We start from the raw sequence: 143229 nt of genomic DNA, 5'->3' as shown, positions 1-143229 counted from the left end.
AGGAGAGGAGAGGAGAGGAGAGGAGAGGAGAGGAGAGGAGAGGAGAGGAGAGGAGAGGAGAGGAGGAGGAGAGAGAGAGAGAGAGAGAGAGAGAGAGAGAGAGAGAGAGAGAGAGAGAGAGAGAGGATATGAGAGAAAGATTTGTAACATTAACAGTTTTTCTTTTTCTCTTTTTCATGGCTTGTGCAACTATTTCAAGATGAAAAATGTTTTGTTTCGTTTGGTTTGGTGGTACTGGGGTTCCTGGAAGCCCTTCTACCTCTGGGCTACACTCCCAGACCTATTTTATTTTTGGAAACAGGGTCTCTTAAGCCAGCACGGCTGGCTTCGAACCTGTGCGATCCTCCTGTCTCCGCCTCCCAAGCGTGGGGATTACAAGTGTGCGCCACCACGCCCGGCTAAGATGAAGAATGTTGAACTACTTTATTCTTTGGCCCCTTCAACCAAAGATATTTTATTTAAGTTAGCTTCAAAATTATTTGTGGGGAAAAATAACTGACTTCTGATTTTGTTTTAGCTTTTAAGTAAAACTTCTATTTAGCTCTTAAGTGAAACAGATGACATCCTCATCCCTCCTTATTCTGTCATCCTGACCTTTCTGGGCTTCGGCTTCCCATATGATGCTCAGGGTCCAGGCACGAGACATGATACACAGTCATGAGAAATGATTTAGGAAGACTTAAGAAGGGACCAACTTCCAAAGGCAGAGGCATGACTAGAAAACCAGAAAAAGCACAGAGAAACACCCCATAGTCGGCAAGAGTAGAAAGCCATCACCAACCTGGACCAAAAGAGGCTGCTGCAGGAGGCTTGATCCAACAAGAACGAGAGATGGAGGCTGGGGTAGGACACCAGGTCTCTTCACTCATCAGTGAGGACCAGAGAGCAAGCTCTGAGTCTAAGCCCTAAATGGCATCATGATACAAATTCTATAGCCCCAGTGGGGATCAATAACAGGCAGAGGTATCAATAGAGGGGGCTTGGGTCAGGTTTCATTCCCACTTCCTGAGCTACATTTTCTATATTGGCCTCCACGTGGCCAGAACTGGGTGGCACCATCTTGAACCTCATGTGGCTGGCACTAGGTGGCTCCATTCTGGGTCCCTGCCTCAAGGCACATGGGGGTGGTGAGGTCTAGAACCTGGAGGCGAGGGCCACTGGGAAGAAGCTGTCCCCTCAGGCAAGAACCTGTCTTTGCATTCTGTAATATTATGGGATGAGCGGCAATCTCCTGATGGCTCCCCTGGACAAAGCCATTTGGAAACCAGAGAACAGAGGAACAGGATGGAAGCGGCGCACGTAGCTTGTCCCACACAGAGCATGACAAGATATTGACAGGTGCACGGAGGAAAGCCAGCACACCTCAGTTTGTAAGTCAGGATGGCAATTAGTGCCTTTGTTGTTGAACTATTCTGATAATTAGTGCAGTCTCTGATGCGCGTATAGTGCTCAGCAAATGTTACCTCATTACCGAACTATTTATTAATCAAATAATCAATTCATCACTGAGGTATAAGACATGCATACCGATATTTTCTAAAAACTGCAGAAATGAATTCCTTCACTGGCCTGAGGGATTTGCATGGACTTGTTTATCCACGTGTTTGTTTATAATGAGAAGTTTGCCAAAGAAGTCATTTCAAGGGTGGATGTTTTTACCACACAGGCAAAAAGAAAGCCTGCCTTTTCTCTAAGGAGGTCCGTGCTTTGGATATAAAAGCTACTACCTGTCGGGGGGTGGGGGGGGGATGACAAAACAGAAATGATTTTCCTGCAAAGAACCTGCTGCTCCAAATTTGTTAAGGCTGATTCAATACTGGTTCAATATTTGTTCCAATTCCCGAGGCAAAACTTGGTATAAAGTTTGGGGATCATTAGGGTGAGAAAATTTTGATGGCCTGAGAGGGCTTTCAGCATGGGGCACCTAGTGAAGCTTGAAGGCAAGAGGTGAGTTTTTTGAAAACCAGAATGTTCATCAAAAACTCACCACTAAGCCGGGCATGGTGGTTCATGCCTGTAATCTCAGTACTTGGGAGGCTGAGACAGAAGGATCACAGGTTCAAAGCCAGCCTCAGAAACTTAGTGAGGTTCTCAGCAATTTAGTGAGACCCTGTTTCCAAGTAAGAAATAAAGTCAGTCTGGGGGTGTAGGTCAAAGATAGAATGTCCCTGGATCCAATCTCTAGCACTACAAGATGAGAGAGAGGAGGAGGAGGAGGAGGAGGAGGAGGAGGAGGAGGAGGAAGAGGAGGAAGAGGAGGAGGAGGAGGAGGAGGAAGAGGAGGAGGAGGAGAACAACAACAACAAGAAGAAAAACAAGAAGAACAAGAAGGAGAACAAGAAGAAATTTGGGGGTATGTTATAAAATAATGAACCTTATAAAAAATAGAGCAAAACAAGTGGAATTTAGGCTAACAGTAGGTGACAGGAATGACAGTTTCAACAGACAACAGGGAGACCTCATAGAGGTGACATTTTAGCAAGCAACCAAAGAAAATGAGGCTGTAAGCTTTGGAGATAAAGAGTGTTCCAGGCTTCAATCTGGATTTTTATCTAATGCCAAGGCTGGTGGGCTCAGGTTCTCCACACCATGATTTCAGTCATTATTTATTAAACCTCTGTCCAGTAAAAATGGATAGATAACCTGCCTGGTCCCATGACACCTGTAATGAGGCTACTTTCCCAATGGGCATCAGTTTCTGGGCTATGTTGACTGAGATAAGCTAGGTGAAATTGAAATAGTTCAAGATGTTTTCTGCAGCAAGTCCAAGCTGGGGTTTTTTAGCTCATCTTGATGTCACGAATGATGCTTCTCCTTAAAGGCAGCAATTCTTAACCTTCTGGGGATCCTGGACCAGGCTGAGAACCTGGTGGGAATTATGGATCCCCTTCCCTGGAAATGTGCTATGTAGACAATTTCTGGAGGTCTGCACACCCTCCCCTGAAAGCTAACCTGTAAATCTGCTCAGGATCCCAGGTTCCCAACACTTGCCCAGAGGCAGAGTTGAAAATAATTCAGCTATTACTAAGTGTTTGCAAACATTTCAAGTAAATAATAGATATACATGGTAAAAAAAAAAAAAACTAAGATAAACCACCAGCATGATAATACATGCCTGTAATCCCAGTACTTGGGAGGCTGAAATAGGAGGACTACAGGTTGAAAGCCAGCCTCAGCAAACTAGTGAGATCCTCGGCAACATAGCAAGACCCTGTTTCAAAATAAAAAATGGATGGGGGTGTTGTTGCTCAGAACTAGAATGGCCCTGGATTCTGTACCAGTATGACAAATACATATGTGGTGTGTGTGTGTGTGTGTGTGTGTGTGTGTGTGTGTGTGTGTGTGTAGGTGTCTGTGTATGCACACAGAGAAAGAGAGAGAGAAATGAGAGAGAGAGAAGAGAGAGAGAGAGAGAGAGAGAGAGAGAGAGAGAGAGAGGCATAAAAAGGAAATTAGGTGATCTCATTCTCACCTAACTTTTAGCATCTTTGTTCCCCTGACAGATGCATTCACTCCCAATAGATTTTCTATAGACATTCAAAGATGCTATTTGCACACACGCACTTGTGTGTGAGTGTGTGTGTATCTTTGTTTTCACACAGAAGTTAGCATACAACACACCTTACTCTGCCTCTGGGTTTTTCTCTTAGCATGCCATCTTAGAGGTCATTTCTTTGCAGACTTTATAGGTGTCTCATGTGCTCCATAGCCCCCTAATTCTCTTGCCCTTGTATACCTGCATCTCACTGATAGATACTTAGGGATCTCCTAAACTTTTCCTATTAAAGAACATATCACAAAGAATGACCTTGGGCACCACTGTTTTGTTCTCTCAGGGGAGTCTATTTGTAGAAAAAGGTCCTGAAAGTGGAATTCCAGGACTTGAGAACATATGCATTTTACATTTAATAGATTTTCCAAATTGTCCTTCAGGGGAGTTTTGCCAATTTCACTTCCACCAATAAAATTACCAAATATTTTTACTAATACTACCATGTATTTCCCAGAACTAAAACCATTAAATTTTCTTTCAATTAAAAAAAGAAACCCATTACAATGAAATGCTTCCTGCCTTGAATAGTCCAAGGTCATCTACAAATCATTCCCATAAATACAAACAATCTAAACTATACATTCAATTGATCTTAGACCCAAAAGCAAGGGCAGGCACACAGATGGGAACTCAGAACACCCATTTGTTAATGTGGAACTCTTTCCTTGAAAATAGTCATTCCAGCTGGGCGTGGTGGTGCACGCTTGTAATCCCCGTGCTTGGGAGGTGGAGACAGGAGGATCACGCAGGTTCAAAGCCAGCATCTCTGGCTTAAGAGACCCTGTTTCCAAGTAAAAATATAAAATAGGTCTGGGAGTGTAGCCCGGAGGTGAAAGGGTTTCCAGGAACCCCAGTACCACCAAAAAAGAAAGAAAGGAAAGGAAAGGAAAGGAAAGGAAAGGAAAGGAAAGGAAAGGAAAGGAAAGGAAGAAAATGGTCATTCCAAATAATACTAATAATAATAATTACAAGAAAAAGAAGAAAAAGTAAGAGGAGGAGGAAATAATGCCAGGCATGGTGGCACATATCTGTAATTCTAGTACTTGGGAGTCTGAGACAAGAAGATTGCAGGTTTGAGGCCAAGTTCAGCAACTTAGCAAAACTCTCCACAACTTAGTGAAACCCTATTTCAAAATAAAAATATTAAGAGGGCTGGAGGTGTATGTATCTCAGAGGCAGAATGCCCCTGAGTTCCATCTCCAGTACCTCAAAAAAATAAAATAAAATAATAGCTATTCTACCACTGTTAGTTAGTAGACATCCCATTGTTAATGTCTTGCCAGAATTGAAATTTGTTTTAACTCTAACACAATTACGTAGGAATGACCCAGAACAGAGAAAAAGGATATATAAGATCAAAATTCCCCAGGAATTGGAAACCGTCAAGGCCAGAATTCATTTATTCTCATTTCACTCAGATCCAGCAAAGAATGATTGGATCGCAGCTTCAAAAGTTGCCGGTGTGATTGCTCATTAAGGCAAATTGAGAGAGAGCCCAGGACTTCAGTTTCCCCTTCATTCAGAGCAGAACATCCTAGACTTTCAGCATCAGACACACAGTACTGAGCCCATTTAAGAACAAACAGAAATCATATTGAACTGTAGAGAAGAAACGAACATTTGAATCTCAATGTATCAGCCAAAACTGCCCATGCATCCCAAAGGACTGAAGAGTCAACTCAGACTGGCTTCAGGAAGAAAAATGTCTGGAAAGAGACCATTCCTCATTCAAGTCCCAAATAAACATTCTCCAGGTATGGTCTCTCCCCATCTTGTGGTACATTTCTCCTTCACATTGGCATCCCCAAGAAAGATGGCTTCTGAAACTAAGGCAGGAGGATCCAAGTTCAAGGTCAGGCTTGGAAATCTAGCAAGACTCTGTCTCAAAATAAAAAAAAATTAGAAAGGAGTGCGGGTGTAACTCAGTGGCAGAGCACCTCTGGGTTTAATCTCCAGTATAGAAAAAAAAAAAGAAAGGAAGGAAAGAGGGAGGGAGGGAGGGAGGGAGGGAGGGATGATGGACTCACCCAAGAACTATAGACTTAAATCCCACCTCATGGGAGGGCCAACATCCTCTCCTCTGAATACCTGGAACAGAACAGCTAGAACCTGAACGACAACCTTGAACCACACATTGCAGTCTTGCACCAACTCCTGCCTCTTATTTCCACTCTCCTTCCACTCTCTTCTCTCCTTTTTTCAGTTCCTTCAGGAACATCCTACATGGATAAATAAAGATCTAGAAGAGGGGAAAGCAGGTTTTTTTATTAGCAGGTGATGGATATGTAAGTATATCATGATATGCCAATATAATGGAATATCATTGTATTCAAAAGATATAAAATTGGGACAAATGAATAGCCACCTGCAAAAGAATGAATTTGAACCCCTACCTCACACCATACAAGAGTAATTAAAAATGGGTTGAAGACCCAAATATAAAAGATAAAACTATAAAACTGCAAGGAAAAAATATGGGTAAGTCTTCATAACCTTTATTGCGATACATTATTTAAAATGACAATAAAAGCACAAACCAGAGAAAAATAGATACTGGGCTTTACCCAAACTAAAAATTTTTTTGCATCAAAGAATACTTTCAAGGAAGTGAAAAGACAGTGTCACACAGTTGAAGAAGATATTTGTAAGCCATATATCTTGCAAGGCTCTAGGATCAAGAATGTATAAAGAACTATTACAACTCGGCAACAAAACAGTTTAAAATGGGCAAAAGACTCAGTCATTTATTTAAAGAAGATACACAAATGGTCAATAAACACATAAAAGATGCTCAACATCATTAGTCACTGGAGAAATGCAAATCAAAACCAAGGCTAGATACTACTTTTTGCCCACTAGATAGTTACCAAAAAAAAATGTTGGCAAGGATGTTAAAAAAAATTCATTGCCGGTGGGGGGAAAAATGGTGCTGTCACTTTGGAAACATTCTGACAGTTCCTCACAATGTTAAACAGAATTATCATATGACCCAGCAATTCCACTCTTGAGCATAAACCCCAAAGAATTGAGAACAGGGATTCAGAAATACTTTAATACAAAAGCTCACATCAACATTATTCACAATCATTAAAAGGTGGAAATAATTAAAATGTGCATCAACTAATGAAGGCTCACAAAACATGATGTATTCATACAATGTAATATTACTCCATAGCCCAAAATAAAAGGTAAAGGGAATGAAGTACTTCTACATGTTACCACATAGATGATCTCAATAGCATCACACTAAGTGAAAAAAACTAGATACCAAAAAGTCCTATAGTATGTTGATTCCACTTGTATGAAACATTCAGAATAGAAAAACCCATAAAAACAAAAAAGCAGATGAGCTATTGGACTAGGATAGAGGAAAGTGGGAGGGAACTGTCTAGTTAGTGTGGGGTTTCCTTTTGGGGGAAATAAATATTTCTTGGAACTAAATAGAAGCGATATGGTGTTAGAAAACATTCTGGCTGGGCGTGGTGGCACACGCTTGTAATCCCCATGCTTGGGAGGTGGAGACAGGAGGATCGCACAGGTTCGAAGCCAGCCACTCTGGCTTAAGAGACCCTGTTTCCAAATAAAAAATATAAAATAGGTCAGGGAGTGTAGCCCGGAGGTAGAAGGGTTTCCAGGAACCCCAGTACCACCAAAAAAGAAAAGAAAAGAAAACATTCTGAATGTAATAAATACCACCAAACTGGACACTCCACATTAGTTACTACTTAACTTGATGTTATGTAAAATTTAGCTAATTTTTTTTAATTGTGTTAAAAAGAAAAAATGAGGACTTGTGGGAAGATGGCGACCAAGAAAAGCAGCATTTATGAGTCCTGCTAACACTCAATCTCTATTGCCACAAAATCAGTGTTTTTCATAGCCAGAAAACACTATCAGCAGAGAAATAAAAAATGTAAACACAAGGGACAGAGAAAAAGAAGACTAGAAGAACAACCAGAGACTGGAAAAGAAACCAGCCCGCATTGTGAGGCCGCACCGGCGCCATCTTGCCTTACAGCACCAGGCTCGAGAGAGGAAAGGTAAACAAGGAGCTGAAGTGAGCAGCTGTGGATCATTCGGTTGTAATTCAGCAGTTCTTTCAGTGCAAAGAACATCTAAAACTCCCAGTGGCCAGGCTCACACACCTTCCAGGGACTCAGAAAGGAGCTCAGAACCAGAAAAGAAATATGCCAGCCTCACAGCTGAGGGCGTGGCAGCAGTGCCATATTGTGAGTTCACCACGCCCGTGACAGCTCCAGATCAGCACGCACAATAACTGTAAGTGAAATTGCAGCCCCTACAGGAGAAATCCCAGCTCTGCACCCCCAGGGACTTGTGCAGCTTTGATAAACTCCCTGGGTCTGAGATTTTGCAGACCAACCCAGTGAAGGAGTAGTGGTGGCAAAGATACCACACCCTAGTCGCAGATCTCCATGGGAAAATGCCCAGCTCGGCACCCCCACAGTCTCGCGCAGCCTCGATTAACTCCCTGGGTCTGAGACTTTGCCATATGACTCAGTAAAGGAGTAGTGGCAGCTGAGATTACCACAAACTCGAGATCCAGAGCACCCTAAGTGAAGTCGTGGTGACCTGGAAGAACCCAGAGAAGGCACAAACTTCTGAAATCATGGGAAAGAGGAACAACAATAGAGCAATGAACGCCCACTACCCCATAATATCAGAACCTGGTAACAAAAAAAAAGAAAAAAATTAGCCCATACTAGGAAAGAATATATCTTGAAAACATTATGCTAAGTGAAAGAAGCCAGTCCCAGCATATCGCAGATTTCTGGTGCCCAGAGTAGAGCAGGCATATCTATAGAGAAAGAGAACAGATTAATGTATGTCCCTATCACTCTGAGCTTCATTATGATGTGTGATTATAATGCACCAATAAAAGTATATTTTAAAAAAAAGAAAGCAGATGAATGGTTGCTAGAGTTGGAGAGAGAGACAGGGCTTACAGAATGTCCACTAAGAGATGCAGGGTTGCTTTTTGGAAGAATAAAAATGTTCTAAAATTGATGTCACCTAACTCTGTGGACACACTAAAACCATTGCATTGTGTGCTTGAAATGGGTAAATCATATGGTAGGTGGATTATATCGCAAAGAAGTTGATTTAAGAAGAATGAAAAATAGCTTGTAATCCCCATGCCTGGGAGGCAGAGACAGGAGAATCGCGCAGTGAGACCCTGTTTCCAAATAAAATATAAAAATAGGTCTGGGAGTATAGCCCGGAGGTATAAAGCCTCTGGATTCCACCCCCAGTACCACAAAAAAAAAAGAATGAAAGATAAAGAGAAAACAAGGAAGACAAGGAAGACAAGGAAGGAAGGAAGGAAGGAAGGAAGGAAGGAAGGAAGGAAGGAAGGAAGGATAGAAGGATATATGAAGCCAGGTACCATGGTGCATACCTGTAATCCCAGTACTTGAGAGGCTGAAACAGGAGAATTTAAGGTCTGGGGCCAGCCTCAGTAGCTGAATGAGATCCTATTTCAAAATAAAAATTAAAAAGGGCTGGAGATGTAGCTCAGAGATAGAATGCCCCTGGGCTCAATCCCCAGTACCAAGGGAAAAAATGAGTTTAGAAGAGAATTCTGATGTAGCACCTCCAAAGAGTTCTGCCTGGCTCCCCCCAGGATCCAGCTTATGAATTCAAACACCAGTCATGCGTGCCCAGCTTCTGACCTACAGAACTGTGAACTAATAAATGAGTGTTGTTTTGAAACACTGAGCCTTGTGGTAATCCCTTACACAGCGGCAGAAAACTAATGCTCATGCCTTTGAGAAGCCAGCGAGATTTCCAGATGTTTCTGTGAATCTTTGAGTTTACAATTTGCAGAGGAAGAGGGTCTGCTATTGATCAGGATGCTCCTGGAAGAAAGACAGCCTCTCTCCAACTGCTGAGCTTTGTGAGAGCTGAGCAGAGGCGGCACTGCAAACATGATGAATGTGGGGACCGCAGAGCCACACAGCTGGGCAGATGCTCAAGGAAAATTATAAACACCAATGTGCTGCAGGGGCTACAAAATCCTTATCTTCTGCCAGATTTCCCTTGCCTTAAGTTTGTTCTAAAGCAGAATTCCCTCCCATGCCCACAGATCTCTGCAGTATCTTACCCCTGCTGGCCTCTCTGACTTAATCCCTATCCTGTTTTCTCCTCGCCCGACACCCCCTTACCTTCTGGCATCCTCTCAGTGCTAAAACACATGGATCTCTTTCCCCTCTTAGTGCCTCTGCATCTGGCATCTCTTCTGCCTGGAAGCTCTTCCCTTGGCTCTTGACTTGGCTGATTCCCTCTTCCACTAAAGAGAAGCACCACCTTTGCTTTTACTTAAAAGATTTCCAAGAGGCCTTCAGGAAATTTCCAATCCAAAGCGGGTCCCTCCATGTCATGCACTGATGTGGCACCTACTTCTGACCATCACTCGACTCAAGAGTTGGCACCCGGGTTGTGATTTGACTTGCTTCCTTATTTACCCTCTGTCTTTATGGCTAGAAAAGGATCGTATCTGCTATATTCAATCTCTGCTTGAATATAATCAAATTCAGAAACTATACAGCTTCTTAGAGCACAGCCAAGCCTTGAACCCTTTTCCCTCTGCTCCAAAGCCCATGTCCCCCCCCCATCCTCAGTGCCTCCACTCTCCAAGAGAAGGCTTCTTGAGAAGTCATGACATCCTAATCTCTTGCTCCAGCTCCTAGCAGAGAGCAAGGCCAAGAAGGTGCAGTGTATATTTTATTTGGAAACAGGGTCTCACTAAGTTGCTGAAAGCCTCACTAAGTAGCTGAGGCTGGCTTCAAACCTGTGCGATCCTCCTGTCTCAGCCTCCCAAGCGCAGGGATTACAAGCGTGCGCCACCACGCCCGGCGAGGCAGATCATTCTTTATTGTGGGGATGCCCTGAGCATTGTAGGGTGTTGCCAGCATGCCTAGTGACTACTTTGTAGAAGCCAGTACAGCCTCCCCACCAAAACACACACACACACACACACACACACACACACACACACACACACACACACGACCCCTGTTTCCAAATGAGATTTCTGAGATGCTCAGTAAACAAAGGACCCATAAAAAAGGTCAAGCTCAGGTACCACCAGTCATCAGCGTCAGGAACCTGAGGATTCTGATTCTGACTCCGGAACTCCACCCCTGCGGTGTGCCCCTGCCAGCCCTTCAGAGGGTCTCTTATAAAAGAAGAATTGTGAGACCCCAAAGGTGCTGTGTCCCTCTTGAGATGGCCCATTGTCCTCCCTTGAATATGTATTCCCCACTTTCCTAAATAAATCTCTGTCTTTGTCTCAGAAAAAAAAAAAAAAGAAATGAGACATTTGGGATGCAAAAATAATATAGCCTCAATCAAGGTTTCTACCAGGTAAAAGCTTCTGCAGCAGAAGTAGCAAATTATACCGCAAACCACAGAGGGTGGTGGGAAAAAATATGCTTTCCATCCGAGATGCTGCTGGATAAAAGAGACATACACCAAGTTTCCCTTTTCTTTCTTTCTTTCTTTCTTTCTTTCTTTCTTTCTTTCTTTCTTTCTTTCTTTCTTTCTTTGCGGTACCAGGGATTGAACCCAGGAGTATTCTACCTCTGAGCTATACTTACAGGCCTATTTTATTTTTTGTTTTGAAACAGGGTCTTTCTAGGTTGCTGAGAGTCTCACTACATTGCTGAGGCTGTCCTCGAACCTGTGATCCTCCTACCTCAGCCTGCCAAGTACTAAAATTACAGGCATGCACCACCACACCTGGCTAAGGGCTTTCTTACTGTGTGTGCATGGAACAGGACTAAGCCATGCAGAGGACATGCATACATTGCCGAATTTCCCAAGTGGCACCGTGAAACATCTTTAGACTAAGAATCTCATTCCCTAAGAGAGTTTTGTCTCTGAATTTTTTCTTTAAATATCTTTTTTTAAAGCAGGGCAGGGTGATGAACTCCTGTAATTTCAATACTTGGGAGGCTGAGAGAGAAAAATTGTAGGTTTGAAACCAGTCTCAGCAAGTTAGTAAAGACCCTGTTTTCAAATAAAAATTAAAATAGGGCTGGAGGTGTAGCTCAGAGGTAGAATGCCCTGGGTTCAAGTGTCAGCACCCCCCAAAAAAATACATAAATACCCTTGTTTATCAGCTACCCTTGCTTAGCACCTTCCCCACGAATTACCAGGAACGGCACTGAAGTCAACAAGGGTGTTGAGGGGAACATAGCACCTCCCTCCTGACCTTCCTCCAATTCCCAGCCACAAAAAAAGAACGGGATGCCGTAATGGGAAATGTCAGGCCCTCTCTGTGGGGCTGCTCTCTGGGCTCCCAGGCAGAATATCAGAGCAAAGACCAATTGCAAGAGAATGTTCTATTCTGGGTTGTGAAAGGACAGCTCAGGGTGGGGTGCAGGGAGCTCTAGCTTGACCTATTGCTTACAGGAAAGCCATGGCTCCGGGGGTGATAGCGCCCTGGAGAGTAATTTCTAAAATGTTTTGAATGCATGGGACATTTTCTTCGGACAAAATGTTACGGAGAAATGCCATTAAAAGAAAAAAAGAGAAGATCCTTCTTCTCTTTTAGAAGGGTGTTAGGAGCACCCTAACTCGTGTGCAGCCTCCCAGCTACTCCCCAACAGCGCCAGGCTCTGCCTGCGCCTTTCATTAGGAACCATTAGGCGCCCCCAGCTCCTAATGGGGAACTGGGGAGAGAGTTTCTTCCCTGAGTTTTCTCTTTAGATATCTTTGTTTAAAGGAAGGCATAGTGGTGCACAGGAATTGGGAATTGGGGTCTTCCTTTGGACGTGTTGCTCCATGGACGTCAGGGGAACATCTTGAGCTCATCGCTGTAATGACCCACCCACTCCCATCCCTTCCCACCTCCCCCACCCGACTCTGCACCCTGGAGCTCATCTCCAGCTACTGCCTGGACGTCCAGAGCCAGGTGGGTGTGGCTGGTGGGTGGCGCCAGTGGAGGATGCAGGGCAGGAGGGACTGGCAGAGGTTTTCCCTCATTAGCTAGCGCGGGCTGGGTCTCAAGGCACCATGTGCCCGCTGTGCTTCCTCCTGCTTCTGGAAGCTGAAGGCCCCGCATTCCGGCACTGGCAGCACTGGGCTCCTCTCTTCTCAGCTTTCTGGGTGGCTGTCCTTGTGCTGCCGGCTCACATCTGTCCCTGGGTGCATGCACCCTGGCATCTCTTCTTAACAGGACACAGGCCGATTGGATTACAGCACACCTTCGTCCTTAGAAGCCCCCCTTGCTTGATAGTACTGAGTATTGAAACTAAGGACATTCTACCTCTGAGCTCCACTCCCTTTATTTTATTGTACTTTATTTTACTTATTTTGAAACAGGGTCTCTCTACATTGCTGAGGCCGACCTCCAACCTGCGATCCTCCTGTCTCAGCCTGCCAAGCAGTGGGATACAGGCATGTGCCACCACGACTCTCCACTGTGCATCACGGGCTTAAGCATGTGCATGGGCTTAAGCATGCTTATCATCCACCCACCAAGGGTAAGTGCCACAGTTGTGTGTATGCACACACACATGCACATTGGTTGTGACAACCAAAAAATAAATAAGCCTGGCAGCTAAGAGGTCCCCATTTGAGCAATATCTAGCAACTTTAGAAAGCCTGGCTCTTATCCCCTTAACCTTCTCACAGGCCTCCTCCCACCAGAGAGGTTCACGCATCCAAGAGGCCACGCGCTCCCACAGCCCAGGGACCTCTTCTAGACAGCCCACCCTCCAGTTTCTTGGCCCAGAATTCCCTGCCAAGTAGCCCACACCTACTTCCAAGGTCTGCAGGAGACTCGTTCCCGGGTCTAATGCCACATTGACATAGGTAATGACCAAAGGTGGGCTACTGTGTGCGGTGTGGAGGATCGCAAATTCAAGGCCAGCCTCAACAACTGAGCCAGCTCCTCAGCAACTTAGCAGACCCTGTTTTTGGGGTTTTTTTGTTTTGTTTTGTTTTGTTTTGGTGGTACTGGGGTTCCTGGAAGCCCTTCTACCTCCGGGCTACACTCCCAGACCTATTTTTACATTTTTATTTGGAGACAGGGTCTCCTAAGCCAGCGCTCGCAACTGGCTTCGAACCTGCGCGATCCTCCTGTCTCTGCCTCCCAAGCGCGGGGATTACAAGCATGCGCCACCACGCCCGGCCAAGCAGACCCTGTTTTAAGATAAAAATTTTAAAAGGCTTCAGGGGTGAGCCAGGCATGCTGGTACATACCTGTAATCCTAATACTTAGGAGGCTAAGACAGGAAGATCACAGATTCACAGCCAGCCTCAACCACTCAGTGAGTCCCTCCGCAATTTAGTGAGACCCTGTTTCAAAACAAAATTAAATTAAATAGGGTGGGGGTGTAGCTCAGAGGTAGAATGCCTCTGACTTCAATCACCAGTACCACACTTGTAACCCCAGCATTCGGGAGGCTGAGACAGGAGGATCGCAGTTCGTGGACAGCCTCAGCTACTACTTAGTAAGGCCCTTTGCCACTCAGTGAGACCCTGTTTCAAAATAAAGAATAAAAAATAGGGCAGGGGGTATAGATCGGAGGTAGAATGACCCTGGGTTCCATCAGCAGTACAGCAAAAAAAAAAAAAAAAAAAAAAAAAAAAAGGACTCAAATTTCAAACCTGACCTTCCAGGCATTAGGAAGGTATATCTATTAGAGTAAACTGCTCAAGCCAGATGTGGTGGTGCACACTTGCAATCCCAGCACTTGGGAGGCTGAGACAGGAGGATCGCGCAGGTTCAAAGCCAGCCTCAGCTACTTAGTGAGGCTCTCAGCAACTTAGTGAGACCCTGTTTCCAAATAAAGTATAAAATAGGTCTGGGAGTGTAGCCGGAGGTAGAAAAGCCCATGGGTTCCACCCCCAATACCACAAAAGTAAAATAAAAATAAATAGAGTAAACAGCTCGGAACTGTGCTATTTGGCACTTTGTAGTCTTGATGCATGACTCAAGTATCTAAGAGTATGAAATGTGCATGTCCAATTGTGTTCTAGACAAACATCTCACACAAATGTCCACACCAGTCCAGGGGCAGGTGACCTGGCCCTCGGCATCTGAACAGTGTTGCAGTGCCAGGAAGCAAGGAAGGACTCATTGCTGGGCCACGGAGGCTATGGGGCATTTTGCAGCAGTGCAGGTTTGGTGCCCCCACGTGACCCACAAACAGGACAGGAGCCTCAAACGTTCAAGGGTGGTGCTGATGTTGAAAGAGATGCAAAGGAGTCCTGGAGGCCAGACGTGAAGGACGGCGCCGTGGGTGCCTGTGTGCTTTGGGGAGTAGGGGCCAAAAGAGAGGACAGCAGGAGTTCCAGAGCAAGTTCACTAGCTGCAAGGCTAATCTCCGGACACAGCATAATGGCTGGGTATGCACAGATGCCCAGGACCTCGGGAAAGAGACGGACGCTCCATCCCCACAGCAGGAGCAGGTCTTAAGCCAGGAAGGAAGTGGGATCACAGCAAAGTCATGGCTTCTCTCCAGCACACCTGAGCCCTGCATCTGGAGCCTCCGAGATGAACACTCCCGAGTGGCTTTCAAATGGTGCCCCCAGGATCCAGATGTTCTGGACCCCTCTGCATTTCAAACCACCTGCTTTGGGTCTGGAGTTCGGAAGTTTGATCCTTGACATATATATGCGCATCAAGTTCAAGCCTTCCCTGAAGAACGTTTGCGTTTTTTAAACCGAGGAGTAGAATCTAGCGTGTTGGTTGCCTGGGAAACAAAGGCACTGCGTCGTACCATTTAAATGCTAAGAGAGTTCTGATGTTTCTCTTCCAAATGCCTATTTACCTTATCCTGAGTTCCCCAGGCCTCCAGACTCAAGGGCTAGGGAGTTTCCTTTCATTAGAAACTTCTTTAGGAAATGAAGTAGATGGATTTCATTTGTATCTATTTTTCACTGTGCTTTCTGCCAAATTCCAGGTTACTTTCAGCCCAAGGTTGATCCTCCCTGTCCCCCCTTCCCTTTCCCTTAGAAGACCTCCCTGGTTCCACTGGAGTTTCTCCTCTATTAGCCAAAGTTCCTCTGGTATTCCAATTACTCCCTGGCTTCCACGTAGGAGAGAAAACGTATGACCCTTCGCTTTCTGTGACTGGCTGGTCTCACTTAACATAGTGTTCTCCAGGTCCATCTATCTTCCTGCAAATGACATAATTTTGTTCTTCTTTAGGACTGAGTAGAATTCCATTGTGTGTATATTCCATCATTTTGTGATTCGTTCATCTGATGACGGACACCTAGGTTGGGTTCCTGATTTGGCTATTGTGACTTGTGCTTCTATAAACATAGAAATGCATATATCACTATAACTTTCTGACTTCAGTCTCTTTGGAAAGCCACCCAGGAGTGGTACAGCTGGATCATATGGTGGTTCCATTCCCAGTTTTCTAAGAAATCTCCACACTGGTTTCCATAGCAGCTGCACTGATCTCCAATCCCACCAACAGTGTAGAAGAGTTCTTATTTCCCCCACAGCCTTACTGGCATGTATTGTTTGTATTCTTGATGATTCCTATTCTGACTGGGGTTAAATAGAATCTCAGTATAATTTTGATTTGCATCTCCCTGATTGCTAATGATGTTGAACGTCTCTCATGTATTTATTAGCCATTTGTATCTCCTCTTTTGTGAATTTGTATGTCCTCTTTCTGTCTGTTGAATTCAGTTGCCCATTTCTTAATTGGGCTATTTGTTGTTGTTTTAGTGCTGAGTCTTTTAGGTACTTTGTATATTCTAGATATTAGTCCTATACCAGAGGAATACCTGGTAAAAATCGTATAGGCTCTCTCTTTAAATTCTTGATGGTTTCCTTTAATAAGCAGAGCTTTTTAGTTTAATCCTATCCAATTTATTGATTACTGTTTTAATTCCCTGAACTTTGGGAGTCTTTTTTTTTCCCTTTGTCAGTACTGCGGATGAAACCCAGGAGCATCTTACCTCCAAGCTACACCCCCAGCCCTATTTTTTATTTTTTATTTTGAAATAGCTTCTCACTGAGTTGCAAAAGGCCTCACCAAGTAGCTGAGGCTGTCCTTGAACCGTGATCCTCTTGTCTCAGCCTCCTGAATGCTGGGATTACAAGTGTGCACCACCATGCTCGGCTCAGCTTTGGGAGTCTTATTGAGGACGTTCCTATCTGTGCCTGTATTTTGCAGTGTTGGACCTATACCCTCCTCCAGTAACTTCAAAGTCTCTGGCCTAATTTCCAGGTCTTTGATCCATCTTGAGTTGACTCTTGTGCAAAGCAAAAAGTAAAGGTTTAATTCCACTTTTCTACAAATGGATAACCAGTTTTCCCAACACCATATGTTGAAAAGGCTGTCTTTTCTGTAACATATGTGTTTAACCCCCTTGTCACATTTGTTGAAAATCAATTGGCTGTAAGTGGATTTGTTTTGGAGGTTTCAATTGACAATGTCCTCCTCTTGATGTTGGTACCATTTTCCTGCCCCTCGCTGCTTGGAGTAATCCCTCCCAGTGCACACACTTCATTCCTTCCTCCCTGAGTGTGCAGAGAGAGGTGTTTAGTATAAGAGCTCTGCTATCATTTCTAGTGGTGGGAACAAAGTGAGACGGGTCCTTTACTAGAGATGATGTCAGGCACCTCTCCTCGAAGCACAATATATCTCAATGGCTTAGATTTTATCTCCATTAGGATAAAGATTATTCTCTGCAGAACGCAGCTCAGAGGTCAGGGTAACTAAAGTTATGGCAGGTATGCCCGCTCCAACGTCAGCTCCGCTGGAAAACTTGAGTGAACAGGAGCCTTAGTGATCAGGGAAAATGCAGTAAACAAAGGCCAAAGGGAAAATGGCAAGAAGGAACACTTCTTCTTTTCTTTTTTTAATTGGTGCACTGTATTCATACATCATAGTGGGATACAAACTTTTGTAGACATACATGCACACATCGCCCAGTCAGCCCCCACCTGATCCCCACCCCATTCTCTCCCCATCCCTCCTTCCCATGCTTGGCTTAGTGGTTGACATCTAGTATTATAGCAATTTATCCAGAATTAAAAATGATAATCTCACATAACAGTTTCATTTGTCTGATACCAAGCTTTTGATGACTTAAAGATAACATTTCAATATTTCTTTTTACTTTCTTTCTTACCAGAGAATATTTTTTTTCTATTTTTTTTAGGTGAAACTATCATATATTTATATATTTATTTTTCAGAAAAAAAATCTATCCTAATATGGAATATGGACTCTAGATACCCAAAACGATCTTGAAAAAGAACAAAGCTAGAAGATATATATTTTCTGATTTCAAACCATATAAAGCTACAATAATTGAAACAGTGTAGTACTATTCTAAAAGCAGATATATAAACCATTGGAGTTAAATAAAAGCCTAGAGCTAAATTCTTCCCTATATTGTCAAGTTATTTTTGACAAGGTTTCCACGAACATTTGGTGGTAGAAATAATAATCTTTTAACTAAATATTGTTGAAACATAATAATTACATGGAAAAGAATAAAGTTGGACCCTTACCTAATCCCATATACAAATATTAACTCAAAATAGATAAAAGACCTAAATATAAATCTTAAGACTATAAACTTTTAGGAGAAAATCTGGGTCATAAAACCTCACAACACTGAAATTGGCAGTGATTTCTTGGATATGATTTCAATGGCACAGGCAACAGAAGAGTATACAAACTCCCTAAAAAAAAAAAATATGTTGTATATCCAAAGACAATGTAAACAGAGTTAAAAGTTACTAATAGCATGGGATAAAATATTTCCAAATGCTATATCTGAAGGTATATTAATATTCCAACTAGAAATCCTAAAAATTAACAATAAAGGCAAACAATACCATTTAGAGATAGGTAAAAGACTAACATAAGTAATGAATCTCCACAGATAACCAATCTTAGTTGACTGTTGGATGGAAAATCTTGTTTCTCTGGTTCTGGTGTGTGTTACCTATTTCTTCTTTGTAGTTAATCTCTTTCAGTATTTTCTCTAGTGCTGGTTTTGAAGACATAAATTCCTTCAGTTTCTGTTTGTCATGGAAGCTTCTTATTTCTCCATCTAATTTGATAGAAAGTTTTGCTGGGTAGGAAATTTTTGGCTGGAAGTTGTTTTCTTTCAGAGTTTGGAATATGTTACTCCAAGCCCTTCTGGCTCTCATGACTTGGTTTGGGAAGTCTGGAGTGATTCTAATTGGTTTGCCTCTGAATGTCACTTGGCCCTTTGTTTTTGTTGCCTTTAAGATTCTCTGCTTGGCTTCCACATTGGTCATTTTGACAATTATGTGGTGTGGGAATCCTCTTCTCCGATCCTGTCTAAAGGGAGTTCTATAAGTTTCCTGGACCTGTGTATCAACCTCTTGCTCTATGTTTGGAAAATTTTCTGCTATTACTTCCTTGAAGAAATTGTTGATCCCTTTGGTTTCACTTTCTTTTCCCTCCTCTATTCCAATTATTCTTAGGTTAGCTCTCTTAAAATGGGCCCATATTTCTTCAATATCAGATTCCTGCTGTCGGATATTTTTTCCTAGATTAGAAACTATGCGTTCATTTTTGGAATGATCATCTTCTAAGAGCGAGATTCTGTTCTCCATGTGGTCTAATCGGTTGTTTGTGCTTTGAATTGAGGCCTTTACTTCATTAATTGCATCCTTTATCTCTTTTTGGCTCTCTCTGAGTTCTTTTCGAAGCCCCTCTATTATTTCTACAGTTATTTTCCTGATTTGATCTTCTAGAAATCTCTGATTTTCTGTTTTATCGGGTTCTGATGTTGTGGGGTTGTGGGCATTCATTGCTCCAGTATTATTCCTCTTTCCCATGATTTCGGAAGTTTGTGCCTTCTCTGGGTTCTTCCCTTGGGTCACTATGACTTCATTTAAGGTGCTCTGGATCTCGAGTCTGCGGTATCTCAGACCCCACTACTCCTTTACTGGGTTGTATCACAGAGTCTCCGACCCAGGGAGTCGATAGAGGCTGCTTTAGACTGTGGGGGGTGCCAGGTTGCACGTTCTCCTATGGTGTGATATCTCTGCCACCGCCACTCCCCCACTGGGTCAAGTCCCAGGGAGTACAGTACTGGGATTTCTCCTCTGTGGCCTGCAATTTGACTCACTGTTCTTGAGTACGCAGATGTAGCTGTACTGGATTCGGTGAATTCTCTGCTGCTGCTGCTGCCGGTGGCAATATGGCGCCGCTGCTACGCCCTCGGCCGTGAGGCTGGCGTATTTCTTCTTGGTTTTGATTTCCACCCTGAATCCCTGCAGCGTGTGCTGAGCTCAGCCACTGGGAGCTTTAGATTTTACCTGCAGCGAGAAATCCCGCCTGGCTGTTCCGCAGTGGCTCACCTCGGCTTGCTGTAGCCGTCCGGTGAATTTGCCGCTGCCGCCGGCAGTATGGCGCTGCTGCCGCGTCCTCGGGCTTGAGGCCGGTGTATCTCCTCTGTGGCTCTGAGCTCTGTTCTCAGTCAGCTTTCTCTCTGGAGCCTGGTGATTTTTTTGTTTCTCTGGTGATGGTGTTTTCTGGCTATGAAAGGCGCTGATTTTGTGGTAATGGAGTCGCCATCTTTCCGGAAGTCTCGGAACACTTCTTAAATGTGAATGTAACTCACGCACTGTAAAGGTCACTCTTTTGAAATGTACATGTTGTTGGCTTTTAGAATATTCACCAAGTCGTGCAACCATCAGCATTATCTAGTTCTGGGATATTCTCATCGCCCCAAAAAGAAACCTCATGCCCATCAGCCGTCGCTCCCCATCTTCCTCTTCACCCAGCTCCCGCAAACACTAATCTACTTTCTGTTTTTATGACGTTGCCTGTTCTGAACAGTTCATATAAGTGGAAATATGCAACAGTCACCTTTTATGACTGCCATTTTCGTTTCTCATATAATTCTTCAAAATCCATTCACATTATACCACATATCGGTACTTCCTTCCTTTTTTTGGCTGAATAATTATACGAGATAATTACCTGGAATAATTACATGACTAATTACATTGCTCCTTTAATTGGCTGGCAGATATGTAGGTTGTTTCCACCTTTTATCTTTGCAAAGAATGCTACTTGTACACATCTGTGTACAAGTTGTTGTGTGGACATACCTTTTCAATTCTCTTGGCCATATACCTAAGTGTGGAACTTCTGGATCTATGTTTAACTTTTTTTCTGCAGTACTGGGGATGGAACCCAGGGGCATTGTACATCCAAGCTACACCCCAGCCCTATATTTTATTCTTTATTTTGAACAGAGGCTCACTGAGTTGCAAAGGACCTCACTAAGTAGCTGAGGCTGGCTGCAAACCTCGATCCTCCTGTCTCAGCCTCCCAAATGCTGAGATTACAAGCATGCACCACCACACCCAGCTTATGTTTAACTTTTTGAGGGACTGCTTAAGCACATTTCTAAGTGACTGATCATTTTACATTCCCACCAGCAAATCTAACTTAACCCCCTTACCAGTGTTTTTTATTGGTCTGTGTGTGTGTGTGTGTGTGTGTGTGTGTGTGTGTGTGTGCGTGCTAGCCATCCTAGCGGGTGTAAAGTGGTAACTCAGTGTGGATTTGGTTTGCATTTTGAGACTAAAGCAAAGCAAGACCCACTGTGAATGCATGCCTTCCTTTACAGGGCGCTGTCCACGGCGTGGTGCTGAAGTCCGCGAGGCTAAGAAATCAGGGGCGGGGCATCACAGCCTCTGCCTTCAACTGTGCCCACAAGGAGCTGTTAGGGAGTCTTGAAGTAATGAGTCTACCAAGTGGCCAAGAGAAGAAGTGCATTCTGGGCCATGCAAACAGCATGCAAAGATGCAGAGGTGGACGCAGAATGCACCCCCTACCCCGCCATTCTCAAGACTCGCTGGCGACCCAATGTTGAACTGTATTCTCGTCTTTGTCCTTTGCTATTGCTCCTCTGTGCCTTCTTTTCCTCCATCACCTACATTGTGATCTGCCATCGTAAACAGTTCTGTATATTTATTTCCATCTCCCCCACTCAAATGGCTCCTCTGCTAGGACAGACTTTTCCTTCTTTTTCATACCCATGTCCTCCAACACCTAGGACACTCCCTGGGACATAGTAAACATTCACTACATACTTGTTGGGCGAATCAATGAATGCAGACAGTAATGACAGAGGTCAACTTTGAACACAGAATCTAAACAAGGAGTAATATCTTGCACAGATGATAGATCTTGCTATACACTTGGTGGTATTTGAGTTCATCTATATTATTTCCCTGGCTGCCATGGAGACCTCAGGAAGCCATTGTTCTAAAATAAGATTAAAAGAAAAAATTAGTCACTCAAAAGTATTCATGCTTCTGTGTAATAATTAAATGTAAAATGAAAAAAATCATGGGGAGATATTAATTGTATTGTCTCTATTGTCAGCCCCTTTTTTCTTTTCCCCTTTTAAGTCTTTAAAACCCAATTCTCCCCTGTGCCTGCCTCATTATTTTCTCTACCGGGCTGAGAGTTTCTCAAGGATAGAGATGCGTGTGGCAGGGGCTCTAGGACACGGCTGAGGTCTGGGGGAGGGTGGATGGCGCCTGATATGCCTCTCCTTTCAGGAGCCGTGTGTTCTTTGCTCTTTTCTTGGTTCCTGGGCTCTCTGGAGCCCAAGGAACAATTCCCTGCACATCTGGGGCCCAGATCAGAAGGTGGCATAACTCAGATTGGCTGAAATAGAAAGCTACACTGTAGCAGCACTAGGCTGGACGAACAGAGGACAGAGTCCCCGACAGACAGTGGCTCTCCACCAGGGCTCTCTGGGTAAGCCTCAACGTCACTGCCAGGTGCTACTCCCCGACTGTAAACTGCTGGGATTGGGCCAGGGCATTTCTAAGCTTGTGCTGTCCTGTGGCTTAGTGACCCAGAGGTGCCCCATCTTTAGAGAAGCCCAGGGTGAAGACAGAAGGGGTTCCAGCCACCGGGAACCTGGAGAGCACTTTACCTGCTGTCCCTCTCTTCGCTGTTTAGCGAAGGTTGGGGGTGTCTGAAGCCTGAGCCTGCAGCATCACATCACTTAACTTACTAGATATACAAATTCTCAGGCACGCCCCCAGGGCTACTGAAGCTGAAACTCTGGAGACAGGCCGGCTCTCGAGCTGCTTAACCAGCCCACCAGTGATTTGGATGCAAATGGAAGTGCCTCGTTCAGTCTCTGCGGTCCTCCTTGGCAGAATTATTCTACCCAGGACTGTAGCACCAATTTCCAAACAATTTCTTTGATGTTTATTCCATAGCTCTAAGTAATACGTGTTTGCCATTATTCCCAGATTCAGACAGCATTGTTGTCCGCCCGCCAGGAAAGCTAGCTCTTAATGGCTCCTAAATCCTCCCTCTCCATCTCAATTCTTTTTTCTTTTTTGCGGTACCGAGGATTAAATCCAGGGACATTCTACCTCTGCACTACACCCTCAGCCCTTTTTATTTATTTTTTTCTTTTGAAACAGTTGCTGAGCCAGACGTGGTGGCGCGCGCTTGTCATCCCAGCATTTGGGAGGCTGAGACAGGAGGATCGCGGTTCACGGACAGCTTCGGCTACTTAGTGAGGTGCTTTGCAACTCATTGAGACCCTGTTTCAAAATAAGGAATAAAAAAATAGGGCTGGGGTGTCATTCAGAGGTAGAATGCCCCTGGGTTCCATCCCCAGTACTGCAAAAACTAAATACATACATACATACATACATACATACATACATACATACATACATAAAATGAAACAGTGCTGAGAGTCTTGTAACATTGCTGAAGCTAGCCTTGAACCTGCAATCCTCCTGTCTCAGTCTCCCAAGTACTGGGATTACAGGTGTATACCACCACCCAGAACTCCATCTCAGCCTATGATCTGAAGGCTCTATCTTCAGCCCACCTGTGATTATTGCAGAACTTCTGAGGATGCTCCACCCTCTACTCTTGTTCCACCAACATTCTCCAGCAGCTCTTGAGTCTACTGCCTTTGCAAGATACAAGGCGACTTCTCCTCTTTCTCTCACTCCTCCGCCCTCCCATCCGGGGCACAACTTGTCAAAAACCCCTTGGCTTTTGAGTTCCTAAACAACTGCGTTTCTAAACAGTGCTCACTTACAATTACTTTACTTACAATTACAATTGGTCGTCTCACTTACAAATTGGTGCCGTGGGCAACCAAGTGCTCACGATGAAAAGACAGCATCTGGATTCTTAGGAGACCGCGTGCGGAGGGAGGCACGGCTTCTAGCACATTGCAAGCTCACTATCGTTATTATCATTCTTTCTATGACAAGATGGATGCTGGCCATGTGGTAGCCATCCTCCAAAGTGGTCCCCAGTAATATTTACCCCCCAATGTCCTTTGGCGTGGTGCCCGCCCACCTTGAATAGGAAGGGTCGTTTGATCAATGGAATGCCACAGACAGGACAGTGCACGACTTCCAAAGCAAGATTGTGAAGAGTCACGGCTTCTGTAGCCTGCTCTTGGAGTCACTTGGCCTTGGGAGGCCCGGGTGTGAGGATGCCCAGCAGGTGAAGCCCCCATCTTGCCTGGTGAGTTTTCCAGCTTCCCCTGGCCCATGTGTTGACAGCAACCACACGGGCACTCTTGAACCAGACCCACCTCTTCTGTGCCTCCTGGATTTTTGACCCACAGAAACTGCAAGCAATAATAAATGTTCATTCTCCCTTGAAGCCACTGAGCGGCAGGGTAATTGGTTGCACCACAACTGGTAATGACTGTAGTTTACTCTAGAGTCCGCCATATTTGATAGCAGATAGATCATTGCAAATGGCAGTCGCTCAAGTCAGACAAAGAAATGGGCCTCTCTCATCACAGCTGGTCCTTGTAGCCTGTGCTAAGACATGGCCTTAATTATCTGCACAATTATCTCACTGATCCTAGTGGCAAAAACCAAAGCGACTCTCCTCCGTACATGCCAGGCCGCGGGGCAGCACCCCACCCCCAGCTCTCGAGCTCAGGCACTTACAGGGGAGAAGCTTTCCCAGAACCCCCCTCTGCAGGACACTGCCTCTCCTCTCTGCACAGCATGGCCTGAGCAGCTTGTTAAAACCGTTCATCCCAGGCCCCATCTCTAGAATTCTGAACTTATGCCCTTAGTAGACCCAGGATCTGCTTTTTTTTTTTTTTTTTTTTTTTTTTGGTGGTACTGGGGTTCCTGGAAGCCCTTCTACCTCCGGGCTACACTCCCAGACCTATTTTTTTTTTTACACTTTTATGTGGAAACAGGGTCTCCTAAGCCAGCGCGCGCGGCTGGCTTCGAACCTGCGCGATCCTCCTGTCTCTGCCTCCCAAGCGCGGGGATTACAAGCTTGAGCCACCACGCCCGACAAGGATCTGCTTTTTGTATACATATATTGGTGCTTTATACTCTCACATCGTAGTGCAGTTCAGACCGACAAGGACGAACAAGCGCACGCACTTGGCGGGCTTTCCCTTGGCTCCTTCCCCATACAGGGTATTAAGGTTGCCACTGGTATTCTCACATATGTATGTAATGTCAGTGGAAGTGTTTCCTGCATCCATTCTCCCTCTCCCCCCCCCAACCCTCCCTTAGGTCTGCTTTTGAAAGAAGCCTTTCCAGCCGGGCGTGGTGGTGCACGCTTGTCATCGCAGCGTTTGGGAGGCTGAGACAGGAGGATCGCACAGGTTTGAAGCCAGCCTCAGCTATTTAGTGAGGCTCTCAGCAACTTAGTGAGACCCTGTTTCCAGATAAAATATAAAATAGGTCTGGGAATATAGCCCGGAGGTAGAGAGCCCCTGGGTTCCACCCCCAGTACCACAGAAAGGAAAAGAAAGGAAAGGAAGGAAGGAAGGAAGCTTTCTGCTGTCCCCAGGTAACCCTGATGTAGGCAGCGCCCAGTCTAGACCAGAAGGGAAGATGCTCTAAAGACTCATGTCTTTGCCCCCCCCCTAAATGCATTAGCTCAAGCAATCACAGCTTATGAGACGAGAATGCCAACGAGCGCACTTACAGGCACAGATGAGCGGGCTTGCGAAAGTGGGATGGCTTTGGAAGCATTTACCAGCACAAACTAGCCGAGCCTTCTACAACTCTGAAAGCCGGAGGGTGTCAAGCCAGCCCCATTGTGTGAAGCAGCCCCAATCACAAGCCTTTCTCTCGCTCACAAAGACCGTCCAGAGAACAACTCAGAGAAGAATTCACCAGAAAGGATCAGGGATCACTCCTACCTTCCTTACACTTTTCCATTTTCTTTGCTAATTTTACAAATCTGAGGAAATGACACCTGCTTCTTCCGGGTGGGTATTTAGGACCAAGATTGTACTTAAGTGCTTTTTTTTAAGTCCTGCAGACAATGTGGGGGGAAAAACTGGGAAATCTTTTTTAAAAAACGATATGAAGGAAGAGTTTAGGTCCTCCTCCTGCCTTGCCTAACACTTCTCAGCGATGCCAATCAGTATAATCACTTCCCAACCCTTATCAATATCTATTGATTACTCACTAGACGGAGTGATTAAAGATGTCAGTGTGCAGAGGCTCAGATTGGCTAGCATCCAGGCTCACCGCGGGGGGACTAGAGCAGCACTTGATGGTTACTGAAGCATGAATATTCCATTTTTAGACAGGATCAGAGATCATCTTGAACAAAGACACTCGCGAGTAGAGAGTTGAACCGCCATAACGCAAGAGTAAAGCCCTAAGTGACCTACGCCCCACAGTGATGGTCACGAAGAAATCACTCTAACGCGGAGTTCATATTTATAAACTTACCACGATTTATACATGCCAAGTTTGTTGGAAGCAACACACCAAGGTTCTTCAAATTCTACGGCATTGTTTGAAGACTGGTGAGCCCTGAGGAGATCTGAGGAACTCAAAAATATTTGTGCCAGACATGGCAGTGCATGCCTATAATCTCAGAATGTGGGAGGCTGAGACAGGAGGATCACGGGTTCAAAACCAGCCTCAAGAGCCAGGCGTGGTGGTGCACGGTTGTTATCCCAGCAGTTGAGAGGCTGAGATGGGAGGATCATGGATTCAAAACTGAATTGCCTCGGCAACTTAGTGAGACTCTGTTTCCAATTTATAAAAATAAAATAAAATAAAAAGGTCTGGGGGTAAGGCCGGGCGTGGTGGCACACACTTGTAATCCCAGCATTTGGGAGGCTGAGACAGGAGGATCATGGTACACAGGCAGCCTCAGCTACTTAGTGAGGCCTTTTGCAACTCAGTGAGACCCTGTTTCAAAATAAAGAATAAAAAATAGGACTGGGGTGTAGCTAGGAGGTAGAATTCCCCTAGGTTCCATCCCCAGTAATGGCAAAAAAAAAAAAAGGCTTGGAAGTAAAATGCCCCTGAATTCAGTCTGCCAGTGCCCCCAAAATAATAATAATATTCAGTTGGCTCAGAGAGTTTTAAAAATTCATCACCAACACTTAAAACTTGAGAGATTTTACATTTAGTAAATCCAGCTGTCCAGCTTGGCTCCGTTGGCATTTTCAATGTAACAAAGTATCATTTCCTGCCTCAGGTTCCAGGATTCAGCAGTTTAGATGCTGGATAGGGCTCAGCCCTGAATTTTCGGTCAGCTGCCAAATCAGAAGGGACAGGTGAGTTGAGGGAGCTGGGCTAACATGTTTGGTGGCATCCTCCGGCAGGCTAACCTGGGCTTTTGCTCACACACTCCTAGTTCCTAAAAACACAAGCAGAGCTACTGGAGCCCTCTCGAGGCTGAGCTCGTCTCATGTATCATCAACTTCCACATTATTCTGCCGACCAAAGCAAGCCCTAAACCAGCTCGGATTCAAAGAGTAGAAAAACGGACCGCACCTGCAGGTGGGGAGGGAGGACTTGCCCGTTTTTACCATCTACTGTTTACCTGTAGATGTGGCCACCCAGGCACGCACGGCCACGTGGTACCCCCATGTCAGAACCCACAGGCAGCTGGACCTCCTGCACAAGACTCTGCCCCACCGGCCTGCCCATCCACACAACTGCCCAGCCCCTGGACACGGGAGGGTTTGCCATTCCAGATCCCAGGATGGCCTTCCACCCCAGTCCACCCAAGACCAGACGCAGGCCCGGCCACCGATGCAAATGCCTGCAGTACCTGAAATTGCTTTTCCTTCCCCAGTAAGTAGTCCGCAGGAGGAGTGGGAGGCGTTATTCAATAATCAAGGGAGGTAGAGAAAGAGTAGCTTTGGAGCCAGTGGCCTGTCGGGTGTCTTCTTGTCCCCCCGGGGCCACCCACCACCTCCCCAGGCCACAGTTCTCTGTGGAACTCCTTTCCGTGTTTGCATACCTCTCTTTGAAGGTATTAGGCTAATAGATTCATATATTTTGCATATCTATGAGTCTGTTTCAAATGTAACAAAACAATTTTAGGGAAAAAGAAAGTACTCAGAAGAGTGGTTAATATTTTTCTCCCATTGAACTCTGCAGCACCCAAGCCTGAATTTGCCACCAGCTTCCTACAAGAGGCGATTTCTGAAGGGTCCCGCGGCTCAACAGCTCAGGAAAATGTCTTAAGTGGCTGGATTTTATAGATGGAAAATAAGCAAATTATAGATGAGCAAAGTTATATGACTACAATACACCAATAAAAAAATTTAATGCAAATTAATTCTGGAAGCCTGAGCCTTCCCTTGGGCGACTGGGGCCTTGGGAAAGCCTGCAGTGCCACCTCCTGGGGGTGGACGCCAAGTACAAGGCTAAGCGGGTCACAGAAGCCCGGAGCCCTAAGGTCCACAGCATGGCGGCCTCTGCAACCACCTGCAACCCTGAGGCCAGGTCGCCTTCAAGCAGAGCGCACGATCCTCAGCCACCAAGCGTGCCCGAAACACCGATGGGAACGTCTTCTGTGCTGGCCCCTCCGGGAAGAAACTCAGCCAGGCTCTCAGCCAGGCTCCCAGCCAGACTCAGGAGGCCTCCCGCCTTGGGGAGCGCCCCAAGAGCCCCCTCCTCCCTTACCCTTCCCAAATTTCAGTTCCCTCACCCGCAAAATAAAAGGAGGTTGTGTTCAGAAGTAAGTATGCACCCAGCTTCCTCCAGGCACGGTGGTGCAACCCCTGAAATCCCCGCGCTTGGAAGGCTGAGACAAGAGGACTGAAGGTTCCAGGCCCGTGAGAACCTGTTTCAAAAATAAAAATAATAAAATAGGGCTTGGACTGGCTCAGAGGCAGACCCACCCCTTGGGTTCAATGCCCACTACCACCGACAATGATAAGAAGCAGCACTTGCGGTAGTAATGGCACAGCAGGTGCTGTGTGTTGTAAACTTAGTACTACCTGCCAGGCTCCAGGCATGTTTGTACTTCTCAAACAGCCCCGTGAAAATAGAGCAGCAAATCTCCGCTCACTGAAAAGGGGAGAAAGTCTCAGATTGAATCACCTGTGCAGTGTCGGCTGGCTCAGCCTTATCTTTTTATTTTGCTCTCTGAAACTCTGATCGTTTTGGTCTATGAAATAAACTGACAAGGGGCAGATGAAGGGGTGGGGCCTACAAGTTTATTAATATGCGGGACCACGACGGCTCAATAAGTACACACGAGGAATGAGATGCAGGGAAAAGCTCGGGTTGTTGGGGGTTAAACGCCCCCTTTGTGGGGAGGGGCCAGCAGGGCTGCAGGCAGCCTTAGAGGGTGCAGAAGGATTTGGGGGGAGATGAATTTGTCCAGAAGAAGATAGGACAAAGCTCCCATTTAGGTAGATCCGGTCGGGTAGATGAGGGAACTTTCTAGAAGGCCTCTCCCGGCGCTGAGTGGGGGGAAAAGCGAAAGTCAGAGAGACCTTGAACCAGCTGCAGCTTCTAATGATTCTCTGGGTGTCCAAGCACCAGGCTTTGGGTGTCATTGTCTGAACCCCAACATGCAGATCTTTCTCCCGGCCACTTTCTCCCGGCCTGCCTCAGGCCCCCGCACACTTGGGCCCTGCGTTTTACCTTCTTACCCTGAGCACGTCTGACTTGCTACCATCCTTAAACGTTGAACTTGTTAAAGCTTCACAGTTGCCAGCTGGGCAGCCGCCGCTCCCCTGTACAGATATTGATCTCGTTTCCCGTTAATCCCAGTGCTTCTCAGACATGACTCGGTACTCTTTTTAGCATTAGTAGGAACTACTTCAGACTTGGCCATTAGTGACCATTTCAGACCTCTCTCTCTCTCTCTCTCTCTCTCTCTCTCTCTCTCTCTCTCACACACACACACACACACACACACACACACACACACACACACTCAGACGTTCTTCCAGACCCGTCCTCAGTACTGAGAAATGGTCGTTTCCTTCTCAGAAGCAGTGGCCAGGAGAGCCCCGTTTCCTGGAACACTCCATCACCACCTCCGTTCTCCACAAGTCACTGCTTTGCTCACTGATGGATTTGTAAGTAGCTTCAGTCCCCAAGTGACCCTATTACACCAGACAGCTCAGGCCCCGCGTCCTGAAGCCCCCACCCCAAAGCCTACACTTTCCTGCCTCTCCTAAAAAGGAAGGAGGGAAGGAAGGAAAGAAGGCAGGCAGGCAATAGTGACCCCGGTGCACGCCACAGTTGCCTTCAGGAGTCAGGCCCTGTGGTGAGCACCTGTGCGCGCCCTCCCTCTGTCCCCAGGAGGTGCTGTATCAGCCAGCTTCCTCTCACTGGGGCAAAGTACCTGAGAACAATAAGTTAAAGGAAGAAACGTTCATTGGAAACTATGGCTTCAGAGCCTTCGGTCCACGGTCGTCAGCTGGCTCTGTTGCTCTTAGGCCCGCGGAGGGGCAGAAGCACTGGGCAGAAGGGTGGGAGAGGGGAAAGATGCTCACTCGTGGCTGCTGGGAAGCACAGGAGCCAGGAACAAGGGCCCCCAAGGGCCTGCTCGCTCCAACTAGAGCCCTGCAGTTTCCACTGCCTCCCAATGGTCCATTCAGCTACAAATCCATCCCTGGGTTCGTCCATTGATGAGGCTAGAGCGCTCAAAACCCATCACTTCTCAAAAGCCCACCTCCGAGCACTGCTGCACTGGGAGCCCAGCCTTCAGCACAGGAGCCTTTGGGGACACGTCAGATCCGGACCATAACAGATCCCCTGCTTACAGATGAGAAGCCAGGACTCAGTGACGTCGAGGGACCTCCTGGTCGTGTGGCAAGTTTGCGCTAAAGAAGGAAGCATCCCCGCTCTTAACCCCAAAATCCATAAAAGGCCCTCAGCCCCAAACACTGGACCAATCTTCCTCCTGATCTGTTGAAACTAGAAGAGAAAACTCAACAAGGCAGGAACCCGGAGAGGGAGTGTCAGAGTTTCTCTCCGCATGGTGGTACATGCCTATAATCCCAGTACTTGTGGGGTTGAGACAGGAGGATTGCAGATTTGAGGCCAGTCTCAGCAACTGAGCAAAATGCTCGGCAATTTACAAAGACCCTGTTTCAAGGAAAAAAAATAAGAAGGGGTGTGTGTGTATGTTGCTCAGAGGTAGAATGCCCTTGGGTTCAACCACCAGCACAAATATAAAAATTCCTCTTCCTAACCCATATGAGCTGAGCTTCCATCGTGTGCCCGGGACGGGAAAATGTTCAAAAAATACTGGCTTAAAGATTGATAGCTTCTTGCTTGCTTTGGCAGAAGATTGCCTCTCTTGAGGGAACTGGAGACAGTGATGCTTCTTCGCGATCTAAGCTATTTCCTCCTGTGGTACTACTACAGCTTTGCTTGCTTTCCCTAGAAGTGGAAGACCGCCTCAAGGAGCTTTCTGAAGACAGCAAACTCTGCCACTCTTGAGCCAGGTGTGGTGCTGCACGCTTGCAATCCCAGTATTTGGGAGGCTGAGACAGGAGGATCGCGGTTCGCGGACAGCCTCAGCTACTTAGTGAGGCCCTTTGCAGCTCAATGAGACACTGTTTCAAAATAAAGAATAAAAAATAGGGCTGGGGGTGTAACTCAGAGGTAGAGTGCCCCTGGGTTCCATCCCCAGACCCGCAAAATAAAACTGCCAGATAACGACTTATCTTCCAAAGCATTCCTATCTCCTAAGCCAGAGATAATTAAGGGTGTGATGACGCAGCCTCAACTCTGAGAACCCATAAGAAAAGGAAGAGCGGAGCTTTGTTTGCGGAGCTCGACTCTCTTGCCTCCTCAACTCTCACCTCTTCCAGACCAGAAATAAAATCTCAAGAGTATTTATTTCATCATATCGTCCTGTGTCCTGCTGGGGCAGAGCCACACAGCCGGCACTTGGCGCGCTAAGGATGCTAATCAGGGAAAACCCTCACCACAGCGCCCAGCAGCGCACAGCCTCACCAGCCAGGTTGAGGGGTGGGCCCTGCAAAGCGCAGGCAGATGTGTGGCTTATCAAGGGTCACAGTAAACAGCCTGATGAGACTCAGTCCAGATCTGCCTGCTGCCACAGCTCACATTCTTAGCTGCGATTCTGCCCCCAAGCAATGGAAAACGAAGCCGATCCAAAGTCACGCAACCTCCGACAGGCTGCCATTGCCCCCCACCAGCTTACCGGGTGGGGAAGTCCTGTGACCAGAGAATAGGGGGCCCCAGGGATCTCCTTGTGTTTCCACATGAAGGACTGTAGTTCCCTTGGCGCCTAGCACAGCTCCAAGCATATGGCCGCTGGCCGAGCAAAGGCTGCCGAGCAAACGTGTGACTGTACATGCCCACCTACAAGAGACCTAACAGCGAGCTTTCCCGGCTTCCAAAGCAGAGGCGGTCCGCAGGGGCGTAGAGCCGGGTTTCCTCCTCTGCCCCCTTCTTGCTCTTTGGGGATGGGGACACTGAAAGCTTTCAAGGTGCAGGTGCCAGGCCTGTGCGCACCTACAAGACTGCTCAGAATCCTCCCAGGAAGCCACAGAGGTGCGTGTCCTTGTTCTCATTTTACAGAAAAAGAAAGCTGGAGTCCAAGTACACGTCCTTTCCTCAGGGCCACGTAGCTAGTTGCTATGGGCTCCAGAACTCGACTGTAAGCCACTTGCCTGCAAATAGGGTTAGCGTTAGCCACCCTAGTGCGCTATCTCTCACGCTGAGGGAGAAAAATCCGTAGGCCCTGAGCCATGGCTGTCAGTACAAGGTAAGTACACGTCAACTGAACGGACGGAAACGTTTCAAGCAGAGGATGACTGACAGGACACATGAAATAACGGGAATAAGAGAAAGGCCGCTGGCGTCAGGAGTCAAGTTATAATGACAACCACCACGAAATCAGCAATCGCCTCTGTACCCATCACCAGGAGACTGGGCTAATCACGGTCCGACTGTACCGTAGGATGCTCTGCGGCTTTTAAAAATAATACTCTTCAATTATTGCTTCACCAGGAAAACCATTAACGATCCCTGGAGAGAAACAGTCATGTCAGGATGCACACACTCAGCATGACCCATTTCTATCCACTTCAGGCACAGGGGCACTGCGGCAAGATCTGGGTCCTGTGCCCAGCCCACACGGAGGGCCCACAGGACACTGTGACCTGACAGTCACACCTGAGCCACGGGACGGAGGGAGGGAGAGAAATTCTCCCAGTGACACGGGGCTCAGGGCAAGCAAAAAATAAACAAGTGCCAGCCACCCTTCCCTGACCTGGGCCCTTGCACTGTGCCAGGCCTGGTCCTCTAAGCATGCTATCTCCTTTAACTTTCTGCTGTAGCTGTGATGTTAAATGTCCCCCAGAGGCCCATAGAGTAAAGGTTTTGACCCCAGGGTGGTGCTACAGAGAACTCCTGGAACCTTTAAGAGGTGAAGTCTTGTGGAAGGTCCCTAGATCTCTGGGGAAAGCCCTTGAAGGGAACTGCAGGACCCCAGTCTCTCCCCCCACCCATCTCTCTCCCAATCTCTCTCTCTCTCATCTCTCTCTATATATATTTCTCTCTTCTCTGGTTGGAGATGCAACCATTTTACTCTTACAATGAACCCCTGCCATGATGTACCACCATCTCCAGGCCTGAGCATAGACATGCCCCATGACTTCAAACCTCCAAAACTGCCAGAAAAATCAACCCGTGCTCTTATAAGTGACTTGCCTCAGGTATTTCTTTGCAGTAACACTGTTCCTGTTCAGAATCTTACAGCTATCATCTAAAAGACTGACCACATAACTTAGAGGAAAGATTTCTTTCCTTGTGATTTTGAGTTCAGTCCATGTGAGGCTGGGAACCGCGTATCTCAGGACAGGGAGGCAGGAGGCAGAGAAAGAGGGAGAGCTCATGGTCTGCGCTCCTCACAACATGGAGGCTGGAAGTGAGAGACAGAGAACAGGGAGAGAAGGAGCCATGTATAATCCCAAGGCCACCAGGGACCCACCTTCCCCAGCTCACCCTCTCGGGCCTGAGTCACCACTCAGATAAACCCATTAGAATAGACTTACCCACTGCTGGAATCACAACCCTCATGACTCAGTTACGCCAGCTCCAAACAGTAATTTGTGAGCTCTTCAAGGGCCCATTCTATACTTAAATATAACAAACACAAAGCTATATAATACACTTTCACAGCAATAGCTGGAGACAGGTATTATTATTCCCGTCCCTCACAAATGAGGAAGCAGAGACTTAGGTGTTCAGAGTCACTTGGCCAAAGTTCAGAGACAAGCATATCTCATAGCAAAGCCACCAGGTTCACCACAAAATCTTTAAACAACATTGTGTGTATGTGTGTGAGTGTGTTATTGGGAATTGACTTGACTCCAGGGGCATTCCGCCTCCAAGATACACCCCCAGCCCTATTTCATTTTTATTTTGAAACAGGGTCTTGTGAGGTTCGTGAGGCTCTCACTATTTGTTGAGGCTGTCCTTGAACCTGTGATTCTCCTATCTCAGCCTCCCAAGTACTGGGATGCCCAGCCATGCCACCCTTACTTTTACCATATCACTACCTACTGGCACAGAGCTGGCACACAGTAGGTGTTCAGGACAATAAATGCCAACTGGAAGTGAACAGAGAGGAAACAGGAAGAGAGGTACGGGCACAGGAAGTTGGGTTTGCCTTGGGAAGGGAACAGAAGCAGAGGAAGGTGAGAAGTGTTTGGAGGGTGGTATGGAGGTGAGTGAGCTGGGGCTCCCACACTCAGGCTTGGGCTTCCTGAGAAGAGGACCGAGGGCACCTCCAACAGATAAGGACTCCAGAGCAGGAGACAGGACTCCAGAAGGGCCGAAAACTCAGAACAGCCATTGCAGAATCCGGACAAAAAAAGAGGACTGGAATAAAATGTTCTTGTCAGGAGACTCAGATGTGGTCAGAGAACATGTGTTGAGAGGAACCACAGGATGATCTGTCCCAAACAGTGTCTGCTTTTTATGCTAACACAATTCCTCTGCTTGTTCTCCAAGCCACGATGAGTAATTGCCAGGCCCACAACTCCAGAGCAGATTAACAATTTGTTTCCTTGGAAACAAGAAAGAAGTGTTTCCTCCCTAGGATGGGAAAATCCTTCCTTCTTTCTTCAGCATCTTGGCCCTCTTCAGCCTCTCGTACACAGTCACACGTGTATACACACACTCATGCCTGCCTGGTTCACACTCATGGCAGCAGATGAGCCGTCCCTCCAGTAGTCATCCACCTCTGCCTCCCTGCCATCAGAACGCCACGTTGTTCAGGAACACAATGTGCCTGCTCAGATCTACACCAAGGCCTTTTTCTTTCGCCAGATCCTCAAATTCCAACTCCCACGCAGCTAAGACTGGTGGTGTAACCTGGTTCTCACCAATGAAACGAAGGGGCTCTGTGCGAGTGGAATGGAGGCTCCTCAAAGAGTTGACATTTGCCGAGGCGTTGAATATGGGTACATCAGTTCTCATCTCTCTTCAATGGGCCTCCTGGAAAGATCAAAAGTTCCTGGATTCCCTTGCAGCTAGGTTTCTCTGTGTGGAACCCTAACCTTAACCCTCCCAATTAAATGCACCTGCACAGTATTTTGAAGGCAGAAATGAGGTCAAGTTTGGGTTGTTTGCTGCTGGCAAACAAATTTCCCAGGGGAGGGGTTTCTATGCCAAATTCCAAGCATCCAGTGCCCGGCCCATGGGTGCAGACGGCCAGCTATGGCTGAAGCAACAGCCTGACTCTAACCCCTGTGTCCACTGACCTGTTTTGTGCTTGTATTGATGCATCTTGCAATGGCAGCAGATTCCTGGTCCCTGGATCACAGCTGTGATTTTGTGTTCTAGAATTCATTCTTTCTTTTCTTTTCTTTTCTTTTCTTTTTTTGGGTGGTACTGGGGTTTCTGAAAGCCTTCTCCTTCTGGGCTACACTCCCAGACCTATTTTTTATACTGTTTTAAATTTGGAAACAGGGTCTCTTACGCCAGGCTTCGAACCTGCGCGATCCTCCTGTCTCCGCCTCCCAAGCGCAGGGATTACAAGTGTGCGCTACCGCGCCCGGCTTGGAATTCATTCATTCTAATGACGCACCCCTGATGCCCACCTCTGTGACTCCAGGTAGCTGATATCGCTGTGTTCAGGCGGTCTCTCCTGGGGGCCCAACCTAGTGCCTACTTCTCTAGCTTTTCAAATGATCTTTCAAGTACTGAGCCTCCATGCCTAATTGTGCATTAATTCTTTTTTTTTTTGGCCAAAAATTCAAAGGTCTAGGAATACTTTGTTTACTCTCGGTTCAACCAAAAAATACTACCGTGAATTGGGCATGAGGATCAGAAGCCTCGGGAAAGATCCATTTCCTTGAGCCTCCGTTTCTTTTTTTCTTTTTTCTTTTTTTTTTTTTTTTTTTTTGCCAAACAGAGACCAAAAGTTAGTCTCCATCAGTACTGTCAGTTAATAGCTATTGGATAACGCAGCATTGTGTTTCCTGACAAGTCACAGCCATGTTTCCCTGCCCTCTTGTTCTAAATGAGACTTTATCACTGGTAAAGAGGAGGAGTGCGTCCTCCTGCCCTTTGCATCTGAGCTGGTCTCTGACTCTAGAAATAACCAGCAGAAAGCAGGAGAATAGAAGCCACGGGGATCCCACAGCCAGGTCAGAACAGGACGGGACACTCCCCTTCCATGTGGCAGAAGGCTTGCTCTTCGGACATCCCTGTTGGAACCACAACTTATTCACAGAAATCCCATCCCTAGCCGGGCGTGGTGGCGCATGCTTGTCATCCCCGCGCTTGGGAGGCTGAGACAGGAGGATGGCGCAGGTTTGAAGCCAGCCTCAGTTACTGAGTGAGGCTCTCAGCAACTTAGTGAGACCCTGTTTCCAAATAAAGTATAAAATAAGTCTGGGAGTGTAACCCAGAGGTAGAAAAGCCCCTGGGTTCCACCTCAGTACCACACATACACACAAAAAGTCCATTCCTTTTGCCATATTCTATTCAGTAGCAGCAAGGTCCAGCCAGCATTCCAAAGTAGGAGATTCCACCAGGGCAGGGCAGGAGTCCCGGGGCTGGGGGTGTCTGGGGCATCTCGACAGCTGCCTGCCACAGGGGCTGCGCTGGGCCCTGGGTCTGGCCTGGCCATGAGGGAGGTGAGGATCTGTAGCCCCCTTTGGAGGACCACGAAGAACCCAGCTCCGAGTCCCAGCCAAGCCAGGGCCCTCTCCTTCCCGGCCCAGAGTCTCTGACTTGGGAAACTCATTTTCCCTAATGAAGTTTTATGCTGCTCGCTAAGAAAGTTCGTTATATCACTCTCAGCCTCAGCTCAGTTCTGTTCACCACACGGAGTTACTTCTCTTGGACACCACATTATTCTCCCACTGCCATGCAAGCGGGACTCTGATTTGAACAGAGCCGTCGCCTCACTACTGACCATTAGAGGGTTCTAAAGAGTGGCGTTCTAAGGCTCATATTTCAGTTTTAACTTCAAATAAAAGTAAGCTTAATTTAAAAAAGAGACTTTTTTTTTTTTGGTGGTACTGGGGGGAAACCCAGAGGCTTTCTACCTCCAGGCTATACTCCCAGACCTATTTTATACTTTATTTGGAAACAGGGTCTCACTAAGTTGCTGAGAGCCTCACTAAGTAGCTGAGGCTGGCTTCAAACCCGTGCAATCATCCTGTCTCAGCCTCCCAAGCGCGGGGATTACAAGCGTGCGCCACCACGCCCGGCAAAAAATGAGACTTTTAATGATGCTTCCTGCCATCTGTTTCCTCGTTTCCCCCTTCGTAGGGGCACTGCCGACCCCCAGCTGGCTTCAGCGGCTCGCTCTCCCCCTCCCGCCGCTGCGCCCGTGTCTCACTCCAGCTGGGAGAACCTTGCAGTGTTTTCTTATACCTCCCCCGGGGTGACTCACTACGGTCCAGCGACTCATGATAAGGAGACATTCCCAGATGCCGACAAAGCAAAACAAACACAAATGAGACATCACAGCGCGACAATAATGAAGTATTCACCACACATCAGCTACAGGTGCCCGCCGCGGGCTGCAGACAGAGACAATGCCACGTGTGTGTACGCGCGTGCACGCACATGCACCACGCGCGTGACATTTAGACCAACTCCACGGTGGGCCTGATTCTCCTTGAAACTAAACTGAATCATCGCCTGCGTCTTCGTCAGTCTGAGATGACTAAAAGACCTCGTGCGCCAGCCCCCAAGGGGGAGGCAAAGGTGCAGAGATCATGCCAAACAGAACACTCTAGAGGACCCCGCAAGCTTCGGTCCACACCAGTAATGGTGGCATGGCACCCAAAGGTAATCTGAGATGTGAGGGAGATAGCAGGTGTTCATTTTAGTATTACAATTTTGGTTTTGTTTTTTGCTGTACTTGGGGATGGAACTCAGGGGCATACTACCTCTGAGCTATACCCCCAGCCCCAATTTTTTATTCTTTATTTTTGAAACGGGGTCTCACTAAGTTGCAGAGGGCGTCACCAAGTAGCTGAGGCTGGCCTCAAACCTGCGATCCTCCTGTCTCAGAATCCCAAGTACTGGGATTACACGTGCGCCTCTGCACCTGGATTTATTGTTTTTTTTAATATATACATACAGGATATGTATTAGTCACATTATAAAATATTACATAATAAGCCAGGAGTGGTGTTGCACACTTGTTATCCCAGTACTTGGGAGGCTGAGACAGGAGGATCGCACAGGTTCGAAACCAGCCTCAGCTACTTAGTGAGGCTCTCAGCAACTTAGTGAGACCCTGTTTCCAAATAAAGTATAAAACTAGGTCTGGAAGTATAGCCCAGAGATAGAAAAACCCCTGGGTTCCACCCCCAGTACCACAAAAAATAAAAAATAAAATATATTACATAATAAGATATTAACATTTTAGGTTGGGCATGGTAGCATATGCTTGTAAACCCAGCACTTGAGAGGCTGAGATAAGAGGATCACACGTTTGAGAACAGCCTCAGCAAGTGCTGAGACTCATCCACCTAGCGAGCCCCTGTTTGAAAAAATAAAAAATAAAAATAAAATAGGGCTGGGGGTGTAGCTCAGACATAGAATACCCCTGGGTTCAATCCCCAGTAAAACACATACACACACACACACACACACGTTAGAATCAGTTAATATTTCAAAATCAGTTGTCCCATCCAAGCACTTACAGGCCAGCTGCAAGAACACCACCCCCACCCCAGATTCAGCTGGGAGAGCAGGTGGAGAAGCAGGAGGGCCCCGAGCCACGGCCCTCCTGCTGGGCTGGAGGAGCACCTCCTTTTTTGCTAGATCAGCTCCTCCAAAGCTGCTACCTCTCCAGCTTTCTCCCTCCCAGACATCTGGACATCCACCGGACCGTAAACATTAAGAACTGGTCTGGTACCTGTGAGAGGAAAGCTCATTCTCATAGGGGAACAATGAAGTACCTGAAACTCCAAAAATAGACCTGGCAGCATCATGTCGATCGATGAAACGTAGCGCCGTCTCCTCCTACACGAAGAGACGTCTCCTCCTACAGGAAGAGAGGCCCCAGTGTTTCCCCTGCGCATCTCGCAGGAATAAATGACTGTGCTCAGAGAAACACATGAAGAAGAATCTTTATTTCCATCTTATTAAAAGGAGAATCAAATTAATGTCTTTTAATAGGAACGGGGCTGAATAAACTATTGCACCTTCACATCAAAGAAGGAATTGAAAGCAGGGCATGGTGGTGCGCACTTGGAATCCCAGTACTTGGGAGACTAAGACAGGAAGGAGATTTGTGGGTTTGAGGCCAGCCTCAGCAACTTAGCAAGGCCCTCCACAATTTTTTATTTTTATTTATTTATTTGGTTTTTGTTTGTGTGGTACTGGGAATGGAACCCAGGGTCATTTCACCTCCAAACTATACCCCCAGCCCTATTTTATTCTTTATTTTGAAACAGGGTCTCACTAAGTTGTTCAGTGGCCTCACAAGTTGCTGAGTCTGGCCACAAACCTGCGATCTTCCCGCCTCAGCCTCCCAAGGACTGGTATTATAATCATTTGCCACCATCCTCGCCGAGATGCAATTTTTGATTTGATGTTTTCTCTTTTATTTTGCGGGTCTGGAGTTGGGACCCAGGGGCATTCACCTCTGAGCTACACCCCCTGCCCTACTTTTTATTCTTTATTTTAAAACAGGGTATCACTAAGTTGCAGAGGGCCTCACTAAGTAGCTGAGGCTGTCTGCGAACCCCGATCCTCAGGTCTCAGCCTCCCAAATGCTGGGATTACAAGTGTGCGCCACCGCGGCCAGCTTTAATGTTCTAGAGTTAGAACCCAGGGCCTCGCACACGGTAGACAAGCACTCTACCAGTGACCAATATTCCTGGCCCCAATTATCTCCGTCCATGGTCTGCTGACTCGGTGGGTGCAGAACCTGAGGATGGGGAGCCATGGACAAGGAAGGCTGGCTGTATTTCATGCAGGAAGAACCCACAGGGTTTTGCTACTGGATAGAACGGAGCAAATGCAAAGATTGTGTGCTCCTTTCCGTACTCGGCAACTGACATCGGTTACTGCTCAACAACCCTCCAAGCTGAGCGGTGTTTGCTCCACTCAACAGATGGACTCCGGGGAGCACGGAGCTCACTGAGCTCAGTTTATTCTAAGGCAGAGCCTCCACGCTCGTCCTCGACTGCCCAGGCACAGGGAGCACTGGAAACCCAACCTTCCTCCAGGAAGACGCCTTTGCAATTCACTCTGCTTCCACTGTGGCGATACCCCGATGGTACCCATTATGGAGTTGCATCCTACTATCCTCTCGCTTGAGTTTGGGCAGAACTTGGGGCTTTTTTCCAGCCCACTGGAGGTGGAAGTATTATGGGATGCCACTCCCATGGCTGTGCTATCAGAGATCATCTTGGCAGATGCAACAGAGATGGGGGAGGGACATCGAAGGCCTTGAAGGAGCAAATGGCTGTGTTGTGCAAGGACTCAGGGCGCCTCTGGCATGTCAGCTGACCGTCGGTGGAGAGCCAGGGCCCTTGGTGTTATGAAGGCAAGAGGATGAATTTCCTGTCATTCTAAACCTCACTGTGATGTGTAAGTACAGCACACCAACAGCACACCAATAATAAAGACGAAAAGGAGGAGAAAGAAGGAGGAAGAGGAGGAGGAAGACGAGGAGGATGGAGAGGAGGGGAGGAGGAAGAAGAAGACGAGGAGGAGGAGGAGGAGGAAGAGGAGGAGGAAGAAGAGGAGGAGGAGGAGGATGGAGAGGAGGGGGAGGAGGAAGAAGAAAAGGAGGAGGAGAAGAAAGAAGAAGAGGAATAAAATAATTCTGTCCACAATGTACAGGAGTTTCAACGTGGCTCTTTCCCAGTGGGCCTCTGATAAGACATCTGTGACAGCCAGGCCTGTGAGGTCCTAGAAGACCCAGGTAAGCCGTGCCTGACATTAAAATAGATGGCATCTCAAATGAGTATTGCTTCAGGCTCTAAGTTTGGGGTGATTTCTTTATGCAGCATAAAAAATGAATACAACTCTCAAGTGTTATCCACAGGCTGTCTTGGATGCTGTCAGATTCTCAAATTAAGAACAGAAACTGTCAGCTCCACACTGTGTCTGCTAAGACACCATCTGAGGGTGAAGCTAAGTAAATTTTTGCATACTCTGCAACCTCTGTGCAGTGCAATTTTGCCATTTCTCCAAATGTGCAAACACCCGTATCTTGTTTTATCAATAAATTCCACTTTGAGGAATCTATCTTTACGTGCACTATTTTGTTGGGTACTGGGGACTGAACCCAAGGGCAGTTTATCTGCAAGCTATGTCCCCATCTTTTTTATTTTTATTCTGAAACAGGGTCTCATTAAGTTGCTGAGACTGGTCTTGACCCTGTGATCCTCTGTCTAGGCCTCCCAGGTACTTGGATTTTAGGTGAGCGCCACCAGGCCCTGCGTGCCCTCAGGTACAATTAAATATGAAAAGCAACAGAGGTGGGGGTGGAAGACTCCCCATGGACCCCAGTGGGGGCGGTTGCTCCCAGGGAGAGGAATGGGGGAATTGTCGACTGATTCTTTAAACATCCGAACCATGAGAATAGATGATCTACTCACAAAAATGAGGAAAAATTAATTAAATATACTGCCCACATGGGCTTCTGCCCTAGAGCGATGACACTGAGAAAAAAAAAAGACAGCCGCCCACAGTACAGGCCGCAGCCACTTGCAAATGTTTCATTAAAAGGAAGCCAGTCCACCAGGCGTGGAGCACACTGAGACAGGGGGATTGCGGTTCTCGGACAGCCTCAGCTACTACTTAGTGAGGCCCTTTGCGACTCAATGAGACCCTGTTTCAAAAATAAAGAATAAAAAATAGGGCTGGGGGTGTAGCTTGGAGGTAGAATGCCCCTGAGTTCCATCCCCAGACCCGCAAAAAAAAAAAAAAAAAAAAAAAAAAAAGGAAGACAGTTTCCTCATCACTTTTAGAAGACAAAAAGATACCGAAAGCCAGGCGCACCCCGAGCTTGGGAGGTGGAGACAGGAGGATGGGGCATGTTCGAAGCCACCCGCACTGGCTTAAGAAACCCTGTCTCCAAATAAAATATAAAATGGGTCTGGGAGTGTAGCCCTGAGGTACAAGGGCTCCATCCCCAGTTCCACCAAATATATGTATATATGGAAAGCCTATAATTACAGTATTATATTTACCATTACATTTAAAAGGATAAACAAAGACATGTTTTTCTACTGACCTAATCATCACACAGCAAAAATCACAAACTCAACTGATGTGGAGTCAGGTTAGGAAACCTGAGTGACAACAGTGGAAAACAGCGGAAATGGGGAGGACCCCAAGGTGGGCAGGGCCGGGCTCCAGCTTGCGGGTGACGCCACCTTCCCCACGCCATGAACATAGGTCCAGGGTGATTCCTGCGACTGTAGGAGCGTGGTTGACTTAAGTGCAGCCAGCGTGCTGTTTTGTGTGGCAGACGTTTCAGACTGTCTCACTGGGCTTTAATGCACAGCCCTCGACGTGCCCGTGTCCGATGCTGAGTGGGGTGAGCGATTCACCCCTCACTTTCTGCGCCCCAAAGGTCCACCCCGCTCTCTGCAGTCAGCCCGGCCTCGGGCGCCCCGGGCCCCCGGCTCGGGGTGTCGCCTGCTCTGGCCCTGCTCAGAGTGGGTTCGCACCGCGGCGACCTCTGCGCCGGCCCCGGCTGCGCGGGCGGCGGGCGGTCCTTCAATGGCTGGACGAATAGCCTCCTCCGTGCCAGGGCGGTGCCGCGGCTGGCTGCCCATCTGGGCTGTCCCCAGTTTTTTATTAAACTGAATAAACCGCTGTGGACACTGGCGTCTTCGCATTTCGGTCCTGAAGGAGCCTGGGTCTTCGTTTCCCTTGACAGACACGGGGGCCGGACTTGCCGATCGTGGCTGCTCAGCGCCTGTTTAACTCTTTAAGAAACTCAGACTACTTTTCAAAGTGGCTGCACGTTCACAGTGACAACTCACGGGGCTCGTTTAGAGCACTTTAAACGGGCACTTTAACAAGGGTCAAGTCCCACGTCTCTTTTCTTGGGAGTTGACACCTAAATACGTGTTTCAGGTCTCATCCATTCCTGCAGGGAGAAAACTTCACAGGCGGCCGCCCTGGGCCCCCCTTTGTGTTCAGAGTAAAACTATGCTCCCCAGTTTGGAAGCCCAAGATTCCTGCCAAGACCTGTAAAGATTCCCCGTCGAGAGGCGGCGCTGGGGGCAGACAGAGCATGCGCGTCCCCAGCTCCGCCCACCCCGCTCCGCCGTTCCAGAGAGGCGGGGCCGGGGAGGAGCCAGGGTGGCGCGTCTCCAGCCCCGCCCACCCGCTGAGTCGCCCTGGGGGCGGCCTATGGCCTATAACTCCGCCCACCAGCCTTTACCACGCCCCCCATAGGGCGGAGCCTGGGCGCTTCATTCTACCCACTCTGCTTCCGGACTGGTCATTTCTCCGGAGGGCGGAGCTGGTGGGTGGAGCCTAGAGGGTGCGCGCCCGTCTCCGTCCCCGCCCATCCGGCGCCCGGCTCTGCTCCGGGAGGCGGTATCGGGGAGGGCGTGCTTCCCGGCCCTGCCCGCCCCTCCGGCCTCCCGCGTCCTACCGGGTCCTTTGCGCCGACCGTCGCGCCTCTCCGCGCACCATGGCCGGGCTGCTGGCGTTGCTGGGCCCCGCGAGCCGGATGGGTGCCCGGGTCGGGCCTCAAGCCACCCGGCTTCTGGGCGCCCGGCCGCCCCTGGCCATGGCCCTGTTCCGACCCGAGCCAGATGCCCGGCTGCTGCGCACGGCCCGCGGGAACTACGGCGGTCACCAGGTGAGCCTCCCACCCGACCCCGACCCTTGATCCCCACGTACTGGGAGCGCAGTGCCGGGGGCAGGCCATCGCCGCCGCAGGGACAGCTTTTCGCCCACAGCTGCTCAGGACCGATCACCTCCGGGGTCCCTGAGTCCCAGATCCCTACAAGCCAAGAAAGAGGTCCTCCCGGTTGACAGCCGGAGAAACTGAGGCTCGGGAGGTCTGCTCTCCCGCCCAAGGTCACACAGTCTCCAGCAAATCCCGAGTTTTCGAAACGTCAGCCGGGGACTGCTGTGCAGACGAGAGATAGGTAGGGCGCCTGTACGTGGTAAGAACGTCCTCCTGTAGCCTTTGAAGCCCCGTCCAGGCCTCCCCCCGGAGCAGGGGGCCAAGCAGAAAGCCTGGCTGGAGCTGCCTATCTAACAGGTCACCACACTTGCTGCTCCGCCCTATTTATCTAACTGGAAGGGCAAGCTTCCCAGGGCAAGAAATCATTTTGGTCGTCTCCCATGAGTGCTTAGTGAAAACTAGTTTCCGTACAGACAGGCTTTCCAGTTTTGTTTTGTTTTGTAAGTGGGTCTCTGAAAAGAAATAGTAGTTAGTGGAATCTGGAGATACAGGATGACCAGCCTGGACGCAGAGCCCTGGGTCCTGCAGAGAAGGGCTCCCCGCTGCAGGTTCGGGGCCTCGAGGCTGAGAGCAGCACCTCCCCAGGAGGGGTCTGGGGACAGCTCAGTGCAGGCCTGATCACAGGGCCGCTGGCTGACCCAGCACTTCCTGAACTTCCCAGGTTTCAGTAAGTAGCATGCCTGGCCAAGCCTCTCACAGGGGAGACGCTTCCCTGCCCCCCCTTCTCCTGCCTCCCTGTGGCACATTGCCTAGAAACCCCACTTGGGATCCCCTCCACAGGACTCTGCCTCCTGGCGATTCTTGGTGGCTCTGCCTCCAGGCAGCCTTCCCTGGTGCCTTGGGCGCCTCCACTGGACTCAGGCCCTGGATGTTCTGTTCCTTTGTCACCGTCTGGAATGGCCCTTTGACTCCTTTGTTCTGTTAGCCAGATCAGTGGTGCCTCCTGCCCCAGAATCTGTCATGACCGGGGCGTATACACAGTGGGGGTGCATGTGGACCGAGACGCCTCGGATTCCTGTCTCTGTTCATTAGTTTTGTGGCCTTGATCAAATGCTTTCACTTTTCTGCGTCTCTGTTTCCTCGTCTATCAAATGAGATGTTAAGAAGTCACACTTCATAGAGAGTGAATGTCAAATGAGATAATGTTTGTACCCGACACCTGGCACATCCTAAATTAACACTAGCAATTGTTAAAAATCACAGTGGATGCACACAGCCCCAGGGACCCATGAGCCGACCTTGTTTCTCAGCTCTCTGAAAGATGGGTGGAATTCAAGTGGAATGAGGAAGCCGGGTGTGGTGGCGCACGCTTGTAATCCCAGCATGCAGGGTTCAGGAGGCTGAGACAGGAGAATCAGTGGTTCACAGCCAGCCTCAGCTACTTAGTGAGGCAGTTGCAACTCAGTGAGACAGTTTCAAAATAAAGAATAAAAAAAATAGGGCTGGGGATGTAGCTTGGAGGTAGAATGCCCCTGGGTTCCATTCCTAGTTAAAAAAAAAAAAAAACTCAAATCAAGTGGGATCAGTCTGACAGGTGGTTAGAACAAAAGATATTCTCATCTCCCTGAGATAATACTTCCCTGGCAGCCTGGAGCAGATGGGGAAAGGGTCTGGCTTTGGCCAGGGTCAGCAACCACACACACACACACACACACACACACACACACACACACACACACACACGGCTCCTGGCCGCCTATGTTGGGAGGCAGTAGGGCAGAGCGCAGCTTGGGGTTCCAGGTGTACCAAGCATTTAATTTAGTGCCAGAGAGACAAGCTCACCAGGGCCTGCCATAGGCACTCTGCTGTCACAGGAGAACAGAGCACAGAAGCAACCTGCTGTTTTCACTTAGTGCTTAGAGTCCCCACAGCAGGTGCTCCAGCCCCCACCCCCAGTCCCGGCTCCCTCGTCGATCCTGCCTGGCAGCTTCCCCCGGCCATGCCCACGTTTCCCGGCAGCCTGGGAGTGCTGCTGCTGTGTTTGTTGCCCCTCTCCTCCCTCCACATCACGGGCTCCGGGCAAGTTCATTGCTCTGTGCCCTGCTCTGGGGGCAGCGCCTAGCACAGAGAAGGTACTGGTATACATTGGAGAGACTCCGTGTAACTGCTAACAGTAAAGGCCTTGGAAACAGACACAGGGCTTGGGTCCCAGCTCTGGCAGTTAATCCCTGTGTGATCCTTGGAAAGTTACTTAAACCTCTCTGGGCTTCCAGGACCCTCTTCTGTTAAGGGGGATGCTGGTGGTACCTAACTCAGAGGAAGGTAGGGAGGATTATGTGAATTAATGTTTCCATAGTGCTGGGCATAGTGCCTCGTGCAAAGTAAACATAGTATGGCGTTATTACTATTTACCCAATGAAGGAAAACAAATGGTTTTTTTTCGGAGATGCCTGATCAAGCTGAGGTCTTTGACTCAATCTTCCCACCATCCTCTGCTCCAACATAGCCTCTTATGCTTAATAAATATTGGGGCAGGGAAAGGGACATCATACGCGCATGCGTGTGTGTGTGTGTGTGTGTAGTACTGGGAGTTGAACCCAGGGGCATTTTACCTCTGAGCTACACCCCCTGCCATATATACCACACACACACACACACACACACACACACACACACGTATATAAACTGGGTTTCACTAATGATGTGCCCAGTTCCTCTGTCCCGGAGGGATTACCAAGGAGCCGATCTGTATGTAAAAAGCAAAGATCCTTTATTCAAGCTTAGGCTTGGATACCCAACATAAACCGACACGGCGGTTCAGTATGAGAACCTGAGCACACTTTGGTTTCCATTTTTATACCCTTTTAGACAAAGAGCCTCTGTTGATTGGGCAGTTCTCATTAACTTTACCGTGATTGGCTTAGAAGACCTATAGCATCAGCGGTTCACGGGGGATTGGTTACTATTACTCCTGGCAGCTGTCCCTGCACAGGGTCTACATTTGAACATGTTTTCCTTAACTTCTCGGAATGCTTCAACAGTTGTTAACCACCAAAATGTCATCTTGACTTCTAGGCTGGTCTGGGGGCACAGACCACCAAGGACATCCTGTTTTCAGTTAGTGCCCAGCCCCTTCAGCATTCTTTTTGCTTATCCATTTAATTGCCATCTCTTTCCCCCCTTTTCTTGTGCTAGGGGGATAAATCTTTATCCGCAAAAGCCAAAGTACAGAAGCAAGAGGGCAGTTATAAGAACCTAAAGCTCGTGAGATCGCAATTGAGCAGATCGGCTCCTTGCTGGTCTCTCCGGGACAAAGGAACTGGGCATAACACTGAGTTTTGGAGGGCCTTGGTAAGTTGCTGAGGCTGGCTTTGGACCTGTGAGCCTCCTGTCTCAGCCTCCCTAGTACCGGGATCACAGGCCTATGCCACACGCCGGGCTTAACACACCATACCTGAAAGCACATCCTGTGGGACACTCGACATAAAGTGAAGACGCTCAGAGCAGTGCCGAACACATCGCAGGCATGGAGGGGAGCGTCTCACCAAGAAATGAGTGTCTCAGAGATTTCTATTACTTGTACATCACATGCTCATAATTCCCTGTTTTAAGTACTTTAGTCTCAAGGGCAAGGAAGAAAAATGCGTGGTTCATGGTGCCTCTGTCTTCCTGATTCCTGTGAGAGCAGCCATTCCAAAATAGCCAGAACGCGTTTCCCAGGGCGTTTTGGCTGTGGAGGGTTGGAAGGGGCTTGGCCATCACCGTTCCTCAAGGCCTCCTTCTCTGTCTAGGCTGTTGAGAGCTGCACTGTTCTGATAAGCCAGCCCCGCCCTCCCCTCGCAGCAAGGCTGCCTGCGCAGATAGCTAGCTGGGAGCTGCAGGTCTTCCAGGCTAACCCTGCGGCTGCAAGCCCCTTTCATTCCCATCCTTGATACTTGGCCCGGCCGAGCTCAGTCCCGCGTGTCTGTGCACGGTGGTCTCTGCTGAGGGCCCTTTGTTCACATCCTCTAGTTTGGCAAAAGCCCTTCTGGCCTCAAAAGAAAAATAAAAATGCAGCCAGCCAGACTTCCAGCCACAGAGAAAGCAGCACCTAATGCAAGACTGGGAGGAATAAGACACCGCGGGACTGCGGCTTCCTGCCAGCTTTAGAGTGAGATTGATGGAGGCCTTCGGCCGCAGTGGAGGGTTTCTTGGAGGAGGTGACGTTTGCATTTCCACCTGAAATACTTGAAGTGGAGCTGCGGGCCACAAGGAGCCTCTCCCGTCCTGCGCGAGGAGGGAAGCCGGCCAGGAGAGGGCCCGGCAAGGCAGGACGGCTGGCTGGCCACCTTAGAATCACATGGGGAACCAGTAAGCCCTTCAGAGGCTGCCCACACCGGCTAGGCGCAGAGGGAGAAGCTCTCGGATTCTCATCATTCGCCTCATCCAGAGAGCAGCATTCAGACCGTCCAGAGCAAGAGCGCTGCACAGCTTCCTACGTGGCCTCACCCAGCCGCGCGACAGCAGCCCAGACGGGCCTGGTGATGCGGGCAGTGTGTGGCTCAAAGGCTCTAGGGACCCTGTGCCAACGCCCGTGGCTGGGGAATCCTGCCTGGCCCCATCTCCTGGGGATTCTGGGCTGCTCCTTCCCTTTGCCTCTGCCCTGGAGCTCAGCTGCAGCGTGTTCTGAAGTGCTTGGGGAAGGGGTCCAACTGCAGGAAGGCCAAGAGGTACTCACCACCTGCCGGCCGGCTCTGAGGACTGCCGCTGTATCTGTGGTTCAAAGTGCTCTTTTACTGGGCACTCTGGGGCAGGTAGGATTGGGTTGTTTTGTCTCCCAAACATTCCAGGCCCAGTATGTGATCAATTAGTGGTAACATCTGCCACATACAATGAGTTCTCTCTGTTCAAATCCAGGCCAGTGTATATTGTCCAGGAATGAGCCCTTTCTTGGTCTCTTTCAGATCTCAGGTATAAATCTTGACCCTGTTTTGTACATTGTATTTTGACCCCCTCTTCTCTTTGGTCTTGCACAGCAGGGTGGTTGAGTGCTCAGGCAGTAGATCAGGTGGCCTGGCTGGGGGGGGCGGTGTTACTGGGGATTAAACCCAAGGGCATTCTACCTCTGAGCTACACCCCCATCCCTTTTTTATTTTGAAACAAGGTCTTGCTAGGCTGATGAGAGTCTCACTACATTGCTGAGGCTGTCCTCATACCTGTGATCCTCCTGTCTCAGCCTCTTAAATACTGGGATTACAAGCCTGATTTCTGGCCTTTGATCTTGGATGGCTTTGGGCCAGCGACCTGACCTCTCCAAGCCTGCCCCGCTCCTCTGCGACGCAGGGAAGGCAGTACTAGCTTCTGCAGAAGGCTGCCCTGGGGATGCAGAGGAGCAGATGGAGACTGCTCTGCAGAGGCAGCACTCGACAGAGGATCACTGCTCCCCTGGAACACGAGCCTGGTGCTCAGCCGCTCCTGCTGCTCCGGCAGATGGCGCACGCAGTTATCTTAGTGCTGGAAGTCAGAACACCAATGAGGGTCTCCCTGGGCTGAAATCAAGTGTCGACAGGGCCAGCTCCCTCTGGAGGCTCCAGGGGACAGCCCTGCCTTCGCAGCTCCCCGAGGCTGCCTGAGTCCTCGGTGACAGTCTTCAGATCTCCGCCGTCGCCTCCCCGTCTCTGGTGCTGACTCTCCTGCCCCTCTCTCCCCTCTGTGATGACACTGGCCCACCTGGGGATCCAAGACCAGTTCCTGTCCCAAGGTCCCTAGTCACATCTGTGAAGTCCTTGGCCTTATAAGGTGGTGTGTTCACAGGCAGCCATAGAGATCAGGACCCGGGCACCTGTGGGGCCGTCGTCCTGCCAACCGTGCCTGCCGGTGCCCACCTTTGGTACTTCATGGCATCAAGTATGCCCAGTCATACTTGCCCCAAACTGCCCAGTGATGAAGCAGGCCTTAAGTCTTAGCTTGATGAATAAGAACGAGGGCCCCTGGCCCTCTATGGAGGGCCTGACAGGCAGCCATGACCGCCGACCCAGTCCTGCCGTCTTTGGTTTGTGCACAGGACCCCGGCAAAATCCCTGAGGCAGCAGGTGGCGACACCAGCGGCACAGAGCAAAAGCAGAGCAAGTCGCAGCAGCTGAAAAAGGTCTTCCAGGAGTACGGGGCTGTCGGCGTGTCCCTGCACATCGGGATCTCACTCATCTCCTTGGGAGTAGTTTACATGGTTATTTCAAGGTAAGGCTTCTGGGCAGCCATTAGTGTTTGGGTTTTTGTTTTTGTTTTTTTTCAGTACTGGGGATGGAAACCAGGGGCATTCTACCTCCAAGCTATACCCCCAACTCTACTTCTTGTTCTTTTTTGAAACAGGGTCGGTCTCACTGAGTTGCAAAGGGCCCAAGTAGCTGCGGCTGGTCTCGAACTGCGATCCTCCTGTCTCAGCCTCCCAAGTACTGAAATCACAGGCATGCACCACCACGCCCAGTTTATCCCATTTTCTGAAAGTCCTGTAAACGTCACAGCCAAGTTGACATCGTAACTTGATCTCCTTTGCCTCTTCCCCGCAGCGGCGTGGACGTGTCTGCAGTCCTGCTCAAGCTGGGGTTTAAGGAGTCACTGGTGCAGTCGAGAATGGCAGCAGGCGCCAGCACGTTCGTGGTGGCCTACGCGGTCCACAAGCTGTTCGCACCAGCGAGAATCAGCGTCACCTTGGTCTCCGTGCCCTTCGTGGTCAGGTATTTTCGGAAAGTGGGACTTTTTAAACCTCCAGCCGCAAAACCTTGATGAGCACCTCACCTGTGGGTACTAAAGAACTGTCTCTTTAAAATTGCAGTTTGGACTGATTTTAGGGTTGTAGTTTTCTGTGGGGGAAGGTAACTGCTATTCTCACAGCTTTTACCTTCACTCACCACAAAAACTGGGCTTTTGAACCACTGTTTTTTTTTTTTTTTTTTTTTTTTTTTTTTTGCTTTATAGTTTAACACCATTCATCATTCATCGTAGGGCCCATGTATGTGATCTAAAATGTCAGCTAGGGAGTACAAATGAGTTAGCATTGCAAAGCCAAACAGCCTACACAATGTTCTTTCTAGAAAATCAAAGAATTCATCTGCCAGTGCCCCAGGGGGGCTTGCCACTGCTGCCGTTCTTAAAAAGCGGTGATTGATTTAGCTGGCTTCTAAACCTCCCCTTCCTCCAACTTGCCACCAGTGGGCTGCAGTTTATCACGCGACATTCTGTAGAGCAGCTGCCGGCTCCGCAGCTAACGAAGCAAGTCTGAACGCTGCGGAGTCATGATCCGCGTGGAGCTCCAGCCCCAGACATTCGCCGCACTCGTTTTAGAAAAAGAAAAAAAAAAAAAGCATTCCTGCTGCGTTTCACTGATCTCCACACACTTTCAAATCTGGGCACTGTGGGGCCTATCTCACCTGGGTTTTCTGAAGTTCCAGGAAAGTAGGTCAGGGTCGTGTAGGTAAAACCTGGACACCTTGCCTGATGGCAGTGGGCTCGCTTGGCTCCGGATGCCCATATTCAGAGAGGAATCTAGATACTACACATAAAAAGCTATGAGTTTTAGCTTTTCTTAGACAATCTTTGCCTAACTTGATGTCAAACTTTATACATTCCAGACCTGTCACAATGTTTACAGCATGCTACTACTTATATATTTTTAACTGAGCTAAAATTACATACATGAGAGATTTGTACCACTTCCTTAAAAAAAAAATTAGCACTTGTTATAAATGGAAAGTAACTATGACTAGAAACCGGGGAGAATGGGGACAGGCAGATGTAATTAGTCCAAGCCAGGAGGGCTAGACGCTCAGGGACCCGGCAAGACACTCCCTTCTCACGCAGCAGGTGGAGAGCGCCCTCCGGTGGGCCTCCGTGTCACTTCCTCTATGCTGTACTTTGACACAGGCCAGCCCAGTTTTTATTTGGCTCTGCAGCGTGGCTGAAAGGGTTACTTACACCTTCCTGGCATAGTTCCTTTTTTAAAAATTACCTTTGTGACATAAAACTAGAGGAACTAGTGAACGGCTCTCAGTGCTACTGAGCTGGCTGCTGGGCACTTCTCTAGTTAACCCATAGCTGCCCTGCCAAGCCACATCCCAGGTAAGAATCACTGTGGGCCAGGCATGGTGGTGCACCCCTGTAATCGCAGTACTTGGAAGGCTTGAGTTGCTGAAATTAAAAAAAGAAAAAGACAGTCTGGGAGTATAGGTCAGAGGTATAATGCCCCTGGACTCAGTCCCCAGTACAAAAAGTCTGTGGGACAAATTCTCCATTTGCAAGATCACTTTATAGTGGAAATGTATTGCCAGAAGCTTACAGATTCAAAACTGGACCTGCCTTCCTGGACTTAGCTCCCAGGGCTTCTCCCGACACCAATGCTAGGTCACTTCTATTGTGGTCTGAACAGGTTTCCATCTCACCTTGTTTAAATAGTGACTCCTATCTATACCAGTCTCTCAGATACCTAGTAATGCCTATGCAAAAAAAAAAAAAAAAAAAATCAAAACTGTGTTGAGTGAATGGGAGTGGGCAGAAAGGACAAGCAATAAAACTAATCATACCAAATAGCCACCCCAACCCCACTCCCCTCCTGAGGCACCTAGGGAGGCTGAGGCCCAAGGGCTGGGGACTCAACCACGTGAACTCACCAGCAAGATGTACAAATGGCTTGTACTTATTTTTAAATGGAACTAGGGGAATGAAATTGGTTTTAAAAATGTAAGCCATTATTTTCAACTAGTTTTTTAATCTGACAGTCGGCAGCTTAAATTTTGTGAAATAAACATCTCTGAAGTTTGCAAACTTTGTATTTATTCCTCTTTTGTAAAACCATAATCGTTTCCAGCCGTGTACGGTACCGACTGGTCTGCTGAAGTGCCGCCACATGCACTCAGCTCATGGGGCTCCACCTGGGCACGTCCCAAGCTTAGCTAGCAACACTGGAGTCACATCGTATGGGTCGCAGCGTAGGCGGGTGGTTCACACTGTTGCCTTGGAAATATGAAGACTGGACTCAGCATAAGGCTAGGTACCAAGGCTCACTCATCCCAAGGGCGGGCAGGCACTGTTGCAGTTTACTTGGCCGTGTTCTGAGGCTGGACTCTCATGTCAGCCTGGAAGCTTTTCCATTGGCCACTTGCTCGTCTGATACATCTGACATCCCGTCTCTTGCGCTGAGTCAGCCCCGCAAGTGCATTTCTCCATTAAGGTGCCAAGTTCAACACGTCCACCTCTTCAAGTCGGCCCCGTCTGGTCGATGGACAGATGACACTCAACTGTGGACTTCGCCTAGAGGAGGAAGCACATCCAACCGACAAGAGGACGAGGCCTGTCCGCTCACAGGCTCCGTTAACACGGAGAAGTTACTCGTGCACTCCAGATAGACGTTTATTTATGTATTTAGAGTTTACAGACATGCCCTAAGTCCAAAGTGTTAAAAGAGCCCTTCACATTTAGAACCAGCCGCGGTCTCTTCTGTGTCCCAAGCCAAGTCCCAAGAGCGAGGTAGAGCACATTCCTGACTTACATGGCGTTCAGGCTCGACGGGGTTGACGGCGCGCACTTCCAGGGATGCCATGGAGGAGAACGCAGTCCATGTGCAGATCTTTATTTAACATTTAAGAGAATCCCATATTCATCCCAACAGCTCGAGGCCTGGCCACCCAATAAGTTACACACACACTCGGGTCCTGGGGATAAGTACAACTTGCTGGGGAGTCGGGGCCCTGCAGTCCCTTCCCCACAACCAGAGTCCCCGCCTTCCCAGCACGCAGCGGGGACCAGGGCGGCGGGACCATGAAACCGGAAAAGCAGCTTGACTCTCACAGCTAGTGCCAGGGCTACTGAGGCGGAGCTTTCTGAATAGGGAGGCTGCGGCACGCATGCTCGGAAGACAAGGGATGTTCCCGCCGCGTGCCAGGTGGCAGCCAGGCCCTACGTGACAGGCGAGTCCCAGCAGAACGTTCCTCGAGGTGCTGCGGCAGCCCTGCTCAGGGCTATGACGACTTGCTACTCGGTTCTTTGTTTTTCTGGCAACTGGACGGTTTTGATGAGCTGGCTATGATCCAGGGGTGTTCAAGCACTTCGGCTAGCGTTGGCCTCTGGCTTGGATTATGCTTCAACAGTCTCGAAATGAGGTCCCTGGCTCCCTCTGTCACAAAGTCAGGAAACGTGAATTCAACCTGGAGTACAAGGGACAAGATGTCACAAAACACGGGTGAGAGACGGCACAACTACTCAGACCTCAGCCTTCACGTTCAGGCTGACAGAAGAACGGACAGTGCTAGGTCCTTTGTTATCTTACCCGGGATATTCTCCTGTAGGTCTCTTGGTGTGTGTTTGCCTCGAAAGGTGGCTTCCCGACCAAAAACTCGTAACAAAGAACACCGAGGCTCCAGAGATCCACCTTCTCGTCGTGCATCCGGCCCTCGATCATCTCAGGGGGCAGGTAGTCCAGGGTGCCACACAGAGTGGTTCTCCTGGAAAACGGAGGCTCAGTTGACCTGCTCATGCTCTACCATCACAGCAGCTGCTAAATCACTCATTATGCTAACATGGACGAGTGCGCCCCCGGCCAAAGCCCGTGAAGGAGGTACTTATCAAGTCCTCACTCGCTAAGGCTGACGCTCAGCAACCTCCCAAGACCGTTTCAAAATAAAAATAAAAAGGGCTGGGGGTGTATGCCCCCAGGGGAGAATGCCCCTGGTACAATCCCCAGCAACACACACACACACACACACACACACACACACACACACTATTTTTAGTAGTTGGAAACAGACTGATTGAGGGAAATACATAAGATCACATCGCTAAACAACTAAGCTTCGCTCCAAATCTGCCCGATTCCAGAACATCCTTGAGTAAGCTAGAATTAAAAGTGTCATTATGATACAAAAGCTGCCCTGCAGGGTTCTCTGAATACACTTGAAGTTCTATATTAAGTCCAGGTTAAATGACACCACAAGTAGAGAAACACGTAGGGGACAAAGAGAATCAAATACAGCACACAGCCCTTGGCAGGGTTCTGCTTTTAGAAGGAGCTATACAACTCCGTGGAAAACTGGAGAAATCTGAACCTGAACAGCAGATGTTAATGTTGTCCACATTCGTGGGCGCGCCACGGTACGGCGTTTCTCTGAACATGCACACTGTGGTGCTCGAGCGCGCTTCCTGGTGCTGCGGCCTGTTTCCCAGTGTCCCCGAGAAAGCAGACACTGCCAGCGCGGCTGGGTGGAGGCCCTGGGTAGACAGGAAGCCGCCCCCCAGCTCAGCAACTGTGTCCACTGGGGCTTTGACGACAAGGCTGGGAATGAGCTGGGCTGGCCGACAGCCAGCCAGGAGCATGGCAGGGAGGCCACTGCGGCTCTGCTCGGCTCACACCATGACAGCGCGGGGCCACAGTGGCCGTAGCTGGTGCCTTGTGAGCTCACAAACGCCCATTCGGTGGGTGTGGCTTGGAAATCACCTCCCAGACAGCTACGTTCTCAGTCCCGTTAAGGCTGTGCCGGGGGTTCCCCAACGATGGCCCCAACACGCAGATAACATTCAAGATGCAGGCTCGAGTGGCCACCAGCATCCACAGAATCGATCTCTTCAGGAAAAGAGGCTGTGCTTTCTGTCATGCCGACCAGCGCACAGATGAGGCCCAGCTTAGCCCACGGCCTCACAAAGCCCACAGTTCTTTATCATGTCTCACTGGGTGACAAGAGCTCCCACTGAGGTTGAAATTAGAAAACTGCAAGGACATGTCCAGTGTAGTGCTAAAAACAAAAGAAATTACCTCTAACAAAAACAAAGGCTTCCCCCACCATGGCATCTATTTTAGGCCATACAATTTCTTCTAACTGGCTTTATTTTTTTTTAAGTCATCTGACAAGCCCCCAGGCGTGGTGACACACATTTACAATCCAGTACTTCAATGATTGAAACAGAAAGGTTGCAGGTTCAAGGCCAGCCTCCGCAGCTCAGCGAGACCCTCGGCAACACTACTGAGACCCTTTTTCCAAATACAAAAGAGGGCTGGAGGTGTGACTTAGAAATAGAACACTCCTGGGTTCAAAGCCCAGTATTTAAAAATAAAAGTCACCTAGTGATAAGTTTTTGTCCTTCCTCTAAGATGACAAAGTCTGAGGTATGCTTTTAAATGCCCATTCACACAAATTTGGTTCAATTAAAGTCAAATAAACTCAAAACAGTATTTTAGTTCTTGCCTGGAACATCCACCTAAGATTTAAGCTGTTTCATTAGATTGATGTCTCTGTTTCTTCACCTTTAAGAGGATTAAAGAAAGAGCTATTCTTCCTGTTACAAAAGCAGAGACTAACTCCGACCCTCAAGGCCCCCCCAAACCAATCTGTTTTCAGTGTCCCCTGAAGAACTTCGTTCTCATCTCTAGGTGCTTATGTTGCTGCCTCCCCGAAGGTTCCTCCTCCTCAAGGAGGCAGCAGAGTCTCTACCCCAGCACTCGGCGGGACCGTCAGCTTTCCACCATGTACTCAGCTATCTGCTGACGTATTCGCCATCCGCGGCGGCCTCCAAGGACAGGAACATCTTTAACCGTGGCTAGAAGGCCATGTGCAGCCCCAATGGCCACAGAATGAACTTTGCTGTACGATAAGTTAACAATCAGGCCTAAGCTGTTTCTGGCTAGTCATAACAATACTCAAGGGGTCGGCTCGTGATCCGCCCCAGTCTGGTGCGCTGGAGACCTCTGCCTCTCAAATCCATACCTGGACGACGGAGCGTGGACTGACCACCCGAAATCCGCAATCTTCAGCTCTCCAGCTGATCCGAGAAGCAGGTTCTCTGGCTTAATGTCTCTATGAATAACTCTCTTTGAATGACAGTAAGACAGGGCATTTGCCAATTCCGTAATATACTATTGAAGAGCAAAAAAAAAAAGCATTCAAAGTCCATGTTCAGATTTAAACAATATTAGACATCTCTTTTTAAAGGAAACATAACAGTTTAACATGTTTTGCAGGTTTAAAGCAAACACTGTAGAAACAGTAAGCCTATAAAAGTCGCCTGAAGCAATTTATAGCCGTTTGCAGAGTTACTCAGTGTTTATCTTTTTGCTAATACAGCTGATGTGACACGGAAAGACAGGAGGCACTGGCTATGAACTATGAGTCTACCCCACAAGGCGATTTAGGTCTCCGCAGCAAGGAATTAAAGAATTAAACAATGCTCAAGAACTGGTGCGAACCAGCGATTCAGACATGTAAACAGTGCTGTGTAATAATTTTGAGCTTTCCAGTGTTGTCAACTCCTTTTTTTCCTTCAGGAAATGGGGATCAGTCCCCAGGGCATTCTACCACCAAGTTGCCTCCAGCCCTTTGTGAAACAGGATCTAAGTTGCAGGGGGGCTCACTAAGTGGCTGAGGCTGGCGCAAACCTGCGATCCTGTCTCAGCGTTCCAAATACTGGGATTACAAGCATGTGCTACCATACCCGGCTAACTCCTATATTTAAAAACAAGATCACCAGGCATGGTGGTGCACAGCTGTAATCCCAGTACTTGGTAGGCTGAGACAGGAAGATTACAGGTTCAAGGATAACCTCAGCAAGTAGTGAGACTCAGCAACCTAGTGAGACCTGGTTTCAAAACAAAAACAAGATATCTGGGAAAAGATTATCCTTAACAATAAAGCTACAATGAAGTTCACTACCATATTAAACAGTGCTATTGTTTGACTATGTCCCCCAAAAAGCACGTGCTGGAAATTCAATCCGCACGTGTTAAGAGTGGCTTGGTCACAGGGCTCCAGCCTCACGAATGACTTGGTAATGCTGATGGTGTGAGGGTGGATTACACAAGCTGGGTCCCTTGCCCTCCCCTTCCGTCATGGGACACCTCAGCAAGAAGATCCTAGTAGATGTGGGCTGCTCTGCACTCCTGGCTCCAGAACTGGAAGAAATAAATCTGTTCTCTACATTACTTCCCGGCCGGCTTGTGTCGCTGTAACAGGATACCAGACGTGAACTGTACAGTAAGTGGTGAGGCGTGCCAATTCATCAGCCAACATAAAAATATGTAAGCAAAGCAGTCCTCTTACTTTTATTTAAGTTATCTTCCAAGATTTCCCTGTCCCCAACTCAACTTTTAGAATTTAGGAAGTCAAGCTGGGCGTGGTGCTGCACGCTTGTAATCCCTGCGCTTGGGAGGCTGAGACAGGAGGATCACACAGGTTAGAAGCCAGCCTCAGCTACTTAGGCTCTCAGCAACTTAGTGACAACCTGCTTCCAAATAAAATATAAAATAGGTCTGGGCGTGTAGCCTGGAGGTAGAAAGCCTCTGGGTTCTATCCCCAATACCCCCAAAATAATTAATAATAATAATAATAATAATAATAATAATTTTAAAAATTAAAAAAATAAACTTAAAAAAAAAAGAATTTAGGAAGTCAAGTCCAGAACTTGTTTTAACACAGAAGAATAGGATAGCATATTGAAAGAATATGCAACTAACTAAACTAAGTTTGTTTTCCAAAGCAATTGCTAAGCTGGGCATGGTGGCACATGGCTATAACATCAGTACTTGGGAGGCTGAGACAGGAGGATCACAGGCTCAAGGACAGCCTCAGCAGCGGGCCAAAACTCAGCAACTTAGATGCTGTTTCAAAACAAAAAGGACTAGGGGTGTAACTTGGAGGTAGAATACCCCTGGGTTCAATCCCCGGTGCCCCCCCAGAAAAATACCCTAACTGATAGACAGGATTGAACATATGTTACAAAAATGGTTAGTTAGGTGGGTAGAAACTAAATGTCACTGTCAGAAAGGGCAGGCATTTTTTCATTCTTTCAGCCTAAAGCCAGATACCAAAACGTAGACACAATCAACTGAAAGTGAACACCAAGAAAGCTGCTCTCCCGGCAGCCCGAGCTGTGCCGGGCTTCTCCCCGCTCTGACCGGCTGCAGCCTCAGCTCCCTGGCACCTCCTCCTCCTCCGCCCCCCCCCCACATACCATGCCAAAGGGTGGCTTGGAAAAGTCCTTCCCATCTCTCCAGTTACTCCGCTTAACCTGAAAACAGGCAAGTGTGTTCTCAGTCTAACCACTAGGAATCTGAAAGAACTGTTCTTTCAAATAACTATCTGCTTACATCAAAATAAATTCCGTCTGGACTGAAGTCTTGGGAAAATGGAGGAGTGAAACAAAGCGACCTGAGTAGAGGTGACCTTCCTAACTAGGACATCGACATCAAGAAGTGAAGACCGACCGACTTAGCAAAATAAAACAAGCTACAACCCACTGCAGACAGAACTGAAAGAAGTAAAGCTCCTGTCTACAATCCTAAAGGCAAGTGCCCAGGAGGAGGCCGGGTCCTGGGCAAAGCGTCTAACTGCATCAGGAACGTGGAGGCGACTTCACTGTGGCGTGCAGAGAGAGAGCACTGACCTAAGTAACTTGGGAACAAGCAGAATCTGTAAACAAAGACAAAAGAACGGTGCGCACTACACTAGTTGAGAGCCGTCTCCCACTGGGCTACCTGGCTAGCAATTCTGATACACACATGTCCAACACACGTGCGCTGGAGCCGGATACGCGGACGGTTACGTGAAGTCCAGGTTAAACCCATCTCCCTGCTGGAGCCGGGGTAGGGGGGAGGGTGTGATGCACACGGACCCGGTTAGCCAACGGCGGCAGGAACGCATCCCGCTTTCAGACAGATAGGTCACCATGCAGAGGCCCAGTAACAACAACCCAGTGATTCTGAGCACACCCGGCCCCAGATCTCGGTTTCCAACACCATCTCGCACAAGAGGAACCTCAGAGAAATGCCTGTCTCTAGGAATAAGGCAAGAAATACAAGAAGCTTAGGTCTCGTCTGGTGTAACAGGTAATGAGGAAGTGCATAAACAGAAGTACACAAGGATGATGAACCAACTAAGTCCCCAGTGGCCAAAGCTGCCACAATTTGAGCAACAGCATCAAAGTATAACAGCCACGAGTCAATGTTTAAATAAATGACCAAATAAGTAAAAGGACGGGCAAATGCCGTGGCACAGGTACCAAGCAGTTTACCTGATACCCTCCTCCCCACAGCTGTACCGCGGGCTCAGCAGAGCAGCTGCCTTTGAGAGCGCACACTATCACAGCATGGAAAGGGGGGGACAGGAGCGTGGAGCTGGCTGCCAGGCACCACCGCACATGGGGATTCAGCTGACCAGCCAGCAAAGGTCCCGCCGGGGAGAGTGCCCTTCACCCCCACGATCCCCCTCAGAAGCCCACCCCCCACCTACTCACGAGAAAAACTAGATATAACTCTGAAGGACACGCGGGCCTTGGTTAGCAGTCATGTGTCAGTACCAGGTCCTTAGCTGTGAGAAAAGTACCACGAATGCAAGATGTTAATAGGAGAAACTAGGTGTGTGGTGCACAGAAACTGTACTGTCGCCATGACTGCTGTACAGCCAAAACTATTCTATAACAAACAAGTACGTTGAACAGTTATCTTAAAAAGAGGGCAGCTGTGTACTGTCACAGAAAAACAACCATGGAAACAAAGCAGCCCCAGCAGCTACCTGCGCCTGGCCACCTGGACAGACGCACACCGGGAGTTCTCACTTTCCACACCCAGCACCTGACCCCATTAAGCCGTCTTCCCATTAAGGCAGAACCGTTCTGCTGTGAGAAAAAGGCGCACTGCAACAGAGGACCGGGACGATGGGAGCAGAATCAGCCTGGGCAACACTGAAAACTTACGGTAGCAGATCTCTGCTCATCAAACTTGGAAAGCTTCTGAAGTTCTCTATAGACTGTTCCAAGCGGTGCATATTCTAGAATCAGGTAAACTCTGGTAGCATCATGAAAATAACCATACAGCCTGAGAATATTAGGATGCCTGCAACAGAGGACAAGGCTGTAACATCTGCTCTTGGCACCGATGCCACAAACCCCTCATGTATGTAAAACCAGTGGCGTTTCTCAGTGTATCTGAAACCGCAAGCCCACTCTAGGAGATACGTATACCTGCATATCTTTTCACACGCACTTTCAAGTATGAACAGGCCTCAGGGCTAGTTGAGACTGTTATTCCCTTCCTTTAGATTATCTTTATCCTTGGGGGGGGCAAATATCAATTTATGCATACTAACAAAAAGAACATGGCATCCACACAGCAGCGTGATGTGCAAACATGGACAGAAGCGCCCGGCACAGCGGGCAGCCTGCAACAGTGGCACAGGGCCGCATCCCAGGGCGTGGGAGGCGGAGACAAGAGGATCCCAAGTTCAGCAACTCCAGGAGACTGTTTTAAAGTAAAAAGGCAGCCTCAGCTACTCAGTGAGGCCCTCTGCAACTCAGTGAGACCCGGTTTCAAAATAAAGAATAAAAAATAGGGCAGGGGTGTAGCTCGGAGGTTGAATGCCCCTGGGTTCCATCCCCAGACCCCCCCCCCCAAAAAAAAAGTAAAAAGGGCTATGGGTATAGCTAAGAGGTAGAATGTCTCCAAGTTCTGTCAGAGACAGGACGCCCACGGCCCCGCCCTCTGCGCGCCAGCAGGGAACTCACCGGAGGTGGGATTGTATCTCTACTTCCCTTCTGAGCTGATGCTCCACTCCTGCTTTCTCCAGCTGAGATTTAAACAACACTTTAAGAGCCAGAATAAACTTGCTTTGTTTTTCTCTTGCCAAATAGACATTGCCAAACTTTCCTTTGCCCAGTGGACGACCAATGTCAAAATCTTCCAAAGTCCATTGCCTTCTAGGAAGTAATTTGAAACAAATCTTTACTAACGACTTACCAATGAGCAGCAGGCATTCTGTAAATAACTGCATATTCCAAATTATACTGACATGAGCCTTCAGCAAGAACCCCGCTGAAAGCACGAGTAGCAAGTGGTAACGTGAAGCCTCACAGCGGCTGCCACCGGCTGGACGAGTCGGTAACGAGGAGCAAGCTTGATTTCAGAGAAGCCAACGTGAGGGTCCTCGGGCTGCACCGTGCTCGGGAGCAGGGACCCCTGACACCCTTACAACTGACCGACCACTCGGAAGGAAAAGGAACTGGAGAGGAAGGTTGCTTCCAGACCACGACGATCCCCTTCAGCTAACCACCGGCCTCCACCCCCGGAGAAGCCAGCACCCTTGGGCTGGGGAGAGCCAGTCTGACGGAGGCATGGACCCCAGGCCAGGTGGGCACAAGTCACTAGAGCTGGGTTCTGAGGCGGCCTGTTAGGTGGCTAAAAGCAAACAAGCCCACGGGCTATTCCTCCATGCTGCCAACCAGTCCAGAGGATAGAGCAGGCACTTAGAAAACGTCTGCGGCAGATGCCCCGGCCAGCAAGACTGCAGAATGCCTGCAAGGCCACCTTTATGTCTGGTTCTACAACACGACATCCTGGTTTTTCAAAACCCACGTTAGGCTGGGCTGATGGCACAGCCTGAAATCCCAGTACTTGGGAGGCTGACACAGGAGGACCGCAGATTCCAGGCATACCTCTGCTCATTAGCGAGGCCCTCCACAACTTAGTGAGGCCCTGTTTCTAAATAAAGAATAAAAAATAGGGCTGGGGATATAGCTCAGAGGTAGAATACCTGGATTCAATCCCAGTTCTGCAAAAAACAAAAAACAAACAAAAAAAGAACACCAAAACCCAAGTGCTTCGTGGTGCCCTGTAGTCCTAGCTACTCAGGAGGCCGAGGCAGGAGGTTGCTTGAGCCCAGGAGTTCAGGGGCAGCTGGACAACTACACAAGAATCCAGCCCCAAACTGTGCACCATTGTAGAAGAAAAGCACGTGTAAGCCAAGGTGCTGCTGAGGGTGGGAAGGGATCAAGTTTTCCATAATATGTCCTCCTTACATGCTTTTTCTAGATTTGAAGAGAAAAACGTTTTTATTTGGTACTGGGGATTGATCCCAGGGGCATTCTACCTTTGAACTCCACCCAAGCACAGAGAGAAGGAACATGTGTTTTCTCTGACATGCTCAGCTAGGGAATATCTGGGATACCAGAGAAACTCCAGGTCCTGGAGGAGGTCCTCAGTGGACCCTGGGAGAAGGCGGCTGAGGGCCAGCCCGATATTTTATTCCTTATTTGAAACAGCGTCTCCCTAGTTGCAGAGGCCTCACTAAGTAGCTGAGGCTGGCCGCAAACCTGCAGTCCTCCTGTCTCAACCTCCCAAGTACTGAGATTACAAGCATGCACCACCATGCCAGACAAAAACAAAACTTGAGTCTCTAGTAAAAATATCCTTTTTTAAAAAGGTCCTTTTAAAACTCTAGAAGCACGGTCTCCTAAGTGGAGACAAAGACCTCCAGTGCGCAGTAGACGATGCGCTCAGCAGACGGCAGGAGCCCTGAGCCCTGCGGGGGCCTCGCTTACTTTTTTGCATCTTCACTTTTCGGTTTGGATGCCGGTTCCTTTTCGGGATTATTTCCTATATGGAGACGAAAGAACGGTCAACAAAATATACATGTCACACAATGGTATTCACATGGTACGTCAGAACGATGGAACCCGGGCCTCCTCAGCTTGGTGTGGTAGGAAAAACTACCACACCAAGTCTTTACAGAATGCCCAGAGCACAGAAAGGGAGGTGGCGATAACTTGGCGACTGAGACCACGCAGACTCTCCTTCCCTGCAGCCTTGGTTTCCACATGAAAAGCCTCTGAGGAAGGGTTGCCAATCACCCCACCCAGGACCAGCGGCCATCTCGTCACCTGCGCCCCCACGTGGGCCGGCCAGCATCCACACAGCCGAGATTATCAACAGCACGTGACAAACATAGCAAGGTGCCCTCTTCCAAGGGGAGACACAGAGACCTCTATCAGAAAGCTGTCCGATGAGCGCTGCACCGCAGGGGAACAGTTACCGTGTCATTTCGCTGCGAAAACATGGGACATCTGCGCCCGTCCTGTCCCCCTCCAGACCTCAACTCCAGGGGCACCTGAACGTAGCTTCTCCCTCCTCACAGTTCACTAGCTCAGCTAATCACAATTACTGCTGGGGCTCCGGACACATCACCCCAAAACATGCCCGGAGGAGACCAGGACGCGCCACTCAAAATGCACTTTTTCTCCAATAAGCATATTTTGAGCTGCTTATTGGAGGAACTGCAGACATGGGAGCTCTGAACAGCTGTCCTTTTGTGAAAGCAAAGCTCATCTCTAAAAGGAAACTGACATCAGGAAGAGACTGCTTGGATGAGATCGGCCATCCCAGAGCCATCCTCTGCCCAGCAGCCCAGGCTCGGCGCGCACTGCCTCGGGCCTCCTCCTCAGAGGTCCAGGGAACCTCCCCTCTGCAGCTCCAGGCACTCCATAAACCTCAACCATCTGGCCTGTCTCATTTTATGCAACTCTTCTGCATGTGGAGATTAAAACTGTTTTCTTCTGTTAATCTGTCTAGTGTTAGTTGGTTTTGTAGATTTAATTACCAAACCTTGTGAGGACAGAGGGGAAGTTCTTCTCTACACCTCAATCCCCAGCTCCTCCTGGCTGTCTTCCAGGTCTAATCTGCTACCTAGTTCCCTTAAGCCAGCACCCTACATGGGCTCTCCAGCACCTGCACCTTCCCAAAGGGCTGTGTCCTTGGAGAGTTAACTGCTTGAGCCTTAGCTTTCCCCTCTGGCTACTTACAAAGTCGTTTTGAGGGTTGAATGGGGTAAGAATGCAGAATCCCTGTCTCAGAGCCTGCTGTGTACACACCCAACACCTGGTACACAGCACGCATCGCCCCCTGCTCCACGCAGAGGGACCACGGGACCAACCTCAACCCTCTCCCTAGCCGGTGGCCTGATCCTGCGCTGCTACTCGCTGACTCACTCAGCACACCCAGTAAGCTTTCTACAGGCTTGCTCTCCTCTCTGCTCAAAAAGCCTTTAGCGGCACCAGGCACAGTGAAGCATGCTTGCGTGCCCATGATCTCAGCTACTCAGGAGGCAGATCACAAGCTTGAGCCCAGCCTGGGCAACTAGGCAAGGTCCTGCCGCAAACTAAATTTTTTAAATGGCCTGAGGGTACAGTGTGGTGGTAGAGTGCTTGCCTACCATGTGTGAGCCCTGGATTCAATTTCCTAGTACCAGCACACACGCCCAACCTCCAGCAACTTCCCAGTGCCCCCAGATGAAGCCCCACTGCCATCACCAGCAATGCCCACATGCCCTCACCCTGGCGTGCCTCCACACCACGTCTCTGGACGTCCCCCAGGTGTCAAAACCTTGGAGCTTCTCAGTTTGTCAAATGTACCTGCTACAAACACCCAACGCACCCTGTCCCACTAATAAAAAATCTAAAGGAAGCTGGGCGTGGTGGTGCACGCTTGCAACCCCAGCATTCGGGAGGCTGATACAGGAGGATCGTGGTTCGTGGACAGCCTCAGCTACCTAGTGAGGCCCTTGGCAACTGAGACCCTGTTTCAAAATAAAGAATAAAAAATAGGGCTGGGAGTGTGGCTTAGAGGTAGAATGCTCCTGGGCTCCGTCCGCAGTATCGCAGAAAAAGAAAAGAAAAAGGACACAGGACTGATGTGTCCTTCCTAGATGCCCAACTCTTCCAAGAGCGTGGAAATCTGATCTGTCTTTTTAGCAGGCCTGGCCCCAAAGACACCGTTACGTCCACATGGACATTTCTTCTCCTCATCCTCAACAGCTGTGATATCGAAGGCAGGGCTCCAAATAACAAAGGCGGGCCCCAGCCTTGCCTTCTCAGCCACAACTAGAAAGAATGCCCATCGCCGTATCTGAGAGCTGCCGGGCTTACCGGGCACTGCCGACTGGGCCTGCTCATTGTTCTGGGCGACGTTCGCTGGCTGGGAGACAGGACGAGGGGCACCTGGCGCCTGCAACTGCTTCTGCACCGGTCTCTGATTGGAGACGAGCTTGTGTGCTTGTGAAGGAGCGCGCTGGGAGGAGTTTGAAGGACACAGGACCCGCTGAGCCTGGCCACTGTTTGCAGAGCCCAGGCTCGAAGGCGGAAGATGCTGTGTCACCGGAACACGTTTTGGACCATCCCCAAAAGGAGCTGTAGCCTAGATCAGGAAGTAAAACAAGGTTCATGGTCTCCACGATGGAGCAGGAATATTTACCGAATCCCACAAGGTTTGCCTTCTAGTATAACAATAATGACCATCACTGATGATAAACGCTGTTCTAAGGAGCATTTCCAGAAGAATGGCGACAGCGGGAATGCCTGGCATGGCGGCGCACACCTGCAATCCTAGTGCTCGAGAGGCTGAGACAAGAGGACTGCAAGTTCAAGGCTAGCCTAAGCAGCTCAGTGAGACCCTGTTTTAAAATTTAAAATAAAGTAAAAAGGGATAGGGGTGTAGCTCAGAGGTAGGACGCCCCTGGGTTCATCCTCAGCACCACAAAAAAAGATAAAAGAAAATGGCCAAAAGGACTATTTAAATATTTCCCACCCTCACTTAATTCTTCACCCTAAAAAAATAGAAAATCAAGCCAGGCATGGTGGTGCACACTTGTACTCCCAGCATTTGGGAGGCTGAAGACAGGAGGATCGCGGTTCATGGACAGACTATTTCAAAATAAATAAAAAATAGGCCAGGGGGTATAGCTCGGAGGTCTAACACACCTGGGTTCCATCCCCAAACCCACCAAAAAAAAAAAAAAAAAATCACACTCCATTAACAAAATGTTCATTAAAGAAACTTCTACCCAAAAAGGGAGAAACTGTCCATTTTCTAAGGATTCTCAATGCCTTAGAAATATATCCCTATGGTGCTATTAAAGCTTACTACCAAACCCTAATTCATTACATTTCTTTGATAATGCATATGTTTAAAGAAAGACTGAAGCCGGGCGTGGTGGCGCATGCTTGTAATCCCCGCGCTTGGGAGGCAGAGACAGGAGGATCGCGCAGGTTCAAAGCCAGCCGCGCGCGCTGGCTTAGGAGACCCTGTTTCCAAATAAAAATGTAAAAAGAGGTCTGGGAGTGTAGCCCGGAGGTAGAAGGGCTTCCAGGAACCCCAGTACCACAAAAAAAAAAAAAAAAGAAAAAAAAAAAAGAAAGACTGAAAGAAATATGTCATTGTTCAACAATGGTTATCTGCAAATGAAGAAGCAGTGAAGACAGTCTAAATTTTGGTAAGCTTCTTACTATTATTTACCAATGTTTTACTTAACTACTTACAAAATGAACTTGAATAAAAACAACTTAAAAAAGAAACAAATGCATTCTCCCAGAAGTCATTACTAGAACGAACATGGTGGCACAGGCTTGTAATCCCAGTACTTGGGAGGCCTAGACAGGACGATGGCAGTTCTCAGCCAGCCTCAACTACTTAGTGAGGCATTCTGCAATTAAGTGAGAACTTGTTTCAAAATAAAGGATAAAAATAGAGCTGGGTGTGGTGGTGCCCGCTTGTAATCCCAGCGTTCTGGAGACTGAGACAGGAGGATCGCAGTTCGCGGCCAGGCTCAGCTACTTAGTGAGGCCCTTTGCAACTCAGTGAGACCCTGTTTCAAAATAAAGAATTAAAAAAAAAAAAAATAGGGCTGGGAGTGTAGCTCAGAGGTAGAATGTCCCTGGGTTCCATCCCCAGTACCGGAAAAAAAAAAAAAAAAAGAATAAAGTAGGGCTGGGGGTATAGTTCAGAGGTAGAATGCACCTGGGTTCAATCCCCAGTACCATAAAGAAAAAAAAGTTATTACTAACAGGTATGTTTACATTCCTGTACATAGTGTCTTACAAAAGCGTTAGTTCTAAAAGCCTGAACAATTCACACAAAATCGAGGAGGGGGCTGAATGTTCTCCAGTCTCAAGGGTCCACCCTAAAGGAGGGGCCGTGCTGGAGAGGAAGCCTCAAATCCACCTCGGTTTCAGTGTGTAACAGTCCTCGAGCCGTCTACAGCTGTGGAGAGCGTGCAAGGCTTCGGTCGTTTACTCCTGATAAAAGCATCCAGGCATCAGCACGGCCGAGCGTGGCAGGGGAACTTGTTACAACCAACACATGGGAAGAAGTGAGACACCAGACCAAGCTCCACGCAAGTTTTATGTGACTGTGATCACAGGTTGTTGACTTACCTTAATGGGCCCGGAAACGCAGTTCTCTTTTGATCTGTCCATGATGCCTGAAGAGAAAGAGAAGAGCATTTAAGTAAATCTCCTGCTGTGAGGTGCCAGCGTACAAGGAGCGCTGGAGCTCCTGGGGAGAGGTTTTCACTTCTCTTTGTCCACGTGAAGCTGCCAGGCTTTCTCATCTGACACACCGCCGTCCAGGGTTGCTCAACTCCAGCTGCACTGCGTCCGGCCCTCTCAAGGGCTCTTCCTAGAGGACTCCAGCTTTGGGCTCCTACCTCTCCTCTACAGATCACCTCCGTCCACCCTGCGGAGTCCCGCTGACGCCACGGCGGCCCCCAACCCTGGGCATCTCACCTCCCCTCCCATCCCCTCCAATAGCAAAGCTCAGGCCCCCCTGCTCCTCGCCCTCCACCAGGCCCTCTGAGCCCTAGGCCTTGGCTCTGCCAGGCGCAGGGCTGAGCCCTCGGCTGCCAACCCAGCACCCGCTCGCCCTCACCTGCACCCCCCAGGGCTGCCAGTCACCATCCTTCCACCCTCCCTCCGTCACTCAGCTCCCATCTCGCTCCTCTTCTTTCCCACCCTCTTTGCTGCCTTGGCCTCACTGTTCCCCAAAATGAGCGGTGAGGGCAGCCCAGGGAAGAGCCTCTGGGCCCTCTGCCTCCCTCCCTTCCCACAGCCTCCACAGAAGCCCTCGCCCAGCAGGCGCCCCAGCTCTAGAAGGGCAAAACGCAGCTGGGGCCCTGACCCCCTTCGAATGCTGGCCTCAGATCTGGGAGTACTGCTCAGGTCATCCCTCAGTCACCCAGGGGCTCTTCTCACACACACTCCTTTCCCTTTCCCGCTCACGGGGTGCTCCGAGCTCCTTGGTCTAAGGCTTTCAAAGCCATCTCCAGCCCCATCCCAGACCTGTCCTTGAAAGCCAGATTTGTTTTACCTGCACCACGTCTCCATTTTAACACACCCATAACTGAAGTCCTGACCACGCCCCTCATGCCTCCCTGAGTGCTCAGAGGTCAGCATCTCAGCTGATGGACAGGCTGACAGCAAATCCACTTTGCCAGCTATCAGGCCCCAGCCTAGGCACAGTCCTTACATGGATCTTTCTCAAGCTCACACCTAAGGCCATCAGCATATTCCGCAGGCTTGACCTTCAAAACGACACTGCTTATCGTCCCTGCTGTACTGCCAACTGGCCCTACTGAAATTCTGCCCCAGATTCCTTGCAAGAAGCTCCCAACAATCCACCGTCCACCCTCGCCCCACCGTGGGCCACTGAGCACTGCAGCCAGCCAGCCCCTAGCAGGGCAGACATGCTGACCCTCAGCTCAGAAGTCCCCGACTCCCCAAATCCGACTCCTATCCGCAGAGGCGGGCCTGTGACCTCTCAGCAAATGGGGATCCCGACCACCTCTGACATCCTTTTGTCTCTACACTGGCCTCACAGTCTTTCCTCGAACAAGTCCCCGCCTCAAGGCTCTGAGTTTGTTCCCTTTACCCATTACGCGCTCTCCCCACGCGTGCGGCTCACTCCCTCACACCTTGCAGGTCTTGGCTCAATGTCCCCTCCCAGGACCACCTCTCCCCTATGTTCCTCCATGGCCCTCGTGTCTGGCACAGACATCGTGTGCATGTATTTGTCTCCCCAGACTCACAAACCCCACAGAAGGAAGTTCCATGACAGCAAAGGCTTCGTCCAACTGTGTTGACTGTTGCTGCCCAGAACCTAGACGGGTGCCTCGCACATCTTGTGCTCTGATGCTTTCTTTGGGTATGAACCAACAACCCAGGACAGAGGAAACCAGTAAGAATAGCTGAGCGCAAACTGTTAGCCTACACTCTCAAATAGGTGAAAGAAACACCAAGAAAGCAGAAGAAGCCTTCCTAACCTAGGTGTTCTCTGAATTCTTGACTCCAATCAGAAAACATTCCCCAGCTCCGAAATTTCACATCCATTCTACAAACAGGGAAATACCTCCACAATGAAGAGACAGCCTTTAGAGAAAACAGCGGGTTAGTAAAAGTAATAATCGAAGAGGAGACCCATGCTTGTCATTAGCAACTGCTAATTTTTCCCCACACTCGAATCCCTTCTTCATTTCCCCTAAAACATAGCCGACTGAGGAGGTCACAGACCCAAGACCTTTGATTCCAGTCTTCTAACGGCAGCTACGGCCACTTGCCCCGATCAGTTCAGCTTTCCTTTCTCGGGAAGATAAATAAGACGAATAATGATAAACAGCTGCTCTTCCGGTGATGCGGATGTGCAGATCAAAAACCACATGACCAGAGGACCTTCACAGGACCCGGGGCGTGCAAACCAGGGGTTTACTAAACAGGCAAACTACGAGTTCCTTCTTCCTCTTTCAGACCCACGAAATGACTTCAAAAGTGAAGGCGAAGGACAAGAAAATGAGTGCGTGACCAAAGAAAGAGCCTTCAACTCAACGAACAGGGAGAGGCGAAGGGCGAAGTGGAGACAGGAAATCAAGGGCGGCGGCTACACCTACCACCCCGCACGACTGCGGGGAGCGGAGACTCCGGGTCCCAGCCCAGCTTTCATCAGATCCTGCATTCTAACATCCCGTAGGATCGGCACGCCGTGAACTGACCCTAGTCCTCAAGAAAACAGGCGTCACGTGGAAGAGCTTGCAGGCGCCACCCGAATCCCACCCCTGGGCGATTCTGAGGTCCTGGGTCTGCACCGGGGCTCTGCGGCCAGGCCCTGGAACAACCCCGACACCGCCGCCCAGGCTGCGGCGAGGAGGGCCTGGGCCAGGCGGCTCTCGGCCTGGACCCGCGCCCCATCCCGGCGGCTCTCGGCCTGGACCCGCGCCCCGTCCCCGCAGCAGGGGAGGCCTTCCCGCTCTTCCATCTCCAGTACCCCGTAAGCCGCACGACGTTTACCTCCTCCCGAGGACCCATCACGACTGCAACTTCTCCCTGCAGCTCGCAGCCTGTCCAGCCCAAACAAACCCCAAAGGCAAAAACACCTGCATTTTTCTTACCCAGGTGCTCGCGGGCACAAAACCCAACCCGGTGGCTCCGCACCCCAACGCGACTCCGCCACCCGCTTCCACCGCGGGCTGGAAAACGTCCCGGGACGCTGGGGGGCCCCGCCGCCCTCGCTCGCCGCCCCGAGCCCCCCGGGCCTACCCACCCGCAGGCCCCCGGCTCCCGCCTCCGACCCCGGCGGGCCCAGTCCTCCCGCAAGCTCAGCCGTTACAATTCAAAGCTTCTCCGTTTTAAATAGGAGTTAAACCCTCCAAGCCGAAAGCTGATTGGCCGGAGCGCGAGCGGGGCTGCTTTGTGATTGGCTCACAACCAAAGCTACGACCTCAGGCACGTCACGCGTCTCAGGCGACGCGCAGGCGCACTCGCCCGTAAGAACCCGGAAGCGGCGGGGTCAACGGCCCGCCAGGCCCGTGGCCGTTCTAGCGTCCGCTGTGCTCCCCAGGATCGTACATTTTGTCGGCGACACGACAGGCCTTTGGCGTCGGGGGGGTCGCGTAGGAGGTAAAATCCGAGGAAGTACACGAACTCCACCACCGTGCCAGTAAGTAAGATGGCGAAAAGGGCAAGAGAGAGTGGGACCGATCGATAGCGCGGCTCTCGGCGTGGCGCCCTGTGCGCGTGCGCAGTGAACGTGCGCTCCGAGCGATCCATTGGGCAGGACTCGCGCCTCCATTTTTCTGGAAGAGAGCGGGAGACCAAAAGAGCCGGATCAGCGGGTACGCGGGTGCGGGGACCCGGGAAGAGCGGCTGGTGCAGCCGGCTGGAACCTGGAGTGGAGCCCGGGAGGGGCTGAGCCAAACGGGAGGGCCTAGAATGAGCGGGAGACGTGCGCCCCGAGTCCCGAGTCCTGAGTTGGCCGGGCCTGCACACCCCCTTTCCCTAAGGGCCTGGCTTCCCCCGCCCCGGTGGTCCAGCGCGGAGGGCGAGGGTGCCCGGCCCCGGTGTAGCCGGCCCCGCGTCGGGACCCTCTGGTCTTGCCGGCCAAGTGGAAGAGATCGGGAAATGCCCCGTAGGAGCTGAGATGTGCGGGCTCGGCCACTTTTCACATCTCTTCGTTCGCCCCCGATGCGCCCGGGGCGGAGACGCCAGAATCGTGGTGGAGCTCTGGGTTCCCGAGCCGGGCAGTCCTGGCGCCACTTTGATCTTGGAGGAGTTACGTAGCCACCTTCACCTGGATTTGGGTGTCCTGGCCTCTAGCTAAGCTCGTTCCACCGTCTCTTGTGCCCTAATAATATTGTCTGATAAGTGTGGATTGGTGTATATTTGTTTCTGCATACACTTGATGGTACTTAGCTCTGGTACCTAGCAAGTGGGAAGTACTTGGTAAATTTTAACTGTTTTTGCTACCCAGGCCCTGAGATCTTTGATTCTTTTACTGCTGTCTCCAGACACCTGTAGCCTCTTAATATCTGCCCAAACATACACATACATATATTGATATTATCTGTTGATGTCTACCAATTAGGATTCTTTTTTTTCCCCATAAACCAGAAGCCATCATCTAGCTTTCTGCTTCAGTTCCAAAGACAACTTGGACGCTTGTAAATCTGCACTGTCCACGTTTTTCCATTTCTTCCAATTTTCATGTTTGTTTTTGACCAATCTTATTTGGCAATGGTTTGTTAAGCATTTTACCTTTGGCTTTTTCCAAACATTCAATCTGGTTTAGTTTTCATAGAACTATAGCATCTTTTGTCCTCATATAGTGATTGACTCTCTATATGATTATAGTAATAAGTTTAGTTACCTTAAAACAGGTTTTAAGAGGCCAGACGTGGCGGTGTGCACTTGTCATCCCAGCATTTGGGAGGCTGAGACAGGACCATCGCAGTTTGAGGACAGCCTTAGCTACTTAGTGAGGCCCTCCACAACTTATTGAGACCCTGTTTCAAAATGAAGAAAAAAAAAATTGGTCCGAGGGTGTTGCTTTGGGTTCCATCCCTGGTACCAGGGGAAAAAAATGTTTTAAAACAGGTTTTAAGAATGAACAAAACACAACCTCAACTACTTAGGCCCTCTGCAACTCAGTGAGATCCAGTTTCAAAATAAAGAATAAAAAATAGGGCAGGGGGTGTAGTTTGGAGGTCAAATGCCCCTGGGTTCCATCCCCAGACCTGCAAAAAAAATAAAAAAAGAATGAACAAAACAGCCAGTAATACACACAGCTCAGCCGATAGACGCAGGAGCCCAGGCATTCAACAGAAGAGCAGCTGTCTTGCCTTTTGCAAATGCCAGTCAATGTTTAGTTAACAAGAAGTGGGAAATTCTGGGATATCAATAAAGAGTAAAAATCATAGATGCAGGGCTGGGCATGGAGGCGCACACTAATCCCAGCATTCGGGAGGCTGAGACAGGAGGATGGTGGTTCACAGACAGCCTCAGCTACTTAGTGAGGCCCTCTGCAACTCGGTGAGACACTGTTTCAAAATAAAGGATAAAAAATAAGGCTAGAGGTGTAGCTCAGAGGTAGAATGTCCCAGGGTTCCATTCATAATACTGGGGGGGGGGGCATAGATGCATAGCATGGCAGAGAAGAAAGGCTCATGAGGGGTTCTCCTATACATATCAGCTAACATACACAAATAGTTTGAGTATGCCAACACCGCTTTATATGCACCATCTTATTTGACCTTCAGTCATTTAGTTTAACCCAAGAAACCTGAGCTCAGAAAAATGAGGTCACTAACCAAAAATAATGTAGCTATCAGAGCTGAATTGAGCCCTGCGGGGTTAGTTTGACCAAAGACTCCTGAGTCTTCCTAGTGCCTCTGCCTCTCACCGTCCACATGTGTTTTCACTTCTGGCAGCCGGTAGGGAGACTGTCCTCCTCTTCTCCAAGATGTATAGAACCAAAGTGGGCCTGAAGGACCGCCAGCAGCTGTACAAGCTCATCATCAGCCAGCTGCTGTACGATGGCTACATCAGCATCGCGAACGGCCTCATCAATGAGATCAAGCCGCAGTCCGTGTGCGCACCCTCGGAACAGCTCCTGCATCTCATCAAACTAGGTATCTTGTGAATGCACTCCCAACGGTACAGAATGAACTATTATGAAGGTGTAAACGTTCACAAAACTGGATGCAGTAATAGTGTTGTGGGTGGAGATTTATAAGCCCCAAAAGATTTTTATACTATGTAGTTAAACGGTCCCATAATGAAGTTGCAGGGTGTGTGTGTGTGTGTGTGTGTGTGTGTGTGTGGTACTGGGGGTGGAACCCAGAGGCTTTCTACCTCCGGGCTATACTCCCAGACCTTTTTTATATTTTATTTGGAGACAGGGTCTCACTAAGTTGCTGAGAGCCTCACTAAGTAGCTGAGGCTGGCTTCGAACCTGTGCGATCCTCCTGTCTCCACCTCCCAAGCGTGGGGATTACAAGCGTGTGCCACCACGCCCGGCTGTAGGTATTTTCACATGGCAGAATTTGCGATTATTCCATTTAGCTGCAGTGTGTAGTAATGTGCCGAGGACGGTGCTGGATGCTGAAGGGGGACGTGAAGTCCAGGTCCCAGGACGGCACGCTGGTTCTGATGCGTCCCTTCACACCCGGAGCACCATGTCACTGCATTACTGCCTTCCTTCAAGTCAGCTCAGACGTCATCCCGGATTCCTCTTCACCCCTGTTTAAAGTTAAAATAATACCACTATCTTCTCCGCACTTCCCCGGTTACTCCGCCACGGCGGTCCCGTTTCCTCATTACCGTCCTCCAAAAGCTCCTTTATTGTCCGGCTGTCTCCGCCCATCTTGCCTCCGGCTCCAGCAGCTGAGCGGGCTTGCTCGGCTCAGGACCTTGTCTTCTTGAGTGGCGTGCCCTGCCTGGCAGGCAGTGAAATGCTGAATCACCAGTGTTCATGCCCTTTGACTTGGTGCTGCCAGTTGTGAGAATTTACTGTGAGGAAATAAAGTGGATGAACTAAAATGGCCAATGATAAGGAATTAGCTGTAAATGTTTAAGTGTGAAATTGAATGCAGTAATAGTGTGGTGGATAAATGCTTAATAGCCCAAAAAGATTTTTATTTTCTGTGGTTAAATGAACAAAAGTCAGAACATGTTAACATGTTACATTGAGTAGGTCTGTTGTTACTTGGAAAAATAGTTATGAGCATGAGAAAAGCATCAGAAAAATTTAGACCATGATTTTTTTTTTTTTTTTTTTTTTTTTTTTTTTTTTTTGGTGGTACCGGGGATGGGACCCAGGGGCTTCCTACCTCTGGGCTACACTCCCAGACCTATTTTATATTTTATTTGGAAACAGGGTCTCACTAAGTTGCTGAGAGCCTCACTAAGTTACTGAGGCTGGCTTCAAATCTGTGCGATCCTCCTGTCTCAGCCTCCCAAGCACGGGGATGACAAGCGTGCGCCACCACGCCTGGCTCTTAGACCATGATCTTAACAGTGTCTCTGGGTGGCGAGAATTGGAAGTCATGTTTCTGTAGTTCTGATTTTCCCTGTACTAGTAAGTGACTTGTTTATGTGGTGTGGAAGGTTTTTCAACTTCAAACAATCAAAGTTAATGTTGACACACTTTTTCAGTCTGGAACCAGAACTTTGTCTTAGCCTTTTAGAAAAATTATTTCCCAGCCAAGTGTGGTGCTGCACACCTGTAATTCCAGTACTTGGGAAACTGAGACAGGAGGATCGCAGGTTCGCGGCCAGCCTCAGCTACTTAGTGAGGCCCTCCGCAACTTAATGAGACCCTGTTTCAAAATAAAGAATAAAATTTAGGGCTGTGGGTGTAACTCAAAAATAGAATGCCCCTGGGTTCAATCCCCAGGACCACAGAAAAAAGAAAGACTATTTCTCATACCGTGTGTGTGTGTGTGTGTGTGTGTGTGTGTGTGTGTGTGTGTGTGTTATTTACTGGAGATTGGACCCAGGGGCATTCTACCTCCAAGCTATACCCCAGGCTTATTTTGTTTTGTCTTGAAACAGGGTCTTGCTAGGTTTCTGAGAGTTTTGCTAAATTGCTGGGGCTGTCCTCGAACCTGCGAGCCTCCTGTCTCAGCCTCCCAAGTCCTGAGATTACAGGACCAGCCGTCTAACTCTGGCTTTGGGTCCTTCCAGGAATGGAGAATGACGACTCTGCTGTGCAGTACGCCATTGGCCGTTCTGACACCGTTGCCCCGGGCACCGGTATTGACCTGGAGTTTGACGCGGACGTCCAGACGATGTCGCCAGAGGCCTCGGAGTACGAGACCTGCTACGTCACCTCTCATAAAGGACCTTGCCGTGTAGCCACCTACAGTAGAGACGGGCAGCTAATCGCCACTGGATCTGCTGACGCTTCCATAAAGATACTCGACACGGAGAGAATGCTGGCCAAGAGCGCCATGCCCATAGAGGTAGGCGCCCGGGCGGACGCCGCCCTTGTCCTCACCTACGAGCGTGCTTAGGCCAGCTCTGCCTGGTCCTGCTCTAGAGCGTGTACTTTACCTCAGACCTGGGGCTTCTCTTCTCTGCTTGCTGGTCTAGGTCATGATGAATGAGACCGCACAGCAGAACATGGAAAACCACCCGGTGATCCGAACGCTCTACGACCACGTGGACGAAGTCACGTGCCTCGCCTTCCACCCGACAGAGCAGATCCTGGCCTCCGGGTCGAGGGATTACACGCTGAAATTGTTTGATTATTCCAAACCCTCTGCAAAAAGAGCCTTCAAGTACATTCAGGTCAGGAATGTTTGGAAGGGAATTTTGCGTTTTCTCCCAAATACAGTGAGCTGTTATATAGCTATTCTCTTTATACAGAGTCTGAGTGCCGTCCCATCAAGCAAGCGCAGCAGTCAAGACCCTTGCCAGAAAGTACATGGTTCACACACCGTCCTGGGGCCCCAGTCAGTTCAGTTCAGGAAGCCAGGGTTGAGGGATCAGAAAACTGTAAAGGTGGCAGATACCTATTAAAAAAAAACTGCCACCTTCCCTAAAAGTATAACTTAAGGCTTTTAAAATAAAAAAGGCAGTCGGAGCCAGGTGTGGTCAGGCACACTGTAATCCTAGTACTTGCAAGGCTGAGACAGGAAGAACACAGGTTTGTGGCCAGTCTCAGCAACGTAGTGGGGCCCTCTACAACTTAGACTTTGTTTCAAAATAAAGGATAAAATAGGGCCAATGGTGCAGCTCAGAAGTAGGATGCGCAGCCGGGCGTGGTGGCGCATGCTTGTAATTCCGGTGCTTGGGAGGCTGAGACAGGAGGATCTGGATTCGCAACCAGCCTTAGCTACTCAGTGAGGCCCTCCGCAACTTAGACCCTATTTCCAAAGAGGATAAAAAATGGAGCTGGGAGTGTGCCTTCGAGGTAGGATGCTTCTAGGTTCAATTTCTAGCAGCACGCACACACAAAAAGAAATAGAATGCCCCTGGGTTCAATCCCCAGTACCACAGAAATAAATAAATAATTAAAAAAACAAAAAGGCATTCCGTTAGAACTCTCAGGTGTTTATTGGAGAAGTGATGTTCGGTGCTGTATTTTGAGTATACTGATGCTTTGGTAGTGGCTTCCTTCTCTCGCTCAAACTTAGTTTTCTACTCAATATTTACAGCTCTGGAGTAAATTAAAAAGACCTTTTTGTTTTAACAAGTGTGTTTATCTTCGGTAATCATGTAAGAATGTGCCAAAGGTTAGTAATCCCTTAACATTCTATTCTGACTCTATCCAGTGTTTATTTGCAAATAGGAATCAAACTTCTGTAACTTGAGGAATGATCTTACCAGTAAATAAATGGTTTTGGAAATCTCTGCTCAAAAATATTTGTCTATATATGCTACCTGTGTGGTATTTGTTAGCGTCTTCTGAGGTAGTCGCCGCGTTTCCTGGGTCCAGGGTGCCGGGTGGGTTGCTCACGTCGCTGTCTGTTACAGGAGGCTGAGATGCTGCGCTCCATCTCCTTCCACCCCTCTGGAGATTTCATACTTGTGGGAACGCAGCACCCGACCCTGCGCCTCTATGACATCAACACCTTCCAGTGCTTCGTCTCCTGCAACCCTCAGGATCAACACACCGACGCCATATGTTCTGTCAACTACAATCCCAGTGCTAATATGTACGTGACTGGTAGCAAGGACGGCTGCATCAAGTTGTGGGATGGCGTCTCAAATCGGTGCATCACAACTTTTGAGAAGGCACATGATGGTGCCGAAGTCTGTTCTGCCATTTTTTCCAAAAATTCTAAGTACATTCTCTCAAGTGGGAAAGACTCTGTGGCGAAGCTTTGGGAAATATCAACGGGACGGACGCTGGTCAGATACACAGGTATGTAGAGTTAATATTTCTGTACAATTCGTAGGTCTTCTAAGGAGAGGCACAGTGATTCTATGTATTGGATGGGACAGATCTTATCCCTCTTTTAGGTAAGAGAAAACCAGTGCTCGGGGGTTACATCGTTTAGCCAAGGTGACAGTTGGTAAGAGGCAGAGCTGGGAACTAAAATCATCTCACTACGTCACAGCTTAGACACACATTCCCTGCAGGTACGTCTAGTATTCTGTTTGAAGACTGACCACCTGCCCTCCTCCCACAAAAATGTGAATGCGGTCCAGAAGAAAACCTCCATTAGTGGGTCGTATATAGGACTGAGAGGGGAGGTGTGGGCCCGATCCTAAGATGGCAGAGGCAGCCCCCAAACAAGAGCCTGAACACAGGCATATGTTGGCTCCGCAGACAGAAACAGACTCACCAGAAGTTGGGAGCAGCAGCACATGCGATAATCCCAGCTCCTTAGAGACTCAGAAAGGAGGGTCTCATGTCTGAGTCCAGCCTGGACAACTTAGCAAGACCCTGTCTCGATTAAAAAAAGAGAGAGTTGGAGATGGAACTCGTGATAGAGCACCCCTTCATAAACAAACTCACAGAATTCTTAACTCATGTTGGCCTCATTGTTAACAAGCGTGCCTGTGAGCTCTTTTTATAACGAATCTCTTTTAATTTATGCCATCACTAGTGGGGCGTGAGCCTGGTTATGTGACAGGGTTACTATATCTTCTCGCTCTTTCACTCCTGGAGCAGCAGCGCCTAATGTTTGGTAGAAGACCTCTGGAAACTACTGCTTTCCTCTCTTGTGAAACATGTTTGTGTCACACACTAACATCACTATGATCCTTGTTTAGGGAACTATCCTAAGAGGCTCTGTACGTGAAAAGGTGAGCCATCTTGAAGGAGAAAACGGAAGCGCGGTGCCTGGGGGCCGCTGGGGTGCAGGTCCCTTGGCTCTGCCTCCTGGTGCGTGTGATGCGGCCCAAGCCGTTCAACACGATTCCTGGTGACTTCGCCAATACGCTTTGATGTGAAGCTGTTCACCAGTAAAGACCTTTGCTTGTTGTAGAACAAGGTAGAGAAGGAATCAGTAAACCTGAAGGCGCTGCCCCTTCACAAGTGCCAAAGAGCGTGTGTAAGGTAGAATGCCACTGGGTCAATCCCCATTGCCACCAAAATGTGTGTGTGTGTGTGTGTGTGTGTTGCTTGCCGTCAACAGATAACCATTTATGTTGTTTCTTTCAAGGGCTCCAATTTGTAAAGGGGCACGTTGCCCTGCACAAGTACCAGCCACCTTTAAAGAGTGTGTGGGGCAAAGGTGTGGCCCCGCGTGGTGCAGAACAAAGCCTGAAATGTAGAGAAAATAAACAAATTAGAGCCCTTGAAAGAAACAGCATAAGCCGGGCATGGTGGCGCACGCTCCTAATCCCAGCATTCGGGAGGCTGAGACCAGAGGATCACAGTTCGCAAGCAGCTTCAGCTACTTAGTGAGGCCCTCCGCAACTCAGTGAGACCCTGTTTCTAAATAAAGAATAAAAAATTGGGCAGGGGGTGTAGCTTGGAGGTCAAATGCCTCTGGGTTCCATCCCCTGACCTGCCCAAAAAAAAGAAAGGAAGAAAGAAACAGCATAATTGGTTATCTGTTGACGAAAAGCAACCTTTATTTTACTTTTTTTTGTGTGTATGTGGCACTGGGGATTGAACCCAGTGGCATGCTACCTCTAAGTTAAACCCCCTAGCCTAATTTTTTTATGTTTTATTTGGAAACAGGGTTCCCACTAGGTTGTGAAGGGCCTTACTAAGTTATCGAGACTGGCTTTGAACCTGTGATCCTTCTGTCTCAGCCTCCCAAGTACTGGGATTACAAGTGTGTACCACCACGCAGGCAGCAAGCAGCCTTTAAAAATAAACATGGCAACAGTTTTTGAGCCCTGAGCACTCAAGGCTCCTGTGTATTACTTCTTTTGAATCCTTGGAACCGCTCTTTGAGGTAGATCTGTAATTCGCCCACTAAACAGGAGAGAAAACGAAAGCTTCTGAGTATTACGTGATTCGCCCAAGCTGACATCATTGATGAGGGTGGGTCCACCTCTGACTACAGAGACGTGTGTGTGTTGTCTGGGGCTGTCTCCCTCTGGTCTGCACTGCTTGCTCATGAGAACAGCGTAGGTTGTGTCTGCTCCAACTTCTACAACTAAAGAATGAAGGAAACATGTTCGGAAAGGAGGTCTGCCAGATGTTGACAGCGTTCGCTCTGGTGGTGAAATTACCTGGCAGTTTTCATTTCTTTTTATGCTTTACATAATACTTAAATATGAAATGATGTATTTATTGTCATAAAAGAATGAAGCTTTCTTCTGGGAAGCCGGTGTTCATATACTTTTCCCCAGAAACTCTTATCCTAGGAATTTAATCCTAAGGAAATAAATGGTATGTACAAAGGATGCCTATCCCCACACCGCTTACAGTTGACACAAACTAAATTGTGTAGCAGGTCATGCTGGCACCTGCTTGTAATCCCAGTGCTTGGGAGGCTGAGACAAGATTGCAGGTTCGCAACCAGCTTTAAATAAAATAGAACTGGGGGTGTAACTCAGAGCTAGAATGTCCCTGGGTTCAATCCCCAGCACCACAAAAAATATATTAAGGGACACCAGTTTTGAATTTTTAAAAATATGTTTTAATGCCTACTACATTGGGACATTAGTAGTGTTGCCTCAGGTAGTGGGCCAAGAAATCGTTTTCTTTTTTGTGTTTATTAGAGCTTTGAAATTATGTAGGTATATCACTTTAACAGATTTTAAGTGCTGTTTTTTTGTTTTATTTTTTGTGTAGTACTGAGGATTGAACGCAAGGGCATTCTACCTCTGAGCTACACCCCAGCCCTGTTTTACTCTTTATTTTGAAACAGGGTCTCACTAAGTTGCAGGGGCCTCACTAAATAGCTGAGGCTGGCCGTGAGCCTTGAATCCTCCTGTCTCAGCCTCCCAAGTGCTGGGATTCAAGCGTGCGCCACCACCCTGGCTTTCAGTGCTGTTTTATGTTGCCGGCATTCAGAACACGCTGAGGGGCTGGGTTGCAGACTTGGGGCGCTGTCCCGGGCCCTGAGCCTTTGCCGTGTCGTCTCTGCAGGGGCCGGTCTGAGTGGACGGCAGGTGCACCGGACGCAGGCCGTGTTTAACCACACCGAGGACTACGTGCTGCTGCCCGACGAGAGGACCATCAGCCTGTGCTGCTGGGACTCCAGGACGGCCGAGCGGAGGAACCTGCTGTCCCTGGGCCACAACAACATCGTGCGCTGCATCGTGCACTCGCCCACCAACCCCGGCTTCATGACCTGCAGCGACGACTTCAGAGCACGCTTCTGGTACCGCAGGTCCACCACGGACTGAGCCACCTGCGCTTCTCGGCCCCAGGGCCTGCCCATCGCCAGCTTCCGTAAGTCACCGCCGCATCCACACCCTTCCTGGATTGGTACACGAGAGTCTTTGTTACCTCGATGTAGAATCATGGTGGAAAAAGTTGGGAACAGACCTGTGCGGCTCTGCCGCCGCTGATTAGCACAGTGCAATTCTCACCGGTTCGTGAATACAGGACTGGCTGGTTCCTGAATCTCTTGATCGTTTGGAGAAGGTGAACATTAAGTGCTGGCGCGATCTCGAGCGCCCTGTGCTGGGCGCGTCCCTCCGTCCCCTCGCCGGCTCTCGGCCCGTCCACGGAGCTCTCCTTGGCACACTCACCTGGCAGATGGGCAGGCGCGCGGTCAGGGTCTCGCTGTGCCGCGCTGAACCAGTTTTGAGACTCAATTTTATCTTAAAACGACATCATTCTGATAATAAACCTAAGACCTGCAACTTTAGTGTTATATATTTTTCACTTCAATAAAGGTAACAGCCAGTTTTCCCTGGAGCGTTGTAGGGGCTGTGTCTGTCGCCGTCCCTCCTGCGTAACCGTTCAGCACCAGCAGTGCTCATTTGAATAAATGTATCCCTAATAAGACGACTGCAGCTTGATGGGAAACTTCAGAAGTAGTCCAATCCGAGCAAATGGAGCTGCTGCTGCCTCCGGGTCGCTCATCTTCATGAGCGACTCGTGTATATGTTGACTGTTCTCATGTAATTTAAAATCTTACCCTTCAGTTCTCTTGACCGTGACTCCTAAAAATGACACACATGGAAATTTTTTTGAAAATTTTTAGAAAATTGACAGTATTTCTCTGGATCCTGTTCTTTCTAGGTAAGAAAAGCCCACATTACCCTGTCACAACTAAACTGTTTTATATCTATCCCCAAAAAAACAAAAATACCTCTAGACAAGTACCTAGAAATGTCATCTGGATCATCTGATAAGCGTAGTAGAGATAGGTTAAAGTCAAAGTAGTTGTAGGAGCTTTTTAAAGTTGGTGCATAAAAGTCTCCTGCGTCATCCTCAGATCATTTGAGCTCCGTGGCCTGTGTAAAGCCGTGTTAGACATGCTTTCTCTTTTGAGAGAGTGTCTCACTAAGTTGCTACAGCTGGCTTCGAATCCCTGGGCTCCAAGGCTCCTCCACCTAAGCCCCATGTAACTGGACCACCACGCCTGGCCCATTTCAAGCATTCCTAACATGCTTGATCACAGATTAACTAAGATTTCCCAAGGCGTGGGGGTTTTTTTGTGTTTTTTTGTTTTTTTGTTTTTGTTTTTTGGTCCATGGCAAATATAAACTTACAGTTGTGTTTTGCATCCCGAATCTCCAGTATTTGACCTTGGCCATCTGTGAAGTTACCTTTATAAGACTCAAAGCTACTGAACAGAAACAGAGATAACCATTTCTACCCAAAAAAAAAAAAAAATTATCACGCCAACGCCCCCTCCCCTTCTTTCCAACTTCCCTGCTGCTCTCAAGCCCGAGACTCACTCTGCCGGGCTCACATCCCAGTGTCCACACCGCACTCCCGCTGGACGCACCATCGCGTCCTGCCAGCTCGTGAAGGAAAAGGATGCTTGCTTTTTACAGCTTTTAGACTAAGACACGATAGTGTGTGTCCAAGAGAGTTTTCTTTCTTTTCTAAAGGGTCACATTAATGTTTCGGGCTAGTGCAAATGCCAAGCATGTCTGCCTGGGCATTCACACCTCGATCATAGCGCCATGGAACACACTGGCATACAAGTGAGGAATAGTACCTGGTCGTCCTGAGCACTTGCAGCCCCGTGTTACTTCCAGAGATACCGTGGTTTCTGAAATACTTTTCTGTACACAGGTTCGCGTACAGCCAGTCGTTTGGGGAGGGTGTGCTTTGAGCATCTTCCTACCTGGACTTCAGTTCCCAGACGCGGGTTATGAGCGGTGCTTTCCGCTCTCTTTAGTTCTAGGAGTCCGGTTGGAGCTGAGTCGCCTTTCCTCTGTATCTGCTCTCCAGCTCCCTCTCAGTTTAAAGAGCTCAAGTGTAATTCTGGGTCTTCAGGTCATTTGGAGGAAGCTCTTCTGTCTTGACTGGTTTTCTTTCAGAAGGGCATGTGGGGTCTGGTCTCGGCTGTCACTGACTGGGTAAGTGAGACGGGTCCTTTGTCTTGGTTACAGCCACCTTTCCTGTGAGTCAAGGGCCTCGCTCTGGTAAGTTCTAGCAGCACTTCAACCACTGACCCCTTATCTTAAGGAACCATGATATAAACAGATCTGGGAGAGAGGGAAGACATTTACTTTTCTAGGGGAGACTTTACATTTTTTTTAAATATGGCAGAGCAGAGAGTCTTGAGCACCCTCTCAGTACAGACCTAGAGAGAATTTATTTTTGGTCTCCAGATCACTGAGTTAGCGAGGAAGCAAATGCTTGAGAGGCAAAAGCCAGCGCAAAGCCAGAGGATCAGTGGAGGGCGGGAGCCGACAGCTGCGCCTGGACACCTGCCACTCCGAGCCTTCAGAGGGTGGGACCCTTGACGAAGGCCCAGAGACCCTGGAACTCGGTGATGCCCTCCGTAAAAGGGCGAGCTTGACCAGAGCCTCCCGCTCAGCACTGCCCTGGGTTTGCTGGAGGGGGTGGGGGTGACCTGGGAGACGGTCTTCTCTAAGAATCTGCCCCCACCCCGGTCCTTCCTAAGCAGGTTTGGAGAAAATGAATGGGAAATTTAAAGCCGTTGCCAGTTGATAGTCACAATGTCTTGCAGAAGGCAGCACAAATTGGAAAAGAACACATCTAACTCCATCCTCAAGTAATTCTAGATAGCAGTGGAAGGATTGGGAGTTCACAGTCAAATTTTGGAGGAAACCAGCCACCAGGATAGAGTCGCAAACTGCAGACTCGCGGGACCTCCCTGCCCTGGTTTTCTTTTTGAGCTTTTCCCTTCTTTTCCTGTCCCCTCTGCACCAGGGCTGAGGTGTGACTCAGTAGTTAAGCACCTTGTTTAGCACGAGCAAGACCCTGAGTATGGCGGTGAATTCATTCGAACCAACACCCCATTCCACTCCTGAATGGCATGGCGCTGTGACTGTCTTCTGTATTTCTATCTTTTTAGTAAACTTCTTTAAATCTTCCAAAAAAAAAAAAAAAAAAAAAGACCCTGAGTTTGATCCCTAGCACCACAAAAAGCCTGACATGGCCTCCATACCTGTAATCTCAGCACTTAGCAAGTTGAGACAGGAGGATTACAGGTTCAGAGACAGCCTCAGCAACTTAGCAAGACACTGTTTCAAGATAAAAAATAAAAGAGGCCTGGAAATATAACTTGAGGTAGAATATCCCTAGATTCAACTTCCAGTTCCAAAAAAAGAATTTTTTTTTTTTCTTTTGGCTAGGAAACTTGAGTGATTGCTACTAATTATAACGGCTATAAATCCCCAGTCTTCGGTGTGTGATCCTTACACCCCCCATAGTGAGTTTGTTGGTAATTTGCAAAATTCTACTTTGCTCAGAAGAGCTGTTTTTTATGACTTGTCTTTATGAGATTAAAGTCGCCTGGTAATCTCGGATGATTGGAAAGCAGTGCAGGCTGAACCCTCCTGCCAACCACTAATGTTCCAAACATTCTCAATCTGTACCTTATAGTCCAGGCCCCGAGGGTCCAGTGTTTGAACAGACACTGCAGCCCCAGGAGCCTCCTAGCTAGAAGCCGATATAACAGCAGTATAAAAGTACAGAAAACACACAAGCAACTTTCCTTTCTTCCCACTTTACCAAGCACTGTAGTGATAAGTTGGGTCCCAACCCCCATGTGATCTCAGTGAACAGGATCTCGGGAACAGGAGGCGGAACCCTGGAAGCCAGAAGCAGAAATATCGCGAGACTCCAGGTACCTCGAGACTCCAAACATCTTGATGCTACAGATGTCACGAGAGAATCGGCATGCCTATAAAACAGTGGTGCCTCCGATGCGACACGTGACTCAGCCAGCCAATCAGTACTATGCGCAACATTCCAGACCCGTGGTCCGTCGGTCCCTTCCCCCACAGCTGGCTGACTCTCTGGAGGGGCCAGGTCCAAATAAAGCAGTGGTCTCTGATGACCCGGTTGGTGTTTTTACCTCCCTCCTAAACTCCCTAACTCTATTTCAACCTAACATGTAGAAACAGCGATCAGACTCAGTCTGAGTCCATCAGACGAAACTCAGAAAAGAAACCGCGTCCAGCGTAGCACCGCAGCAGCACGTTTGCGGAGAGCACCGAGCAGCCAGCCCGTGAGTCTCCCTGACCTGCTTCACTAGCCGTCGGAGCCTGCAGACAACAGGATATTTCAAAAGCACCCAACTTCCTCCAAGAACCACCTTTGCAATATTATTCCCCACAAAACAGCGCACTGGCCTTAAGAGCCATGTGGATTGCAGCAAGAGGCCTAAGGCAGTTTCATTCATAAAAATCACCGAGTGATCAAATTCCAGGCTGAGAAGTCAAGCCCCAGCTCACAAAACACCCTCCAAGATATCTGTGGAGGAGTGAGTCCAGTTCATCTCAGGCCCCGCCATTTTGCGTCATAGTTTGGTTTTCTGGTCTAGGTTGAGTTCCTTAGAAAACACGTCATGCAAAGCACAGCATTGAACCTGTTACGGAGAACTTGAGGCGGAGCCCTTGGGAGTGGAGAAGAAGCGCTGCTGGCGTTTCCCAGGGCGACGGGCCTCCGAGCTCCAGTCCATGGGGCATGTCTTTCCAAGACAGGTCCACATTCTGTCTGTCACGTCAATGAATGACTTGAGTAAGTTTGTCTTTTTTTTTTTCTTTCCAGTACTGGGGGTGGAACCCAGGGGCATTCTACCTCCGAGCTACATCCCCAGCCCTATTTTTTATTTTGAAACAGGGTCTCACTGAGTTGCAAAGGGCCTCACTACATAGCTGAGGCTGGCCACGAACTGCAATCCTCCCGTCTCAGCCTCCCAAATGCGAGGATTACAACCGTGCTCCACCACGCCTGGCTTCTCCTGTCTTTTTTTTAACTATAAAAAATATCAAATGTAGAGCCGGGCGTGGTGGAGCACACTTGTAATCCAAGTACTTGGGAGGCTGAGACAGGAGGATCGCACAGGTTCAAAGCCAGCCTCAGCTACTGAAGCTCTCAGCAACTTAGTGAGACCCTGTTTCCAAATAAAATATAAAATAGGGGTGTAGCTTAGAGGTAGAAAACCCCTGGGTTCCATCCCTAGGACCACAAAAAAATAAATAAATAAATAAAACATATACAAAAGTCAGTGATACAATAGAACCAGTAGTTGCCAGGGGCTTAGAGAAGAAATAAAAAGAATTGCTAATGAGATGGGGTTTCTCTTGGGCTGGCTAAAGTGGTCCCAAATTACAACCAGGTGTGGTGGTGCATACCTGTAATCCCAGTAGTTGGGAGACTGAGACAGGAGGATCACAGGTTTGAAGGCAGCCTCAGCAACTTAGGCACACTCTCAGCAACCTAGCAAGACTGTTTCAAAACAAAAAGAAACTTAAAGGGCTGGGTGTATCGGTCAAAGGTAGAATGCCCCTGGGTTTGATCCCTAGTACCACAAATAAATTTTAAGTTCTCAAATTACAAGCCAGTACCACACCAAAAAGAAAACGTTCTCAAATTATATGTGCTGATGGTGGCCCTATTCTGAATATACTAAAAAACTCTCAGGTTGTTTGCTTGTTTTTGTGGTACTGGGGATGAAACCCAGGGGCATTCTACCTCCAGGCTGCACCCAACCTACTTTTTATTCTTTATTTTGAAACAGGATCTCATTGCAAAGGGCCTCCTCCTGTCTCAGCCTCCCAAGTACTGGGATTGCAAGTGTGCGCCACCACGCCCGGCAGAACCTTTCAGTTTCACACGTTAAGAGTGAGTTTATGGCACTTGAATTATATCTTCATCCTTTTAAAAAAAATGTCTACAGTACACGAAATCCCAATACGCCCATCATGAGTCCCCACTTTCGCCATGACCAATCTTGCTCTACTTGTATGTACCTCCACTGATTTTTTTCCTTTCTTGAATTATTTTGAAGCAGAAAGTTAGGTACATTTTATTTATTAATATTTTAGTATATATGTCTGGGAAAGAGGATTTTTTTTTTTTTTTTCTGTACTGGGGATTGAACCCAGGGGCATTCTACCTCTGGGCTATACCCCCAGCCCTATTTTTTCTTTCTTTTTTTTTTTTTTTTTTTTGTGTGTGTGTGTGCGCGCGCGTGTGCGTGTTAGCAGAGATGGAATCCAGGGGCATTCGACCTTCAAGCTACTGCCCAGCCTTATTTTTTATTTTTTTTGAAACAGGGTCTCACTGAGTTGCAAAGGACCTCACTAAGTAGTAACTGAGGCTGTCCACAAACTGCAATCCTCCTGTCTCGGCCTCCCAAATGCTGGGATTACAAGCGTGCGCCACCATGCCCGGCTTTGATAGGGACTTTTAAAAACACAAGCATGCCAGGTGTGGTAGCACATGCCTGTAATCCACTGGGAGGCTGAGATGGGAGGACTGCAGGTTCAAAGCCAGCCTCAGCAACATAGTGAGGCTCTCAGGAACTTAGTAAGGTTATGTTTCAAAATTAAAATAATAAAATATGACTGGGGTTGTAGCTCGGACGTAGAATGCCGCGGGGTTCAATCCCCAGTACCACAAAAAACTAATAATAAAAACCCAAGCTGGGCGTGGTGGTGCATGCATGCTTGTAATCCCCGCGCTTGGGAGGCAGAGACAGGAGGATTGCACAGGTTCAAAGCCAGCCTCGCTGGCTTAAGAGACCCTGTTTCCAAATAAAATACAAAATAGGTCTGGGAGTGTAGCCTGGAGGTAGAAGGGTTCCATCCCCAGTACCACAAAAATAAATAAATATAAATAAATAAATAAAAATAAAAACAATCATAACATTTTACTTTTGCAAGCATTAAAGTTAATTATTTAATATGTCATATTAGCTACTGTTAAGTGTTTGAATTTTTTTTTTTTTTTTTTTTTTTTTTTTTTTTTTTTTTGGTGGTACTGGGGATGGAACCCTTCTACTGCTGGGCTACACTACACTCCCAGACCTTTTTTTTTTTTTTTTTTTTTTTAATTTGGAAACAGGGTCTCTTAAACCAGCCAGGCTGGCTTCAAACCTGCGCAATCCTCCTGTCTCCGCCTCCCAATCACGGGGATTACAAGCGTGCACCACCACGCCCGGCGTTGAATTTTTATTAAATTATTTGTTTCTTCTGAATTAGGATCAAAATAAGGCCCATCCACTGTGATTTAATGCTGTGGCAAGCTTTAGACCACCTTCTGCCTTTGCAGTCTATTGTGGAAGAAACTAGGTTATTTGGCCAAATTTAATACCCCCTCCAGTTCCTCATCAGCAAAATGGAAATCATAGTAGTGTTAACTTTTAAGGCTGCTGTTGTATTAAACGGGGTAATACTAGCAGGGCACACCTGCAGCGCACACCTGCAATCCCAGTACCTGGGAGGCTAAGGCAGGGGGATCGCTGGTTCGAGGACAGCCTCAGCAGCCTTAGCAACTTAGGGAGAGCCTGTTTCAAAACAAAATAATAAGCCGGGCATGGTGGCACATACCTGTAATCCCAGTATTTGGAAGACTGAGACAGGAAGATCGCAGGTTTGAAACCAGCCTCAGCAAGTAGTGAGACTCTCATCAACCTAGTGAGCTCCCGTTTTCAAATAAAAATAAAATTGGGCTGGGGTGTAGCTCAGAGGTTGAATGTCCCTGGGTTCTATCCCCAGCACCAAAACGGCATATATATATATATGGAGGGGGGGGGGAGAGAGAGGGAGGGAGAGAGGGGGGGGAGGGAGGGAGGCTGGGGATGTGGTTCAGAAATAGAATGTCCCAAATACAAAAAAAAAAAGAAAGAAAAATACTGCAACGAGGTAAGAAGGGAGGCTGGCTCGCAGTGAGCTCGTGGGGTCTGCCCTCCCTGCTGGTGCTCCTGGCTCCTCCTGCCTGGCCAAATCCCAGTGCTCAGGGCTCCGGTGTCTTGGCTTTCTCTGCACACCCGGCCACGAGTGGGTGTCATTCGCTGGCAGGAAGGCTCCACACGGTGGCAGAGTTGTCAAGAGCACCCGCCGGCCACCCGCTCACCTCTGCTCACCTCCGCTGCCTGGCCCCCTGCCTGCGTCCTAGGGAGCACTGCCCGCCTCCTGCAAGCCAGGCACTGCGGGCTGGCACCCTGCTTCCCGGGTGCTCAAAGGACTTTGACCACGACCAAGAGAAGATGCTCAAGAACAGAACGAGACCCCTGTAAGCAGCACGCAGGGCTGCGGTGCCCCCGAAAGACCGACGGCGGGGATGCTGCCCGTCCTGGTTGGTTACCAAGTCAGGACCCAAGTGCATTCATTTGTTCAAAGATTTTAGAGTGCCGGGTGCGCGCCACCGCAGCTGGGGGAAGGCAGCGGCCTGGCGGACCCATCCCCACTCAGGAAGCCCACATCAAGAATCATTCACGATCAGTTTCTGGGCTCTTTTGAAACAAGAAGAGCTGGGGTTGGTGGTGCATAACTGTAAGCCCAGGGCTTCGGAGGCTGAGATAGGAGGATCACAGGTTGAAGGACAGCCTTCACAACTTAAGGAGACTCAGCAAGCTAGTGAGAGACCGTGTTTCAAAACAAAAACATAACAAGGGCTGGAGGTGTGGCTCAGAATTCCCCTGCGTTCAATCCCCAGTACAAAGAAAGAGGAAGAAAGGAAGAAAGAAAGAAGGAAAGGTGTGCTTTCTGGAGTTTTTACTTAGTAGTAATACAAGAATCAACCACAGAAGCCATCATTTAGCCCAGTAAGTCCCAAGTTTTGCAAATAGTTCAACAAAATTGACACAGGTGCATTAAAATCAGTTAAAAATAATGATCTGAAGCTTATATATAACAAGTATATAGGAATATTTGTATAATGTGTGAACATATATATTGTATGTAATATATGAGGATATAAACATATGTCCCTATATAATAATATATCTTATATAATGATATGCTGACAGCTATCAGATTTATTATTATATAACAAATTCATTATAGCTGGGCATGGTGGCACACACTTGTAATCCCAGTATTTGGGAGGTTTGACTCCAGCCTCAGAAACCTCGTGAGACTCTGCTTCAAAATAAAAAATAAAATAGGGCTGGGGGTGTAATGCCTCTGGGTTCAGTCTCTAGCACCAAATGAATTTATTATATAGTTACATATTAAAGATTAAATTTCTTACATAATAAGTCCATTCTCTGGTTCTATCATATATTACACTTTCTGCAGGTGCCCCGCGTCTGGGATGACGGACCTTGCCCCGTTATTCTAATCTAAGCCTTTGATTTTTTATTTCTGCTATCGTCCTTTGATTTTCGAGATAAGTGATAGCCTTTTGTTTCCATTTTTGCATTTTTGTGATTTAAAAGCCCATGGTTTCTAGGGGTGGAACTAGGTCTCTAGGTTGTATTGAAGCCCTCAAGTCTAAGAGCCGTTGATTCTTGTCTTAAAAAATAATGCAGTTGCAGGACGTGGAGCTCCTATCCCAGGACTCGGGAGGCTGAGACAGGAGGAGCGCAGGCCCGAGATGAACCCCGGCCACTTCGCAAGACCCTGTTGCCAACTAAAAAATAAAAAGGGGCTGAGGGTTGGCTTGGAGGTAGAAGGCCCCTGGGTTAAATCCCCAGTAGGAAGGGAGGAAGGAAGAGAGGAAAGAAAATGACAGCCGAGCGTCCGCCGAGCCTGGTCCTGTTAGGGCGGCGCGTTCCTCTGGTGCACCCTGGAAGCGTGGCGTTGGGGTGGAGCAGCGCCCCACCTTGCAACAGGAGCTCAGTTTGGGCTTGAGAGCGGGTTGCTCCTTCCCCACCCCACCATCGCGGGGCAGCATGTGGCCTTAGAAGAAGCAGGTGACAGGGCTTCTTTGCTACTGGGAATGGAACCCCGCGGCATCGTACCCCGGAACTCCATCCCAGCCCTCTTCATTTTTTTTATTTTGAAACAGGGTCTTGCTGGTCGCCGAAGGTCTCACGAAGTTGCAGAAGCCGGCCTCCGACCTGTCATCCTCCCATCTCAGCCTCCCAAGTACTAGGATTACAGGCAATGGCCACCACGTCCGGGTGAGTGATTTCTCAATACCTGCAGAGACTGAGAGGCTGGAACACCTCTGCGCAGGGCGGCTTCACGGCAGCCCGGCCTGCGTGACTCAGCGCTCTGCCCCGCGCACCTGCGGACTTTCCTTAAGTGGAACTTGCTATTTCTGAGCCTTTTTTTTTTTTCCCTATGCATGTTCATGATGTAAAGGAACAAATTCCTCTACGCTAATTCACCTCTGCGTTTTCATATCTTGTCTTCCTCAAAGCCTTCCCTACACACAGCCCGCCCCTTCTCCTGGGCCTGCGATCTCCACTCTGACCTTGCTGTGAGCTCAGGTTGTGAATGAATCTGTTTGTCCATCCTCCAGAGTTGTTATTTCCTGCCCGTTACCTGCTCCTGTCTGCAGCACGCTGGTTGCTTGATCCCTGAAGCTAATTTCCTATGAGGATACCATTTTATTTTATTTTTTTAATTTATTTTTATTGGTGCCTTGTAATCATACGTCACATTGGAATACAAGACTTGAGAGGATATACAAGCACACATCATCCAATCGGCCCTCATCCAGCCCCCATCCCATTACCTCCCCCTCCCTGGATCCCATGCTTGTTTGGTGATTAACTTTGACACATATGTTTATGTACCTCCTGCATTTTAAAGAGGCTCCATCCTCCCCTATTCCATACCCTCTGATTGGTCACCTTAGTTGCTTCACTATAGGGCCCTTTCTATAGCTCGACCTCTTCCTGTTGCCCCTTTCCTCCTAGTTATTGCTGATTAGGGGAAGCATCTGGTTTTTATTTTCTGCGATATTTCTCTGTGCATGCCGCGTTGCAGGTACTGATCCCACTCTTGACGGCCCCAGTAGTGGCCTGACTACCCGGTGGACTGATCCAGACCTCGCTGACCAAGCAGCGGCCTTGCCTCATGGGAGGCCCCGATTCTGGCCTCACTTGCCCCCACACCGGCCTAACCCCTCGGTTTGCTCCGATCCCGGCCTTAGTGGCCCCAGCACCGGCCTAGCCTCAAGGCAGGCTCCATCCCAGCCTCGCTGACCCTGGCACCAGCCTAACCCCTCGGCAGGCTCCGATCCCAGCCTCGGAGGCCTCAGTAGCGGCCTTGCCTCATGGAAGGCTCCGATGTCGGCCGCTGGCCCCGGCACCAGCCTAACCCCTCAGCAGGCTCCAATCATAACCTCGAAGACCCCAGCTCTGGCCTTGCCTCACGGCAGGCTTCGATCCCAGCCTCGCTGGCCCCGGCACTGGCCTGACCCCTCGGCAGGCTCCAATCCCAGCCTTGGAGGCCCCAGCACCGGCCTTGCCTCATGGCAGGCTCCAATCCCGGCCTCACTGGCCTCGGCACTGGCTTAACCCCTCGGCAGGCTCTGATCCCGGCCTCGGAGGCCTCAGTAGTGGCCTTGCCTCATGGCAGGCTTCGATCCCGGCCTCTCTGGCCCCGGCACCAGCTTAAACCCTCGGCAGGCTCCAATCCCAGCCTCGGAGGCCCCAGCACCGGCCTTGCCTCACGGCAGGCTCTGATATGAGGATACCATTTTAAAATACATAGGGTTGCCTGGCATGGTGTCACATGCCTGTAATTCCAATACTTGGGGAGGCTGAGACAGGAGGATCACAGGTTTGAGGCCAGCCTCAGCAATTTAGTGAGACTCTCATCAACCTAGCACGACTCTGTTTCAAAACAAAAAAGTAAAAAGGGCTAGAGTGTAGCTCAGAGGTAGAACGTTCCTGGGTTCAATCCCCAGTCCTATTTTAAAAAAATAATAATACAGATGGTCTTGGCCAGAAACCAGTCAGCTATTTTTACCAGTAAACTCATCCTGGCGCTCCAGCACAAGCACGTGGGGACGCAGACACGCCGGGAGGGGCCGCTGGAGGAGACAGACCGGCTGGGACACAGCTGGGACCGGGCGAGGCAGAACGCAGAGGTGCCATTTGTCTCTACGAAATAAAATGCAAGCATGCCCTTGCGGAAATGGCTGCAGGGTGAAAGCTCGTCTGCATGCTGGTTCTGAGTTTAAGAAAAATAAAAAGTCGTGGCAAAGCCAAACGTGGTGGTGCCCGCCTGTGATCCCAGGACTTGGGAGGTGATACCACAGGTTCCAAACCAGCCTCGACTGCTTAGCAAGACTCAGCAACATGAAGGGACCCTGTTTCCAAACAAAATTTTAAAAGGAGGGCTGGGAGTGTGGCCCAGAGGTAGAATGCCCCTGGGTTTAATCTCCAGTTTTACACACACACACACACACACACACACACACACACACACACAGCATTTAGCCAGGCCTAAGAAGCCACACAGGCGCAGACCAAGGGTTGTGAGACTGAACGAGAAGACAGCCGTGGTGCTGAGCGCAGCGCTCGCCGCGGTCACTGCTCAGAAACTGCTGCTCACCGTCTGTGAGCAAAGACCAGGCCGCGGGCCGGGGTCTGAGCCGGGAGAGCGCCTGGAAGGGCACCTGGAGCGGGGACCAGGGGCTTCGAGGCATCCCGCGGGACTTGTTTTATCCTGGCTGTCCTGAGGCAAGAGTTAGGAAACAGGAAGGAAGAACTGATGACTAACAGTGGAAATGTGGCCCAGCGGTCACCATCCGGGACAAGCCTGATCTGTCTGGTGGGAGCTACTCCACAGCGCTGGTTTGTTTGGGTTGTTTTTGTGGCTGGGGATGGATCCCAGGGGCATTCTACCTCCACACCGCAACCCCAGCCCTTTGGATTTTTTTAATGTATTATTATTATTATTTGCAGTACTGGGGATGGAACCCAGGGGCATTCTACCTGTGAGCTACACCCCCAGCCTGATTTTTTATTCTTTGTTTTGAAGCACGGTCTCACTGAGTCGCAAAGGGCCTCGCTAAGTAGCTGAGGCCGGCCGCGAACTGTGAACTGTGATCCTCCTGTCTCCGCCTCCCAGATGCTGGGATGACCGTGTGCCAACACGCCCGCTTGGATTTTTTCTTTTTTTAAACAAGATCCCATTAAGTTGCCGAGGGTCTCCCTAGGTTGCCGAGGCTGGCCTACAAGCCACACTCCTCTTGTCCCAGCCTCCCAAGTACTGAGATCACAGGCGCGCGCTGCCCTGCCCTGCTATTTCAGTGTTCAAGGGACAAGAATGCTGTGTGCTACTGACTACTGGAGCTTTTCAAAGTAGGAACTTCATCCTGTAAAGCAGAAAAAAAAAACAACTTTTTTTCCTTCCTCTTTTGTGGTTTTGCATAGCAGATGAATGAGAATCTCCACTTACAGTCTAGTGAGCCGGCAGGCGCTGAGGAGGGAGCAGGCCTGTATTTCTGCCTCCCTCCTCCCTTTTCCCTTCACTCTTATCGAACTTTCCAGAAAGTCTGCCTGTCAGGAGAATCGTCCTGACAGCTTCTCATGTGTGGTCAGAGAGCCGCGCAGCATCGGGTTCTGAGAACCAGCCAGAAGTCAGGGGTGACGTTGCATAACCTCCCGGGAGGCCGGGGGATTGGCGGGGAGCTCGCAGGGCCTGCACATCGCCGGCATGAAGGGGACCGGCGTCGGGGACGGCCTGCCCAAGGTGAGTGGGTGCGCCCGCGAGGGGGAGGGCGGCGGTGGTCCGGCCGGGTCTAGTCCAGAGTTTCTAATGAAAGCAAAGCATGAATAAATATTAAGGGCACAGGGTCTGAGATGGGAAAGTTTCATACGTGCACGGAAGAAGTTGATGTTGGCTTCCGAGATGGGTGCAAAGGGCTTCGGCTCACGCCGTGGACAGCACAACTTGTCATTTTGCGTGCATTCAGGACGGCTTGGGCAAGCCGGGAACCTCTGCCTCAGGCTACCCCGACCCTGCACCCCGAACACGCTCGGTGTGGCTCGCGGGTGTCCCGTGTCATTAAGTGTTCGCTTCCCCAGAGTAGAGCCCGCACCTCAGCCTCAGCCGTGTTCCATCGTGATGGGAACGTTTGTATCGTAAGAGCCACCTGGAGCTTCCGAGACTTCAAGTCTGTGTCTTGAGTCAAAAGTGATTCCCTGCTGGGCCTGGCTGCGAACTCTTGCAATCCCAGTACTTGGGAAGCTAAGACAGAAAGATCGCAGGTTCAAAACCAGCCTCAGCCACCTACTGAGGACCCTCAGCAACCTAGTGAGACCCTGTTTCAAAAGAAAAATATTTTAGAGCCGGGCGTGGTGGCGCAGGCTTGTAATCCTAGCATTTGGGAGGCTGAGACAGGAGGATCGTGGTTCGCGGACAGCCTCAGCTGCTACTTAAGCACACTCAGTGAGACCCTGTTTCAAAATAAAGAATAAAAAATAGGGCTCGGGGTGAGCCAGGCATGGTGGCGCGCGCTTGTAATCCCAGCATGTGGGAGGCTGAGACAAAAGAATCCAGGTTCTTGGACAGCCTCAACTACTTAGTAAAGCCCTTTGCAACTCTGTGAGACCCTGTTTCAAAATAAAGAATAAAAATAGGGCTGGAGGTGTAGCTTGGAGGAAGAATGCCCCTGGGTTCCATCCCCAGTACAGAAAAAAAAAGTTTTTTTCTAAAGGTGGGGCTGGGGGTGTAGCTCAGAGGTAGAGTGCCTCTGGGTTCCATCCTCAGCACGAAAAAAAAAAAAAAAAAAAAAAAAAACCTCAGACATAAGGAAAGGAAAGCTCAAGTTTTTGTTTTGTTTTGTTTTTATCCTGCAACATCCTTTTAAAATTTTAAGTAGAACAGGAAAATAAGAAATGAAACAATTACTCGCTGGGCACACACCTATAATCCAGCAGCTGAGGAGGCTCAGAAGGGTCACAAGTTGAAGCCAGCCTCAGCAACTTTAGGAGACCCCGCCTCAGAATAAAAAATAGAGACAGCTGGGGGTGTAGCTCAGCGGCAGAGCACCCCTGGGTTCAGCCCCACCACAGAAAAAAAAGAAAGAAAAGAAAGATAAAAGAAACAGATACTAAGTAATGAACATTAAACATGTTATTCATTATTGCATTAGTAATAACTAACGTCAGTAATTTATGGCTGAGTAGCTTATGATACCCTTTTATTTTATTTATTTATTTATTTATTTATTTATTTATTTATTTATTTATTTATTTTTAGGTGGTACTGGGGTTTCTGAAAACCCTTCTACCTACTCCCAGACCTATTTTATATTTTTTTATTTAGAAACAGGGTCTCTTAAGCCTGCGAGGCTGGCTTCGAACCTGCGCGATCCTCCTGTCTCCGCCTCCCAAGCCCGGGGATTACAAGCGCGCGCCACCACGCCCGGCTTCCCTTTCATGTAGATTGTGTGTAAATATCTGAGTTGCTCTAGAATTTGTCCTCCACTATTGACTTTGCACTTTTTTGTTTGTTGGTTTTTGTGGGGTTTTTTGGTTTTTGGTTTGGGTTTTTTGGTGGGTTTTTTTTTTTTTTTTGGTACTGAGGATACACCCAGGGACCTTCTATTTCCAGGCTACACCCCCAACCCGGACCTGTTTTTATATTTTATGTAGAAACAGGGCCTCACTAAGTTGCTGAGAGCCTCACTAAGTTGCTGAGGCTGGCTTCGGACCTGTGCGATCCTCCTGTCTCAGCCTCCCAAGGGCGGGGATGACAAGCGTGCGCCACCACGCCTGGCAATTTTGAACAGTTTTAGAGCTTTGGGAAAAGGGGGCAGAGGGAGCTCTGGAAACCCCTGCCCGTCCTCCACCTAGAGTCATCATCCCCTGGTACTTTGTCACGCTTGTGTGCATTTGTTTGGAAATATTTCGATTTGATCACTCTTTGCTGTTGCATTGTTGCTAAACAATTAGAAAACAAATGGCAGGTGATGGTGCCTTCCCCTAAACCCCTGAAGTATCACCTAAGAGCAAAGTCGTTCTCCAACAAAACCACAGCCACACCATGGCACCTGGACTTAATAATTCAGTTTGAATGTTCAGTCCAGATTCACATGTTTCTGGCGTTGTTGTTCCTTCCTTCCTTCCTTCCTTCCTTCCTTCCTTTCTTTCTTTTTTTCTTTCTTTCTTTCTTTTTTGGTACTGGGAGTTCATAGGAGGCTGAGACAGGAGGCTGGCAGGTTTGAGCCTGTCTAAAAAAATAAAAAGACCGGCCGTGGTAGCACACGCCTGTAATCTCAGTACTTAGGAGGCTGAGACAGGAGGATCGCAGGTTCTCAGCCAGCCTCAGCTACTTAGGCCCTCCACAACTTAGTGAGACCCTGTTTAAAAATAAAGAAAAAAAGGAATGGAGATGTAGCTCGGAGGTAGAATGCCCCTGGGTTCCATCCCCAGTACTGCAAAAAATAAAAACAAAATTAAAAATAAAAAAGACCAGGGATGTAGCTCAGAAGTAGAATGTCCCTGGGTAAAATCACCAATCCCCAAAATAAGTAAATAAATAAATAGCTCTAAAACAGAAGAAGTCGTGTGCGGTGGCACACATCTGGGATCTCAGATGCTCAGGAAGCTGGGGCAGGAGGGTCAGGAGTTCAGGTCCAGGCTGGGCAACTTATTGAGACCTGGTCTCAAAATTTAAAAAAGAATTTTAAAAAGGCTGGGGATGAGCTGGGCGTGGTGGGCACGCTTGTAATCCCCGCACTTGGGAGGCTGAGACAGGAGGATCGCACGGGTTCGAAGCCAGCCTCAGCTACTTAGTGAGGCTCTCAGCAACTCAGTGAGACCCTGTTTCCAAGTAAAATATCAAATAGGTCTGGGAGTGTAGCCTGGAGGTAGAAAGCCCCTGGGTTCCACCCCCGGTACCACCAAAAAAAAAAAAAAAAGGCTGGGACGTAGCTCAGCAGTATGTGTAAGGCGCTGAGTTCAATCCCCAGTACTAACAAACACACAAAAACAAGGTAAGTAAGCGTTTTTATTATATATGAGTCCCAAAATGTCTCATTTATGAAAAAGCAGAGTCTGCGTGTACTTGAGTGATTTTTTGCACACTTCGTGTGTTTCTGCATGCACGCGTATGCACGCCAGTAGAGGCGATTTTAAATTAGCAACTTTATGTACCCCCTCCATCCCCCCCATAACATGTTCTTACTCTGGTAAATGCCCCGGGCTTGGGGTCAAGTAACCGAGCAGACGCGCTTCGGCACCGGTCCTCCGTCGCGCTCAGAGAATTCACAAACGCAGTTCTACTTTGAACCTACTTTCTGTGGTGTTTTTGCTACGATCCATGTTGGCTGTCTTTTGTAGACAGCTGTATGCTTGCTGGTTTCTCAAGGCGGTATCCAAACAAGTGCCTTTATTGTGGTATTGATGGTATTGAAGGGTCGACGGCCCCATATTCATCTTTTAAGAACATTTAAGAACCGGGTGTGGTGCCTGTGCTTGTAATCCCAGTACTTGGGAGGCTGAGGCAGGAGGACCACAGGTTCACAGCCAGCCTCAGCACGTAGTGAGACTCTCATCAACCTAGTAAGACCCTGCTTCAAATAAAAATAAAATAGGGGTGGGAATATAGCGTGGAGTTAGACGGCCCCTGGATTCCATTCCTAATACCGCACCAAAAAAAAAAGAGAGAGAGACTTGAATGTCCTTTGGTACTGGGGATTAAACATGAGTCAGTCTAACCTCTGAGCTACACCCCCAGTCCTATTTTATTTTGAAACAAAGTCTCACTAAGTTGCTGAAACTGGCCTCAAACCTGGGATCCTCCTGTCTCAGCCTCTCAAGTACTGGCATTTGAGGTGTGTGTCACCGCTCCTGGCTTTAAATGTCCTTATCATTCTGGATTCTACCCTCGACTAAGTTAAGAGCAGATGAGGAGGCAGTCAGGAGGGGAAAGCCCACAAATAAATGTTAAAAAAGAAAAAAATGTTAAGAGCAGATAGCCTTTGTTCTGCTTCCATCTCAACTCTTGTTGGGATGATTTTAGATTCATTCAAAGAAAACTGAGATAAGCCAGGCGTGGTGGCTCACGCTTGTAATCCTTGCACTTGGGAGGCTGAGATAGGAGGATGGGGTTCGAAGCCAGCCGCGCTGGCATAAGAGACCCTGTTTCAAAAATATAAAATAGGTCTGGGAGTGTAGCCCGGAGGTAGAAGGGCTTCCAGGAACCCCAGTACCACCAAAAAAAAGAAGAAGGAGGAGGAGGAGGAGAAGGAGGAGGAGGAAGAAGAAGTGGAGGAGGAAGAGGAGGAGGAGGAGGAGGAGACTGAGATAAAGGCTTGGGGGGGAAAGGCTTTGACATTTTCAAGGTTTTTTATTTAGTGTGTGTGTGTGTGTGTGTGTGTGTGTGTGTGTGTGTGTGTGTGTGTGGTATTGGGATGGAACCCAGGGACTTTCTACCTCCGGGCTATCCTCCCAGACCTATTTTATATTTTATTTATTTGGAAACAGGGTCTCACTAAGTTGCTGAGAGCCTCACTCAGTAGCTGAGGCTGGCCCTGAACCTGTGCGATCCTCCTGTCTCAGCCTCCCAAGCGCTGGCTCAAGGTTGTTTTAGATAAGTTAGAGGGTGAGGGCATCGGAGAGCTGGCCACAGCAGGAAACTGGATGACCTCTGTGCCTCTGCGACGAAGCTTGGCGGCCTTTCTCGTGTGCGTGAAGAACAAGCCCGAGTGTGGCTTGTACTTCTACCCATCAGTTCTGAGGTGGTGAACTCGAGCTTTGTCAAAGAGGGAAAGTGGTACCAGGAATGGCGGTGCACGCCTGTAATCCCAGTGCCTAGGAGGCTGGGACAGGAGGATCGCAAGTTCAGGGACAGCCTCAGCAGTGTAGAGAGACCTCAGCAACCTACTGAGACCCCGTTTTGAAACAAAAAAAGGACTGGGGATAGGATCATAGGGCAGGAACTGCACCACGGACCACAGGCCTGGGGACCGCTGCCACCTGCTTGCCCCCTCAGCTCCTTCCCGGTCTCCCTGCTGCACCCCACCTTCCCTCACTACCCTAATCACGTGGGTCCTCCCATCGGGCATCGCCCCACCCAGAGGCCTCTCTGGACCTGCATCAAATTAGCCCACCCCACCTCATCATCCCCATCCTCTCTGTCTCATCTTGCAAGATGAGACCCTGTCTGGCCTGTGTCAACTCACTGTCCACCGCTGTCCCACCTCTGGAGAGGAAGCTCTGTGAGGGACGTGCCTGGGCTTCTCGTCCCCTCAGCGCTACGTCTCTAGGGACTGCAGCAGGGCGCACATAGAAGGTGCTCAGTAAACGCCTCGTGGTCATGAGCAAAGGAACCAGAGGTCACAGGGAGTAGTCGGGTGGCCGTTGTGACATGGCCCGGCCCCAGGCACAAGAGCCGCACTTCCTAGTTCTCAGGTGTCTGGGAATAGAGGTCATCCCCAACTCTCAGCTCCCGGCCCCGCTCTGGTCCCAGCCTGACCACCTCTCCACCTCGGCTCTTGAAAAGTGGCCTCTTCCTTCTCCTGTGGTCAGGGGATGCTTAAATTTGAGACGTTGTGGTTAAAGCCAAGGTCATAGGACCCATGGCCTCCCTCCAATCTTGCCAGAAACTCCGTCCCTTCATCTGTCTCACAAGGCAGAACAGACCAAACGTAACACTCAACTCAAAAACACAGCACACTGTCAGCGCTGACCAGCCATGCACCAGACACACAGGTATGGGGCTCCAGTGGTACCAGGGTAAAGATGGAGAAGTCAGTGCAGTGGGGTCAGAATGACTATAAGTGGCACGGGTGGTGGGTACCTGCATTAAAAAAATAAAATGGAGCCAGGCATGATGGTGCACGCTTGTAATCCCAGCATTCGGGAGGCTGAGACGGGAGGAGCTACTTAGTGAGGCCCTCTGCAAACCTAGTGAGACCCTATTTCAAAATAAAGAAAGAAAACTAGGGCTGGGAGTGTAACTCGGAGGTAGAATGCCCTGGGTTCTGTCCCCAGTCCCAAAAAAAAAAAAGAAAAAAGGAAAAAACTGGGATGGTGTGGTAAAGGTGATGGACACTAAGGGTCACTGCGGAAACCCAAATGATGAGAAGCACTTTCCAGACAGAGCAGCAGGTGCAAAGGCTGTGTGGTGGGAACAAGTTTCAGCAGAGGTAAGGATATTTTTTGGTAATAAAAAATATTTTTCTTTGGAGCAGAGTAAACAAGAAGCCAGGTATGGTGGCGCACGCTTGTAATCTCAGTACTTGGGAGGCTGAGACAGGAGGATCGCAGGTTCACGGCCAACCTCAGCTACTTAGTGAGGCCCACTGCAACTTAATGAGACTCTGTTTCAGAATAAAGAATAAAAAACAGGGCTGGGGATGTAGCTCGGAGGTAGAATGCCCTGGTGTTCAATCCCCAGTTTCACACATACAAAAATAAGAGTAAATAAGAGAGTCAATATTTTTTTTTGGAGCAGAGTAAACAAGAGAGAGTGGTTGGCAATGAGATCAGAGGGACAAGCAGAAGCTAACAGGGCCAAGCTTGAAGCGCATTCAAATTGGGAAGGAAGCCAGCAGCCCACCTAAAGCAGGAGATGACACAGTCTGATTTTTGTTTTCAGAGATCACTCAGGCTGCTCTCGACAAGTAGGAGAGCGCGGAAGCCGGAGGTGAATTAGAAAGCCTAAGGGCAGGCGGTTTCCTTTTCCATCTTGGATGGGACCGCTCTGTTCTCAGGGGGCAAGAAGGAGCGTTTGCTCAGCCTTTTGAAAAAAATAAAATTCATGGTGTTTAAGACTCTCGGGGGTATGAACAGAGAAATAGGAAGAGAGCAGCTTTTACTTAACTGTGCATGCTGCGTCCTGTTAAGGGCGACAGATACCCTCCATTCACTCAATAAATACGAGTCTTAGCCGGGCGTGGTGGCGCACGCTGTGATCCCAGCATTCGGGAGGCTGAGACAGGAGGCTCGCAGTTCTCGGCCAGCCTCAGCTACTTAGGCCCTTCGCAACTCAGTGAGACCCTGTTTCAAAATAAAGAATGAAAAACTGAGTTAGGGGTGTGTAACTTTAAGGTAGAATGCCCTTGGGGTCCATCCCCAGAGCCACACACACACACACACACACACACACACACACACACACTACTGAGTATCTGGTCCCCTTTTTCAATATTGAATGAACTATTATTATAATTAGTTTTTTAAATCCATTACATAATCATGATTCATCTCTTTGTTTAATAACTTTTCTCCTCTGAGCATTTTATTTCCTATAGAGTGCAATTTATTTATTTATGTATTTATTTAGTAGTGCTGAGGGTAGAAGTCAGAGGCATTTTACCTCTAAGCTACATCCCGGGTCCTTTTTTAATTTTTGATTTGGAAACAAAGTCTAAGTTGCAGAGAGCCTCACAAGGCTGCTGGGCTGGCTGCGATCCTCATGTCTCAGCCTCCCCAGTACTGGGATTACAAGTGTGCACCACAAGGCCTGGCCCCCCTTGCTAAGGTGCACTTGAAACATTAAAAAATAAGAAGTCAGATGTGTCATTCCAGTACTTGGGAGGCCGAGACAGGAGCGTCACAAGTGCCAGGCCAGTCTCAGCCAACGAAGCAACATCCTCGGCAACTTAGCAAGACCCTGTTTCAAAACAAAAAGGGCTAGGGGTACTGTAGTTCAGAGGTAGAATACCCCTGGGTTCAATCCCCAGTGCCAGATAAATAAATAAGAATTTAAAGGATAAAAATAAAAAGCGCTTAAGGAGAAGGCCACGACTCGCAACACTTCAGTGGTCAGCCCGCAGTTAACGATCCGGGACAGCGACCCGGGAGCGGAATGGGGAAGCGACCGTAGGACCACGCCACGGTCATTTTGGAGCTGTGATGACTAAGAGAGGAAATGACAAGCCTCCGGAAGGGAACCGGCTTCGAGGGGGGAAGGCGGAGGCTCCGCTATGGGCGAGATTAGACTCCATCATGAGCCGCCAAAGGGGAACTTGGGTTTTCAGGAACCGTTTCCAAACGTTTATTGCTCATGAACCATTAGTTCAGGGGAAAAGGACTCTCAGATACAGACCCGGGAAAAGCAGAGCGACGCCGAGAAGAACAAGGTCTCCACCACTGGGGCCCCTCTCCCCGGAGACGCCCACGGTCCTGCTCGCCAGTAAAGAGAGCCTCGCGGGCTGTTTGCTTCGGGGTTCAGAACTTGAGCTGGCCCCGGTCCGAAGGGGAATTAAAAGCAGGCGTCAGCTGGGGGTGCTCGTTTCTGAGACAAGTGTTTCCCAAAGTGAGGGGCTCGTCGGCCACTGAGAAATAACAGGGCTGGCTGCACAAGGCACCCCAGAACCCTCCTTTGGGTGTCCTGTCCCAGGCGAGGGTCAGGATGGGCTGGTCTGTGGCTCCTGTGACTACAAAAGGAACAGCCCTAGTGCGCTGGCGAGTCCTCAGCACAGACCAGAGCAGAGCTTACATCACAGGAGCTTTACCTTCCTAGCGCCTCTAAGTGACCCGCGATGTAGGAGCTGAAGACCACACTCTCACACCGAGCTGTCTCTTCATGGAAGGTGACGCAGTCACTTAGGACCAACAAGATAACATAGAACTCTTTTTCCATTTTCTTTTCTCCCCCTTTACCTTTTTAAAAAAAGAAAAGCCAGCCATGGTGGCACACACCTGTAATTCCAGTACCTGGGAGAATGAGACAGAAGAATCATAGGTTTTGTGGCCAGTCTCAGCAACTTAGCAAGGCCCTCCACAACTTAGCAAGAACCTGCTTCAAAATGAAATAATGAAATAATAATAATAATAATAATAATAATAATAATAATAAAGGGCTGGAGGTATAGCTCTCAGTTAGAATGGTCCTGGGTTCAATTTCCAGTTCCAAAGAAAGAAGGAAGGAAGGAAGGAAGGAAGGAAGGAAGGAAGGAAGGAGCGAGCCAGGCATAGTGGTACATGCTTGTAATCCCAGTACTTGGGAGGCTGAGACAGGAGGACTGCAGATTCACAGCTAGCCTCTGCAACTTAGTGAAAATCTGTTTCAAAATAAAATAATAAAATAGTAGCCAGGCGTGGTGGCACACGCTAGTAATCCCCATGCTGGGGAAGTTGAGACAGGAGGATCGCAGGTTTGCAGCCAACCTCAACTACTTAATGGGGCCCTCTGCAACTCAGCAAGACCTTGTTTCAAAATAAAGAATAAGCCGGGCGTGGTGGCGCACACTTGTAATCTCCGCGCTTGGGAGGCGGAGACGGGAGGAACGCGCAGGTTCGAAGCCAGCTGCACGCACTGGCTTAGGAGACCCTGTTTCCAAATAAAAATGTAAAAATAGGTCTGGGAGTGTAGCCCGGAGGTAGAAGGGCTTCCAGGAACCCCAGTACCACCATAAAAAATAAAGAATAAAAAATAGGGGCTGGGGGTGGAGCTCAGAGGTAGAATGCCCCTGGGTTCCATCCCCAGTACAGCAAAATAATAAATAAATAAATAAATAAATAAATAAATAAATATCCCTGGGTTCAATCTCCAGCACTGAAATAATAATAATAGTAGTAGTAAAGTAGGTCTGGGGGTGTAGATCTAAAGTAGAATGCTTCAGGGTTCAATTCCAAGTTCCAGAGAGAGAGAGAGAGAGAAAGAGAAAGAGAAAGGAAGGGAATTAGGAAGGAAAAACACCACTGTGTCAGTTTCTTTTGCAAAGCCATCAAGGAGATTACATGAACCAAGAGACAAGAGTAAGAAGGTGCAACGCCGGTCGTGGTGGCGCACGCTTGTAATCCCCGCGCTTGGGAGGCAGAGAAAGGAGGATCGCGCAGGTTTGAAGCCAGCCGCGCTGGCTTAAGAGACCCTGTTTCCAAATAAAATATATAAAATAGGTCTGGGAGTGTAGCCCCGAGATAGAAGGGCTTCCAGGAACCCCAGTACCACGAAAGAAGAAAGAAAGAAAGAAAGAAAGAAAGAAAGAAAGAAAGAAAGAAAGAAAGAAAGAAAGGAAGGAAGGAAGGAAGGAAGGAAGGAAGGAAGGAAGGAGGAAAGAAAGGGCATAAACCCTAAGTTTCGCTACTGGACAGGAACGTGGAGCCCACCCTGCGAAGCTGCCTTCCTATCAAATGAAGAAAGTAAGGCCGGGAGAAGTCCTCAGCTAGCAGTCCTCCCCCGCGAGCTTCTCAGAGCCGGGGCAGAATCCTCAGCCATTAACCTGACCCTCGGCTCCCCAAACCCAAGGGCGTCAGCAGTGACTCGGGAGCTAGTGAGGAGCGGGCTCGGAGGCGGGGAGGGAAACGAATCTGGACCCGGCGGATGGCGGGCTCACATCACAGCCAGCAAAATCATTTTATTTTGAGAATCTGTTTCAAAATAAAATAATAAAATAGGGCTGGGAGCGTAGGTCTGAGGTAGAACGCCACAGGATTCAACCCCCAGTTCTTATGGGTCCGTCTTGGGCCTCATCCAAGGTCAGCCCCTCCAGGGATCGGGAGGGCTCTCTTGCTCCCTTGCAATTCTATTGGCTCGTGACCTTAAGTGTATTTCAGGGGAATGGACCCCCACATATGGTCAGCAGGAGTCTAAGAAATGGCCGCCCGGTCAACACGGCTCAAAGTCTCATTTCAGCAAGATTCCCATGAATGGGGGAAGCGTATTTAACACGCGGATCGGGCGAGACCCCGACCTCCTAGACAGCCTCCAGGCATCAGGGAAGGGAAGGTTTCATTTCTACTGGTGGCTTTGGAAATTTTCGTTCTGGCCGCAACCTCTTCCTCAAAGTGCCCTCTACACTTATGGAAGTCCCTGTCACGTGAGCCTTTTTCTTCTGAACTGTCTGGAAGAATTCAAAGCCGGAGAGGTCAGAGTTCACTGTCACCCTGGAGACACCAGTGAGAGTCTGCGCTGGATCACAGAAGGAGCCCAGGGGGTGCCGCGGGAATGTGCCCATCTGTGGCGGCTGGTTTCCGCCCGGAGTGACTGGCAAAGACAGGTGTCGCAGAGCGCTGTTCTAGGGCATGCCTCTTGGAGCACAGACCTCTGCATGTTCACACACACACACACACACACACACACACACACACACATACACACACACACGCACACGCGCAGCTGCAGAAAGGCTTCCCTCCCGAAGCCATCTCCGCCGTGTTTCCTGGGGTTTGGAATAATGCTAAGGCCAGGACGCCTCTACAGCGCGTTTGTCTAGGGGACCAGGATGAAGGTGAGTTCCCTGTTGACTGTCTGGGACTCTAACCCCCACGCGGCCCTAACTGGCTAGTTCCAATTGTTTTCCTAGCCTGGAGGCAGAAGGTGAGAGTTTTCAATTGACCATCTCTCCAAGGGAAGCTATTGAAAGTTGTCTCACATGCTACATTTTGAAGCAAAAAGAGAGAGAATCTATATTTTGTTTAAAACATTTCATTCTAGCTGGGCGTGGTAGTGTACGCTTTTAATCCCAGTACTTGGGAGGCTGAGACAGGAGGATCGCAGGTTCACAGCCAGCCTCAGCTACTTAGTGAGGCCCTCTGCAACTTAGTGAGACCCTGTTTCAAAATAAAGAATAAAAAAAAAAAAAATAGGGCTGGGGCAAAGCTCAGAAGTAGAATGCTCCTGGGTTCAATTCCCCAGTACTGAAAAAAACAAAAACAAAACTTCCATCCACCACAGGGCGGGGGGCACCAGAGTCACTCAAAACAGCCAGATGGTGTATTTCAGAATCAGAATGCCCGAGGGTTCCGTTCACAGCATTTTCCATGATCGCCCTTCCAGGCTGATGGGGTGCCAGAACAAGCCGCCGTGCTGTTCTGCTTCTCATTATCAGACATTTGGAATTATTTATTTTTTTTAAATGAAGTGACAGCTAAGTTATCTCTTGCATCATCCTGCAATATGGGGAGCGGGAGGAGTTGTTTCTTTTAGAACTGTTTATCAAAAATAAAAACTCAGCAAAGTAGTTGAAGGAGAGGTGCTGAGGGAAAACAGCTGCCGTGTGTGTGTGTGTGTGTGTGTGTGTGTGTGTGTGTGTGTGTCTACTAAGTTGCAAGGGCCTCACTAAGTAGCTGAGGCTGGCCGTGAACCTGGATCCTCCTGTCTCAGCCTCCCGAATGCTGGGATTACTAGCCTGCGCCACCTGGCCCAGCTTGGAATTTTACTTTTAAGTGTAAACATTGACACGGAGAGCTGTTGACAGGCAGGTTGGAAGATAGAAGTGAAAAAGAGCTTCTTTCTTGGCAGTAATGCTGAAGGGGCTGAGTAAAAAGGAGGGAGGAAGAAGGTGGACCAGGAGAAGGAAGATGGAGGTCAGGTGGTGGTGCACGCCCATGACCCCCAACTTGGGAGGCTGAGACAGGAGGATCGCGCAGGTTCAAAGCCAGCCTCAGCTGGTTTAAGAGACTCTGTTTCCAAATAAAATATAATATAGGTCTGGGAGTGTAACCGGAGGTAGAAGTCCCCTGGGTTCTACTCCCAGTACCACCAATAAAATAATAATAATTAATAATAATTAATAATTAATAATAATAATAATAATAATAATAAAATAGAGCTGGGGTAGGGTAGAGCTCAGAGGTAGAAATCCCCTTATGGAGAGCAATCAATGGTGGAACCACTGAGAGAAGGGAAGGGAGAAAAAAATAAAAAGAGCCGGGCGTGGTGGCGCACGCTTGTAATCCCCGCGCTTGGGAGGCTGAGACAGGAGGATCGCATAGGTTCGAAGCCAGCCTCAGCTACTTAGTGAGGCTCTCAGCAACTTACTGAGACCCTGCTTCCAAATAAAGTATAAAATAGGTCTGGGAGGATAGCCCGGAGGTAGAAAAGCCACTGAATTCCACCCTCAGTACCACAAAAAAATAAATAAATAAAAATAAAAATGAATGACAGGTGATGGGGTTGGCCGGTGCTCCGTTTCCAACTGCAGACAGCACAGGGAGGAAAGAGGCGGGTGGGTATCCTCGACGCCATCCCCACTGTGACCAACTCCACTCTGGGAGACCGTCTGCCTGCCCAGATCTTTTTGCGCAAGACCCGAATCATTCTCCAAGGGAGGGGACAGAGAGGGCCAGGGTGAGCAGTGTCGGGGACAGAGAGGGCCAGGGTGAGCAGTGGCTCAGAGACTCATCCGATGCCTCCAGGACTTGCCTGAGCCAGCAGGCAGGCAAGCGGAGGGTCCTCATGCCCCACAGGTAGATGTCACCTCACCGAGCGGTCTGTGGCTGCCTTCTCTGTGTGCCTTTGATCTGCGGCCCTCCTCCCAAGCTGCCGGGGGCGGGGGAAATGCTCAGAATCCGGAGGCTCTTGATTCCCAGCATCTTCCAAGCTGTGAGGCTCAGGTCCATGGGCAGTGCACAGCGCGGTGGGTGGTGCGCTAAGCCCCCAGCAGCTCCGGGAGGTCCCCGGACATGTGACCTCTTCCTCTGCAGAGAGCAAACTCCGCTGTGGCCAAGGTGAAAACCGGCTCACAGCGGAAGCTCCCATTAGACAACCGGGAGCAGAAAGGGCTTGAGGGGTCCTGACCAGCGCTGCCGGAATTCACCGGCACAGGTATCGGTTGCTTCCAAAGGCACAGGTTCCTTTTGCAAAACTCAGTTTTTATATTGGAATAGCAAAACAATTACATGCAGCTCCAAAAAGTCACGCTGCAAATTAATGTTGGGCTGAAAGGGTTGTCCTTGAATTTGGAATCTCTAGCACCCTAAAACGCCTGCCGCCTCACCCTCGGGGAACCCTGTGACCTGCGTAGGTTATCTTGCTTTATCTCTTTCTCTCTTTCTATTTCTCTCTCTCTCTCTCTCTCTCTCTCTCTCTCTCTCTCTCTCTCTCTCTCTCTCTCTCTCTCAGTACCTGAAGTACCTGAAGTACCTGAGGCTTTCTGAGAACCTGCCATCCTCCTGTCTCAGCCTCCCAAGCACTGGGATTACAAGTGTGCGCCACCAGCCTGGCTTAATATTTTGATTTCAGTTCCTCTGGGTCGAGACCCAGGAGCGCTCTCCCTGGGTCGTGTGGTGGTTTTATTCCCGGTCTTCTGGGAAACTGCCAGACTGATCCATCTGGTCCATGAGATGTAACGGTGCCTGCTACGGGGTTATGCATCTCAGCTGAGATCATCGATGCCGGTTACTTATCACAGTGCGGGGCAAGTGTTGGAAGACGGGCACTCCCGTGAGTGGCCGGGTGTAACTAAACAGTAGACAGCTGGGACAGGAGGATCACACAGGTTCGAAGCCAGCCTCAGCTACTGAGTGAGGCTCTCAGTGACTTAGTGAGACCCTGTTTCCAAATAAAAATATAAAAAAGGTCTAGAAGTATAGCCCGGAGGTAGAAAGCCTCTGGGTTCCTCCCCCAGTACCACAAATAAATAAATAAATAAATAAATAAACAAACAAACAAACAAACAAACAAACAGTAGACAGCAACTGGAGCCAGGTTCCTGGACACCTGGGGTAGAACTGACACTCTCCTGCGGGCCAACAGATGGGTTCGTTTAGGGACTACTATGTGTCCATAAGATTAAAGAGGATTTCCCCCTTTTTGATAAATTACGAGAAAGTCATATTAGAAGAAGTTGAGCCGGGCGTGATGTCCCACGCTCATCATCCCATCCTCGGGGGCTGAGACAGGAGGAGCGCGAGTTTGAGGCCAGCCTCAGCAACTTAGGAGGCCCTCCGCAACTTCGCGAAACCCTGCTTCAAAATAAAAATAATAAAAATAGGGCTAGGGGATGAAGATCAGAGGTAAAACACCCCTGGTACGATCCCCAGTAAAACACACACACACACACACACACACACACACACAGAGTTTCTAAGGTTACGTGAGGTTTTCAAAGGGGATTCTTTCCAGATCATCTTTGCTGTGACCCCTTAAAATATTTTACACCTCTTTCTGGAAGTCACCTCACTGAAATTGTCCCAAAGGAAATATCCCACAGAAACCCAGCTTCCCCCCCGCCGCCCCCATCACCCTTCCTCCTCGGACTTTCTTCCCTTTCTGGAGACCGTGGGTAGAAAAATGAAGGTGGCGTGGGGATTTTTCTTAACGCTCTAAGGAAACTTTCTTCTCTCTTTCTCTCTCTCTTTTTAACATAATGTGCTTTTCTAAAAAAAAAGATGAAAAATTAATATTTCACAAACCACAGATAAGACCCCGCCCCCTGCTTTGATTTTTCCTTGCCAGTCTTGGGATTTACATACCAGGAGCGGCTTCCCAGCGCATTGGGGGTGGGGGACCGTCTGTAAAGATGATCAAAGCGCTTCCCCACGCTGCCACCGGCCCGGGCCCTGCGTCTGAGCTCAGCTACCTGTCAGGCCCCCGGGCTGTCTCACTGATCTCAGATTCAAAGCCCTTCATCCACAGAAATCGTGCACGAGCTTCAGCAACCAACTCGCGGCTCCCAAACATCAAAGGATTTGTAATGTGTACAGGGCATGCTTGCTTTTTTTTTTTTTAAGTGTGGTTTATATGAGACTGCATATTTGAAAATAAGTCAAGGGGCCTGTGAGAATAAAGGTGATGTGCTAAATAGGGACCTGCCGTAAAGAGGAATTTAATAGGGGAAGCCGGGCATGGTGTCCTGTCTCAGCCTCCCAGACGCTGGGATGGCGAGCGTGTGCCGCCGCGCCCAACTTCTAACCTTATCTTGCTGTGTTTCCCAGACTGGTCTTGAATTTATGGGCTAAAAGAATTCTCCAGCCTCTGTGTCTGGAGTAGCCAAGACGACGAGCATATACCACCATGCCCAGCCCTTGGTAACTTTTTAGTTTTACAAGCCTAAGAGTTGGGTAGAGTGAAGGAAGGATTGTGAAAGAGAAAACAGAGAAGAAGCAGAATCGGGCCGTGATGCTGTTTGAACGCTGTTTGGGGAAAGAGGAAAGGAAGCAGGACAGGGCAGAAAGAGCCACCGCCCATGGGGGACACTGGACCCCAACAACCTACTGGGGAGAAGGGCTGGCGCGGAGATCGCTGGAAATGCCCAGGCTCGACCTCGGCTTCCCAGGGAGCCGGGGAGGGGTCTCCGGATGGCCTGCTGGATGCAGGGGCTGGACCTAGCAGCAGGAGCTTCTCGGCTGCTATAGTTATCTTTTGTTTGTGGGCTAGGGGTTGAGCCTAAGGGCATTCTACCTCAGAACTACGCTCCCAGCCCTATTTTGTTTTGTTTTATTTTGCTTAACTTGCTGAGGCTGGATTCAAACCTATGATCCTTCTTTCTCAGCCTCCCAAGGACTGGGATTACAAGTGCGCACCACTACACCCAGCGAAAAGTGGTTAGTAGCAGCAATTGTATGTGTGTGTGCACATGTGTGAATGTGTGTGTGTATGTGTACGTGTGTGTGTTGCTGGGGATTGGACCCAGGGACATTCTACCTCTGAGCCACACCCTCCAGCCCTATGTTATTTTTTATTTAAAAACAGGGTCTCACTAACTTGCAGAGACTGGCCACGAACCTGCTATCCTCCTATCTCAGCCTCCAAGCACTGGGATTACAAGCGTGCACCACCACGCCTGGCTAGTAGCAATGTTATACATCTGCTCGAGCCTGCCGCAGTCACTGCCACACACAGGCCGTACTCCTGGCCGGCCACACTTGTGCATTTCCCTCCAGCCTGTGGTCATCTGTGTTTTCTGTTCCTGCCTATGAAGGTTCTTAAACCAGCCCCTTCTAGATTCACATTATTTAGACTCAAGAATCAGCAGACAGCCGGGTGTGGTGGCACATGCCTGTAATTCCAATACTTGAGAGGCTGAAACAGGAGGATTGCTCGCTCCTGCGTTGACTCCAGGGTGGCCCCAGCTGGCTCGCCCTTCACCAGCCCCTGGCTGTGAGTCCAGCCTCCACTGAATCCCAGGCGGGCACCGCCCACCACACTGCGCCCTGGCTTGGATTCGCCTCCAGGCTACACACCTGCCCCTGAGGTCCCCAGCACCCAACAGCAGAGAAATCGCAGCGGCTGCAGAAGTCCCTGCACGGCCCCCATTTCTATCTCTCCCGACAGCCTGCTGGCTTTTCGGTTCCTCCAGCTCCCGGCTCACACCCCCTCCGGCCTCTGCTGCCCACAGGCCGGTCCCCACCTTCATTTGGCCGCCACTCACCCCCAGAGGGAAGCCTGGAAGGGAAAGTTTCCCTACGCCCTCGCCCACCGCCTGCACTCAGCGCGGCTCACAACTTCCTGTATTTTTTTTCCATTGGTCTTCAGAGAAATGGCAAGCTGGTGGGCACTTCTTGGAAGACTGATGGGAATTTGTTCCCAATGCGAGAGGAGGAACTGTTTGGCTCACCCCAGTATCCCTAGCAGAGTGCTTGACAGATGGTTCGTGCTCCCTGGATACACTGCTGGGGAAGGAAAGAAGGAAGGAAGGAAGGAAGGAAGGACGGACAGACTGGCTTCCCGGGTTCCCCGGGTTGTGGCTGAGACCGCTCCTTGCCTTGCAGACTGAGAGTATATTGGATTTGGAATCGAACTGCCTGTGTGTCCACAGGAATCAGAAATATAGGCCTGTGGCCTCCTTTGCTTCTTAAGTATTTATTTAAACGTTTCCAAATGAGCACCCTATGGAAGGGGACCTTGTGAGCTGGCTTCGGCCACCATCCTGATGGTTATCCGGCCTCTTAGCGTGGCCGCCAATGGCTTCCACCTGTTACTCCTGGGTAGCTGGGTCCACAGTGAGGCTTAGCTGCTGCTGCCGCAGCCGCTGCCCTGCTCAGCTCACCCACAGCCCGGCCAGGCTGTCCTGGCCGGCTCCCGCTGGCTCCTGCTTCTCTTCTCCGGAGCCTGCCTGGCCAGGGTGCTTGAAAGAGGAATAGCCAGTCCTGGCAGAGGTCTGCTGGAAGGGTGTTCTGAGCAGAAGGAACAGAGAGGGAAGATTCTAGAAAAGTCAGAAAACTGTCGCTGGAGGGAAGTGGACAGGGGAGGAGCAGCGGGCCAGGGGGACGGCGCAGGGCCTCCAGCCGCTCTGAGAAGTTTAGACCTTATTAAGCGCGCTTCTAAGCAATGAGGGATTTGGTTTTGTGTGTTTTTGTTTTTTTGTACTAGGGATTAAACCCAAGGTCATTCTGCCTCTAAGCTACACCCCTAATCCTATTTATTTATTTACTTATTTATTTATTTTGCGGTATTGAGGATTGAACCCAAGGGCATTCTACCTTTGAACTACACACCCAACCCTATTTTTTATTCTTTATTTTGAAACAGGGTCTCACTGAGTTGCAAAGGGCCTCACTATGTAGCTGAGGCTGTCCGCGAACCACGATCCTCCTGTCTCAGCCTCCCAAATGCTGGAATTACAAGCCTGCACCACCATGTCCGGCTTCTATTTTATTTTATTTATTATTATTATTATTATTATTATTACTATTACTATTATTATTATGGTACTGAGGTTCTTGGAAACCCTTCTATCTCCGGGCTACACTCCCAGACCTATTTTTATATTTTTATTTGGAAACAGTCTCTTAAGCCAGCGAGGCTGGCTTCAAACCTGTGCAATCCTCCTGTCTCCACCTCCCAAGCACGGGGATTACAAGCGTGCGCCACCACGCCCGGTTTATTTTTTATTTTAAACAAAGTGTTGCTAAGTTACTGAAGGCCACATAAGTAGCCGAGGCTGGCCTTGAACCTGTGCGATCCTCCTGTCTCCGCCTCCCAAGCACAGAGATTACAAGCGTGTGCCACCACACCTGGCCAAAGAGGGATTTTTAAATGAGACCAGCACAATCGATGTATGTATGTGAAATAGCACTCTGGCTAGGGTCCTGAGAGTGGATCGGAAGGGAAAGGGACAAGGATCAGGATCGAGGTGACCAGACCGCTTAGTGTCCACGTGGCCTCAGACAAATCACTCCAACTCTCTGGCCTCAGTTTCCTTTTCTGGAAATGGAGATAAAAGGCCCACCTCTGAGGCCTTAAAGAATTCGTAGCGTGGTGACTTCAGGGCCTTCACCTAACAGCTGCCTTTTGAGGCACCTCCCCCTCCAGAATTCCCGCGTTCCATTCTTCTTTTGTGACAAATGTTAATGATCTTTGCTATTAAGGTTTGGAGACGCTACTAATTGGATGCTTGAAATGTCTGGAGACAGCCGGACATGGTGGCGCACGCTTGTAATCCCAGTACTCGGGAGGCTGAGACAGGAGGATGGCGGGTTCACGGCCAGCCTCAGCTACTTAGTGAGGCCCTCTGCTACCTAGTGAGACCTTGTTTCAAAAATAAAAAATAGGGGTAGATTGTTCCTGGGTTCAAACCCCAATACCACCAAAAAGAGAGAGAGAGAGAGAGAGAGAGAGAGAGAGAGAGAGAGAGAGAGAGAGAGAGAGAAAGGGACTTGGATTCTGGCAACATGTTTAGAATTTCCCTTACCTGGGAACTCACATTCTTTAAAGATGTGCCCCAAAGACAGCAGGTTGTCTGTATGAAGGGTACAGTATCTCAGGATTAAGACTGTTGCTGTAAGCCTGGCATGGTGGCACATACCTGTAATCCAGTACTTGGGAGGCTGAGACAAGAGGATTGCAGGTTTGAAGGAATTTAGTGAAACTCGATAACCTAGCAAGATGCTGTTTCTTAAGCCGGGCGTGGTGGCACACGCTTGTAATCCCAGCGCTTGGGAGGTTGAGACAGGAGGATCGCACAGGTTCAAAGCCAGCCTCAGCTACTTAGTGAGGCTCTCAGCAACTTAGTGAGACCCTGTTTCCAAATAAAATATAAAATAGATCTGGGAGTATAGCCTGGAGGTAGAAAAGCCCCTGGGTTCCACTCCCAGTACCACAGAAATAATTCCAAAATAAAGAATAAAAATAGGGCAGGGGGTATAGCTCGGAGATCAAATTCCCCTGGGTTCCATCCCCAGACCCACACACACACACAAAAAAAAAATGCTATTTCTAGATAAAAATTCAGTGCTGGAGTGGAGCTTAGGGATACAATGCTCCTGGGTTTAATCCCCAATACCAGAAAAGACTGTTGCTGGCCATCTAGACAGCTGAGGATGCCCGAGGCAGTGGCTGGTGATAAACTCCTACGGGTTTCTTGGGAAACTCTTTGCCTACCACAAAGGCCAGATGTACTGTGACCCCTGCCAGCTGCTCTGCCCCATCTCGCCCTGGCTCCTAGACAGACGCGCGTGCCGCACAGGGGAGGGATGTCTTCAGAATGCTTCCAGTGGATTTCACGGGAATCGCTGGGGATCATGTTTTGATTTTTCCCTTTGTTTCCCAAGACAGACATTTAAGTCAAAAAGGCAAAATCGTAACTCTCGAGCAAATACAAAATTAACTTAGGTTAGAGACGGTTAACCAGTTGTTTGGTTGCTGAGGGCACCATTAAGATATTAAGACCAGGTTAAAGATTCTGGAGTAGCTAAGCATTCATAAGACAATTTGGGTTTTGCTTTGTTTTTTTTTTTGTTTTTGTTTTTGTTTTTGTTTTTTTTTTTTTGGAGTCCTAGGGATTGAACTCAGGAGCATTAGGGATTGAACCCCTGAGCTATACCTTCAGACCATTTTTTCTTCTTTTTGTAGGTCTGGGGATGGAACCCAGTGGAATTCTACCTTTAAGCTACACCCCCAGCCCTATTTTTTAATTCTTTATTTTGAAACAGGGCCTCACTGATTGCAAAGGGCCTCACTAAGAAGCTTACATTGTCCGTGAACCATGATCCCACTGTCTTAACCCCCCGAATGCTGGGATGACAGGCCTGCGCCACCATATCTGGCCCTTTTGATTTTTTTTAATTTGGAAACAAAGTCTCACTAAGATGCTGGGCTGTCCTCTCACCTACGATCCTCATATCTCAGCCTCTCAAATACTGGGATTACAGTCATGCGTCACCACACCTGGCATTCATAGACAAATTAGTCAAGGAGTATTAGGATATGATTATAGAAGTGTTTATAAAGTGAAGTTTCTCTATGATATACAGTGTATTCTTTCAGGTTATCTTTACCTAGTAAACAAAAGCTATTGCCAAGCAGGGCGTAGTGGTGCGCACTTGTAATCCCAGCATTCGGGAGGCTGAGACAGGAGGATCACAGTTCACAGACAGCCTCAGCTACTTAGTGAGGTCCTTTACAACTCAGTGAGAGCCTGTTTCAAAATAGAGAATTAAAAAATAGGGCTGGGGGTGTAGGTCAGTGGTAGAATGCCCCTGAGTTTCATCCCCAGTACTGCAAAAAAAAAAAAAAGGTACTTGCCTCTAACCAGGTACAGTGGTGCACACCTATGATACCAATACTTAGGAGGCTGAGACAAGAGGATTACAGGTTTGAGGCCAGCTTTAGCAACTTAGTGAGACTCTTAACAATTTAGCAAGATCCTGTTTCAAAAAAGAAAAGGCTAGAGGAGCCAGGTGTGGTGGCACATGCCTGTAATCCCAGGATTTGAGAAGCTGAGACAGGAAGATCACTGGTTTGAAACTGGCGTCAGCAATTTAGCAAGACTCTCGGCAACCTAGCAAGATCCTGTTTTGAAACAACAAAAAAAATTTTTTAATAAAAAAAAAGTCTGGGGGTATAGCTGAGAGGCAGACATCCCCTGGGTTCGGTCCCCAGTACAGGTTCAGGGTGGTGTCGCTCTACCTGCACCATTGGTAGTGATAATAATGACGGTTTCTCTTCTCCTGTGTCACACCCCAGGCACTGTTAGCCAGAGCACTTTATGACAACCACCCTGACTGCTCGGACGAGCTGGCTTTCTCCAGAGGAGACATCCTGACCATCCTGCAGCAAAATGTGCCGGAGAGCGAGGGCTGGTGGAAGTGTCTACTCTACGGCAGGCCGGGCCTGGCCCCTGCCAACCGCCTCCAGGTCCTCACAGAGGCCCCCGCAGACAGGCCCTGCCCCCCACTCCTGAGAGGCCTGGAAGAAGCTCCCCCCGGCCCAGAAAAGACCTACCAGGTGCCAACCGCGCTAAAGCACCCACCCCCGGGCCCCGTGTACGAGCCGATGAAGAGCTGGGTGGAGGGGACCCGGAAGGCCACTGACCAGGTCTACGTCTTCCCCGACCCGCCGTCCAGCGCCAGAATCATCTGCGAAAAGACTCTCAGCCTTCCCAAGCAGGTGAGCATGCTTCCGGCCCAGAGGGATGGGCCGAGGGTGCAAACGTGGACTGGTCATGACTGGCGAGTCACTGGCTCCGCCCAGGGTCCTCCTCCCTCTTGTCATTTAGAAGCTTGGCACCCCTCTGATGGCCCGGCTGTCCAGGATGGGCCGCGCTGCGCCGTAATTGGAGGCTTGGTGGAGCTGTGCATGGGAGCACTGTGTATGATCACAGTGGCCTCTCTTCTAGAAAAGTAAGGGTGTAAATAGCGGCCTCCATCTTAGAAAAGCAAGGACCTTTATTTTATTCCTTCCTGTGTCCCGGCACCTAGCACTAAGCCTTGCACACGGTGAGGCCTCAGTATTTAATGAGCAAGCTGGTTGGGACTGTGCCCGCCTCTAATCTCAGCGCTTGGGAGGCAGGAGGATCACAGATTAAAGGCCAGCCTCAGCAACATAGCAAAACCATGTTTCAAAATAAAGAATCGAATAAACTAGGGGCCAGGCGTGGTGGCGCACACATGTAATCCGAGTACTTGGGAGGCTGAGACAGGATCGCAGGTTCGCGGACAGCCTCAGCTACTTAGTGAGGCCCTCTGCAACTTAGTGAGAGCCTGTTTCAAAATAAAGAATAAAAAATCGGCCTGGGGGTGTTACTCGGTGGTAGAATGTCCCTGGGTTCCATCCCCAGTACTGAGAAAAAAAAAAAAGAAAAGACTAGAGGTATAGCTCAGAGACGGCTGTATCTATATTCAATCTCCAGTTACACGCGCACACACACACACACACACACACACACACACAATTTGGTGAGCAAACAGATTAAAGAATTGATTTCTGCATTCTATTGGGCATGTACAACATTGTAATTTTGATAGCACCCGTTTTTAAAAACAGAGGAATAAGCAAGGCATGGTAGCACAGGCCTGTAATCCCAGTAATTGGGATGGTGAGACAGGAGGATCACAGGTTTGAGGCCAGCTTCAGCAATTTAGCAAGACCCAGCTTCAAAACAAAACATAAAAGGAGCTGAGGTTGTAGCTTAGAGGTAGAATACTCCTGGGTTCAAAGGCCATAGCCATTGGCCACCAACACACACACACACACACACACACACACACACACACACACACAGGAAAAGTTTGGTGTGGTGGCACACACCTGTTATCCAAGTCTTGGGAAGCTGACAGGAGGATTTCAGGTTCGAGGCCAGCCTCGGCAACTTAGTGAATGAGACTCTGTTTTAAATTTAAGAACCAAAGCCGGGCGTGGTGGCGCACGCTTGTTATCCTCCCGCTCGGGAGGCTGAGACAGGAGGATCGCACAGGTTCGAAGCCAGCCTCAGCTACTTAGTGAGGCTCTCAGCAACTTAATGAGACCCTGTTTCCAAATAAAATATAAAATAGGTCTGGGCGTATAGCCCGGAGGTTTCACCCCCAGTACCACACAAAAAAAATTTAAGAACTAAAATAGGGATGGAGAGGTAACTCAGAGGTAGACCATCCTTAGGTTCATCCTCAGCAACACAAAACAACAACAACAACAATAAAAACAGAGGGAAAGGAACACACAGTAAATAGAAAATGACAATTTTTTTTTTTCGGTACTGGGGATGGAACCCAGGGGCATTTTGCCTCCACGCTCCACCCTCAACCCTATTTTTTATTGTTTATTTTGAGACAAAAATAAAGTTGTGGAGTGCCTCACTAAGTAGCTGATGCTGGCCTCAAACCCGCAATCCTCCTGGAACAGCCTCAGGAGTGCGCCACCATGCCCGGCTGATAAAAATTTTTTTAAATAAGCAAAGGACAGCCACGCTGGCTTAAGAGACCCTGTTTCCAAAAATAAAAAAGTATAAAATAGGTCTGGGAGTGTAGCCCGGAGGTAGAAGCACTTCCAGGAACCCCAGTACCACCAAAATAAATAAATAAATAAATAAATAAATAAAGGAATTAAAAAAGAAAAAAGAAACATCATATATTATATCTTCTCCCCAGCCCAATGGCCTTGGCCAGGTGTTGGGAAGGCAGGGCAGGTTTGCTAATCCTTGTGAACATTTTCCTACCATCGGATGCTTGGCTTTCAGCTCCAAAGACACTTTCCGCCGGCCACATCTCTGCCAGGCTTCCGGTGAGGTCTGGGCCAGAGAAAGGCTGCGCCCTGTGCCTGTGCGGTGCGAGCCGCGGCCACGCGCTTCCAGCGGAGCCTGCTCAAGAGCTGGCGGTGGACTTCAGAGCCCCCGACTCCCTGCTCTGCAGGGCCCAGAGCCGGGCAGTTGTCACGCGAACAGCTGCCACACACAGGCACTGGCTCCCAACACCCGACAGCTGGTTGAGCCCTTAGCAGCAGTCCATGAACCCTACCTCGATTTCCTAGAACAGCTGGCCCGGTCCTGAGTGGCGTCTCAGCTGTTATCAGAACAGCGGGCACAGGGCAGGGCCTGGAGGGTCCCTCTTCTAAGAGCAGGTGACACTAGGTGAATCTACTGGGAGTTCTGTCCATAGCCACTGAAGAAAAAACCTCGGTGAGCTGGCGTGGTGGTGCACGCCTGTAATCCCAGTACTTGGGAGGCTGAGAGAGGAGGATCACAGGCTTGAGGCCAGCCTCAGCCATGAAGTGAGATCTTCAGCAATTTAGTGAGACACTGTTTCAAAATAAAAAATGAAATAAAGCCGGGCGTTGGTGGCGCACGCTTCTAATCCCCACACTTGGGAGGCAGAGACGGGAGGATCGTGCAGGTTTGAAGCCAGCCTTGCTGGCTTAAGAGACCCTGTTTCCAAATAAAAGTTTAAAAACTGAGTGTCTGGGAGTGTAGCCCGGAGGTAGAAGGGTTTCCAGGAACCCCAGTACCACCAACAAATAAAATAAGGTAAATAAATAAATAATGAAATAGAACTGCGGGGTGGGGGGGTCTAGCTTGGAGATAGAATGCCCCTGGATTCACTCTTCAGTACCAACAAAAATATTAAAAATGAAAGGAAAGAAGGAAGGGAAAAAAAGAGAGAGAGAGGGAAGTTCCCCAGGCATTTAACTGTGGCTACCTTGAGAACCTGCTCAGAGGCAGAGAGGCCCTGAATTCCCCTGGGCCGCCTGTGGCTTCTCTGGCCCTGCAGGGACTTGAATAGTTGGCATGTTTTATGCCAGCTTCATGCTGAGGCTGGCCTCTAACCTGCAATCCTCCTGTCTCAAATACTAGGATTATAGATTACTGTCTGCCCTAGCTACAAATTTGCTCTGTGCGTGTGTATGTGTGTGCGTGCACTTTCTCTGTTGCTTAGTTCCAGTTACACTTTGTGGAAATTCTAAATAACTTCACATCCTTTTCGGCTCTGGAAAGGAAGGACCTAGGATAATAGTAATCAGCTGAGAATTTTCTGGTCCACGGAAGTCTGACACCTCTTCCCTGTTCCGGTAATCTAACCTTTAACCCTGAGCCGGAGACTTCCTGGGGGATACATTCCAAGCAGAAGCAACCGCTGTAGAGGCAGGCAAGTCGGGGCCACTGTCCTTGCATCGCTTTGGAATGGCGAGGTCACAGGCTGGGGCCCCGGGAGTCACCCACAGACCCCTGTATACTTACGTCGACCATCAGAGATTCCGTGTGTCCCCGGATTAAAAACCAAGATGGTGGAAACTTGCCTTCTTTGTCAAGTTGTTTTGAAAGAGCATCTACATGGCAGAACTCAACATCTCTATCGCTAGAAGGGACCTCGGCAGACCTTTGGGTTAGAAGACTCTCCGTGTGACAGATGAGGAAGCTGATCCCAGAGAGGTGAAGCTGCCCACCCAGGCTCACGCACTTGGAGTGCTGAGCCAGGCTAACGCGTCCCACTGTGTCCTCTGTCTAAAGCGGAGGCCTCATTCCTTCCCGCCCTTGGCACCCTTCACCCTGGCTCAAGCTGGAGCTACTCTTTCCGTTTTACTCTGTGTTAAGATCTCGTCCTCAGCCGGGCGCGGTGGCCACGCTTGTCATCCCAGCATTCGGGAGGCTGAGACCGGAGGATCGCCGTTCTCGGACAGCCTCAGCTACTTAGTGAGGGCCTCCGCAACTCAATAGACCCTGCTTCAAAATAAAGAATAAAAAAAAATAGGCTGGGGGTGTAGCTCGGAGGTAGAATGTCACTGGGTTTCATCCCTAGTACTGCAAAAACACAAAACAAAACAAAACAAAAAAATTCCACCCTCGGATTCTAAGAACGTAGCTCTTTCACTAGAATCAATGAGGAAACAGAACAAAGCCAGCACCCAGCAGCCCTGTTCCTTCTTGCAGCCACTTTGCTGCCCCGTAACCTCTGTCCTGAGCTGTGTTTTACTTTTTGTTTCAACTTCCTTAATATCATATGTAGTCCTGATTTAAAAATTTTTTTCTGAAGATGGCGACCGAGAAAAGCGGGGCTTAAGAGCCCCGCTAACAACAAATATCCATTACCACAAAATCAGCGCCTTTCAAAGCCAGAAAACAACATCACCAGAGAAACAAAAAAAAAATCACCAGGCTCCAGAGAGAAAGCGGACTGAGAACAGAGCCACAGAGGATATCTTCACGCCCGAGGACGCGGCAGATGCGGCAGCAGTGCCATACTGCCGGCGAATTCACGGGACGGCCACAGCAAGCCGAGGGGAGCCGCTGCGGAACAGCCAGGCGGGATTTCTCGGGCAGAGGACATCTAAAGCTCCCAGTATCTGAGCTCAGCACACGCTGCAGGGATTCAGAGTGGAAATCAAAACCAAGAAAAAAAAAAAAACAAAAAAAACGCCAGCCCAACAGCCGAGGGCGTAGCAGCGGCGCCATATTGCCACCGGCGGCAGCAGCACGGAACTCACTACAGCTACATCTGCGTACTCAAGAACAGTGAGTCAAATTGCGGGCCACAGCGGAGAAATTCCAGTACTGTACTCACTGGGACTTGACCCAGTGGGAGAGGGGCGGTGGCAGTGATATCACACCATAGGAGAACGTGCAACCTGGCACCCCCCACGGTCTAAAGCAGCCTCTATCGACTCTCTGGGTCGGAGACTCTGTGATAAAACCCAGTAAAGGAGTAGTGGGGTCTGAGATACTACTGACTCGAGATCCAGAACACCTTAAGGGAAGTCATAGTGACCCAAGGAAAGAACCCAGAGAAGGCACAAACTTCCGAAATCATGGGAAAGAGGAATAATACTGGAGCAATGAATGCTCACAACCCCACAACATCAGAACCTGATAAAACAGAAAATCAGAGATTTCTAGAAGATCAAATCAGGAAAATAACTGTAGAAATAATAGAGGTGCTTCGAAAAGAACTCAGAGAGAGCCAAAAAGAGATAAAGGATGCAATTAATGAAGTAAAGGCCTCAATTCAAAGCACAAACAACCGATTAGACCACATGGAGAATAGAATCTCGCTCTTAGAAGATGATCATTCCAAAAATGAACGCATAGTTTCTAATCTAGGAAAAAATATCCGACAGCAGGAATCTGACATTGAAGAAATATGGGCCCATTTTAAGACAATTAACCTAAGAATAATTGGAATAGAGGAGGGAAAAGAAAGTGAAACTAAAGGGATCAACAATCTCTTCAAGGAAGTAATAGCAGAAAATTTTCCAGACATAGAGCAAGAGGTCGATACGCAGGTCCAGGAAACGTATAGAACTCCCTTTAGACAGGATCGGAGAAGAGGATCCCCACGCCACATAAGTGTCAAAATGACCAATGTGGAAGCCAAGCAGAGAATCTTAAAGGCAACAAAAGCAAAGGGCCAAGTGACATTCAGAGGCAAACCAATTAGAATCACTCCAGACTTCCCAAACCAAGTTATGAGAGCCAGAAGGGCTTGGAGTAACATATTCCCAATTTTGAAAGAAAACAACTTCCAGCCAAAAATTTCCTACCCAGCAAAACTCTCTATCAAATTAGATGGAGAAATAAGAAGCTTCCATGACAAACAGAAACTGAAGAAATTTATGTCTTCAAAACCAGCACTAGAGAAAATACTCAAAGAGATTAACTACAAAGAAGAAATAGGTAACACACACCAGAACTAGAGAAACAAGATTTTCCATCCAACAGACAACTAAGATTGGTTATCTGTGGAGATTCATTATTTATGTTAGTCTGTTACCTATCTCTAAAGGGTATTGTTTGCCTTTATTGTTGTTAATTTTTAGGATTTCTAGTTGGAATATTAATATACCTTCAGATATAGCATTTGGAAATATTTTATCCCATTCTATTAGTAACTCTTAACTCTGGTTACATTGTCTTTGGATATACAATATGTTTTTTATTTTTTAGGGAGTTTGTATACTCTTCTGTTGCCTGTGCCATTGAAATAATAACCAAGAAATCACTGCCAATTTCAATGTTGTGAGGTTTTATGACCCATATTTTCTCCTAAAAGTTTATAGTCTTAAGATTTATATTTAGGTCTTTTATCTATTTTGAGTTAATACTTGTATATGGGATTAGGTAAGGGTCCAATTTTATTCTTTTCCATGTAATTATTATGTTTCAACAATATTTAGTTAAAAGATTATTATTTCCACCACCAAATGTTCGTGGAAACCTTGTCAAAAATAACTTGACAATATAGGGAAGAATTTAGCTCTAGGCTTTTATTTAACTCCAATGGTTTATATATCTGCCTTTAGAATAGTACTACACTGTTTCAATTATTGTAGCTTTATATGGTTTGAAATCAGAAAATATATATCTTCTAGCTTTGTTCTTTTTCAAGATCGTTTTGGGTACCTAGAGTCCATATTCCATATTAAGATAGATTTTTTTTCTCTGAAAAATAAATATATAAATATATGATAGTTTCACCTAAAAAATAGAAAAAAATAGATTCTCTGGTAAGAAAGAAAGTAAAAAGAAATATTGAAATGTTATCTTTAAGTCATCAAAAGCTTGGTATCAGACAAATGAAACTGTTATGAGAGATTATCATTTTTAATTTTGGATAAATTGCTATAATACTAGATGTCAACCACTAAGCCAAGCATAGGAGGGGGGGATAGGGAGAGAACGGGGTGGGGATCGGGTGGGGGCTGACTGGGCAATGTGTGCATGTATGTCTACAAAAGTATGTATCCCACTATGATGTATGAATACAGTGCACCAATTAAAAATAAATATGAAAAAAATAAAAAATAAATAAAAAATAAAAAAATAAAAAAAATAAAAATAAAAAATAAAAATAAAAAATAAAAATTTTTTTCTTTTGTGGTATTGGGGGTTGAACCCAGGGGCATTCTACCTCTGAGCTACACCCCCAGCCCTGTTTTTTATTCTTTATTTTGAAACAGGGTCTCACTGAGTTGCAAAAGGCCTCACTTAGCAGCTGAGGCTGCCCGTGAACCTGCGATCCTCCTGTTTCAGCCTCCCAAGTACTGGGATTACAAGTGTGCGCCACACCCGGCTTATGCCTGACTTTAAAAAAATAGGAGAGAGAGAGAGAGAGAGAGAGAGAGAGAGAGAGAGAGAGAGAGAAGCCAGGTGTGAAGATGTATGCTTGTAATCCCAGTATTTGGAAGGATGAGACAGGAGGATTGCAGATTCGGTGAGTAATGACATCCATCAACTTAGCGAGACCCTGTTTCAAAATAAAAATAAAATAGGACTAGGGATGTAGCTTGGAGGTAGAATGCCCCTGGGTTCCATCTCCAGTAATACACACACACACACACACACACACACACACACACACACACACACACCGGAGGGAGAGGGGAGAGAGGGAGAGAGGGAGAGAGAGAGAGAGATCATTTTTTACTCTGGTTTCAATCCCAAGAGGAGATGCTTTGGTATTTTGAGTGTAAAGGGCCCACGTTCCTGGTGAAATCGCTCCTGTACCCACTAGTTCCTGAACCACGGTTCCTTCTGCCTCCCTGAGCCTGCGGGAAGGTTTCCCGGGCATGCTCCTTCCTCGCTTGCAAACTGGAACCCACATTTTCTAAGAAATGAGGGACATTTTTGAAGTGTCTTCCTTCCCTCTGTGATGTCACCACCAGGAAAGTCCCTCCACTCTCTGTGGCGTTCTCGTGTCTGTGACCCACGAAGCTGGCCACACAAGTGAAGTGGGCCTGAGGTTCTGGGGGAGTAGCAGGCGGGGGAGCCGCAGGGGCAAAGGGTCAGCGGTAGGAGACAGAGGGCGCATTGAGCAGCGGGCCCGGGAGGGCGGAGACAGGAGGTGACGGCCAATGGCCAGAATAGTCCTGCACGGCTCCTAGGCTTGGACAGTGTGCGTGGCCTCTCAGGCCCAGCAAGGAGCTTGAATTCAATTTAAAATGCAATAGCACCGGGCATGGGAATATGAGCCCATAATCCCAGTACTTAGGTCAAGATAAGAGGATTGCAGGTTTGAGGCCAGCCTCGGCTACGTAGTGAGGCCCTCCGCAACTTAGTAAACCCTATTTCCAAATAAAGAATTAAAAAATAGGGCTGGGGGTGTAGCTCGGAGGTAGAATGCCCCTGGGGTCCATGTCCAGAACCTCAGTGGATCAATCAATCAATTAGATCATTGATGAGTTTGTCCTGACCCTGTCAACTGAGGCCACCAGGGACAGAGCCAGGTTTATTAACTGTGACTAGTGAGATTACAGATGAGAGGGCTCTGCTCAGTTGAGTTCTCACACGCAGAAGGAACGGTACCCCACTTACGGGATGGTTCCAGGTGTAATGGAGTCAGAGTTATATCATGGCAGGTTCCAAGGGCTCAGCAAGGTCTTGCCTTGGAAGTCATAGATTAGCCATAGAATTCTGGATACAGCATCACACACCTGTCATCCCAGTACTTGGGAGGCTGAGACAGGAGGACCACAGGATGAAGGCCAGCCTGACAACTTAACCAAGACACTGTCTCAAAATAAAAATATAAAATAGGCTGAGAGTATAGCTCAGAGGTAGACCGCCCCCGAGTTTGATCTCAAGTACCAAAAATACAACAGGACTTGGGGGTACAGCTTAGAAATTCAATCCCCAGTGCCACAAAATTTTAAAAAACAAAAGAGTGCTGGGGCTGGATGCCCCTTTGCTGAAGCTCTGCACTGGGCCCTCTCCTTCCCATGTACATGACTCAGGACCTCCAGGCAGGAGTGGGATGTTTCCTTCTTGGTGATGAGACTTGAGGGACAGGGCTTCCAAGAGCCAGGATTTCAGAGAACCTCCCTGTTGAAGAGTAAGAGAGCAGTCACAGACTCAGAGAAGGAAGGGGCTATTGGTGCTTGATAGCTTCAGAGCATCCTTGAGAGAGATGTGTGTCTGTCCTCTCTGCACCTGCCATTCCAGCCTGAAGAACGACCTACAATGGCCAGTCGGGTGTTACACCCCAAGCTAATTGTTACAAGGAGAGGTGGTGTTACACCTAAAGCCAACTATTACAATGGCCGGATGGGTTTTACACCTCAACCTAATGGTTACAATGGCCTGGAGGTTTTTATACCCCAAGCTAATTGTTACAGTTTCAGCTATCCACATTCACTCACCAAAAATAAACAAATGCCAGCATTCAACTTGCGGCCATCCTGGTGAGGGGTCTTGGGTGCAGGATCTTGGGGACACTGTCATGAAGACAGAGACCCTGACCTGGTCCTCAGAAGCTGCCTCCTCTGCCTGGATCGCCCTCCCTGTCTCCGCATTTAAGTTCTGCCCCCTGCCCCATGATTCAACCTGGAAAGCCCACCATGCATTGCCAGTTTCCTTGGGACCTAGGCAGGGAGGCCATTCTCCCTCTCCTGGAGCATCAGGACCTTCCATTTTCCTCTTCTCTACCCGTCTTGATTCTGGGCCTGTCCTACATGTGTCTCAATCCTATTTCCTTTCTCATTCTGCTGTAAGCCTCTGGCGGCCAGCATCCACTACCTTATTAATTTTTTTAAAAATCACTTGTTCCCAGGCCCCTCCCAGAGATGTCCTGGTTGAAAGGTCTGAGGTGGGAGCCCTTAAAATGATGATGATGAGGAGGAGGAGAAGGATGGTGATGAGGATGATGGTAATGAGGATGTTGATGGTGATGATGATGGTGATGATGGTGATGGTGATGATGGTGATGGTGATGGTAATGATGATGGTAGTGATGAGAATGTTGATGTAATGATGGTGATGATGATGGTGATGGTGGTATTGAAGATATTGATGATGTTGATGGTGATAAGGATGGTGATGGTGATTGTGGTGATGATGATGGTGGTGATAATAAGGATGATGATGGTGATGGTGGTGATGAGGATGTTGATGGTAATGATGGTGATAATGATGTTGATAGTGATGATGGTGATGATGAGGAGGAGGAAGATGGTGGTGATGAGGATATTGATGTTGATGGTGATGATGATGATGGTGGTGGTGGTGATAGTGATGAGGATGCAGATGGTGATGATGGTGATGGTGATGATGATGGTGATGATAATGGTGGTGGTGATGGTGATGGTGATGATGATGGTCATGGTGATGGTGGTGGTGGTGGTGGTGATGATGTGATGAAGAGGATGGTGATGGTGATGGTGATGATGGTGATGGTGATGGTGATGATGATGGTGATGGTGATGGTGGTGATAATGATGATGATGATGGTGATGAGTATGGTGGTGATGAGGTTATTGATGTTGATGGTGATTATGATGATGATGATGGTGGTGGTGATGGTGATGGTGATGGTGGTGATTTTGTGGTACTAAAGAATTGAAATCAGGGCCATTCTACCTCTGAGCTACACCTCCAGCCTTGTTTTATTTTTTAGTTTAGAACAGGCTCTCAAATTGCTGGGGGCCTAAGTTGCTGAGGTTGGCCTTGAACCTGTAATCCTCCTTTGTCAGCCTCCCATGTATTGAGATAACTGGCATGTAGTACTACCACGCCTGGCACAACTGGATTATTTTAAAGTTCACCAGATATGCCGGGCGTGGTGACGCACGCTTGTAAATCCCCGCACTTGGGAGGTTGAGACAGGAGGATCGCACAGGTTCGAAGCCAGCCTCAGCTACTTAGTGAGGCTCTCCATGACTTAGTGAGACCCTGTTTCCAAATAAAAATATAAAATAGGTCTGGGAGTATAGCCCAGAGGTAGAAGGCCTCTGGGTTCCACCCCCAGTACCACCAAAAATAACTAAATTAAATAAATAAATAAATAAAGTTCACCAGGTGACTTAGATCTCCAGTGAAGGGTAGGAGTTTTTACCCTGTAGCCCCCAGCATGATATCTGGCAAGAGTTGATAGCAATGAGTGCTGAAGAATTCACCAGGATACAAAAGCCCCACTTGTAGGTGTGACCCCATGGCAGCAATTATGAACATTCTCATTGCCATAATCTAAAATCTTGATCACATGACTTACAGGAAGAAAAATTTCTTTGCTCACGGGCTAGTCCGTGTGAGGCTGGGGACCGCAGATCTCAGGGCACGGCAGAGGGAGATGAAATGGAAAGAGGGAGAGCGCGTGGGCTGTGTCCTCACGACACGGAGGCCGGAAGCAAGAGAGAGCGTGAAGCCAAGAGGAGCCATGAAGGATCCCCAAGGACCACCTCCTCTGGCCATACCCTCCTGGCCTAGAAAAATCCATCACAATGGGTTTATCTATTGCTGGGATTTGCAATCCCATGACTCAGTTATATCAACCCTGAGTATTAATAAATGTCTTTATATCAAAATATAACAACGTGCAGATGCTCACAGAAAAATGCCAGTCCTGTCGTAAACTCTGCCGTCTGTGCGATGCAGTCTCCCCTCCTGAGCCCACCTGCTGCCCTTAACCTGCTCCATCCCATCTCTCTCCCACCCACCCTCTGTCGCTTTTAACCACACAAATAGCCAGGGTCCCTACTACCTCCCACTCACCCATCAATCAGGAGCTGCCATCCCTGTTCCCCATCCGTCAGCGCGCATCCTCAGACAATTAGATGCTCCCCACACACTTCGGAAGCTCACTCTGGCTGGTGGCTACAGCCTCGGCATTGTTAGGTGGAGATATAAGTAGCCCAGTGTTTTGGGGTTTTTGTTGTTGTTGTTGTTGTTGTTGTTGTTGTTTTGTTTTGTTTTGTTTTGTTTTTGGTGGTACTGGAGATGGAACCCAGGGGCTTTCTACCTCCGGGCTAGACTCTCAGATCTATTTTATATTTTATTTGGAAACAGGGTCTCTTAAGCCAGCTAAGGCTGGCTTCGAACCTGTGCAATCCTCCTGTCTCAGCCTCCCAAGCGAGGGGATTACAAGCGTGCGCCACCACGCCCGGCAATAAGTAGCCCAGTGTTGGAGGCCCAGCCTCCAGGTCCCTAGAGACCCTCGGGGCAAGCCTGCTTACACTGCAGGCTCCCGGGCTCCCCAGCACTCACAGACTCACCGAGTGTAAAGCCCAGGAGTCTGCATTCCAGCTGCTTCCCAGGCAAAGCAGATGCCGGCAGCTGTGGCCCATCCCATGAGGGGAAGACCGCCCTCCACCTTGGGGACCCCACCCAGCCTCCTGCAATTGCAATCTCCAGGGTGAAACACCTGCCCGTCAACGGCACTGGGCGAGCTCGCAACAGCGCCCACCAAGCTGTCTGCAGGCTGAGACATGGCTTTGACCTAACCATCAGCAGCCGCATAACATTTCCTTTTCTTTGGTTTCCTTCATTTCTCTCCAAGACCATCTTTGTGCTTCCCAGACCTGCAAGAACCTCGCTGCCAACTCTGCCGTCCCAGGTGTATGACGTGCCTGCCCAGAGCCGAGTCCCCTCGGCCCTTAAGGTGAGTCCCATTCAGCAGCTGAGAAAAACAAGCCACAGAGAAAACGTATGAGGTCCTGGTGTCGTTGATCCTCTGGTTCATTCCATCCTAAGACAGACCCCCCTGAAGAGGAGCTGCCAGTTTTAAAGCAGGCAGCAGCAGTTAGCTCTCCATGGCTTTCCCCCCACCACTAAAGAGGAATAGCTAAAGCTCCAGGTCCACTGATGAACATCGAGCTACTGCGTACATGGGCTTCTTCCAGATAATCATGACTGTGAGCCCCAAAGTGTTTGGGGATTTCTCTTTCATTAGAAACAAACAACAACAACAACAAAATAAAAACACTGGGATATGGGGTATGGAGTGTTTGCCATAGTAAGATTGGGAAGGAAGAATCTAAGCTGTTCTCCTCTGTGATCTTTCCCTAGGAGCTGGAGAAGCAGCCATTATACGATATACCAGCCAGCCCCCAAAAGGCCACTCTCCATCCTCCACCCAGCCAAGCAAAGGTGAGTCCCAACAGGTGCTGAGTGGCAAGTGTCTGAAAACCTAAATGCCTGCTGGGAAGTTTTATTAGCTTGGTGTGTTAGCCAGCTTTCTGTTGCCGTGACAAAATGCCGGAGGCAAACATCTTGCGAAAAGGGAAGGTTTGCCTTGACTCGATTTCCAAGGCTTCAGTCTATGGTCAGTTGACCTGTTGCTTTTGGACTTGTGGCAGCAGAGTACATCATGGCGGGAGCACATGGTAGAGAATGATGTTCGCAGCATGGTGGCAAGAAAGCAAACAGAGGAAGAGGCAGGGGCCCACTACCTGCTTCAAGGACACACCCCCAATGACCTCACTTCCTCCAACTAAGCCCCACCTCTTAAAGGCTCCACCACCTCCCAGTAGCACCATAAGCTGGGGACCAAACCTTTAATAGTGGGCCTTTGAGAGACTTTCAAGTTCAAACTACACAACTTTGCCAAGCATCAGAATGCAAATTTCTCATAACAAATCTTATTGCATTTGAAGCAAAAAAACTTCTAATTGCCCTGGAGTTCAGGAAGGGGATTAGCTATATGGCTTGATTAAGACATTTAATTTCTCCATGTCTTACTATTTATTTATTTATTTATTTATTTATTTATTGTGAGGGGATTGAGCCCAGGAGAATTCTACCTCCAAGTTATACCCCAGCCCTATTTCTATTTTTACTTTTATTTGAAGACAGGGTCTTACCAGGTTGATGAAAGTCTCACTATTTGCTGAGGCTGTCCTTGAACCTGCAGTCCTCCTATCTTAGTCTCCCAAGTACTGGGATTATAGGTGTGTACAACCACATCTAGGTGTGTGTGTGTGTGTGTGTGTGTGTGTGTGTGTGTGTGTTTGCTGGTGATTGAACCCAGGGCTATTCTACCTCTGAGCTATACCCCCAGCCCTGTTTTGCTTATTTTATTTTAACAGAGCATCTTGCTGGTGGCCTTGCTAAATGGCTGAGGCTGGCCTTGAACCTGTAATTCTCCTGTCTCGGCCTCCCTGGGATTACAGGTGTGGGACACCACATCTGGCTCCTCAGTTTCTTTCTTTTTTTGGTGGTACTGGGGGTGGAACCCAGAGGCTTTCTCCCTCCGGGCTATACTCCCAGACCTTTTTTGTATTTTATTTGGAAACAGGGTCTCACTAAGTTGCTGAGAGCCTCACTAAGTAGCTGAGGCTGGCTTTGAACCTGTGCGATCCTCCTGTCTCAGCCTCCCAAGCACGGGGATTACAAGCGTGCGCCACCACGCCCGGCTCTCCTCAGTTTCTTACTATGGATGTGCTGAAAGCATAAAGCGGGTGATCCCTGCAAAACCTAAAAGGTGCCCAGCATGGAACAGGAGCTCAGGACACGTTCCAGAGTTGCTGCTTCTTATGAGAGACCACAGAGATGTACCGCACAAAATTGGGCTTTTAGTCGTCTATACAGGAAGGACTTTCTCTGAAATCTGTGTAGCCCGTATTCATTGTCAGATTCTACCACGTGTCTGGTGGATATACCTATGTCCAGAGTTATTGGGTAAGCCTTCCAGAAGAGGGGGCGTTTCAGCAGCACCGTGAGGGGTGCATAGCAGTTTATTAGACGGAAAGAAAAGCATCGGAAGACAGAATAAAAGGACCATTTGGGGCACAATTAAATGTAGTGGCATCAGCCAGGCATGGTGGCCCAGGAGGACTGCAGGTTCAAGGACAGCTTCAGCAAGTAGCGAGGTTCTCTTTAACTTAGTGAGACCCTGTTTTTGTTTGTTATGGTTTAGTTTTTTGTGAAACTGGGGGTGGAACCCAGGAGCTTTCTACCTCCGGGCTACACTCCCAAACCAATTTTATGTTTTATTTGGAAACAGGGTCTCACTGAGTTGCCAAGAGCTTCACTAAGTAGCTGAGGCTTCCAACCTGCATGATCCTCCTGTCTCAGCTTCCCAAGTACTGGGATTGCAAGTGTGTACCACCATGGCTGTCGAGGCCCTGTTTTAAAAATAAAAACAAAAGTTGGGTGTGGTGACGCATGCTTAGAATCCCAGCATTTGGGAGGCTGAGACTAGAGATGGCGGTTCGCGGACAGCCTCAGCTACATAGTGAGGCCCTCTGCAACTTAGTGAGACCCCATTTCAAAATAAAGAATAAAAAATAAGCAGGGGGTGTAACCTGGAGATCAAATGCCCCTGGGTTCCATCTCCAAATCTGCAAAAGAAAAAATAAATAAAATAAAATAAAAACAAAATAGGGCTGGGGGTATAGCTCAGAGGCAGAATGCCCTGAGTTCAATCCCCAATACCAAAAAAAAAGTCACGCATTTAGTAGCATGAGTAAGGATTCTGAGCTTGGGGAAGCAAGCAGCCCAGGTGGCTGATAAGGTGGAGTTGGTGTGGTGGAAGTGAAGAGAAAGGAGACTTTTTTAAAAGGTACAGCCAAGCCAGGCGTGGTGGCGCATGCTTGTAATCCCTGCGCTTGGAAGGCTGAGACAGAAGGATCGCACAGGTTCAAAGCCAGCCTCAGCTACTTAGTGAGGCTCTCAGCAACTTAGTGAGACCCTGTTTCCAAATAAAGTGTAAAACAGGCCTGGGAGTATAGCCCGGAGGTAGAAAGCCTCTGGGTTCCACCCCCAGTACCACCAAAAATAAAAAATAAAAGGTATACCCAAGCTGGGCATGGTGGCACACGCTTGTAATGCCAGCATTCGGGGAGGCTGAGACAGGAGGATCACAGTTCATGAACAGTCTTGGCTACTTAGTGAGGCCCTTTGCAAATCAGTGAGACCGTGTTTAAAATAAAGAATGTAGCCGGGCGTGGTGGCGCACACTTGTAATCCCCGCACTTGGGAGGCAGAGACAGGAGGATCACGCAGGTTCGAAGCCAGCCATGCTGGCTTAAGAGACCCTGTTTCCAAATAAAAAAGTATAAAATAGGTCTGGGAGTGTAACCCGGAGGTAGAAGGGTTTCCAGGAACCCCAGTACCACCAAAAAAAAAAAATAATAATAATAATAATAATAATAATAATAATAATAATAATAAAGAATGTAGAATGTCCCTGGATTCCATCCCCAGTACTGCAAAATAAATAAATAAATAAACAAACTAATTAATTAATTAATTTAAAAGGCCCAGCCAGACTATTAGGGGCCTTAAGCAACAACAGACACTAGGGAGTCATGGAGGGATCTGGAGCGAGGGAGGGACCGCCAGACTGCAGAGATGCCCCCCACTTTTCCTCCCTGCTGACCTGGGCAGTTGTGTGCGGTTGTTCGGCAGGTGCAACACGTTCCGCTGACAGCCACGATCGCCTTGAGAAGAGAGGGCTACGACACGCTCCCGAGTCCTCAGAAGTCGGAATGGGTTCAGGACACGCCAGCATCTCTGGGAAACGCCTCCGGGCCCAGCTGTGTGGTGGAGTCCGGCCCAGATGCCGCCCCCGGGTCCCTCTCCACTCTCAAGAGGCCTCCGAGCGGCAGAGCCCAGGTCCTCCCTCTGCAGCTGAGTAATGGCGGGTCCATGAAGAAGAATCTGAGTCTTCCTGAAGTCCTCTCCCCGGCACCCCCTGCAGAGCTCCCTCCGGACACGGTCACCAGCTACAAGGTCCCTGCCAGCTTCCTGATCCCCCGGGTGGAGCAGCAGAACACGAAGCCCAACATCTACGACATCCCGACAGCGAAGGCTGGGGCGACGCCGGGGAAGCCCGCGGCTCACTGCTCCTGGCTCTCCGCCCAGACGTCCCTGTCCCCTGCAGGGGACAGAGCATCCATTTCCAGCAATGACAGCAGGGCCAGCGCGCTTTCCTCCTGCTCCTCGGTGTCGTCCTCCGGCTCCCTCTCGGAGGAGGCGGCCAAGGAGCTCTCCCTGGACCTGGACCTGGACTTAGCCAAGGAGACGGCCATGGCTCTACAGCACAAAGTGGTCAGCTCGGCAGCAGCCCTGCTTCTGTTCGTCAGCAGGAAGTGGAGGCTCAGAGACTCCCTGGAGGCCAACGTCAAGGCAATCCGCAAGGCCGCGGACCACACGGAAGGGTCTTTGAGAGAATTCCTAGATTTTGCCCGAGGAGTTATGGTGACTGCCTGCAACCTCACCGATGGTCACCTCAAGGCCAGAATTCGGGACCAGCTGCAGACAATCTCCAGCTCCTACCAGATCCTTCTAGAAGCAAAGGAAAGCCTAGACGGCTGCAACTGGTCCCTCGATGTCCTCGTGACGGACAAAGTCCAAAACAGCCTGGATGACCTTGAGAGGTTCGTCATGGCGGCGCGGATGGTTCCAGAGGATGTCAAGAGGTTTGCCTCCATCGTCATGGCTAACGGGAGGCTCCTTTTTAAGCAGAACTGTGAAAAAGACGAGACCACGCACTTGACCCCAGAGGCAGAAATTAAGTGTGAAAAGTACATCCAGCTTCCCCAAAGAGAAACGGAATCATATCAGAAGAGTCCTCCGTTTAATAAACAGAGGGAAAGTGAGTACTCCCAGGAACCGCTAGAGAAAAACAGCGCTGATGTCTGTGGACGGGTGAGTTCAAGCTGCCTGCGGAACAGCCAGGGCTTCGGCTGTTGCTGGAGTGAGGTTGAGCTGCCCCACCCAGAGGGCACTGGCTCTGGGAGGTACGGTCGGTGTCCCAGAAGGTGAAGCTCATGAGAGGGACCTTCTAGAGAAAACTCTTACCAGGTTTTAATACAAAATCAGATAAAACAGGATTTTTGCATCTCCTCTAGAAATTTGGAAAAGGTTCACGTCTACGTGTGTGTGTGTGTGTGTGTGTGTGTGTGTGTGTGTGTGTGTGTGTTACTGGGAATTGATCTTGGGGCATTCTATCTCTGAGCGACACCCCCAGCCCTATCTATTTTTTTGTTTTGAAACTGGGTCTCACTAAATTGCTGAGGGCCTAAGTAGCTGAGGCTACTGGGATGACAAGCATGCACTATTCTATTCCAGGCTCCGGTCTCCCTCTGCTACTAAAATTAGAAAGGATTTTTATATATCTTAATAATCTGTTTGTTGAATAGATTTTTTCCTCCCATTTTTTGAAAGATGTATATATAGTCATTGTTACTGTGTTTCTCTTCCTTTTCTTTCTCTCTCTCTCTCTCTTTCTTTTTTTCTAGTACTGAGGATTGAACCTAGAGGTATTTATTCTACCTCTGAGCTACGACCCTGGTCCTTTTTAGGTTTTATTTTTCTGTGTGTGTGTGTGTGTGTGTGTGTGTGTGTGTGTGTGTGTGTCTGTTTTCTGTGTGTGTGTGGTTCTGGGGATGGAACTCAGGGGCATTCTACCTCAGAGATATTCCACCAGCCCTATTTATTATTCTTTATTTTGAAACAGGGTCTCACTGACTTGCAAAAGGCCTCACTAAGTAGCTGAGGCTGTCCACGAACCCGGATCCTCCTGTCTCAGCCTCCCAAATGCTGGGATGACAAGTGTGCGCCACCACGCCTGTCTAGTTTTTACTTTAAAACAGGATCTTGCTGCCAGGCGTGGTGGCGCACGCTTGTAATCCCCACACTTGGGAGGCAGAGACAGGAGGATCGCACAGGTTCGAAGCCAGCCTGGCTGGTTTAAGAGACCCTGTTTCCAAATAAAAAATAGGTCTGGGAATGTAGCCCGGAGGTAGAAGGGTTTCCAGGAACCCCAGTACCACCAAAAACAAAAAAAAAAAACAAACAAAAAACAAAAAAATAAGGATTTTGCTAAGTTTCTGAGGCTGGCCACAGACCTGCTATCCTGTCTCAGCCCACCAAACACTGGGATTACAGGTGTGTGCCATCACACCTAGCATTGTCCATGCATTTCTTAGAGATAAGAGTCTAGACATTCTCCAAACTTGCTCATGGTCTGATCAGAGCCCAGCCTCTAGTCATTTTTGGAAATAACCTAGCTGGAATTAGTGCAGCCGCGATGGAGACCAGTGTGGAGTTTCCTCCGAAAACTGGCAGTGGATCTGCCCTACGATCCAGCTACATGACTCCCGAGTATCTTTCCAAAGGGACTGAAATGAGAATATCAGAGTGATACATGCAAATCCACGCCTAGAGCAAGCACAATTCATAACAGCCAATTATGGAACCAACCTAGGTGTCCATCAAGAGACGAATGCCTCACAGGATTGTGGGATACATACACACAATGGAATTCTACTCAGCAGTAAAGAAGAACAAGCCGAGCATGATGGTGATGCCTGTAATCCCAGGACTCTGATGGCTGAGATAGGAGGATTGCAGGTTCAAGGGATGCTTTGGCAATTTAGTGGGGCTTTTATCAACTTAGTGAGACCCTGTTTCAAAAATAAAAAATAAAATAGGACTGCGGATGTAGCTCGGAGGTAGTATGCTCCTGGGTTTAATCCCCAGTACAAAAGAGAAAAGAAGCCAGGCATGCTGGAGGCAGAGACATGAGGATTGCGCAGGTTCGAATCCAGCTGTGCTGGCTTAAGAGACCCTGTTTCCAAATAAAAAATTATAAAATGGGTCTGGGAGTGCAGCCCGGAGGTAGAAGGGTTTCCAGGAACCCCAGTACCACCAAATATATATATATATATATATATATATATATATATATATATATATATATATATATATATATAAAATTAAAAAATTAAAAATTAAAAATAAGCCAGGTGTGGTGGTGCATGTTTGTAATTCCAGCACTTGGGAGGCTGAGACAGGAGGATCGCACAGGTTCGAAGCCAGCTTCAGCTACTTAGTGAGGCCCTCAACAACTTAGTGAGACCCTGTTTCCAAATAAAGTATAAAATAGGTCGGGACGTATAGCCCAGAGGTAAAAAGCCCCTAGGTTCTACCCCCAGTACCACAATAAATAAATAAATAAATAAATAAATAAATAAATAAATATTTAAAAAATTAAAAATACTAAGAAATTGAACTGGGGGGGTAGCTTGGAGGTAGAATGCCCCTTGGTTCCATCCCCAGTACCGCAAAAAAAAAAAAAAGTGAAGGCTCATATATTTTTCATACATGGAAGCAAGGGGGTAATTGGGATAGAAGAGGGACTTGTATGATGGATGACGGAGGAGAAACCCCAGTGGAGCCAGGGAGGGGTGCAGAGGACGGCCAAGGGGGAGGGAGGGAGGACTCGGGAGGGGAAGGCTTCCACTTAAGTTCCGTACATATGTTAGCTTGCCGGTGCCCATCACAGTGCCATGTGGGGGACAGGATATCAGGTACGTCTGTATCACTCTTTTTTTTGTTCTGTTTTGTTCTTTGGTGGTACTGGGGTTCCTGGAAGCCCTTCTACATCTGGGCTACACTCCCAGACCTATTTTATATTTTTATTTGGAAACAGGGTCTCTTAAGCCAGCACGGCTGGCTTCAAACCTGCGCGATCCTCCTGTCTCCGCCTCCCAAGCACGGGGATTACAAGCGTGCGCCACCACGCCCGGCACGTCTGTATCACTCTTATGGGGTGAGACCACACTGCACCAAGGAAAGTGTGTGTGTGTGTGTGTGTGTGTGTGTGTGTGTGTGTGTGCACGCACACGTGTGCGTGTGTGTAAAGAGATACTTTGCAGGCTGCATCCAACCTTCTAAAGAAACCTCAGCTCACAGGTTTTGAGGGCCCCAAAGGCAATTTGGGAGCTATGGAAAGAAACAGATGAACACTTGGGGTTCTGTTGCCATACTTGGTGATGTAAGAGCTTTAACATATTCTAGAAATTTAGATATTTTTAATTTCCATAAACACACATACATTTTTTGTGTGAGGTGCTGGGAACTGAACCTAGGGGCATTCTACCTCCGAGCAACACCCCCAGCCCTATTTTTTATTCTTTTATTTTGAAACAGGGTCTCACTGAGTTGCAAAGGGCCTCGCTAAGTAGCTGAGGCTGGCTGTAAACCCGCGATCCTCCTGTGTTGGCCTCCGGGTATCAGGTTTACAAGCATACACCACCATGCCTGGTGATACACATACATTTTAAAACTGAGGTGGGTCATTCTATTCAGCCTTGTTGGTAGGCAAAATTCAGCTCTTAGACCGCCAAAGTCTCCTTTGGTTGAGAAGAGGCATCTGTCAATAGAACACAGTCAAAAACGCAGGCAGGACTGCTCAAGTTTTAAGGAGAACTCAACCAGGTTTAGACTAATGCACAAAGCCATTCAAGCTAGTAATTCAAAGGGAATTTATTTTCCAGGAATTTCCTAACCTAGAAGAGAAAGAAAAATCCGTCTTGGAGAAAACAGCAGATGAAAGCAAAGCCTGGGCCTCGATGGTAAGCTGTCCCCGCGCTCTCCAACACCCGGGTGACACTTGGTCCCTAGAGACATCTCAGTGGGCAGTGGAAAGTTCGCGCTACAGCCACGGCCTGCGTGGGTTTGGGGGGGGATCCTTTTTCTTTATTTATCTTTTCTTTTTATAGTAGTAGAGAACCCCTGTCTGTGGAGTGCGAACCCTTAACTATTACTGAAATAGATCTCGACATTCTGCCTGCTTATTGGGGATGGTACAAGATGGCATTCAGTAGCACTGACATGTTCTCTGTGATAATTCTCTTTTAATGCTTCTGATTACAACGACCACTGCAGAACTCGGGTTGGGAGTCTGTGTATCTTTGACATCTCTATTTATTTAATTTTTTTATTTTTTATTTTTTGGAACTGGGGATGGAACCCAGGGGCATTCTACCTCTGAGCTACACCCCCCAGCCCTAGTTTTTATTCTTTATTTTGAAACAGGGTCTCAATGAGTTGCAGAGGGCCTCACTAAGTAGCTGAGGCTGGCCGCGAACCACGATCCTCCTGTCTCAGCCTCCTGAATGCTGGGATTACAAGCATGTGCCACCACGCCTGGCTTTTGACATTTGTTTTTATTTATTTTTTTGTCTTTTTTTTATTAATTTATTTTTTAAATTGGTGCATTGTAGTCATATATCAATCACATTGGAGTACAAGACTTGAGAGGATATACAAGCACACATCATCCAATTAGCCCTCCTCCAGCCCCCATCCCATTCCCTCCCCCTCCCTCCATCCCACACTTCTTTGGTGATTTACTTTGATACATTTGTTTATGTACCTCCTGTGTTTTAAAGAGGCTCCGTCCTCCAGTATTACATACCCTCTGATTGGTCACATTAGTTGCTTCACTATAGGGCCCTTTCTATAGCTCAACCTCTTCCTGTTGCCCTTTTCCTCCTAGTTATTGCTGATTAAGAGAAGTGTCTGATTGATATTTTCTGCGATATTTCTCTGTGCATGCTGCGTTGCAAGTACCGATCCCACTCTTGATGGTCCCAGTAGTGGCCTGGCTACTCAGTGGACTGATCCAGACCTCGCTGGCTCAAGCAGCGGCCTTGCCTCATGGGAGGCCCCAGTTCTGGTCTCGCTGGCCCCTGCACCAGTCTAACCCCTAAGCTGACTTTAGTCCCAGCCTTGGAGGCCGCAGGAGTGAACTTGCCTCACGCCAGGCTCCGATGCTGGCCATTGGCCCCTGCACCGGCCTAACCCCTTGGCAGGATTCCAATCCCGGCCTCGGAGGCCCCAGTACCGGCCTAGCCTCACGGCAGGCTCCAATGCCGGCCTCGTTGGCCCCAGCACCGGCCTAACCCCTCGGCAGGTTCCATTCCCGGGTTAGGAGGCCCCAGCACTGGCCATGTCTCACGGCAGGCTCCGATGCTGGCCTCACCTCACAGCAGGCTCCGATGCCGGCCTTGCTGGCCCCAGCACCGGTCTAGCCCTTCGGCAGGTTGTTATCCTGGCCTCGGAGGCCCCAGTACCGGCCTTGCCTCACGGCAGGCTCTGATGCCAGCCTCGCTGGCCCCAGCACCGGCCTAACCCCTCGACAGGCTCTTATCCCAGCCTCGGAGGTCCCAGCACCAGCCTAACCCCTCGGCAGGCTCTTATCCTGGCCTTGGAGGCCCCAGTACCGGCCTTGCCTCAAGGCAGGCTTCAATCCCGGCCTCGGAGGCCTCAGCACCGGCCTTGCCTCACGGCAGGCTCCAATGCCAGCCTCGCTGGCCCCAGCATCAGCCTCACCCCTCAGAGCAGGCTCCAATCCCGGCCTCGGAGGCCCTTGACATTTGTTTTTAAGCGAAGATGTTATCGTTATGCTTATTATTACTGGTAATCTTCTGTCTGTGGCAAATGACAGTGGTCAGCCACTTCCCAATTTTGAAATTTTCTCTAAATTGAAGTAAGAACAAGGGACCTATTTATTTTATCATTGTTGTTATTGTTAGTATCATTAGTATCTTATTATTATTGTTGTTTTTGTTGTTGTTTTGGTACTGGGCATTGAACCCAGGGGAGTTTCACCTCTAGGCTACACTTCCAAGTCCTTTTTATATTTTATTTTTAAACAGGTTCCCACTAAGTTGCAGAGAGCCTTTCTAAATTGCTGAAGTTGGCCTTCAACCTGGGGTCCTCCCATCTCAGCTTCCCGAGTCCTGGGATTATGGACACATGTCACTGCACTGGATCCCTTCTTGCCCTTTTGAAAAGTTTCAAATGTAGTCAATGAGCTCATTAGAATGAGTTTCTTGTGGTTTACTAGATGGTCAAATAAACTTGTACACATTTATATATTGCAACATATCAGATTCTATTTGCAGTATTAGGATATATGCAACAGTGCTTTGAAAACATTAATTTGTTAAATTAATGGTTCAGTATTAGATTTCTCAAGCAAAACTGCACCTTCTTTTTTTTGTGGTGGTACTGGAGATGGAACCCAGAGGCCTTCGGGCTACACTCCCATACATATATATATATATATATATATATATATATATTTTTTTTTTTTTAAACAGGATCTCGCTAAGTTGCTGAAAGCCTCACTATGTAGCTGAGGCTGGCTTCGAACCTGCACAATCCTCCTGTCTCAGCCTCCCAAGCGTGGGGATGACAAGCGTGCGCCACCACGCCCGGCTAACTGCACCTTCGCCTCTAAGGGCGTGGTGGCGCAGGCTTGTCATCCCAGTACTGGAGAGGCTGAGACGGGAGGATGGAGAGTTTGCAGCCAGCCTCAGGAATTTAGTGAGGCCCTCTGCAACTTAGTGAGACCCTGTTTCCAAATAAAGAATAAAAAATAGGTTTGGGGGACTAGCTTGGAGGTAGAATGTCCCTGTCTTCAATCCCCAATACTGGAAAAAATAAATAAATAAATAACTTATAAATCAGGCAAAAAAAAAAAAAGTGCAGGGAAAACAAGCACAGCCCGCTGCTGCCTGTCTCTGATCTCTCTTCTTGGTCTCCTCTGGCTCCCACACGCTCTTCAACCCCAGCCTCCGAGGCCGCAGGACGCTGGGAAGAAAGTCCACCTTTCGGAACACTGCCGGCTCTATTTTGGGGCGCTCTTCAAAGCCATTGGCATGCTCACCAGGGGCCTCGGCAACAGCCAGCCGCCCGAGGTCTTCATCACGCAGAGCAAGCTGGTCATCACGGTGGGGCAGAAGCTGGTGGACACGCTGTGCAGGGAGACGCAGGAGAAGGACGTGCGGAACGAGATCCTGCGCGGCAGCAGCCACCTGTGTGGGCTGCTCAAGGACCTGGCGCTGGCCACCAAGGACGCCGTGCTGCGGTACCCGAGCCCGCAGGCCCTGCGCCAGCTGCAGGCGGAGGTGGAGAAGCTGGAGCGCCACACGCAGCAGCTCAGAGGGACGCTCGACTGAGGCCCGCCTTCCTCCTCTCTCTGGCATTACTTTCTGCTGCATACCCAGACCTGTGCGGCCGGGTCCTACCAGCAGGGCGGACACTGACGGGCACCCAGAGCCTGTAGTGCCCCCTGGCCTTGCCTCGGGGGGACAGAAAAGAGAGTCAGATACTAACTGAGCACCCAGCGCGCTGACCGAGCCATGCAGGGGGTACAGGGTCAGCCCGAAGTGACGATGTGGAGGTCTTTTTTAATTTTTTTATTTTTTATTTTTTTGGGGGGTACTGGGGGTGGAACCCAGAGGCTTTCTACCTCCGGGCTATGCTCCCAGACCTTTTCTTTATTTTATTTTTTTGGAAACAGGGTGTCACTAAATTGCTGAGAGCCTCACTAAGTAGCTGAGGCTGGCTTCAAACCTGTGCGATCCTCCTGTCTCAGCCTCCCAAGCGCGGGGATGACAAGCGTGCGCCACCACGCCCGGCTAGAGGTCTTTTTTTTAATCTATCTACTGGTTACACGTGTGCATGGTTTACAGACGTTTTTCACTTATTTACTGAGCACCAAGTATGAGTCAAGCCCTGTAGGATGGAGACACAGCAGCGCAGCTGGGTCTCACAGTCTAGTTGGGGAGCCAGACGGAAAAGCGGTAAAGAAACGTGGCTACATGGCTAGGCCCACGCCACCCACGGGGTGCGGAGGAGAAAAGACAGTCGGGAAAGGGGCTTGGTTTCAAAAGCCTAACTTCTGCTGCGTTCATTAGAAAATGCAGCGAGTTCTTTTG

At 48.7% G+C, this 143229-nt stretch overlaps 4 protein-coding genes across 5 annotated transcripts; 3 read left to right on the top strand and 1 right to left on the bottom strand.

The window, feature by feature from the left end:
- Positions 1 to 43929: 43929 nt before the first annotated feature.
- Positions 43930 to 50913, top strand: FAM210B (family with sequence similarity 210 member B; the record flags this gene model as incomplete). The annotated part of the gene is made up of 3 exons (XM_080716246.1): positions 43930 to 44100; positions 50195 to 50367; positions 50697 to 50913. The coding sequence occupies 3 exons, from the start codon at positions 43930 to 43932 to the stop codon at positions 50911 to 50913; spliced, it is 561 nt and encodes a 186-aa protein (XP_080572372.1).
- Positions 50914 to 54140: 3227 nt separating this feature from the next.
- On the bottom strand, positions 54141 to 68181 carry AURKA (aurora kinase A; the record flags this gene model as incomplete). 2 transcript variants are annotated; one of them, XM_080716096.1, is made up of 8 exons in its annotated part: positions 54141 to 54326; positions 54449 to 54623; positions 56877 to 57025; positions 60856 to 60994; positions 61663 to 61854; positions 63475 to 63529; positions 65854 to 66121; positions 68137 to 68181. In XM_080716096.1, the coding sequence occupies 8 exons, from the start codon at positions 68176 to 68178 to the stop codon at positions 54141 to 54143; spliced, it is 1206 nt and encodes a 401-aa protein (XP_080572222.1). The 2 variants fall into 2 exon arrangements, with proteins under 2 accessions (XP_080572222.1, XP_080572221.1); XM_080716095.1 differs by having other exon boundaries at positions 61663 to 61851; positions 68137 to 68178.
- A 3601-nt stretch (positions 68182 to 71782) lies between these two features.
- On the top strand, positions 71783 to 81786 carry CSTF1 (cleavage stimulation factor subunit 1; the record flags this gene model as incomplete). Its single annotated transcript, XM_080716758.1, has 6 exons — positions 71783 to 71861; positions 73953 to 74153; positions 76210 to 76487; positions 76618 to 76815; positions 78004 to 78394; positions 81527 to 81786. The coding sequence occupies exons 2-6, from the start codon at positions 73985 to 73987 to the stop codon at positions 81784 to 81786; spliced, it is 1296 nt and encodes a 431-aa protein (XP_080572884.1). The 5' UTR covers positions 71783 to 71861; positions 73953 to 73984.
- Positions 81787 to 95388: 13602 nt separating this feature from the next.
- Positions 95389 to 142467, top strand: CASS4 (Cas scaffold protein family member 4; the record flags this gene model as incomplete). The annotated part of the gene is made up of 5 exons (XM_080716724.1): positions 95389 to 95424; positions 117262 to 117684; positions 130266 to 130367; positions 130775 to 130855; positions 142081 to 142467. The coding sequence occupies 5 exons, from the start codon at positions 95389 to 95391 to the stop codon at positions 142465 to 142467; spliced, it is 1029 nt and encodes a 342-aa protein (XP_080572850.1).
- Positions 142468 to 143229: the final 762 nt, after the last annotated feature.

The sequence above is a fragment of the Muscardinus avellanarius genome (genome assembly GCF_963383645.1).
Source record: "Muscardinus avellanarius genome assembly, chromosome: 19".
Classification (NCBI taxonomy): domain Eukaryota; kingdom Metazoa; phylum Chordata; class Mammalia; order Rodentia; family Gliridae; genus Muscardinus; species Muscardinus avellanarius.
This window is presented reverse-complemented; position numbering and strand designations above follow the sequence as displayed.